The 124,140-nt window shown below is 41.4% G+C and overlaps 2 protein-coding genes and 2 long non-coding RNA genes across 4 annotated transcripts; 2 read left to right on the top strand and 2 right to left on the bottom strand.

Annotated features, from left to right (window-relative positions):
• Positions 1–14,897: 14,897 nt before the first annotated feature.
• Positions 14,898–20,581, bottom strand: LOC129851322 (B-cell receptor CD22-like). Its single transcript, XM_055917779.1, has 10 exons — positions 20,502–20,581; positions 19,631–19,708; positions 18,998–19,345; positions 18,012–18,215; positions 17,496–17,834; positions 17,165–17,413; positions 16,623–16,886; positions 16,346–16,436; positions 16,208–16,262; positions 14,898–16,121 (listed from the first exon to the last, which is right to left on the bottom strand). The coding sequence occupies exons 2-10, from the start codon at positions 19,683–19,685 to the stop codon at positions 15,885–15,887; spliced, it is 1,842 nt and encodes a 613-aa protein (XP_055773754.1). The 5' UTR covers positions 19,686–19,708; positions 20,502–20,581; the 3' UTR covers positions 14,898–15,884.
• A 3,920-nt stretch (positions 20,582–24,501) lies between these two features.
• On the bottom strand, positions 24,502–78,476 carry LOC129851581 (hemicentin-2-like). Its single transcript, XM_055918191.1, has 24 exons — positions 78,213–78,476; positions 77,698–78,036; positions 77,373–77,615; positions 76,830–77,093; positions 76,553–76,643; positions 76,420–76,474; positions 76,100–76,332; positions 53,984–54,034; positions 53,690–53,871; positions 52,764–53,090; positions 47,970–48,224; positions 47,452–47,706; positions 46,852–46,992; positions 38,714–38,847; positions 37,489–37,552; positions 36,566–36,643; positions 33,418–33,765; positions 33,055–33,255; positions 32,534–32,863; positions 27,757–28,011; positions 27,239–27,493; positions 27,060–27,147; positions 26,927–26,966; positions 24,502–26,804 (listed from the first exon to the last, which is right to left on the bottom strand). Exons 1-24 carry the CDS (start codon positions 78,442–78,444, stop codon positions 26,562–26,564), a joined length of 4,704 nt encoding a protein of 1,567 aa, XP_055774166.1. The 5' UTR covers positions 78,445–78,476; the 3' UTR covers positions 24,502–26,561.
• Positions 37,979–39,046, top strand: LOC129851323 (uncharacterized). The gene is made up of 3 exons (XR_008758960.1): positions 37,979–38,258; positions 38,412–38,528; positions 38,696–39,046. It is a non-coding gene; the product is annotated as an uncharacterized LOC129851323 (long non-coding RNA).
• A 13,907-nt stretch (positions 78,477–92,383) lies between the features above and the next one.
• LOC129834869 (uncharacterized) lies at positions 92,384–93,743 on the top strand. The gene is made up of 3 exons (XR_008756326.1): positions 92,384–92,955; positions 93,109–93,225; positions 93,393–93,743. It is a non-coding gene; the product is annotated as an uncharacterized LOC129834869 (long non-coding RNA).
• Positions 93,744–124,140: the final 30,397 nt, after the last annotated feature.

Below are 124,140 nucleotides of genomic sequence, written 5' to 3' on the forward strand. Positions count from 1 at the left end.
TACATAATTTCCATCAATTCCCATTATTAAAGTGGCTGGAGTTGAGTCAGTATGTTGGCAGTGGCCACTAAATGTTAGTGGTGGCTGTTTAACAGTCTGATGGCCTTGAGATAGAAGCTGTTTTTCAGTCTCTCGGTCCCTGCTTTGATGCACCTGTACTGACCTCGCTTTCTGTATGATAGCGGGGTGAACAGGCAGTGGCTTGGGTGGTTGTTGTCCTTGATGATCTTTATGGCCTTCCTGTGACATAGGGTGGTGTAGGTGTCCTGGAGGGCAGGTAGTTTGCCCCCGGTGATGCGTTGTGCAGACCTCACTACCCTCTGGAGAGCCTTACGGTTGTGGGCGGAGCAGTTGCCGTACCAGGCGGTGATACAGCCCGACATGATGCTCTCGATTGTGCATCTGTAGAAGTTTGTGCTTTTGGTGACAAGCCGAATTTCTTCAGCCTCCTGAGGTTGAAGAGGCGCTGCTGCGCCTTCTTCACAACGCTGTCTGTGTGGGTGGACCAATTCAGTTTGTCCGTGATGTGTACACCGAGGAACTTAAAACTTTCCACCTTCTCCACTACTGTCCCGTCGATGTGGATAGGGGGGTGCTCCCTCTGCTGTTTCCTGAAGTCCACAATCATCTCCTTTGTTTTGTTGACGTTGAGTGTGAGGTTATTTTCCTGACACCACACTCCGAGGGCCCTCACCTTCTCCCTGTAGGCCGTCTCGTCGTTGTTGGTAATCAAGCCTACCACTGTAGTGTCGTCCGCAAACTTGATGATTGAGTTGGAGGCGTGCATGGCCACGCAGTCGTGGGTGAACAGGGAGTACAGGAGAGGGCTCAGAATGCACCCTTGTGGGGCCCCGGTGTTGAGGATCAGCGGGGTGGAGATGTTGTTACCTACCCTCACCACCTGGGGGCGGCCCGTCAGGAAGTCCAGGACCCAGTTGCACAGGGTGGGGTCGAGACCCAGGGTCTCGAGCTTGATGACAAGTTTGGAGGGTACTATGGTGTTAAATGCTGAGCTGTAGTCGATGAACAGCATTCTCACATAGGTATTCCTCTTGTCCAGATGGGTTAGGGCAGTGTGCAGTGTGGTTGCGATTGCGTTGTCTGTGGACCTATTGGGTCGGTAAGCAAATTGGAGTGGGTCTAGGGTGTCAGGTAGGGTGGAGGTGATATGGTCCTTGACTAGTCTCTCAAAGCACTTCATGATGACGGAAGTGAGTGCTACGGGGCGGTAGTCGTTTAGCTCAGTTACCTTAGCTTTCTTGGGAACAGGAACAATGGTGGCCCTCTTGAAGCATGTTTGAACAGCAGACTTGGATAAGGATTGTTTGAATATGTCCTTAAACACACCAGCCAGCTGGTCTGCGCATGCTCTGAGGACGCGGCTGGGAATGCCGTCTGGGCCTGCAGCCTTGCGAGGGTTAACACGTTTAAATGTTTTACTCACCTCAGCTGCAGTGAAGGAGAGCCCGCAGGTTTTGGTAGCGGGCCGTGTCAGTGGCACTGTATTGTCCTCAAAGCGAGCAAAAAAAGTTATTTAGCCTGTCTGGGAGCAAGACATCCTGGTCCGCGACGGGGCTGGTTTTCTTTTTGTAATCCGTGATTGACTGTAGACCCTGCCACATACCTCTTGTGTCTGAGCTGTTGAATTGCGACTCTACTTTGTCTCTATACTGGGACTTAGCTTGTTTGATTGCCTTGCGGAGAGAATAGCTACACTGTTTGTATTCGGTCATGTTTCCAGTCACCTTGCCCTGTTTCAAAGCAGTGGTTCGCGCTTTCAGTTTCACGCGAATGCTGCCATCAATCCACGGTTTCTGGTTTGGGAATGTTTTAATCGTTGCTGTGGGTACGACATCGTCAATCCACTTTCTAATGAACTCGCTCACCGAATCAGCGTATTCGGCAATATTGTTGTTGGACGCAAATCGGAACATATCCCAATCCACGTGATCGAAGCAGTCTTAAAGCGTGGAATCAGATTGGTCGGACCAGCGTTGAACAGACCTGAGCGAGGGAGCTTGTTGTTTAGTTTCTGTTTGTAGGCTGGAAGCAACAAAATGGAGTCGTGGTCAGATTTTCCGAAAGGAGGGCGGGGGAGGGCCTTATATGCGTCGCGGAAGTTAGTATAACAATGATCCAAGGTTTTACCAGCCCTGGTAGCACAATCGATATGCTGATAGAATTTAGGGAGTTTTGTTTTCAGATTAGCCTTGTTAAAATCCCCAGCTACGATGAATGCTGCCTCAGGGTGTGTGGTTTCCAATTTACAAAGAGTCAGATAAAGTTAGTTCGGGGCCATCGATGTGTCTGCTTGGGGGGGAATATATACGGCTGTGATTATAATCGAAGAGAATTCCCTTGGTAGATAACGAGGTCGACATTTGATTGTGAGGAATTCTAGATCAGGTGAACAGAATAACTTGAGTTCCTGTATGTTGTTATGATCACACCACGTCTCGTTAATAATAAGGCATACACCCCCGCCCCTCTTCTTACCAGAAAGATTATTGTTTCTGTCGGCGCGATGCGTGAAGAAACCAGCTGGCTGCACCAACTCCGTTAGCGTCTCTTGAGTGAGCCATGTTTCCGTGAAGCAGAGAACGTTACAATCTCTGATGTCTCTCTGAAATGTTACCCTTGCTTGGATTTCATCAACCTTATTGTCAAGAGACTGGACATTGGCGAGTAGTATGCTAGGGAGTGGAGCGCGATGTGCCTGACTATTCTATTTGGAATGTTTATAATATCTTAGAATGTGTTGCCTTGTCCCTCTGAGTTCTACATGGAACAGGTCAAAGCTCCATTTACATTTGGTCAGTTCAATGATGTCATTCATTCTATTCTACAAACCTATTCAATTTACACTCCTAATCAGCTGCATCAAAGTGCTGCTTACGGTTCCAGTGTTCTAGACTGGAGTTCCCCCTACTGGCATCTCAACATTACTGCAACATTACTGCACCATCCTCATAATAATTTCCTCAATAATGTTGGGCTAATAACAACATTACAAACTGACAATACATCAGATAGAATGGTGAAATACAACACTGGCTACTTGACAAAATTACATTTAAATCACACAAACACTGATGTCTGTAGTAGTACAACATGCCACTATCATATTATGTTACACTGTTGACCCTTGTGTACAGTGCTGGTAGTAGCATTAGCTAGCGGAGACATCACCATCATCACCACGGCCTGCTGTATTGACTGTTGCTGTTTATATAGTGTAGATTCTAATGTAGCCTGTTATCCATATATAGTCTAATGTAGCCTGTTATCCTTATATAGTCTAATGTAGCCTGTTATCCATATATAGTCTAATGTAGCCTGTTATCCATACAAAGTCTAATGTAGCCTGTTATCTATATATAGTCTAATGTAGCATGTTATCCATATATAGTATAATGTAGCCTGATATCCATATCTAGTCTAATGTAGCCTGTTATCTATATATAGTCTAATGTAGCCTGTTATCCATATATAGTCTAATGTAGCCTGTTATCCATATACAGTTTAATGTAGCCTGTTATAAATATACAGTCTAATGTAGCCTGTTTTTCATTTACAGTCTAATGTAGCATGTTATCCTTATATAGTTTAATGTAGCCTGTTATCCATACATAGTCTAATGTAGCCTGTTATCCATATATAGTGTAATGTAGCCTGTTATCCATATATAGTCTAATGTAGCCTGTTTTTCATTTACAGTCTAATGTAGCATGTTATCCATATGTAGTCTAATGTAGCCTGTTATCCATATGTAGTCTAATGTAGCCTGTTATCCATACATAGTCTAATGTAGCCTGTTATACATACATAGTCTAATGTAGCCTGTTATCCATATATAGTCTAATGTAGCCTGTTATCCTTATATAGTCTAATGTAGCCTGTTATCCATATATAGTCTAATGTAGCCTGTTTTTCATTTACAGTCTAATGTAGCATGTTATCCTTATATAGTCTAATGTAGCCTGTTATCCATATATAGTGTAATGTAGCCTGTTATCCATATATAGTCTAATGTAGCCTGTTTTTCATTTACAGTCTAATGTAGCATGTTATCCATATGTAGTCTAATGTAGCCTGTTATCCATATGTAGTCTAATGTAGCCTGTTATCCATACATAGTCTAATGTAGCCTGTTATCCATACATAGTCTAATGTAGCCTGTTATCCATATATAGTCTAATGTAGCCTGTTTTTCATTTACAGTCTAATGTAGCCTGTTATCCATATGTAGTCTAATGTAGCATGTTATCTATATTTATACAACGGTTGTTTTGGAATTTGATTGAAGACAGAGCCTCTCCGGCCAATGATTTATGATACAACATACACATGGCCACGTTTATATAAAGTGGCATTGTTTACTTCGTTACCTAGCAACCCACTACCACTGCTACTTTTAAAAATGACTAAACCTAGCACCTGTAAATCATCATGGATTATATTAAAATTACTTTTTATATGTTTTATCCACTGACGTTTGAAGAATGGTGCCAACAAGAAGAGGAGGAGGAGGATATGAAAGAAATGAAACAAGAAGAAGAGCAAGTGGACCAGTAACCTGAGCCTGTGTTAACGTTCGACATGCAGAAATCAGTAGCGCTGCTATAGACAACATAGAAAAGGAGAGAAATTAAAAATCTACATCAAGACAAACCATCTGGGCAGTAAAGTGCTTTCTGGAATGGCTGTCAGAAAAGAGGATAAACATCGATCTGGCAACTGTTTGTAAACAGGAAATGGCTAATGTTCTCAGGAGATCCTACGCCACTGCAAGGACTGCTAAATGAGGCGATGTGGAATCAGCAGCGTCGCTGGACTACAGGCAGGCCTAAACCGCCACTTAAATGAGCCTCCACTAAGCAGGTCTTGGTGCCTGATGAGAGATACAGAGTTCCTGAATGCAAACAATGTCTTTGCTGCTTTCATAAAACACTGAGTTCTTCGTTTTTAAAAGGCAGCCGCAAAGTTTGGCGTATTGGCAGAGTTTTTTTATCTACACTTTTATATTAATGTTTATATATACTGGCCCTTTTTGTACATCAAGTCGATGTCCTTTTGACAAAGTATGTGTCTGAAGGGTAGGAGCAACGACCCTCTCTTTCAAATACCAGCGCGAACCCTGGAAGGCGCTTCATTGCTTCGATTGGACTGCATGGTATCAACATTCATCTCAAGTGAACAATTTCAGCTGACAGTTCCAACGGAGGAGGAGAACTTGACTCCAGAAAAGGTGTTTTCCAGGAGAGGACACATCCTTCATCTCAACGTTAGAAGTCTTCTTCCTAAGATTGAGGAAATCCGCCTGCTCTCTGGTAACTGTAAGGTGGGAGTGCTTTGCTTTACCGAAACATGGTTAAATGGTTGGATAAAAAAACATTGAGATTGAAGATGAAATTATGTAGTAATTAGAAGAGACCACAATCACAAATGGTGGGAGAGTTTGTATTTATGTAAGATCAGATATTGGGTTCAACTATAGATCAGATTTAAACCATGACGAGATTGAAGCTGTATGGTTGGACATTATATTACCAAAATGTAAACCTATTATAGTTGGAACCTGTTATAGACCACCAGACCAGTACAAGTTTGATGAATTGTTGGATCTGCTGGAGGTCATTTGCAGGGCTCTGGCAGTGCTCCTCCTTGCACAAAGGCGGAGGTAGCGGTCCTGCTGCTGGGTTGTTGCCCTCCTACGGCCTCCTCCACGTCTCCTGATGTACTGGCCTGTCTCCTGGTAGCGCCTCCATGCTCTGGACACTACGCTGACAGACACAGCAAACCTTCTTGCCACAGCTCGCATTGATGTGCCATCCTGGATGAGCTGCACTACCTGAGCCACTTGTGTGGGTTGTAGACTCCGTCTCATGCTACCACTAGAGTGAAAGCACCGCCAGCATTCAAAAGTGACCAAAACATCAGCCAGGAAGCATAGGAACTGAGAAGTGGTCTGTGGTCACCACCTGCAGAACCACTCCTTTATTGGGGGTGTCTTGCTAATTGCCTATAATTTCCACCTTTTGTCTATTCCATTTGCACAACAGCATGTGAAATTTATTGCCAATCAGTGTTGCTTCCTAAGTGGACAGTTTGATTTCACAGAAGTGTGATTGACTTGGAGTTACATTGTGTTGTTTAACTTCTCTGGGATATAAGGGTTGCTGTTTCGACTTAGGGAAAATTGGTCTCCAAATTAAACTGCCTAGTACTCAATTCTTGCTCGTACAATATGCATATTATTGTTATTATTGGATAGAAAACACTCTCTAGTTTCTATAACCGTTGGAATTATGTCTCTGAGTGAAACAGAACTCATTCTACAGCACTTTTCCTGCCAGGGAGTGAGATTTCAGAAATCTTGGCCCCTGCTCCCAGGTCAGTTCATAAGTCCCTGTGAATGCTATGATGCTACAAACACTGCCTACGCCTTCCTCTAGATGTCAGTAAGCGGGGAGATTTTGAATGGAGTGGATTGCGCAATCCGGGCTCTATAAATAGATCCTGGAGCGGAAAGAACTTCCTTTTCAACAGTGCGCTCGACGCAGAGTGGTCGTTGGACTGGCCTCCTTCCAAACTTTTTTTTAGCCACTTATATATCGCCGGTCATGTTTTTATTCGTTATAGGTGTTAAAGACATCATAAGGTAGTTAATTTAAACCGTTTTATAGCAATTTATATCCGTTTAGTGCGATTTTGAGGCATTTCTTTGTGATGCACTTTGAAGCGCTCGGCACGTTTCCAGTACCGGTCGAACGTTAGCGGCCATTTCGACAGGACAAGAGGACATCTTTCGACCAAAAGACGAGTAGACCGGAGAAAGGATACATTGCCCAAGATTCTGATTGAAGATCAGCTCATAGTAAGAACTATTTTTGATGATAAATCGTTATTCTGTTGAAAAATGTCAAACGCATAAGCCGCCATTTTGTTTTGTGTAGCTTCGCTTGGCGAACCCTGTATTGCACAGTAAGGATAATTTTAGAAATGTAATTCAGCGAATTCATTAAGAACTAATTTGTCTTTCGATTGCTGTCCACCCTATATTTTTTAGTAAAGTTTATGATTAGTTATTCATTACGCTAGATCACTGTCCAAAATGGCGCCCGACATTTTCAGCCCAGGTTGGCTACTATTCTCATTGTATAACCACGTTTTTTTGTGGCTAAATATAAACATTTTCGAACAAACTCTATATGTATGTTGTAATATGATGTTACAGGAGTGTCATCGGAAGAATTCTGAGAAGGTTAGTGAAAAAATTAATATATTTTGGCAATGATAACGATATCGCTCTCTTTGGCTTGAATCAATGCTCGGGTAACGTTTGCATATGTGGTATGCTAATATAACGATTTATTGTGTTTTCGCTGTAAAACACTTAGAAAATCTGAAATATTGTCTGAATTCACAAGATCTGTGTCTTTCCATTGCCGTGAGCTGTATATTTTTAAGAAATGTTTTATGATTAGTAATTAGGTAATACACGTTGCTCTCTGTATTTATTCTAGTCGAGTTGTGATGGTGGGTGCAATTGTAAACTATGATATCTACCTGAAATATGCAAATTTTTCTAACAAAACCTATCCTATACAATAAATATGTTATCAGACTGTCATCTGATGAGGTTTTTTCTTGGTTAGTGGCTATCAATATCTTTATTTGGCCGAATTGGTGATAGCTACTGGTGGAGAGAAAAAATGGTGGACAAAGAAAAATGGTGTCTTTTGCTAACGTGGTTAGCTAATATATTTACATATTTTGTCTTCCCTGTAAAACATTTTAAAAATCTGAAATGGTGGCTTTATTCACAAGATCTGTATCTTTCATTTGGAGTCTTGGACTTGTGATTTAATGATATTTAGATTTTCCTTTTTCATTGTGACGCGATGCTAATCAGTGAGGGGGGGTTGGGGTGCTTGTCAGTTGGGACGCTAGCGTCCCAACTATCCCAGGGAAGTTAAGTGTTCCCTTTATTTTTTTGAGCAGTGTATATGGACGGAATTAATCGAACAAAGGGACCATTTGGGATGTTTATGGGACATATTGGAGTGCCAACAAAAGAATCTTGTCAAAGGTAAGGCATGATTTATATTTTATTTCTGCGTTTTGTGTCGTGCCTGCAGTGTTGAAATATGCTACACTCTCTTTGTTTACTGTTGTGCTATTATCAGATAATAGCATCTTATGCTTTCGCCGAAAAGCCTTTTTGAAATCTGACATTGTGCCTGGATTCACAACGAGTGTAGCTTTAATTTGGTATCTTATATGTGTGATTTAATGAAAGTTTGATTTTATATCATTATTTTGAATTTGGCGCTCTACATTTTCCCTGGCTATTGGCCAAGTGGGATGGTAGCGTCCCACATATCCTAGTGAAGTTAAATAAAGACCAGTTACGTGCAGCGTCAGCTGAATACGTTACAAATGAAGAAGAAATCTACCACTCTATAGACCAGAGGACCATTCAGTCTGCAGCTGTTTAAGTACTTTCGTCTGGTAAACGCGACCGATCGAACAAATGAATGGTACTCTGGAAGATTCATTCTGGAGAACATTTCACTATCAAACGACCATTGGTACGCCTGACGTATCGATTATAACAAGCTACAACTATGAAAGACTTTGATCTCTGGTAAACAAACCAGAGACTTTCTATCGACTGATTCTCCAGCAGACGGACTGGCGATCACAGTCAGAGACAACAAAGGCCTACACTCGTAAATATGTAAATTGCAATTTCTTTTCGAATGAGCGACTGATCATGTGAAAAGTGTTAGCATTACCATGAGCCTAGTTATCAGATGTCTGTACACTGTCTTTCCCGCTCTTTATCTGTCCCCACCCCTTTCCAGTGTCTACCAAGCCATCATATCGGGCTTAGTCCACTAGGGACTTTTCATTGCATTATGTAGTAACCAATGTATAACCTATCCTGTGTGTCTGTTTGTAATTCCGTGTGATTATTTAGTTAGTTAGTAAATAAATAATTAAGCCAATTTGTATATCGCTGATTCATAATTTATGCTAGGGTTCGTGCAGATATCCAAGGGTTTGCGACATTCAGAATATGACTGATGAGGTAATAATACATTAATAAGTGACTGTAATCGATAAGATATGAAAATATCTGAAGAGAGTTAAATTCGGGAAATAGTAAGTCGTTAAACAACATTTTCCCGTGGTGCCCCAACTTCCTAGTTAACCTGTCTAGGACTGGGGTGCCGCTAGCGGCAACCCTCCCCCCACCCCCACTGAAAAGGCAGAGCCGCGAAATTCAAAAAATATATATTTTTTAAATATTTAACTTTCACACATTAAAGTCCAATACAGCTAATGAAAGACACAGATCTTGTGAATCCAGCCAACATGTCCGATTTTTAAAATGTTTTACAGGGAAGACACAATATGTAAAGATGTAAATCTATTAGCTAAACACATTAGCATAATCCACCATCTTTTCTTTGTCCACCAACACCAGTAGCTATCACCAATTCGGCTAAACTAAGATATTGATAGCCACTAACCAAGAAAAAAACTCATCAGATGACAGTCTGATAACATATTTATGGTATAGGATAGGTTTTGTTAGAAAAATGTGCATATTTCAGGTAGATGTCATAGTTTACAATTGCACAAAAAATGTAAATCAGCGATTGTATTAAGAATTAAATTGTCTATCAATCGCTGTCCACCCTATATTTTTTAGTCACGTTTATGAGTATTTATGTATACGACTAGATCACTGTCTAATATGGCGCACGACATTGTCTGACCAGCTGGGCAACTTTTGTCATTGTCTAACCATGATTTTGGTGGCTAAATATGCACACAAACACAAACTGTATATGTATGTTGTAATATGATGTTACAGGAGTGTCATCGGAAGAATTCTGAGAAGGTTAGTGAAAAAATTTATATATTTTGGCGATGATATGATATCGCTCTCTTTGGCTAGAATCAGTGCTCGGGTAACGTTTGCGTATGTGGTATGCTAATATAACGATTTATTGTGTTTTCGCTGTAAGACACTTAGAAAATCTGAAATATTGTCTGTATTCACAGGATCTGTGTCTTTCGATTAGTGTATGCTGTGTATTTTTACGAAATGTTTGATGATTAGTAATTAGGTAAACACGTTGCTCTATGTATTTATTCCAGTCCATTTGTGACGGTGGGTGCAATTGTAAACTATGATATCTACCTGAAATATGCACATTTTTCTAACAAAACCTATCCTATACCATAAATATGTTATCAGACTGTCATCTGATGAGGTTTGTTCTTGGTTAGTGGCTATCAATATCTTAGTTTAGCCGAATTGGTGATAGCACCTGATGGAGTAAGAAACTGATGGAGTTAGAAAAGTGGTGTCTTTTGCTAACGTGGTTAGCTAATAGATTTACATATTTTGTCTTCCCTGTAAAACATTTTAAAAATCTGAAATGGTGGCTTTATTCACAGGATCTGTATCTTTCATTAGGTGTCTTGGACTTGTGATTTAATGATATTTAGATGCTACTATTTAATTGTGACGCTATGCTAGCGATGCTAATCAGTGTGGGGGGGGGGTGGGGGGTGCTCCCGGATCCGGGGTAGATGCTCGTTAGAGGTTAACGTGGGCTATTTTTTAGCACTTTTCTGGGATGATTGTTTTTATTGCTTTCCTGGGAAGCTTAGCAGAGGTAGACATGCTCATGTTATTTATGTTAATGCAGCGTGAGCTGCACACAGTGGACTTCCTACTAGGGCACACAAACTCATTGCTAACAGTATCACTCTGGTTTACAGGCACATTATTACTGCATACAATAGCTGTGGGATCAGCAGTCCATCGCAATCTCTCTCTAGCTTTCTGTGAATATAAGGTTTTACAATTCTATTAACTTACCAGATGCTCTTATCCAGAGCGACTTACAGTAGTGAGTGGATACATGTTCACACCAAACTGAACCAACCACCCTGGTGTTACAAACAACATTCTCCTCCAACTGATCCACACAGGACCACAGGATCACATGGGATTCTTCATGGCTCCTTTCTAAAATGACTTTCATCTAGGACCAGCCATTTAGGCACAAAACCCCTCCAAAGTGGTAAGCCTTAGGTTACCCACTCATTTGAAAAGCTCAACCCATTTATAAAATAGTTTTAAAACACGGCAACTAAAATAATTGAAGTGTCAAATGATTTCCTAAATGGCCATTTTGTTCCAGATGCTGTCACATCCCCAGAAGGAGCAGCTGTTTGTATGGCTAGAATATGTATGAATACAATTGGACCTTGTACTTTGCTAAATACTAGCAGGTAACACATTGAACATTATCCAGTTGAAATGCAAGTCTATCAAGCAATTCACAAATAATGTAAAGAATTTTGCAATATATTTTCTACAATTTACAGGTAGAAGGGAAAGTTGAAGTGAAATCTTTCCTCCCGAACATTAATTTTAGCTACACTCAACTTCACATTGAGTTCCATGCTAGTACTAAACTTATTTCATGAGCAGGTGTCTGTCTCTGCAGGTTCTTGTGGACCCCTGTGGTGGCAATAGAGGAGTGGAATGGGCCTGGAAAGGGTCAATCAGTGAATCTGTGCAGATTGGATATTCAAACCGTTTCCAGGTGTCCTGATGCAGGTGAGTTTTTTACAAGTGGTGCGTGTTTTTCTGTCCTCTAGTGACTGAATTAAATCATGGGAACCTGTTTCTAACTCAATATGGCCTGATGTGTAACATTGCATACATTTACGAGAAGGGAGACAGGACTGGTGACTTCTACATTCTAAGTCAGCCTAATTGATGATAGAAGTTTTTTTTCCCCCATGTAATATTTCTGTAGTTGTGCTTTTCCTCATATTTAGTATTTTAGTGTTTATTAGGATCTCCATTAGCTGCTACTCTTCCTGGGGTCCAAACAGTGTTAAAGCAGTTACATCACAACACCCTACATCATAAATAAAACAATACATCATACAATACATTATTAGATCATTCATCTAATATTATACATTTACAATATAAAATCCACAATACCACAATTACCAGTCCCTCCCGGATTTCGCGCTAATTGGTGATTTCTGCGGCCAAAAATGCTTGATTTTGCGGCAGCTTTTCTGCTATTCTGCAATACATTTTGCAATGTTTTTTTTCACGTTAATTTCATATAAAGTCATATGCGCTCAGTTTTAGGACGATTTTAAGCAGAATACATAATACAAAAACAGTTTAACATCTGAAGTGCTCAATTATGTTTATTTTCCTGAACAAACAGATCTGTCATAATCCACTCACACATTCACTCACACATCTCCATCAGGCTTTGATGCTTGCTATCAAGAGATAGCATGAGATGCACCTCCCATTCCCACTCTCTCTCTAAAAAAACAACAACAAATAGATTAAAAGCTGTTCAATCGCTTTCCATTTGAGGATCGATATTTCTTTCGCGCAAATTGTCTACAAAATACTTGATTGTGATATTTTTTTTCTTCTGAAAGTGAGATTTAAAAAAAAAACAGAACGTAAATATAGTATATTGTGGTTTATATGTACTTTTAAAACAGTATTACCATTTTAAAAAATCCAGAAAGATTGTGCTTTCGTGATCCGTATTAAGTTTTACAGAGTTTAAAACGGCAAAGCTGACAAATTGCACTCAGTGCTTTGAGCAGCGCTCTCCATAGACAGACTGGGGAGAGTAGAGTGTCGACCACCCTACTAAAGCCAAGGTTAGACTGGGGAGAGCAGAGTGTCGACCACCCTACTAAAGCCAAGGTTAGACTGGGGAGAGCAGAGTGTCGACCACCCTACTAAAGCCAAGGTTAGACTGGGGAGAGCAGAGTGTCGACCACCCTACTAAAGCCAAGGTTAGACTGGGGAGAGCAGAGTGTCGACCACCCTACTAAAGCCAAGGTTAGACTGGGGAGAGTAGAGGGCCGACCACCCTACTAAAGCCAAGGTTAGACTGGGGAGAGCAGAGTGTCGACCACCCTACTAAAGCCAAGGTTAGACTGGGGAGAGCAGAGTGTCGACCACCCTACTAAAGCCAAGGTTAGACTGGGGAGAGCAGAGGGCCGACCACCCTACTAAAGCCAAGGTTAGACTGGGGAGAGCAGAGTGTCGACCACCCTACTAAAGCCAAGGTTAGACTGGGGAGAGCAGAGTGTCGACCACCCTACTAAAGCCAAGGTTAGACTGGGGAGAGCAGAGGGCCGACCACCCTACTAAAGCCAAGGTTAGACTGGGGAGAGCAGAGGGCCAACCACCATACTAAAGCCAAGGTTAGACTGGGGAGAGCAGAGTGTCGACCACCCTACTAAAGCCAAGGTTAGACTGGGGAGAGCAGAGTGTCGACCACCCTACTAAAGCCAAGGTTAGACTGGGGAGAGCAGAGTGTCGACCACCCTACTAAAGCCAAGGTTAGACTGGGGAGAGCAGAGGGCCGACCACCCTACTAAACCCAAGGTTAGACTGGGGAGAGCAGAGGGCCGACCACCCTACTAAAGCCAAGGTTAGACTGGGGAGAGCAGAGTGTCGACCACCATACTAAAGCCAAGGTTAGACTGGGGAGAGCAGAGTGCCGACCACCCTACTAAAGCCAAGGTTAGACTGGGGAGAGCAGAGTGTCGACCACCCTACTAAAGCCAAGGTTAGACTGGGGAGAGCAGAGGGCCGACCACCATACTAAAGCCAAGGTTAGACTGGGGAGAGCAGAGTGTCGACCACCCTACTAAAGCCAAGGTTAGACTGGGGAGAGCAGAGGGCCGACCACCCTACTAAAGCCAAGGTTAGACTGGGGAGAGCAGAGGGCCGACCACCCTACTAAAGCCAAGGTTAGACTGGGGAGAGCAGAGTGCCGACCACCCTACTAAAGCCAAGGTTAGACTGGGGAGAGCAGAGTGTCGACCACCCTACTAAAGCCAAGGTTAGACTGGGGAGAGCAGAGTGTCGACCACCATACTAAAGCCAAGGTTAGCGGAGTAAAAGTTGAGTAAAATGCCACTCACCTTGATTCTTTCAGCGCTTCCACTGTCTTCCCTGCTACCACTTCAGTTATGGTGATCTGCCGCTGGTGGGAACTGTTCTGACATTGTCATATGCTTTGGTGATTCGAAGGTACTGTTTATTGTCGACTTTCTCTTGTTTCCAAAAACATTTGGAAATTGTTTCGCACGTTATTTTTGTTGGCAAATGAGATTGATTTCTATTCATTGTACTGCCTGACAGCAATCAACAATCACCCATTTTCGTACGTAAATACGCTGACAGGCCAGGGGGGGAAATTTTGTTGACGTGTGGTTGGATTGGGCCATTTTCCACGGAAAAGGGTGCAGTAATTGTTCAAAACTACAAACCCTCTTTCGATTGGAACCTTTTATGCGCTAAAAGTGCGGGGATTGGTCAACATTGCAAGCTCTCGCATAATATGCGCTGATTGGTTGATTTTTGTATTGAATTATGCAATCGTGGAATCCTGGAGGGACTGAAAAACGTAACATTACAGTGTGTGTCACGGAAACACAAAACCACTGATTTTAGAGTGAAACGTTGGAAGAAGATCCATGAAATGATATTGTAGACTTTGTCATAGGGATGTCCTAAAATGTACACCATACAGGAAGATAATTGCATGTGTATTGAAAAGGATCAGTGACATTATGTCAGAATTGGAAAGCATTCTTATTTGCATAATGCTGATTTATGTTTATGTTACATCACGTTCTCTCAAATCAACAAACTGCTATTTCTTCTTTATTTAACTTATTTTAAAATAAACCCTAAAAGCATTACCTCTGTCATCGTTTTACTTTGTTAAAATATCAGTGCCTTATTGGAGGCCACATTCACTGTTTTTGACAAAATGGAAGAGCGTGAGAACCAATGGAAGAAGAAGAAAGCGTTTATTAACATTTGCTCATGGATAAACAAACACATGCCACTCATCACATTTGACAAGAAGTAAGAAACACATTTAGATAAGTGATTAAAAAGCGTTATAGTATCATGCTTTACAGTCTCAATCTCAATGCCAAGTTAATGCCATACCTCGAGTAACAGTGTAGCTGTATAGTCTTGTGCAGAATTGTTTTTGCTACACTTAAGTCTAAAGAAATGACTAGAAATTGGCCCAAACCAATCACTTAAGAAACACTGGGTGAAAGGTAGTCCCCCCCCCTCCCGCCTACTCCCCCTGTCCCCAGGATAAAAGCATCTGCTAAATGGCATATATTATTGTATTGTTATATATCATTATATCACTTATTTTTTAAATACAGGTCCAGATATACAAGGTCTTCTTGAAACTGCAACCAGGCTAGGGGTCAATAGCATTTAAATTCAGGAGCTAAACTGAAATTCCATCTTTTTTCAATGCTTTTCAATGAGGAACAATTGTAATTTTCCTAAATTGTAATGTAATTTATCCCAACCCTGAATGCAACTTTTCAAAATGTCCATTGTTACACCATATTATGAGTTCAAGGAAATGCACTTTGGCCTGAAGGATGGTCCTACAACTCTTTAGATCACAGGAGGTTGCTGAGGTGAGAACTGGTCCTAATAATGGGCAGAACAGCGCAAATGGAATGAAAACATGTGTTTGATGTATTTTATACCATTCCACCTTTTCCGCTCCAGCCTTTACCACAAGCCCATCCTCCCCAATGAAGGTGCCACCATCCTCCTGTGCTTCCCCTATTGATGGAGGGACTTTTCAGGGAACAATGAGTTGTCACTAGGGGGTCAACCGTTTTGCTTATTGATTACATTGTCTACTCTTCCAACAAGCAGCAGCATATGAATGACCCTGATGCTGTCTGTGTGTTCCATGTTCTAGTATTGACACTGTTGTTGTAATGGCAGAATGCGTTCACCGGGTGGCAGCACTGGGACAGCTGAATTTCACAGCAGCATACTGGACATCCTCCTGAATCTGGGGCTGAGGCAGCTGGACGGTGGAGTATAGAGGCACTTCCTGGATTTTGGAGCCAGAGAAGTGGACGCTGGCATAGTAAACATAATCATGGTTGTCTGTGTCCGCTGTCTGTGCTGCAGTAGGGGTCATGGCCATGCTTGAGACATTGTCATACACTGGACTAGAGTTTCCCTGATGGAGAAAGAGGACAGACAAAATGAGGAAGAAAATGTTCCACAAAGCAATACACAGTCATCTTCTGATTCCAACAGACTCACCTGTCCATCGTCTGCCGTGTCTCTTGTGTTGGAGGTGGATTTGGAGGCTTGTTTCCTGTTTTGCACATGAATGAATGAATGAATGAATGTTACTAAAGTTAAATAATAAAACAAAAAAAGCATTGTCACTTCACTCACCTGAACCACATGAAGCCAGAGAAACAGAGGATGAGAACCAGAACAACCACTGTGATTCCTACAGCTACAGTCATAACTGAGGTTTGTTTCCCTATAATTTAAATATGGATGATATGAGTACATGTTATGATATAATAAACTTAAATATAGCACATTAATGCAATACTTGTATAATCCAATGTATAGTTATAAACCAAGGTGCAATAAACCCAAGTATAATGATTCAGATTAGCTTGAAACATGTATAAAACATATTGTATTGAAAATGTAACTTTACCTGCTACAATGATCATCAGAGCTGTAGAGTTCATAGATCCTCTTCCATTCTGGGCCTCACAGTAATATTCTCCTCTGTCCTCAGAGATGATGTTAGTGATGCTGTAACTCTGTCCTGATGCTTTTGCTGAGGTTACGTTCTTCTTGTACCAGGTGTATTTGTCCACAGGTGGGTTGGCATCACTGCTGCAGGTCAGAGTCACTGAACTACCCTCCACTATTTCACAAGAGGGACTGACTGACACTGAGGTGTTCTTTGGGCCATCTGGTGGACAATATGTAACACATTGTTCATACATAGAGCTGTACATGAGGAGCATCATGGAACTTGGACTTGTGATTGAAATAAATGAAATATTAATATAAATATGTGTAACTTAGACATTAATGTAACAATACATTGTTTGTGAAGTACTTGTAGTCACTACAGTAGTGAGATTAGTACATTCATGGAACTTGGACATAGATTGAAATAACAGATAGAATAGATGAGAGAAGATGTTACTAAAAGGATACAACTGGAGATATATCACACATACTCACATGTGACAGTGAGAGTCTCTTCAGCAGAGGGGAGATCCTCATGGCCTTCTACAGCACAGGAGTATCTGCCTGCATCCTCACTGATGACTGGGTTTAGGAACAGACTGTTAGATCGTTTGGTTACATGTCCATTCTTGTACCAGATGTAGGTGGGGTTGGGGTTGTCAGTCAGAGTACAGGTGGTGCTACAGGTCAGTGTCACCTTCTGTCCCTCTGACACAGTGGCAGGAGTCACCTTCACCTGCAGAACTAAATGAAAGAGGATTAAAACACTGAGTACATCATTAAGTAATCGTTTGCAGTATTGATAGGATGTGACATGCAGTGTTACCTGTGACAGTCAGAGTTGTTCCAGGGAAGGTGGGCTCCCAGGTTGTCTGATCTGTTCTGAATCTAAACTTATACTCAGCTGAATCCTCCTCTCTCAGGTCTGTGATTCTCAGGGTGGAGTCACTCTGCATATTTCCAAGGTACTCCACACAACCTCCATACCCCGGGTTCAGGATTTGAGGCGCCTCGTCAAGTTTTCCTTTTGTGTACCATTTTGTTTCAGAGACTGTATGACCACTGGGAAATGTATAAGAGCAGGATATGTCCACTGATGACCCCTTCAAGGTACAGATCCTCTGATGGGTGTAAGTCACGTGGAAATAACTGTGACCCTCAAAAGCTGAAACACAAGTACATTTTTCAAATGGTGTAAGTATTTAGAACTGTAAAATCACCATCCATTACTCTAAATGAAATAGTAGCCCTATTTCATGTCTGTTTCACTGCACATTAACACTGACCAATGATGTATTGGATGATTTTGACAGACTTTAAAAGGTGTATTAGTCACACTCACACACTGGATGAGAATTGATGCCGTTTACAGCACAGTAGAATCTGTCTTCGGTTTTTAAGTAGACTGGGTACGAGGGAGAGGAGGCCCCTTGCACAATCTTACTGTTCCTGTACCAGATGTAGGTGGGGTTACCAGTCAGAGTACAGGTGGTGCTACAGGTCAGTGTCGTTAACCACCATGTAGTGGTCACCTTCACCTGCAGGTCTGGAGTAGATAACAACATTAAGACCATCAGTTACCTGCTGTCTAGTTCAAATGAGGCAGGAGCGGACGTTCTCAAATCATCAATTCAGACATTCCTATTTTACCATACATTCATTTTTGTATTATTTCTGTACAAATCAAGACAATTTTCCTGAACCAATGAAACAGATCAATACTATATATAATACCACTGTACCTGTAACAGACAGAGTGATTAAACAGATCAACACTATATATAATATCACTGTACCTGTAACAGACAGAGTGATTAAACAGATCAACACTATATATAATATCACTGTAACAGACAGAGTGATTAAACAGATCAATACTATATATAATATCACTGTACCTGTAACAGACAGAGTGATTAAACAGATCAACACTATATATAATATCACTGTACCTGTAACAGACAGAGTGATTAAACAGATCAACACTATATATATAATATCACTGTACCTGTAACAGACAGAGTGATTAAACAGATCAATACTATATATAATATCACTGTACTTGTAACAGACAGAGTGATTAAACAGATCAATACTATATATAATATCACTGTACCTGTAACAGACAGAGTGATTAAACAGATCAACACTATATATAATATCACTGTACCTGTAACAGACAGAGTGATTAAACAGATCAATACTATATATAATATCACTGTAACAGACAGAGTGATTAAACAGATCAACACTATATATATAATTTCACTGTACCTGTAACAGATCGAGTGATTAAACAGATCAACACTATATATAATATCACTGTACCTGTAACAGACAGAGTGACTCCAGGATAGCCAGAATATTTCCCTCCTGGCTGATCTGTTATAAATCTGAACTTGTACTCAGCTGAGTCCTTCTTTCTCAGGTCTGTGATTCTCAGGGTGTGGCCATTCATCCTATCGCTATGGTACGTCACACGACCTTTGAAGACTGGTTCATCTCTCAGATTTACATAATTCTCCATTTCATATTTTTTGGTGAACCAGAAGGTTGATGTGACTTTATAACCACTGGGATATGTGTAAGAGCAGGACATCTCCACTGTTGACCCCTTCAAGGTACAGATTCTCTGAGTGGTGTATGTAACACTCCAGCCATTCTGACCCAGTACCACTGAAACACAGTTAGACATCACAAGGACGTTACATTAAGTTCAAGGTCTTTTGACTCACATTAACACTTTGTTCCACAGTTGCTGAGTTGAGACATAGATACTCTTTGGTTGAGTGTGAATGGAAACCACAGATAAGCTTCACTCAGTGAGGTGTGAAAGAAAACTGTTTAAAGTGAAGTGGAGACGCCAAATGTGTCGACAGTAGAACATAAAAATGGTTATGCTTTTAGAAATATTTGCAGTTTGACAAACCGGGCAACTAAAAGATAAGAATGAGACCATACCTGCTACAGACCAGAGAAAGACCACCAACACACTTCCTGCTGTTCTCAAGGCCATTGTTGCATCTCCCACCCTGCAGTCTTAGAAACATAAACAACAACTCACTCTATAGCTGGTGAATAACTCCACCTGATACATTGAAGTAGAAACTGTAAATGGGGTACAGGGCCTCATTACTGAAAATGAACCAGGCTCATATTGTGTTGTGTTGTATTATGCTATTTGGTTGTCTATGTGAATACTGTCTGTCTGTAAGTCTATTGCACTATGTATGTAATGTGTGTGATGTGTTGCATGTCTGTCTACATCTGTCTATTTAAGATGACATGTAGTATGATGCAAAAACTATTTCCTAATGGATACAGTAAAGTCATCACCATCATCATCACCATTATTATAAACAACAACATCAACAACTTATTGAACAGATGTGTAGAACTGTAAACACATTTTTCTGAATGTTCTGAAGCTATTTTATTGTCAGAACCCCAAATATAGGAGGATAAATGTTCAATCCTCTACGGTCCGTCAAGCTGTACAGCAGCCTAAATACTGACCACCAGTTTCAATGATAGCTCCTATCCCCAAGCTGTGAGGCTAAACAGAAGTGACTCACACACACACACACACACACTGCAGTGCTACAATGTTTGTCTGCATGTCTATTTTACCCTGGTTAATCATCTCATCACTATGTAGATCAACACTCCTACACTGAGACACTGTATGAATACTGACCCTGATGTAACAACCAAAACACAGATCAAAATATAACAAGAAGTAAAATGATACATTACCCTCAAGAATATGACTTATGACTAAAAACAAATAACCAGAAACTATATATTTCAAGATATTGTCAAGAGTACTTACAGAGTGAAGTAAAGGGGAGAGGTCTTGTACAGTGAGTCAACTGACTGGTAGTGAGTGGCAACTGCTTGTAAGTATCAGTTCTGTTGTTGATACATATTTATAGTAGAACACAAGTTGCTGATACAGAAGTGTCCTTTCCTTCCTCTTAAAGACATTAACATGCATGAGGACCAGAACAGCATGTCAGAGAAGGGAGGTTACTGTATTAGAATGGGCCCTACATTTCTAAAATGGACACAATGTCCCCCATTTACACTTTTATTTGAATACAGAACCATGTTAACAATATGTTGACTATTCTATATGGAATGTTTATAATATCTCAGAATGTGTTGCCTTGTCCCTCTTAGTTCTACATGGAACAGGTCAAAGTTCCATTTACATTTGGTCAGTTCCATGATGTCATTCATTCATTCTAATCTACTAACCCATTTAATGTACACTCCTCATCAGCTGCATCAAAGACCCTGCACTGACCCCCTTTAGTGTCTACAACATGGTTGTTGTAGAGGCGTTGGCCTGGGCAACAACCCCCTCAAGATTCTAATGATGACATCATCTCAATCATCTAACATCAATGATCAAACATGTTTCACAGCTCAGGCCGAGGGGGCGGGGGAAGGAAATCAGAGGAGCACTCCTCTTCACGTTGATTGACACTTACTCCTACTGTGTGTCCAGTGTGCTGTCTGTGCTGTGTGTCAGAGGACTACAAAAGCGGTGACACCCCCCAAAAGCCCCATTCTATCCAAGCTTCCTGTTCCCTTTAAGGTAGCTACACGGTCCCTCCTCTTCCTCAATCTTCATATTCATTATTCTGTTATTCCTTCTCTTCTTCCTTACTCTATCATATCCGGACGGTACGTGGTGTTCATGCTTGTAAGGGTTGTCAGGGTTGCCATGGTTTCCTGTCTCTCCCTCTCTGGTCAGGCTTGTGTTTGAAGCGACACTTGTCACCATAGAAACAGCCGGTGGTCCTCCAGAAGAAACACTCGTCACCATTGATGGGAGCCATCCTCCTGGTCCTGGGAGAGAGAGAGACAAACAGTATGAAAACACAAGCACCTGCACCTGTGCTCCTGCTTCCTCCTTCCATCACTTTGTACATTTCAAAAGTTTATATGAGTTGATTGGTAACACTTCAGAATAACTCATAATTATTCATTATAAATGCTTATATATATGTTTATAAATCGTAGATGATGTTTTGACAGACAGATGGGTGTCCTTACCCTGTGGCAGGCGTACTGTGAGGCTGAGGAGGTGTTGAGGCCTATAGGGTTGGTCCTCTGAGGAGAGGGAGGGGTTCTCCGCATCCAGCGGTCTGGGTACCTGATCACCAGCCTGGTGCTCTCCAGCTCCACCCCTGGACAGGAGGACAAACAGCAGGCACAGTCCAAATACATGCAAGGGGACCAATAGCATAGTCCCACAAGTACAATGGAACCAATAACAATGCTTGTTTTTCCTTTGCTGCCAGAAAGGAGTTGAATCGTTGTACTTTTCTCTCTGTGTTGAACGATGGTGATACTATTTAAAGCTCTAAACTGAAGCTCTAAACTGAAGGCTCTTGACTCTGTGTATCATGCAGGGACGTCTAACTCAACATTGAGATCTCTACTGTGCTGTCAGGTGGACATCAGTAGCAACACGCAGGCTCAAACCCTGGTCCATTCCTATTCAGAAGGCCATTTAAGGAAAACTGAGGGGAGGGGAGGGGAGGGGAGGTAGAGGAGATGAAGTGAGAGAGTGAAGGGAGGAAAGGATGGGGAGATAGAAGGAGTGGGGAGAGGGAGAAGACAGACTGACACACACACACACACAATCAGCAATGTCCACATTCACAGTAGAAAGCTCAGACACTGACCTTCAACCCCTTCAGTGCACTCCCCTTGAAAAAGTATCCCTTTGGCCAATCAGGGTTGAGCTGGATGGACTTCTGAGCGTCTGATAGGGCAGAGGGGTAGAGCTCCAGACACCAGTAGCAGTATGAACCACATTCCCAAAGAACCAAATCAATGTAGAAATAGTCCATCCAGACCTTTACCACCTAGTAAATCTGTTGGACCACTTACACTAGAGTACTCCTGCAGTAGTCTAGGGAGCAACATACCCATACCACACACACACACACACACACACACACCCACACACACGCAAAAACACACACACATATAAACACACATATAAACACACACACACACACACACACACACACACACACACACACACATAAACACGCACACACACACACACGCAGGCACACACACACACACACCCATACAACGTCTGAACTACCGGGAAAGACTCTGGCAAGTTCCAGACTCAGTGTGTGTGTGCGTGCATGTTCGTGTGTGTGTTTGTTGATGAACAGTGCTGATTGTTGATCTATTACAGTTTATCTCCTGACAGTAATGGAGTAGCCCTGGCTGGCCTATAGGCTAGCCACTCATGCATTATGTTGCTTAATGGCGCCATCATGTGTACAATAGGCAGAAATACAAGAAACATAATTGATATAATTGTTGTCTATTTATTGACTTTGAGCTTATTTACAACATGATACTTGCACTGTATTCAATGTAAAAAAAAAAAAAAATGTAATGTATCTAAAATAGGTAATAATTCACAATTTGATAATAAAACAAGCAATATTACGACACTGAACAATATGGTATAACATAATATAAAATATAAAATGCCCAATAATATCTGACACCAATACAAAGTAAAACGTATTTAAACAAATCAGGAGCAACTCCAGAGCTAAAATTATTTAAAAGCTCTTATCAATATTATTCCTTTTGTGTCACTAAAACAAGCCAATACTTTATCTATTATAAAAAATCTGGGATTGGCAAAATCCCATAGAAAAAAATCAAAAACAGATAAATACAACGGAAGTACACAAGAAAAGTAGTCTATTTAATAAACGGAGCTAGTTCAGAAAGGAAACCCGAGTGCCTGCCTCAACTGAGATTGCACCAATTAGAGGCTAGTATCATTCACGACTTCCTTATTGACCGGGTCTGCTCTTACATCCTTCTGCCGCTTGCTGCTGCTAAGCGCTGGCTTCTTATCCTCCATTGACTCTGCTGCTGTAACCAGCTGTTTCTCGCTATGCTGCTGATTTCTGACATAATGTTTTCTTTGTAAGTGCTCACTAGCTGTGTTTGAACCTCGCCCGCATCGTTCAATATGCTCATGTTGCAATGTTTGGCTGCTGCGGGGATGTGATTGATTGCGAGGATCAACCATGTTGCTGCTCTGTTTTCAGTTAATAGTCGGCGACATGTAGAATTAGCTAAGTAGAATTGGCCTCAGGAGTAGTCTATCATATAGCCTACTTGTTTGTTCCCAATACCAGCTTTGTGCTGAGTCAGTGTGCTCCGTGAACCATCATGGAGAATACTCCTTCATCCATACAAGGAGGAATAAACCTGTGCTAGATTAGCATACAGGCTATGTGTTGCAATACAGTGAGTGAGAAGCAATGTTTTCTGATCATGAGCAGAAGATGGTGTTTATCACAGTGATTCAGTAGTATTTCAGTCTGTGGACGTTAACTAGTTTAGTACAGCATGTCGCCAGCTCACGAAACCGCTGCAAACAATGCACACTATCAGCCATAGCTTACATTTTACAGGTCATCTCAGTCACATTAGTCGGTGGGACTTTCGCCGACAGTCACTATTCAAATGTTGTACAAAATATTTCTGGTTATTATTCTTGGAACCCTATTCCCTTACACAGTTTAAACTAAAAGCCTTCAACTGAACTTGCAGACTGGTCTGGACTAGTGCATTTGTATAGTTACACTTTAGCTGCACTTCTCTGATTTGCTCAGAGCGTCTGCTAGCTCATTAGTGCAGGGGTTCTTAAACCTTTTATACATAAATGCCAGTACATTTCATTGCCCTTATGCCAAAAACAAATGCAATATAGACAAAAACAAATAACAATTAAATTCAATATCCATATAAATATGTATTAATGTTTATTTTCCTCCATTAAAAACATATCTATCTAGGTTGGAACTGTTGCTGTTAAAATACAATAAACCATTTTAATTCTGAATTGGAATAAAAGGATTGATCACATCACACAGATGAATAACAGAACACACACAGGCTTTTTGATAGTGCAACCCTAAGTAACAGTACAGATGAAAAATGATCAGGCCTACTGTACATCTTAGTGTAGAAATGATTGTTGAAAGTCTAGGTTGGAACTGTTGCTATTAAACTACAATAAATCTTTTTTTATTCTGAACTGGAATAAACTGATTGATCACATCTGTAGACCAGAAAACCCCCACACAGTCCTAATGAGAGCATGTCTATTCTGGGCTCTGTTTTTGACAGTGCAACACTGAGGTTATGCTCAGCCTTGAAACTGTTTCTGTACTTGTTTTTTAAGTATGTCAGAGTTGAGAACCCTGACTGACATAGGTATGTGGTGCCAAACTGGACCAGAACATCTACTGCTTTCTCAGTCAGACAGGAGACCGCTTCCTACTGTAGATGAGCAGCCCAGAACTGTGAGTGTGTTTGCCTCAAAAAGCATCAGTTTATTCCAGTTAAGAATAACAATTATTATTGGATTTTAAGAGCAACAGTTCCAACCTAGACTAGTTTTCAACAATAATTTCAACAGTAAGATGTAAAGTAGGCCTGATCCTTTTTCATTTTCATCTGTACTGTTACTAGGGTTGCACTATCAGTAGCTAGCTTGCTTTGGCGAATGTTAGCTATTAGCCGTGTACAAGGCCAGGGGATTGAAAGAGAAACTCACATCTACTACTATGAGAGTTAGTTAGTACTCCCTTATTACTGCTTATCACCTGTTATAAAATGCCAACAATCTGAACGACAGCGCTGCGTCGTGTGTAGCGGAGTGATCTTCAAGAAAACCGCAGAAAAAGAGATCCGGTACACAACTCCGATGCACACAGGCATCTCCCTCTCACACTCTAGCAGCTGCCAAACTGAGCATAGACCGCAGCTTAAGCAGAAAGCACATTGAACAGAGAGCGCAGATGCACTTGGCCAAATCAATTCCAGTAATTAATGAAACAATGATGTATTTACACTGACACGTCGCGACCCACCATTAACAGGTCCGTGACCCAACTTTATGAAAGGCTGCATTAGTGCATACTGACTGGTTGCATCACCGACTGTTATGGCAACTGCTCGGCCTCCGACCAAAAGGCGCGTATGGCCCAGTACATCACTGGGGCCAAGCTTCCTGCCATCCAGGACTTCTAACCTGGCGGTGTCAGGGGAAGGCCATAAAAATGATCAGACTCCAGCCACCCCAGTCATAGGCTGTTCTCTTTGCGACCGCACGGCAAACGGTTTCAGCTGTGTTGGATGGCATGTTGATACTACCATTATCTAGCATGTGCTGGTCTTACTATAGTTTCAGCTGTGTTGGATGGGATGTTGATACTAGCATTACCTAGCATGCGGTGGGCTTACTAAACACCTGAAGGAGCAGAGCTAATGAATAGTTCAACATATTTCTACATGAAATGTTATCAAATCTGGAAATAGCATAATCTTATAGAAAAATCGAAGAATCCTAATCTATCCCATTTATCATCTATATACAAACTGTATTTATCATTAGGATAACACTCTAAATTCCAGCATTCACTCAAAAGTTAAAGGTCATTGTCTGGAAAACCTAATAGATAAGAAAGCATAATGATAGTAAGAGAATAGCATTGTGAGGCCTAGCTTTGGTTTGATGCTGTTGCTCTTCGGTCCAGGTTCTGTTGTGGTTCTCTTCAGTCCAGGTTCTGTGGTGGTTCTCTTCAGTCAGATTCTGTGGTGGTTCTCTACAGTCCAGGTTCTGTGGTGGTTCTCTTCAGTCAGGTTCTGTTGTGGTTCTCTTCAGTCCAGGTTCTGTGGTGGTTCTCTTCAGTCAGGTTCTGTTGTGGTTCTCTTCAGTCCAGGTTCTGTGGTGGTACTCTTCAGTCAGGTTCTGTGGTGGTTCTCTTCAGTCCAGGTTATGTGGTGGTTCTCTTCAGTCCAGGTACTGTGGTGGTTCTTTTCAATCCAGGTTCTGTGGTGGTTCGCTCCAGTTCTCATAATCGGAGGGTTCAGCATCTATCTGAGGGGCTGTGTCACTGTCCAGGTTCTGTGGTGGTTCGCTCCAGTTCTCATAATCGGAGGGTTCAGCATCTACCTGAGGGGCTGTGTCACTTTTCAGGTTCTGTGGTGGTTCGCTCCAGTTCTCATAATCGGAGGGCTCAGCATCTTTCTGAGGGGCTGTGTCACAGGGGAGTCCCTTAATCTGAAAGAAGACACTCTGAATTAGCACTTTACGAACCACTCCCTCTACATTTTCATGTAAATTAATTTGCTTACTGTCTGTGGTATTGGGATTGAAATAACTTTGGTTGTTGACATTATTACCTGTGTGCCTGCTGTTGCATCACTTCCTCCTGTGGATCTCCTGTAATGAGGGACAGAGTGAGTTCTGCTCTCTACTGACCTCCAGTGGAGGTTGATATGTTACTAATACAGTAGATGTAAATGGCTGGCTCACCTCTTCATATAGCAGTAGATGGTGAGTAGAAGAGCTCCAGCAGTCAGGACAGCCCCCACCCCCACCACAGGAACCCAGGGAAACACTGCTGCAGGGTCATGGGTTAATAAATGCATGATGTCAGAATGAAATCTGTAAAGTTACAGAGCACAAAAATAGACAGAATGTGTCATACTTACATATAACATTAATATGGACAGGGATAGTCTCTCTCCCAATAATGTTCAGGGCCTCGCAGTAGTATCCCTCTCTGTCCTCAGAGCTGATATTATGGATGGTGTATCTCTGTCCAGAATGTCTCATCGACATGTTCTTGTACCAGGTGTAATTCTGCACAGGTGGGTTGGCGTCACTGCTGCAGGTCAAAGTCACTGAACTGCCCTCCACTATTTCACCAGAGGGACTGACTGACACCGAGGTGTTCTTTGGGCCATCTGGTAAAGGACCATTAAAAAGACATTAACATCTTGGTTATGGTATATATTATCTTGGCTTTCTGAAGACATTAGATTTAGCAAATAAAGTACATCAGCGCATTTTACAAGATATATTAAAATAATTACATTGAGAAAAATGTAAAGCACATGCTCTGAGGTTCCAACATGATGTTACTTCATAAAGAATACAACTGGAGATAGATAAAACATTACTACGTTGTTAATATACCAAGCGAATGATTTAAACCCCATGTACTTACATCTGACGGTGAGAGTCTCTTCAGCAGAGGGGAGATCCTCATGGCCTTCTACAGCACAGGAGTATCTGCCTGCATCCTCACTGCTGACTGAGAATAGGATATAGACAGGAGAGGAGGTGTTGCTGTTTGTTATAGGCTGTCCATTCTTATACCAACTGTAGGCTGTGATGGGGTCCAGTGTACATTTGGTTCTACATGTCAGTGTGACTCTCTCCCTCTCTGACACAGATGTAGGATCCATCTCCAACACAACATCTGGAGTTAAAGGAAACAAATCATTAATATCCTCCTAAATACACAATATATTCAAAAGTATGTGGACACCCTTTCAAATGAGTGGATCCAGCTATTACAGCCACACCCGTTTCTGGCAGGTGTGTAAAATCGAGCACACAGCCATGCAATCCTCATAGACAAACATTGGCAGTAGAATGGCCTTACTGAAGAGCTCAGTGACTTTCAACGTGTCACCGTCATAGGATGCCACCTTTCCAAGAAGTCAGTTCGTCGAATTTCTGCCCTGCTAGAGCAGCCCCGTTCAACTGTAAGTGCTGTTATTGTGAAGTGGAAACATCTAGGAGCAACAGCGGCTCAGCCGCAAATTGATAAGCCACACAAGTCAAGCTCACAGAACGGGCCCGCCGAGTGCTGAAGCGCTTAGCACTTTAAAATCGTCTGTCCTGGGGTGCAACATTCACTACCAAGTTCCAAACTGCCTTTGGAAGTAACTTCAGCACAATAACTGTTCGTCGGGAGCTTCATGAAATGGGTTTCCATGGCCGAGCAGCCGCACAAAAGCCTAAGATCACCATGAGCTATGCCAAGTCGACACAAGATGGCGCCGACGGAGATGGTCACCTCGCTTCAGGTCCTTAGAAAACGATGCAGTTCTTAGTTTTTTTATGTATTATTTCTTACATTGTTAGCCCAGAAAATCTCAAGTGTTATTACATACAGCCAGGAAGAACTATTGGATATAAAAGCGACGTCAACTTACCAACAATACGACCAGGAATACGTCTTTCCCGATGCGGATCCCTTGTTCGGAACTCCACCCTGACATCGGATATTTTCCCAGAGGCCTACCCAAAACAATGCGGTCGCCGCAGGAGAGGCAGACGGAGCGGCCTACTGGTCAGACTCAGAAGGCGAGCACACCATCCACCGCTTCCGAGCATATTACTCGCCAATGTCCAATCTCTAGACAACAAGGTGGACGAAATTTGGGCACGAGTTGCCTTCCAGAGAGACATCAGAGATTGTAACATTCTCTGTTTCACGGAAACATGGCTCACTATGGATACGTTGTCAGAGTCGGTACAGAAACCCGGTTTCTTCATGCATCGCGCCGACAAAAACAAACATGTCTCTGATAAGAAGAAGGGAGGGGGTGTATGCCTTATGACTAAATACTTGTGGTGTAATCATAACAACATGCAGGAACTCAAGTCCTTCTGTTCACCTGACCTAGAATTCCTTAAACTCAAATTCCGACAGCATTATCTTCCAAGAGAATTCTCTTAGATTATAGTCACAGCCGTGTATATTTTCCCAAAGCAGATACCTCGTCGGCCCTGAAAGAACTTCAAACTGGAAACCATACATCCCGAGGCTGCATTTATTGTAGCTGGGGATTTTAACAAAGCTAACCTGATAACAAGCCTTCCTAAATTTTATCAGCATATCGACTGCGTGACTCGAGCTGGTAGCATTCTGGATCACTGCTACTCTAACTTCCGTGATGCATACAAAACTCTCCCCTGCCCTGCCTTCGGCAAATCTGACCATGACTCTATTTTGTTGCTCCCAGAATATAGACAGAAACTAAAACCAGAAACGCCCATACTCAGGTCTATTCAACGCTGGTCTGACCAGTCGGATTCTATGCTTCAAGATTGCTTCGATCACGTGGACTGGGATTTGTTCCGGATAGCATCAGACAATAACATTGATGTATACGCTGACTCGGTGAGCGAGTTTATTAGCAAGTGCATCCGAGATGTCGTACCCACTGTGACTATTAAAACGTTTCCTAACCAGAAACAGTGGATTGATGGCAGAATTCTTGCAACATTGAAAGCGCGAACCACCGCTTTTAACCATGGCAAGGCGACCGGAAACATGACCGAATACAAACAGTGCAGCTATTCCCTCCAAGGCAATCAAACAAGCGTGTCGGTATAAGGACAAAATAGAGTCGCAATTCAACGGCTCAAACACGAGACGTATGTTGCAGGGTCTACAGTCAATCACGGATTACAAAAAGAAAACCAGCCCCGTCGTAGACACCGATGTATTACTCCCAGACAAATTAAACAACTTCTTTGCTCGCTTTGAGGACAGTACAGTGCCACTGACATGGCCCGCTACCATAGACTGTGGGCTCTCCTTCTCCGTGGCTGACGTGAGTAAAGCATTTAAACGTGTTAACCCTCGCAAGGCTGCCGGCCCAGATGGCATCCCTAGCCGTGTCCTCAGTGAATGCGCAGACCAGCTGGCTGGTGTGTTTACGGACATATTCAATCAATCCCTATCCCAGTCTGCTCTCCCCACATGCTTCAAGAGGGCCACCATTATTCCTGTTCCCAAGAAAGCTAAGGTAACTGAACTAAATTACTATTGCCTCGTTGCACTCACTTCTGTCATCATGAAGTGCTTTGAGAAACTAGTCAAGTATCATATCAGCTGACTTGGTGATAGACCTAGACCCAGTCCAATTTGCTTACCGCCCCAATAGGTCCACTGATGACGCAATCGCCAACACACTGCACACAGCCCTATCCCATTTGGACAAGAAGAATACCTACGTAAGAATGCTGTTCATTGACTACAGCTCAGTACCCTCCAAACTCGTCGTTAAGACCCTAGGTCCTCTATGCAACTGGGTCCTGGACTTTCTGACGGGCTGCCCCCAGGGGGTGAAGATAGGAAACAATATCTCCAACCAGCTGGTCCTCAACACTGGGGCCCTACAAGGGTGCGTTCTCGGCCCTCTCCTGTACTCCCTGTTCACCTATGACTGCGTGGCCATGCACGGTTCCAACTCAATCATCAAGTTTGCAGGCGACACTACAGTGGTAGGCTTGATGACCAACAACGATGAGACGGCCTACAGTGCGGAGGTGAAGGCCACCGGAGTGTGGTGTCAGGAAAATAACTTCTCACTCAACGTCAACAAAACAAAGGAGATAATCGTGGACTTCAGGAAACGGCAGAGGGAGCACCCCTCCATCCACATCGACAGGACAGTAGTGGAGAAGGTGGAAAGTTTTAACTTCTTCGGGATTGGTGTCCAACCTAAGTGTATGTAAACTTCCGACTTTAACTGTATGTCCTCTGATGTGAAATACAAGATTTGTTATTTTTCTGTTACATACCACTACTAAGCCTGTATTACTGCCCTTAATAAGGTAATTAAAGTTATCTACAGTTGAAGTTGGAAGTTTACATACACTTAGGTTGGAGTCATAATTAAAACTCGTTTTTCAACCACTTCACAAATTTCTTGTTAACAAACTATAGTTTTGGCATGTCGGTTTGGACATCTACTTCGTGCATGACACAAGTAATTTTTCCAACAATTGTTGACAGACAGATTATTTCACTTATAATTCACTGTATCACAATTCCAGTGGGTCAGAAGTTTACATACACTAAGTTGACTGTGCCTTTAAACAGCTTGGAAATTCCAGAAAATGATGTCATGGCTTTAGAAGCTTCTAATAGGATAATTAACATCATTTGAGTCAATTGGAGGTGTACATGTGGATGTATTTCAAGGACTACCTTCAAACTCGGTGCTTCTTTGCTTGACATCTTGGGAAAATCTAAAGAAATCAGCCAAAAATTGTAGACCTCCACAAGTCTGGTTCATTATTGGGAGCAATTTCCAAACGCCTGAAGGTACCACGTTCATCTGTACAAACAATAGTACGCAAGTATAAACACCATGCGACCACGCAGCCGTCATACCGCTCAGAACTGTTTGGCCATAATGACCATCTTATGTTTGGAGGAAAGGGGGAGGCTTGCAAGCCGAAGAACACCATCCCAAATGTGAAGCACGGGGGTGGCAGCATCATGTTGTGGTGGTGCTTTGCTGCAGGAGGGACTGGTGCACTTCACAATACAGATGGCATCATGAGGCAGGAAAATTATGTGGATATATTGAAGCAACATCTCAAGACATCAGTCAGGAAGTTAAAGCTTGGTCGCAAATGGGTCTTCAAATAGACAATGACCCAAGCATACTTCCAAAGTTGTGGCAAAATGGCTGAAGGACAACAAAGTCAAGGTATTGGAGTGGCCATCACAAAGCCCTGACCTCAATCCCATAGAAAATGTGTGGCCAGAACTGAAAAAGCGTGTGCGAGCAAGGAGGCCTACAAACCCGACTCAGTTCCACCAGATCTGTCAGGAGGAATGGGCTAAAATTCACCCAACTTATTGTGGGAAGCTTGTGGAAAGCTACCCAAAACGTTTGACACAAGTTAAACAACTTAAAAGCAATGCTACCAAATACTAATTGAGTGTATGTAAACTTCTGACCCACTGGGAATGTGATGAAAGAAATCAAAGCTGAAATAAATCATTCTCTCTACTATTATTCTGACATTTCACAATCTTAAAATAATTTGGTGATCCTAACTGACCTAGAACAGGGAATTTTTACTCTGATTAAATGTCAGGAATTGTTAAAAACTGAGTTTAAATGTTTTTGACTAAGGTGTATGTAAACGTCTGACTTCAACTGTATGTGAAATGTGTGACAGATTACCTGTGACAGTCAGGGAGACAGGTGAGCCAGAAAACTTATCTCCAGATGTTATGAATCTGAACATGTACCCAGCAGAGTCACTCAATCTCAGGTCTGTGATTCTCAGGGTACAGTCACTCTTCTTATCCCCAAGGTATTCTATATGACCCTCATACCCTGGCACTGAGCTCAGATCTTCAGCATCCATACCAGACTCCCATTTAGTAAACCACAAAGCTTTTTTGATCTCATGATAACTGGGATATGTGTAAGAGCAGGATATGTTCACTGTTGACCCCTTCAAAGCACAGATACTCTGATGGGTGTAAGTCACACTCCAACACTTCTGACCTGAAAGACAAGAAGACAATATAACACCTTTTATAAATCTATAAATCTTCAATTACAATATCTACTACTACACACTGATGTTGTAAAAGTAAAAAACAACATGTTGAATAGACTAATGATCAATATTCAGTATCACAACTTTAAACAACATTGTATTCATAAGAAATTTGTATTAAAAAGTCCACACTCACACACTGCAGGAGAGAGGAGATCCTCATGGCCTTTTACAGCACAGGAGTAACTGTCTGCATCACTAAAGGAGTCTGAGTACAGGCTGGAAGTGTCCTCCTTTACTTTGTGTCCGTTCTTGTACCAGATGTAGGTGGGGTTGTCAGTCAGAGTACAGGTGGTGCTGCAGGTCAGTGTCTCACCAGTCACCTTCACCTGAAGACCTGGAGAAAAAACAATATCACTGTAAATCCCTTTATCACGGACTTATCACTCTAATACAAAGATGAAGGAAATCCTATGTTATACAAACATAAATACAAACCAAGACATTTTCCTGAACTAAATGGAATTCAACAGTTTAACTATATTGAATGTAACTGTACCTGTGACAGACAGAGTGACTCCAGGAATGCCAGTATATCTCCATCCTCCAGTCTGATCTGTAAATCTGAATTTGTACGTAGCTGAGTCACTCTCTCTCAGGTCTGTGATTGACAGGGTGTGACCATTCTCTTTATCCTTACGGTATGTCACACGTCCTTTGTAGTCTGGGTCATCACTCAGACTTACATAATTCTCCCCAGCATCATGTTTAGTGAACCAAAACGTTGTTGTGATTGTATAACCTCTGGGATATGTGTAAGAGCAGGACAGCTTCACTGTTGACCCCTTCAAGGTACAGATACTCTGAGTGGTGTATGTTACACTCCAGCCATCCTGACCCAGTACCACTGAAACACAGTCACACAACACAATGGTCTCAGAATTAAGCCAAGGCCAATTGGCTCACACTGATGCCTGTAGATTGACAAACATGTCAAGTGTAATGACTAAACAATGACTACATTTAGATAAACCTATAACTAATTGAACTCAACCCTGTATTATTATATCTGATTAATAATGTTAATTCATAAGGAAGGGATTATGTAGCATGAACAAGGAGTAATTAAAACATAATAAACACCATTCCAACTTAGTTAGAGAGGTATGTGGTGTGGGTTATAAAGTAAGCCAAAAGGATCGTTAAACTATGGTTGAACCGACCCAACTTAGCCCTGAGATGTTTAGATAAGGCAGTGAGTAACTTCTTAGGTCTTCCATTATCTTGGGTTGTCTGCTAAAGTGGTAATACATTATAGTGAGCCTTTAGGAGAATAAATGATATTGTGTGTCGTGTGTGTGCGCTGGTGAGTTGGAATGAACTTTTGAACCTGTTTTTATCCTGGTCAAGAGGAGGAGCTTTATTCTGTAACCAATGACGTCATATTTTGTATATCAACTGTTGTTTGTGGTTAAATGGGAGCGTGCTCCGAGAATAAATACTATTATCTATTTTTAATAAGACTCTTCCCTGTCTATTTTATGTTAATAAGGATCTTACAAATTCTTAGAAACAGAGTGATTTTAATTAATGAGCACATAAGGGAATTATGAAATTCCTCTAGCAACTATATAACACAACATTTATTTGTCACAAAACCATCAGAAGGCCTGTAAATATTTCTAGAGTTGAAAATGAGATGGACTTTTATCTGCAAAAATCTATTTGATGGAAACACAACTATGATGGAAAAATGTGCATACTATTTTTATGCAGATTCTAAAATATTTTCATGAAAATGTATTGCAAATTGAATGGAAACCTGACTATAGACACCTTATAGACTCTGGCAAATGCGCTAGTACAGTCTCACTTTGATTATGCTGCACATCATGGTTCACCAGCAGCACCAAACATCTGAAGAATAAGTTACAGACCAGCCAAAGGCTTGTAAGAATTGTACTTAAACTTATTTGGAGGTTGAGCATTTTTTGTCTGTATCTCTGTAATGTGTCTGTATCTCTGTAATGTGCCTGTATCTCTGTAATGTGTCTGTATCTATGTAATGTGTCTGTATCTATGTAATGTGTCTGTATCTATGTAATGTGTCTGTATCTATGTAATGTGTCTGTATCTCTGTAATGTGCCTGTATCTCTGTAATGTGTCTGTATCTCTGTAATGTGCCTGTATCTCTGTAATGTGTCTGTATCTATGTAATGTGTCTGTATCTATGTAATTGTATATGTATTTATGTAAAACATAGGGACCACAATGGAAATAAGTCCCCGACTTTATTGTGCAATCCTTTAAAACAACAATCCTGGTCACTTTTAAAAAACTCTGTTTTTGTATTTCTTTAACTGATCAATAAAATAAATCAATCAATCCAACCTGTGCAGCAGCCATTTGATGAATGGAAAGAGAAATCTGTCACAAAACACCAACAAGTTGAATGACATTCAGAGATTGTCAAGCCTTCAATACTGGGTAAGACTACAAGGTAAGGAAGGATGTATTTTCTGTTTGTCCAGACTGAGATCGAGTATTGATTGTAGTTTAAAAAAAGCAAAACATGGTATTGAAGTGCTCGAAGTCATTATGCTTTTGTTTATTGGTTGTGTGGTGCATTGGCACAGAAACCTGTTGGTGGAAAATTTGTCGCATGCTATTTTATATACTGTACATACAAAGGTGGCATCAAAATGTTGAAAATCAGATTTTCCCCCTAGCTGATCATTGTCTGCAGCCGGCTCTGATCGTAGTGTAAAGAAACAGGGCGAGTGAGCTCGTCCGTGGTGGTCGGTGAACCCTCAACCTTCTGGCCAATAACTCCGCGTGGAATTAACTGTCCCACAAAAACACAGTCGCTATATAATGAATATGAACTGGGTGGGTTGAGATTATTAAATATAAAAGCACTAAAACTCTCTCTAAAAGCTTCACTTATACAAAAGTTTTACTTGAACCCAAAATGGTTCTCAAGTAGATTACTAAGAAAAACTCATCCCTTGTTAATAAATGGCCTTTTTGTCTTTGTGCAGATTGCCATGTCTAACTTTCGATGAATTTAAAATGAAAACTTCTTCAAAGTATCTGTCTTTTTCAAACAAGCATTGCACAGCTGGTTACAATTTCAATTTCATCCCCCAGAAAAGATAGAACAAATATTACAACAAATATTATGGTTGAACTGGTTGATAAAATACCTGTATTTATGGAAAATATGTTTGAAGAGGGTATTTTGTTTTTAAATTATATTGTAAATTGGAATGGTAGAATTATGTATTTCATGGAGTTATCGGAATTGTAAGATTACAACCAATTGAACACAGCTTTACCCCCCAAAATTGAGTCGCTACATTTATTGTTATTTGTGGTTGTAAACATTATTTCGAGTTGATTATGTGGGGAGAGTCGTGTGAAAATATGATTAACTCTGTGGAGGGTTGTGCATTTAGTTTTTCACCTTAAGATGGACCAATTTCAAACTGAGTAGGGTTTGTCCACATTGTTGCCATAGTTGCTGAGTTGAGTGTGAATGGAAACCACAGATAAGCATCACTCAGTGAAGTGTGAAAGATAACTATTTAAAGTGAAGTGGAAACTCCTAACAAAACACACCAGAATAACATTATGATTCTTAACATTTTAGAAATGTCTGTAGATTGATAAAGAGAGCAACTAAAAGATAAGAATGAGACCATACCTGCTACAGACCAGAGAAAGACCACCAACACACTTCCTGCTGTTCTCAAGGCCATTGTTGCATCTCCCACCCTGCAGTCTTAGAAACATAAACAACAACTCACTCTATAGCCGGTGAATAACTCCACCTGATACATTGAAGTAGAAACTGTAAATGAGGTACAGGTCCTCATTACTGAAAATGAACCAGGCTCATATTGTGTTGTATTATGCTATATGGTTGTCTATATGAATACTGTCTGTAAGTCTACTGCACTATGTATGTAATGTGTGTGACGTGTTGCATGTCTGTCTACATCTGTCTATTTAAGATGACATGTAGTATGATGCAAAAACTATTTCCTAATGGATACAGTAAAGTCATCACCATCATCACCATCACCATCACCATCATCACCATCATTATAAACAACAACAACATATTGAACAGATCTGTAGTACTGTAAACACATATTTCTGAATGTTCTGAAGCTGTTTTATTCTCAGAACCCCAAATATAGGAGGATAAATGTTCAATCCTCTACGATCCGTCAAGCTGTACAGCAGCCTATAGACTGACCACCAGGCTCAATGACAGCTCCTATCCCCAAGCTGTGTGGCTAAACAGCAAGTGACTCTCACACACGTACACATGCGTACACACACACACACACACACACACACACACACACACACACACACACACACTGCAATGTTACAATGTTTGTCTGCATGTCTATTTTACCCTGGTTAATCATTTCATCACTATGTAGATCAACACTCCTACACTGAGACACTTTATGAATACTGGCCCTGATGTAACAACCAAAACACAGATCAAAACATAACAAGAAATAAAATGATACATTAACCTTCAAGTATATGACTTATGACTAAAACAAATAACCAAAAACTATTTTTCCAGATATTGTCAAGAGTACTTACAGAGTGAAGTGAAGGGGAGAGGTCTTGTACAGTGAGTCAACTGACTGGCAGTGTGTGGGAAGTGCTAGTAGGTGTCAGTTCTGTGGTTGATACATATTTAAAGTAGAACACAAGTAGCTGATGCAGAACTGTCCTTTCCTTCCTCTTTAAGACATTAACATGCATGAGGACCAGAACAGCATGTCAGAGAAGGGAGGTTACTGTATTAAAATGGGCCCTACATTTCTATAACGGACAAAATGTCCCCCATTTACACTTTCATTTAAATACAGAACCATGTTAACAATATGTTGACTATTCTATATGGAATGTTTATAATATCTCAGAATGTGTTTTGCCTTGTCCCTCTGAGTTCTACATGGAACAGGTCAAAGTTCCATTTACATTTGGTCAGTTCCATGATGTCATTCATTCTATTCTACAAACCCATTTAATGTACACTCCTCATCAGCTGCATCAAAGACCCTGCACTGACCCCCTTTAGTGTCTACAACATTGTTGTTGTAGAGGCGTTGGCCTGGGCAACAACCCCCTCAAGATTCTAATGATGACATCATCTCCATCATCTAACATCAATGATCAAACATGTTTCACAGCTCAGGCCGAGGGGGCGGGGGAAGGAAATCAGAGGAGCACTCCTCTTCACTTTGATTGACACTTACTCCTACTGTGTGTCCAGTGTGCTGTCTTGACTGTGTGTCAGAGGACTACAAAAGCGGTGACACCCCCCAACAGCCCCATTCTATCCAAGCTTCCTGTTCCCTATTAAGGTAGCTACACGGTCCCTCCTCCTCTTCCTCAATCTTCATATTCATTATTCTGTTATTCCTTCCCTTCTTCCTTACTCTGTCATATCCGGACGGTACGTGGTGTTCAGGGTTGTCAGGGTTGCCATGGTTTCCTGTCTCTCCCTCTCTGGTCAGGCTTGTGTTTGAAGCGACACTTGTCACCATAGAAACAGCCGGTGGTCCTCCAGAAGAAACACTCATCACCATTGATGGGAGCCATCCTCCTGGTCCTGGGAGAGAGAGAGACAAACAGTATGAAAACACAAGCACCTGCACCTGTGCTCCTGTTTCCTCCTTCCATCACTTTGTACATTTCAAAAGTTTATATGAGATGATTGGTAACACTTTAGAATAACTCAGAATTATTCATTATAAATGATTATATATATGTTTATAAATCGTAAATGATGTTTTGACAGACAGATGGATGTCCTTACCCTGTGGAGGCGTACTTGGAGGCTGAGGAGGTGTTGAGGCCTATAGGGTTGGTCCTCTGAGGAGAGGGAGGGGTTCTCTGCATCTAGCTGTCTGGGTACCTGATCACCAGCCTGGTGCTCTCCAGCTCCACCCCCTGGACCGGAGGACAAACAGCAGGCACAGTCCAAATACATGCAATGGGACCAATAGCATAGTCCCACAAGTAAAATGGAACCAATAACAAAGCTTGTTTTTCCTTTGCTGCCAGAAAGGAGTTGAATCGTTGTACTTTTCTCTCTGTGTTGAACGATGGTGATACTATTTAAAGCTCTAAACTGAAGCTCTAAACTGAAGGCTCTTGACTCTGTATCATGCAGAGACGTCTAACTCACCATTGAGATCTCTACTGTGCTGTCAGGTGGACATCAATAGCAACACGCAGCCTCAAACCCTGGTCCATTCCTATTCAGAAGGCCATTTAAGGAAAACTGAGGGGAGGGTAGGGGAGGTAGAGGAGATGAAGTGAGAGAGTGAAGGGAGGAAAGGATGGGGAGATAGAAGGAGTGGGGAAGACAGACCGACACACACACACACACACACAATCAGCAATCTCCACGTTCACAGTAGAATTCAACCCCATCAGTGCACTCCCCTTGAAGAAGTATCCCTTTGGCCAATCAGGGGCGAGCTGGATGGACTTCTGAGCGTCTGATAGGGCAGAGGGGTAGAGCTCCAGACACCAGTAGCAGTATGAACCACATTCCCAAAGAAATACAAGAAATGAGATCAAAGTAGAAATAGTCCATCCAGACCTTTACCACCTAGTAAATCTGTTGGACCACTTACATTCGAGTACTCCTGCAGTAGTCTAGGGAGCAACATACCCATACCACCCACACAGGCACACACACACACACACACACACAAGCAAAAACACACACGCACACACACATATAAACACACACACACACACAACACACACGCAGGCACACACACACACACACACACACACACACAACGTCTGAACTACCGGGAAAGACTCTGGCAAGTTCCAGACTCAGTGTGTGTTTACGTGTGTGTGTGTGCGTGCATGTTCGTGTGTGTGTTTGTTGATGAACAGTGCTGATTGTTGATCTATTACAGTTTATCTCCTGACAGTAATGGAGTATCCCTGGCTGGCCTATAGGCTAGCCACCCATGCATTATGTTGCTTAAGGGCGCCATCATGTGTACAATAGGCACAAATACAAGAAACATAATTGATATAATTGTTGTCTATTTATTGACTTTGAGCTTATTTACAACATGATACTTGCACTGTATTCAATGTAAAGAAACAAAAAAAGCTAAATGTAATGTATCTAAAATAGGTAATAATTCACAATTTGATAATAAAACAAGCAATATTACGACACTGAACAATATGGTATAACATAATATAAAATATAAAATGCCCAATAATATCTGACACCAATACAAAGTAAAACGTATTTAAACAAATCAGGAGCAACTCGAGAGCTAGAATTATTTAAAAGCTCTTATCAAAATGATTCCTTTTGTGTCACTAAAACAAGCCAATACTTTATCTATTATAAACAATCTGGAATTGGCTAAATCCCATAGAAAAAGATCAAAAACATTTAAGTACACAAGAAAATAAGGCTATTTATTAAGCGGAGCTAGTTCAGAAAGGAAACCCGAGTGCCTGCCTCAACTGAGATTGCACCAATTAGAGGCTAGTATCATTCACGACTTCCTTATTGACCGGGTCTGCTCTTACATCCTTCTGCCGCTTGCTGCTACTAAGCGCTGGCTTCTTTTTCTCCATTGACTCTGCTGCTGTAACTAGCTGTTTCTCGCTATGCTGCTGATTTCTGATATAATGTTTTCTTTGTAAGTGCTCGCTAGCTGTGTTTGAACCTCGCCCGCATCGTTCAATATGCTCATGTTGCAATGTTTGGCTGCTGCGGGGATGCGATTAATTGCGAGGATCAACCATGTTGCTGCTCTGTTTTCAGTTAATAGCTGGATACAAACTAGCTAGCTAAGTAGATTTAGCCTCAGGAGTAGTCTATCATATAGCCTACTTGTTTGTTCCCAATACAGTGATCCCTCGCCACTTCGCGGTTCACTTATCGCGGATTCGCTATTTCGCGGATTTTCATAATGCATTTTTTTTTTTTTTTGGTGCATTGTGCTCTGCATTCTGATTCGCTAAAAACTCACTCCCGCTTCTTGTATCAAAACATGCTACGAATTGTGCTATCATTTTGTCGTCTCGTGCAGTTATGTGTACGTATATAAAACAGCTTGGCAAATTTACATTAAGTTGGCCAAATTATCTTGTAATTTCGAACATCTCCTAAACCCATAATGTCGACGAAACGCTCTGAAGAGCAGTGAAACGGCCTACACGTGAGTCACTGTATTTGTATACATGTAATAGTTGCTAATTGTAAAAAAAAAAAAAGTTTTCTATTTCGCGGATTTCACTTATCGCGGGTCATTTTCGGAACGTAACCCCCGCGATAAACGAGGGATACCTGTACCAGCTTTCGAGCTGAGTCAGTGTGCTCCGCGAACCATCATGGAGAATAGTCCTTCATCCATACAAGGAGGAATAAGCCTGTGCTAGATTAGCATACAGGCTATGTGTTGCAATACAGTGAGTGAGAAGCAATGTTTTCTGATCATGAGCAGAAGATGTTGTTTATCACAGTGATTCAGTAGTATTTCAGTCAGTGAACGTTAACTAGTTTAGTACAGCATGTCGCCAGCTCACGAACCCGCTGCAATCAATGCACACTATCAGCCATAGCTTACATTTTACAGGTCATCCCAGTCACATTAGTCGGTGGGACTTTCGCCGACAGTCACTATTCAAATGTTGTACAAAATATTTCTGGTTATTATTCTTGGAACCCTATTCCCTTACACAGTTTAAACTAGTGTTAGGGTTGCGAAAGTTCAACTGAGATAGGAACAATAGTACACCTGAACTTGGTTAAAATAATTGTTCAATTCAAAAGTTAATAAATGGCAAATAAAATTTCCGTATATACGGGTTCAATGTTTCATCACGCAGGATAAGACAGAGAACTGATTTGTTTCTGACAAAGATAATATTTTATACTCGTGACAGAGATTGTTTCCCGCTTCCGAGCCGGCCTGTCAGAGTAGAGACTGGGCGTGGTTTAGACTCACCCAGCCTATCGTTGATGTTGGCACCTTAAGCCAGTCCTGGCCCCTTAGCGCATATGATGTCCCAACGCTGTTGCTGTGTAGATTACCCTCCTTCACCCCAAAGACTTGGGTCAGACAATTTTATAACATTGTCTGAGATATCTGCACCTGTATGCATTGTCCTCTGTTCTCGCTCAAGGCTAACTACAGCTTCCCAGCTTCTTATTTGAGCTAACTGTTACTTTCAGCACACAGACATCCAGGCGCCCAAACAGTTTGTCAATATCAAATCACATTTGTTATAGTATTCAATCACATATGATACAGTTGCTAATCACGTTTGTTATAGTATTGGGTTATAGTGCATAACTCAGAACCTCACATATGTTTTTCGTGTGTATAGTTTATCTGTTATTGTCTATTCAGCAGTCTCCTGATTCACCCCCCTCCTGTGTCTCTCTAAGATTAGCACAGTCTCGGTCACATAGTACAGCGCCCACACTACTGATACATTTGTTGCATACACACACATATTTCATACAGTACAGCGCTCTCTCTAACACACACACATCTCAGGCTGATATTCATGGTCAGACAGAGCACTGGTAAGAGTAGAGAACAATGGAAAATGCAGGTTCACAAGAGTCAGCAATTCAAACTTTAATGCATAAGAATAGTTAGTTAAGCATGTCAAAAACCTTATAAAAACCCCACACTAGAAGCCTTCAAATGAACTTGCAGACTGGTCTGGACTAGTGCATTTGTATAGTTACACTTTAGCTGCACTTCTACTCTGATTTGCTCAGAGCGTCTGCTAGATCATTAGTGCAGGGGTTCTTCAGCCTGGGACCAGAATACAACATTCTGTGTTTTCCTGGGACCCAAACTCAGGAATATATGCAACTATACATAATTATCAGTACATTTCATTGCCCTTATGCCTAAAACAAATGCAATATAGACAAAAACAAATAACAATTAAATTAAATATCCATATGTATTAATGTTTATTTTCCTCCATTAAAAACATATCTGTCTAGGTTGGAACTGTTGCTGTTAAAATTCAATAAATCATTTTAATTCTGAATTGGAATAAAAGGAATGATCACATCACACAGATGAATAACAGAACACACACAGGCTTTTTGATAGTGCAACCCTAAGTAACAGTACAGATGAAAAATGATCAGGCCTACTGTACATCTTACTGTAGAAATGATTGTTGAAATTCTAGGTTGGAACTGTTGCTGTTAAACTACAATACATCTTTTTTTATTCTGAACTGGAATAAACTGATTGATCACATCTGTAGACCAGAAAACCCCCACACAGTCCTAATGAGAGCATGTCTATTCTGGGCTCTGTTTTTGACAGTGCAACACTGAGGTTATGCTCAGCCTTGACACTGTTTCTGTACTTGTTTTTTAAGTATGTCAGAGTTGAGAACCCTGACTCACATAGGTATGTGGTGCCAAACTGGACCAGAACATCTACTGCTTTCTCAGTCAGACAGGAGACCGCTTCCTACTGTAGATGAGCAGCCCAGATCTGTGAGTGTGTTTGCCTCAAAAAGCATCTTGCGTCAATCAGTTTATTCCAGTTAAGAATAACAATTATTATTGTATTTTAACAGCAACAGTTCCAACCTAGACTAGTTTTCGACACTCATTTCTACAGTAAGATGTAAAGTAGGCCTGATCATTTTTCATCTGTTCTGTTACTAGGTTTGCACTATCAGTAGCTAGCTTGCTTTGGCGAATGTTAGCTATTAGCCGTGTACAAGGCCAGGGGATTGAAAGAGAAACTCACATCTACTACTATGAGAGTTAGTTAGTACTTCCTTATTACTGCTTATCACCTGTTATAAAATGCCAGCAATCTGAACGACAGCGCTGCGTCGTGTGTAGCGGAGTGATCTTCAAGAAAACCGCAGAAAAGAGATCCGGTACACAACTCCGATGCACACAGGCATCTCCCTCTCACACTCATGCAGCTGCCAAACTGAGCAGAGACCGCAGCTTAAGCAGAAAGCACATTGAACAGAGCGCAGATGCACTTGGCCAAATCAATTCCAGTAATTAATGAAATAATGATGTATCTACACTGACACGTCGCGATCCACCATTAACAGGTCCGTGACCCAACTTTAAGAAAGGCTGCATTAGTGCATACTGACTGGTTGCATCACCGACTGTTATGGCAACTGCTCGGCCTCCGACCAAAAGGCGTGTATGGCCCAGTACATCACTGGGGCCAAGCTTCCTGCCATCCAGGACCTCTAACCTGGCGGTGTCAGAGGAAGGCCATAAAAATGGTCAGACTCCAGCCACCCCAGTCATAGGCTGTTCTCTTTGCGACCGCACGGCAAACGGTTACGGACCGCCATGTCTAGGTCCAAAAGGCTTCTTAACAGCTTCTACCCCCAAGCCATTAGACTCCTGAACAGCTAATCAAAGGGCGACCAAGACACTGCTGCAACACTCTGTTTATTATCTCTGCATAGTCCCTTTAACTCTACCTACATGTACAAACCGGTGCCCCCCCAGCATTTCCCTGTAAGATCTACACCTGTTGTATTCCGCACATGTGACAAATACAAGTTGATACTGTTGCATGAGTCACATTATTAGTTTCCATTTTATGGTATAATTTGTGTCACTAATATTTACTTCATCCTTATCTGCAACAGTAGGTTCAGGCTCGGATTTATTAGCCATGTTCTAATCCTGTTATGTATTTTACATAGGTAGTCCTCCCTGTCGGTCCATCTTTACATTGAATGCTACTGTAGCGATCACTTAATTCTAGTCATCATGTATTAGCTACTGTTATTCATTCTTATTCATCTTCTGCTAGTAATACATTTACGCATGTTATCATGTATGCTTGTACATAGTGAGTATGCAGGCATCTTATACCCTGATGAGACTCACTCTGCTACAGTAGTTTTAGTGAGAGTGGGTCATATCTACCACCATCGGGCTGGCCCAAATGCTGTTGGCCGCTATATGCGCTGTTCAGCAGTCGAGCATTACTGGGTCTTTTTATCATTAAGCATATATTCATAGATGTACGGCATCATTTAAAATGTCATACTACTTATTAAACCGAACTTTCTTCCTCAGATTTCAAGTTATCACATTGGACCTTAGTGGGGAAGCTGACGCTGTGATTACTAATCAAGGCTAGCTATAATTTCAGCTGTGTTGGATGGGATGTTGATACTAGCATTACCCAGCGTGTGGGTGGTCTTACTGTAGTTTCAGCTGTGTTGGATGGGATGTTGATACTAGCATTACCTAGCGTGTGGGTGGTCTTACTATAATTTCAGCTGTGTTGGATGGGATGTTGATACTAGCATTACCCAGCGTGTGGGTGGTCTTACTGTAGTTTCAGCTGTGTTGGATGGGATGTTGGCACCCCAATGGTGGAACAAACTCCCTCACGACGCCAGAACAGCGGAGTCAATCACCACCTTCCGGAGTCACCTGAAACCCCACCTCTTCAAGGAATACCTAGGATAGGATAAAGCAATCCTTCTGCCCCCCCCCCCCCCCCCCTTAAAAGATTTTGATGCACTGTTGTAAAGTGGCTGTTCCACTGGATGTCATAAGGTGAACGCACCAATTTGTAAGTCGCTCTGGATAAGAGCGTCTGCTAAATGACTTAAATGTAAATGTAAATGTTGATACTAGCATTACCTAGCGTGTGGGTGGTCTTACTGTAGTTTCAGCTGTGTTGGATGGGATGTTGATACTAGCATTACCTAGCGTGTGGGTGGTCTTACTATAGTTTCAGCTGTGTTGGATGGGATGTTGATACTAGCATTACCTAGCATGTGGTGGTCTTACTATAGTTTCAGCTGTGTTGGATGGCATGTTGATACTAGCATTACCTAGCATGTGGTGGTCTTACTATAATTTCAGCTGTGTTGGATGGGATGTTGATACTAGCATTACCTAGCATGTGCTGGTCTTACTATAGTTTCAGCTGTGTTGGATGGGATGTTGATACTAGCATTACCTAGCATGCGGTGGGCTTACTAAACACCTGAAGGAGCAGAGCTAATGAATAGTTCAACATATTTCTGCATGAAATGTAATCAAATCTGGAAATAGCAAAATCTTATAGTAAAATAGCAGAAGCATAATCTATCCCATTTATCATCTATATACAAACTGTATTTATCATATATATACATACTGAATTTATCATTAGGATAACAATCTAAATTCCAGCATTCACTCAAAAGTTAAAGGTCATTGTCTGGAAAACCTAATAGATAAGAAAACATTATGATAGTAAGAGAATAGCATTGTGAGGCCTAGCTTTGGTTTGATGCTGTTGCTCTTCAGTCCAGGTTCTGTGGTGGTTCTCTTCAGTCCAGTTTCTGTGGTGGTTCTCTTCAGTCATGTTCTGTGGTTGTTCTCTTCAGTCCAGGTTCTGTTGTGGTTCTCTTCAGTCCAGGTTCTGTGGTGGTTCTCTTCAGTCAGGTTCTGTGGTGGTTCTCTTCAGTCCAGGTTCTGTGGTGGTACTCTTCAGTCCAGGTTCTGTGGTGGTTCTCTTCAGCCCAGGTATTGTGGTGGTTCTCTTCAGTCCAGGTTCTGTGGTGGTTCGCTCCAGTTCTCATAATCGGAGGGCTCCGCATCTATCTGAGAGTCTGTGTCACTGTCCAGGTTCTGTGGTGGTTCTCTCCAGTTCTCATAATTGGAGGGCTCAGCATCTATCTGAGTAGCTGTGTCACTGTCCAGGTTCTGTGGTGGTTCTCTCCAGTTCTCATAATTGGAGGGCTCAGCATCTACCTGAGAGGCTGTGTCACTGTCCAGGTTCTGTGGTGGTTCTCTTCAGTCCAGGTACTGTGGTGGTTCTCTTCAATCCAGGTTCTGTGTTGGTTCTCTTTAGTCCAGGTTCTGTGGTGGTTCGCTCCAGTTCTCATAATCGGAGGGCTCAGCATCTATCTGAGAGGCTGTGTCACTGTCCAGGTTCTGTGGTGGTTCTCTCCAGTTCTCATAATCGGAGGGCTCAGCATCTACCTGAGGGGCTGTGTCACTGTCCAGGATCTGTAGTGGTTCTCTCCAGTTCTCATAATCGGAGGGCTCGGCATCTATCTGAGGGGCTGTGTCACAAGGGAGTCCCTTAATTTGAAAGAAGACACTCTGAATTAGCACTTTACGAACCACTCCCTCTACATTTTTATGTAAATTAATTTTCTTACTGTCTATGTTATTAGGATTAAAATAACTTCGGTTGTTGACATTATTACCTGTGTGTCTGCCGTGGCATCACTTCCTCCTGTGGATCTCCTGTAATGAGGGACAGAGTGAGTTCTGCTCTCTACTGACCTCTAGTGGAAGTTGATATGTTACTAATACAGTAGATGTAAATGGCTGTCTCACCTCTTCATATAGCAGTAGATGGTGAGTAGAAGAGCTCCAGCAGTCAGGACAGCCCCCACCCCCACCACAGGAACCCAGGGAAACACTGCTGCAGGGTCATGAGGTTATAAATGCATGATGTCAGAATGAAATCTGTAAAGTTACAGAGCACAAAAATAGACAGAATGTGTCATACTTACACATAACATTAATATGGACAGGGATATGTTCCCTCCCAATAATGTTCAGGGCCTCGCAGTAGTATCCCTCTCTGTCCTCAGAGCTGATGTTATGGATGGTGTATCTCTGTCCAGAATGTCTCATCGACATGTTCTTGTACCAGGTGTAATTCTGCACAGGTGGGTTGGCGTCACTGCTGCAGGTCAGAGTCACTGAACTGCCCTCCACTATTTCACCAGAGGGACTGACTGAAACCGAGGTGTTCTTTGGGCCATCTGGTAAAGGACCATTAAAAAGACATTAACATCTTGGTTATGGTATATATTATCTTGGCTTTCTGAAGACATTAGATTTAGCAAATAAAGTACATCAGCGCATTTTACAAGATATATTAAAATAATTACATTGAGAAAAATGTAAAGCACATGCTCTGAGGTTCCAACATGATGTTACTTCATAAAGAATACAACTGGAGATAGATACAAAATATTTACAATGTTAATATACCAAGCTAATGATTTAAACCCTATGTACTTACATGTGACGGTGAGAGTCTCTTCAGCAGAGGGGAGATCCTCATGGCCTTCTACAGCACAGGAGTATCTGCCTGCATCCTCACTGCTGACTGGGTTTAGGATATAGACAGGAGAGGAGGTGTTGCTGTTTGGTATAGGCTGTCCATTCTTATACCAACTGAAGGCTGTGATGGGGTCCAGTGTACATGTGATTATACACGTTAGTGTCACATTCTCCCTCTCTGACACAGATGTAGGATCCATCTCCAACACAACATCTGGAGTTAAAGGAAACAAATCATTAATATCCTCCTAAATACACAATATATCCAAAAGTATGTGGACACCCTTTCAAATGAGTGGATCCAGCTATTACAGCCACACCCGTTTCTGGCAGGTGTGTAAAATCGAGAACACAGCCATGCAATCCTCATAGACAAACATTGGCAGTAGAATGGCCTTACTGAAGAGCTCAGTGACTTTCAACGTGTCACCTTCATAGGATTCCACCTTTCCAAGAAGTCAGTTTGTCGAATTTCTGCCCTGCTAGAGCAGCCCCGTTCAACTGTAAGTGCTGTTATTGTGAAGTGGAAACATCTAGGAGCAACAGCGGCTCAGCCACAAATTGGTAGGCCACACAAGTCAAGCTCACAGAACGGGACCGCCGAGTGCTGAAGCGCTTAGCACTTTAAAACCGTCTGTCCTGGGGTGCAACATTCACTACCAAGTTCCAAACTGCCTTTGGAAGTAACTTCAGCACAATAACTGTTCGTCGGGAGCTTCATGAAATGGGTTCCCATGGCCGAGCAGCCGCACACAAGCCTAAGATCACTGTGAGCTATGCCAAGCGTCGACACAAGATAGCGCCGACAGAGATGGTCACCTCGCTTCAGGTCCTTAGAAAACGATGCAGTTCTTTGTTTTTTTATGTATTATTTCTTACATTGTTAGCCCAGAAAATCTCAAGTGTTATTACATACAGCCAGGAAGAACTATTAGATATAAAAGCGACGTCAACTTACCAACAATACGACCAGGAATACGTCTTTCCCGAAGCGGATCCCTTGTTCGGAACTCCACCCTGACATTGGATCTTATCCCAGAGGCCGACCCAAAACAATGCGGTCGCCGCAGGAGAGGCAGACGGATCGGCCTACTGGTCAGACTCAGAAGGCGATCACACCATCCACCGCTTCCGACCATATTACTCGCCAATGTCCAATCTCTAGACAACAAGGTGGACCAAATGTGGGCACGAGTTGCCTTCCAGAGAGACATCAGAGATTGTAACATTCTCTGTTTCACGGAAACATGGCTCACTATGGATACGTTGTCAGAGTCGGTACAGAAACCCGGTTTCTTCATGCATCGCGCCGACAAAAACAAACATGTCTCTGATAAGAAGAAGGGAGGGGGTGTATGCCTTATGACTAAATACTTGTGGTGTAATCATAACAACATGCAGGAACTCAAGTCCTTCTGTTCACCTGACCTAGAATTCCTTAAAATCAAATTCCGACAGCATTATCTTCCAAGAGAATTCTCTTAGATTATAGTCACAGCCGTCTATATCCCCCCCAAGCAGATACCTCGTCGGCCCTGAAAGAACTTCAAACTGGAAACCATACATCCCAAGGCTGCATTTATTGTAGCTGGGGATTTTAACAAAGCTAACCTGATAACAAGCCTTCCTAAATTTTATCAGAATATCGACTGCGTGACTCGAGCTGGTAGCATTCTGGATCACTGCTACTCTAACTTCCGTGATGCATACAAAACCCTCCCCCGCCCTGCCTTTGGCAAATCTGACCATGACTCTATTTTGTTGCTCCCAGAATATAGACAGAAACTAAAACTAGAAACACCCATACTCAGGTCTATTCAACACTGGTCTGACCAGTCGGATTCTATGCTTCAAGATTGCTTCGATCACGTGGACTGGGATTTGTTCCGGATAGCATCAGACAATAACATTGATGTATACGCTGACTCAGTGAGCGAGTTTATTAGCAAGTGCATCAGAGATGTCGTACCCACTGTGACTATTAAAACGTTTCCTAACCAGAAACAGTGGATTGACGGCAGAATTCTTGCAACATTGAAAGCGCGAACCACCGCTTTTAACCATGGCAAGGCGACCGAAAACATGACCGAATACAAACAGTGCAGCTATTCCCTCCGCAAGGCAATCAAACAAGCAAAGTGTCGGTATAAGGACATTGTAGAGTCGCAATTCAACGGCTCAAACACGAGACGTATGTGGCAGGGTCTACAGTCAATCACGGATTACAAAAAGAAAACCAGCCCCGTCGTAGACACCGATGTCTTACTCCCAGACAAATTAAACAACTTCTTTGCTCGCTTTGAGGACAGTACAGTGCCACTGACATGGCCCGCTACCATAGACTGTGGGCTCTCCTTCTCCGTGGCTGACGTGAGTAAAGCATTTAAACGTGTTAACCCTCGCAAGGCTGCCGGCCCAGAAGGCATCCCTAGCCGTGTCCTCAGAGAATGCGCAGACCAGCTGGCTGGTGTGTTTATGGACATATTCAATCAATCCCTATCCCAGTCTGCTCTCCCCACATGCTTCAAGAGGGCCACCATTATTCCTGTTCCCAAGAAAGCTAAGGTAACTGAACTAAATTACTATTGCCCCGTTGCAGTCACTTCTGTCATCATGAAGTGCTTTGAGAAACTAGTCAAGTATCATATCACCTGACTTGGTGATAGACCTAGACCCACCCCAATTTGCTTACCGCCCCAATAGGTCCACTGATGATGCAATCGCCAACACACTGCACACTGCCCTATCCCATTTGGACAGGAAGAATACCTACGTAAGAATGCTGTTCATTGACTACAGCTCAGTACCCTCCAAACTCGTCGTTAAGACCCTAGGTCCTCTATGCAACTGGGTCCTGGACTTTCTGACGGGCTGCCCCCAGGGGATGAAGATAGGAAACAATATCTCCAATCAGCTGGTCCTCAACACTGGGACCCTACAAGGGTGCGTTCTCGGCCCTCTCCTGTACTCCCTGTTCACCTATGACTGCGTGGCCATGCACGGTTCCAACTCAATCATCAAGTTAGCAGACGACACTACAGTGGTAGGCTTGATGACCAACAACGACGAGACGGCCTACAGGGAGGCGGTGAGGGCCCCCGGAGTGTGGTGTCAGGAAAATAACTTCTCACTCAACGTCAACAAAACAAAGGAGATGATCGTAGACTTCAGGAAACGGCAGAGGGAGCACCCCCCCATCCACATCAACAGGACAGTAGTGGAGAAGGTGGAAAGTTTTAACTTCTTCGGGGTTGGTGTCCAACCTAAGTGTATGTTAACTTCCGACTTTAACTGTATGTCCTCTGATGTGAAATACAAGATTTGTTATTTTTCTGTTACATACCACTACTAAGCCTGTATTACTGCCCTTAATAAGGTAATTACAGTTATCTACAGTTGAAGTTGGAAGTTTACATACACTTAGGTTGGAGTCATAATTAAAACTCGTTTTTCAACCACTTCACAAATTTCTTGTTAACAAACTATAGTTTTGGCAAGTCGGTTAGGACATCTACTTCGTGCATGACACAAGTAATTTTTCCAACAATTGTTGACAGACAGATTATTTCACTTATAATTCATTGTATCACAATTCCAGTGGGTCAGGAGTTTACATACACTAAGTTGACTGTGCCTTTAAACAGCTTGGAAATTCCAGAAAATTATGTCATGGCTTTAGAATCTTCTGATAGGATAATTGACATAATTTGAGTCAATTGGAGGTGTACATGTGGATGTATTTCAAGGCCTACCTTCAAACTCGGTGCCTCTTTGCTTGACATCTTGGGAAAATCTTTAAAAAATCAGCCAAGACCTCAGAAAAAAAATTGTAGACCTCCACAAGTCTGGTTCATCATTGGGAGCAATTTCCAAACGCCTGAAGGTATCACGTTCATTTGTACAATCAATAGTACGCAAGTATAAACACCATGCGACCACGCAGCCGTCATACCGCTCAGAACTGTTTGGCCATAATGACCATCTTATGTTTGGAGGAAAAGGGGGAGGCTTGCAAGCCGAAGAACACCATCCCAACTGTGAAGCACGGGGATGGCAGCATCATGTTGTGGTGGTGCTTTGCTGCAGAAGCGACTGGTGCACTTCACAAAACAGGTGGCATCATGAGGCAGGAAAATTATGTGGATATATTGAAGCAACATCTCAAGACATCAGTCAGGAAGTTAAAGCTTGGTCGCAAATGGGTCTTCCAAATGGACAATGACCCCAAGCATACTTCCAAAGTTGTGGCAAAATGGCTTAAGGACAACAAAGTCAAAATATTGGACTGGCCATCACAAAGCCCTGACCTCAATCCTATAGAAAATATGTGGGCAGAACTGAAAAAGCGTGTGCGAGCAAGGAGGCCTACAAACCTGACTCAGTTACACCAGCTCTGTCAGGAGGAATGGGCCAAAATTCACCCAACTTATTGTGGGAAGCTTGTGGAAGGCTACGTTTGACCCAAGTTAAACAATTTAAAGGCAATGCTACCAAATACTAATTGACTGTATGTAAACTTCTGACCCACTTGGAATGTGATGAAAGAAATCAAAGCTGAAATAAATCATTCTCTCTACTATTATTCTGACATTTCACAATCTTAAAATAAAGTGGTGATCCTAACTGACCTAGAACAGGGAATTTTTACTAGGATTAAATGTCAGGAATTGTTAAAAACTGAGTTTAAATGTATTTGACTAAGGTGTATGTAAACTTCTGACTTCAACTGTATGTGAAATGTGTGACATTTTACCTGTGACAGTCAGGGAGACAGGTGAGCCAGCAAACTTTTCTCCAGATGTTATGAATCTGAACATGTACCCAGCAGAGTCACTCAATCTCAGGTCTGTGATTCTCAGGGTAGAGTCACTCTTCTTATCCCCAAGGTACTCTATATGACCCTCATACCCTGGCACTGAGCTCAGATCTTCAGGATCCATACCAGACCATTTAGTAAACCAGAAAGCTTGTTTGATCTCATGATAACTGGGATATGTGTAAGAGCAGGATATGTTCACTGTTGACCCCTTCAAGGCACAGATACTCTGATGGGTGTAAGTCACACTCCAGCAGTTCTTACCTGAAAGACAAGAAGACAATAGAACACCTTTTATAAATCTATACATCTTCAATTACAATATCTACTACTATACACTGATGTTGTAAAAGTTAAAAACAACATGTTGAATAGTTTACAGAACTGAGAAAAAAATTGAATTATTGAATAATGATCAATATTCAGTATCACAACTTTAAACAACATTGTATTCATAAGAAATTTGTATTAAAAAGTCCACACTCACACACTGCTGGAGCAGGGAGATTCTCATGGCCTTTTACAGCACAGGAGTAACTGTCTGCATCACTAAAGGAGTCTGAGTACAGGCTGGAAGTGTCCTCCTTTACTTTGTGTCCGTTCTTGTACCAGATGTAGGTGGGGTTGTCAGTCAGAGTACAGGTGGTGATACAGGTCAGTGTCTTATCCTGATGTCCACCAGTCACCTTCACCTGAAGACCTGGAGAATAAACAATATCACTGTAAATCCCTTTATCACTGACTTATCACTCTAATACAAAGATGGAAGAAATCCTATGTTATACAGACTATAATACAAACCAAGACATGTATCCTGAACTAAATGGAATTCAACAGTTTAACTATATTGAATGTAACTGTACCTGTGACAGACAGAGTGACTCCAGGTTTGCCAGTATATCTCCATCCTCCAGTCTGATCTGTAAATCTGAATTTGTACGTAGCTGAGTCACTCTCTCTCAGGTCTGTGATTGACAGGGTGTGACCATTCTCTTTATCCTTACGGTATGTCACACGTCCTTTGTAGTCTGGGTCATCACTCAGACTAACAGGACCAACAGCATCATACTTAGTGAACCAGAAGGTTGTTGTGACTGTATAACCACTGGGATATGTGTAAGAGCAGGACATCTCCACTGTTGACCCCTTCAAGGTACAGATACTCTGAGTGGTGTAAGTCACACTCCACCCATTCTGACCCAGTACCACTGAAACACAGTCACACAACACAATGGTCTCAGAATTAAGCCAAGGCCAATTGGCTCACACTGATGCCTGTAGATTGACAAACATGTCAAGTGTAATGACTAAACAATGACTACATTTAGATAAAACTATAACTAATTGAACTCAACCCTGTATTATTATATCTGATTAATAATGTTAATTCATAAGGAAGGGATTATGTAGCATGAACAAGGAGTAATTAAAACATTATAAACACCATTCCAACTTAGTTAGAGAGGTATGTGGTGTGGGTTATAAAGTAATCCAAAAGGATCGTTAAACTATGGTTGAACCGACCCAACTTAGCCCTGAGATGTTTAGATAAGGCAGTGAGTAACTTCTTAGGTCTTCCATTATCTTGGGTTGTCTGCTAAAGTGGTAATAAATTATAGTGAGCCTTTAGGAGAATAAACGATATTGTGTGTCATGTGTGTGCGCTGGTGAGTTGGAATGAACTTTTGAACCTGTTTTATCCTGGTCAAGAGGAGGAGCTTTATTCTGTAACCAATGACGTCATATTTTGTATATCAACTGTTGTTTGTGGTTAAATGGGAGCGTGCTCCGAGAATAAATACTATTATCTATTTTTAATAAGACTCTTCCCTGTCTATTTTATGTTAATAAGGATCTTACAAATTATTAGAAACAGAGTGATTTTAATTAATGAGCACGTAAAGGAATTATGAAATTCCTCTAGCAACTATATAACACAACATTTATTTGTGACAAAACCATCAGAAGGCCTGTAAATATTTCTAGAGTTGAAAATGAGATGGACTTTTATCTGCAAAAATCTGATGGACACACAACTATGATGGGAAAATGTGCATACTATTTTTATGCAGATTTAAAAATATTTTCATGAAAATGTATTGCAAATTGAATGGAAACCTGACTATAGACACCTTATAGACTCTGGCAAATGCGCTAGTACAGTCTCACTTTGATTATGCTGCACATCATGGTTCACCAGCAGCACCAAACATCTGAAGAATAAGTTACAGACCAGCCAAAGGCTTGTAAGAATTGAACTTAAACTTATTTGGAGGTTGAGCATTTTTTGTCTGTATCTCTGTAATGTGTCTGTATCGCTGTAATGTGTCTGTATCTCTGTAATGTGTCTGTTTCTCTGTAATGTGTCTGTATCTCTGTAATGTGTCTGTATCTATGTAATGTGTCTGTATCTCTGTTGTGTCTCTATCTCTGTAATGTGTCTGTATCGCTGTAATGTGTCTGTATCTCTGTAATGTGTCTGTATCTCTGTAATGTGTCTGTATCTCTGTAATGTGTCTGTATCTCTGTTGTGTCTGTATCTATGTTATGTGTCTGTATCTCTGTAATGTGTCTGTATCTATGTTATGTGTCTGTATCTCTGTAATGTGTCTGTATCTCTGTAATGTGTCTGTATCTATGTAATGTCTCTGTATCTATGTAATGTGTCTGTATCTCTGTAATGTGTCTGTATCTCTGTAATGTGTCTGTATCTCTGTAATGTGTCTGTATCTATGTAATGTCTCTGTATCTATGTAATGTGTCTGTATCTCTGTAATGTGTCTGTATCTCTGTAATTGTAAATGTATTTATGTAAAACATAGGGACCACAATGGAAATAAGTCCCCGACTTTATTGTGCAATCCTTTAAAACAACAATCCTGGTCACTTTTAAAAAACTCTGTTTTTGTATTTTTTTAACTGATCAATAAAATAAATCAATCAATCCAACCTGTGCAGCAGCCATTTGATGAATGGAAAGAGAAATCTGTCACAAAACACCAAAAAGTTGAATGACATTCAGAGATTGTCAAGCCTTCAATACTAGGTAAGACTACAAGGTAAGGAGGGATGTATTTTCTGTTTGTCCAGACTGAGATCGAGTATTGATTGTAGTTTAAAAAAAGCAAAACATGGTATTGAAGTGCTCGAAGTCATTATGCTTTTGTTTATTGGTTGTGTGGTGCATTGGCACAGAAACCTGTTGGTGGAAAATTTGTCGCATGCTATTTTATATACTGTACATACAAATCTGGCATCAAAATGTTGAAAATCAGATTTTCCCCCTAGCTGATCATTGTCTGCAGCCGGCTCTGATCGTAGTGTAAAGAAACAGGGCGAGTGAGCTCGTCCGTGGTGGTCGGCAAACCCTCAACCTTCTGGCCAATAACTCCGCGTGGAATTAACTGTCCCACAAAAACATGCTGAAGTGGCGAAGTCATTTTTCACATTTATAAACACACAGTCACTATATAATGAATATGAACTGGGTGGGTTTAGATTATTAAATAAAAAAGCACTACAACTCTCTCTAAAAGCTTCACTTATACAAAAGTTTTACTTGAACCCAAAATGGTTCTCAAGTAGATTACTAAGAAAAGCTCATCCCTTGTTTATAAATTGCCTTTTTGTCTTTGTGCAGATTGTCATGTCTAACTTTCGATGAATTGAAAATTAAACCTTCTTCAAAGTATCTGTCTTTTTCAAACAAGCATTGCAGAGCTGGTTACGATTTCAATTTCATCCCCCAGAAAAGATAGAACAAATATTACAACAAATATTATGGTTGAACTGGTTGATAAAATACCTGTATTTATGGAAAATATGTTTGAAGAGGGTATTTTGTTTTTAAATTATATTGTGAATTGGAATGGTAGAATTATGTTTTTCATGGAGTTATCGAAATTGTATGGGAAGGCCTGCTCAGTCCAAGATTACAACCAATTGAACACAGCTTTACCCCCCAAAATTGAGCCGCTACATTTATTGTTATTTGTGGTTGTAAACATTATTTTGAGTTGACTCTGTAAGGGGGAGGGGTGCAATTTGTTTTACAGTACAAGGGGAGAGTCATGTGAAAATATGATTAACTCTGTGGAGGGTTGTGCATTTAGTTGTTCACCTTAAGATGGACCAATTTCAAACTGAGTAGGGTTTGTCCACATTGTTGCCATAGTTGCCATAGTTGCTGAGTTGAGTGTGAATGGAAACCACAGAAAAGCATCACTCAGTGAGGTGTGAAAGATAACTATTTAAAGTGAAGTGGAGACGACTAACAGAACACACCAGAATAACATTATGATTCTAATCCTTTTAGAAATGTCTGTAGATTGATAAACAGAGCAACTAAAAGATAAGAATGAGACCATACCTGCTACAGACCAGAGAAAGACCACCAACACACTTCCTGCTGTTCTCAAGGACATTGTTGCATCTCCCACCCTGCAGTCTTAGAAACATAAACAACAACTCACTCTATAGCTGGTGAATAACTCCACCTGATACATTGAAGTATAAACTGTAAATGGGGTACAGGGCCTCATCACTGAAAATGAACCAGGCTCATATTGTGTTGTATTATGCTATATGGTTGTCTATGTAACAACAAATAACCAAAAACTATATTTCAATATATTGTCAAGAGTACTTACAGAGTGAAGTAAAGGGGAGAGGTCTATGGATATGAAAGAAATGAAACAAGAAGAAGAGCAAGTGGACCAGCAACCTGAGCCTGTGTTAACGTTAGACATGCAGAAATCAGTAGCGCTGCTATAGACAACATAGAAAAGGAGAGAAATTAAAAATCTACATCAAGACTAACCATCTGGGCAGTAAAGTGCTTTCTGGAATGTATGTCAGAAAAGAGGATAAACATCGATCTGGCAACTGTTTCTAAACAGGAAATGGCTAATGTTCTCAGGAGATCCTACGCCACTGCAAGGACTGCTAAATGAGGCGATATGGAATCAGCAGCTTCGCTGGACTACAGGCAGGCCTAAACCGCCACTTAAATGAGCCTCCACTAAGCAGGTCTTGGTGCCTGATGAGAGATACAGAGTTCCTGAATGCAAACAATGTCTTTGCTGCTTTCATAAAACACTGAGTTCTTCGTTTTTAAAAGGCAGCCGGAAAGTTTGGCGTATTGGCAGAGTTTTTTTATCTACACTTTTATATTAATGTTTATATATACTGGCCCTTTTTGTACATCAAGTCGATGTCCTTTTGACAAAGTATGGGTCTGAAGGGTAGGAGCAACGACCCTCTCTTTCAAATACCAGCGCGAACCCTGGAAGGCGCTTCATTGCTTCGATTGGACTGCATGGTATCAACATTCATCTCAAGTGAACAATTTCAGCTGACAGTTCCAACAGAGGAGGAGAACTTGACTCCAGAAAAGGTGTTTTCCAGGAGAGGACGACACATCCTTCATCTCAACGTTAGAAGTCTTCTTCCTAAGATTGAGGAAATCCGCCTACTCTCTGGTAACTGTAAGGTGGGAGTGCTTTGCTTTACCGAAACATGGTTGAATGGTTGGATAAAAAAATGCTGAGATTGAAGATGAAATTATGTAATAATTAGAAGAGACCACAATCGCGAAGGTGGGAGCGTTTGTATTTATGTAAGATCAGATATTGGGTTCAACTATAGATCAGATTTAAACCATGACGAGATTGAAGCTGTGTGGTTGGACATTTTATTACCAAAATGAAAACCTATAATAGTTGGAACCTGTTATAGACCACCAGACCAGTACAAGTTTGATGAATTGTTCGAGGAGACTTGTTCCAACTGTACAGACTTTGGTAAATCAGAGGTTATTGTTGCTGGTGATTTTAATACAGATATGCTCAAAAAGGGCCATGCTACTTTTAAAGCTCTTAAGAATATTTGTCATCTGTTTTCTTTATACCAGCTGATTAATGAGCCCACTAGGGTCTTTCCTTCTACCCAAACCATCATTGACCTTGTGTTGGTGTCGGATAGATCAATGATATCAAACAGTAGGGTTGTAAACTATGGGCTCAGTGATCATTCCATTATTTTCTGTAATAGGAAGGTTCAGAAAACCGTTATGAATTGTCATAACTTAATTTAACCTGTTGGGGATGGGGGCGCTGTTTAGACTATTTATGCTAATGTGGCTAATTTTTTAAACGGCTTCCCACAAAATCCTTGATCGTACAATATGCATATTATTATTATTATTGGATAGAAAACAGTCTATAGTTTCTATAGGAGTTGAAATTTTGTCTCTAAGTGGAACAGAGCCCATTCTACAGCAATTTCCCTGACATGGAGTCAGATTTGAGAAATGTTGGCCACTTTTCTGAAGTCAGTTAAAAGGGCACTGTCGTTGCTATGACTATACGGACACTTCTTACGTCTTCCCCTGGATGCCTTTACGTGATGACGATTCCAACGGGCTCGATTGCGCGTTCACAGGCCCTACAAATGAAAAAACTCTGAAGCTAGTCATTCTTTGGGAGCTGCGTAACGCGCGTGGAAGACACCGACCCTCTCCTGTTCCAAGCGTTAGTTTAGCCTGTTATATTTCTCCGGTCATCTTTTCACTCGTTATAGGAGTTACAAACATCATAAAGTAGTTAATTTAAAGCGTTTTATAGCAATTTATATCCGTTTAGTGCGATTTTGGGACATTTATTTTTGCAACGATGTGAAAAGTTGGGCATGCTTTTCAGTTCATCCCGAACTCAGTTGACATTTCCACATGGCAAGAGGACAGCTTTCCACCAAAAGACGATTTCTCCCAAGAAAGGATCCTTTGCCCAAGATACTGATGGAAGAACAGCTCAAGGTAGGACATTTTTATTATGATAAATCGTGTTTCTGTCGAAACATTTTAGTGGCTTAGGACGCCATGTTTTTTGACGTAGCTTCGCTTGGCGCAAACTGTATTGAAAAGTAAGGATAAATTAAAAAATGTAATAACGCAATTGTATTAAGAATTAAATTGTCTATCAATCCCTGTCCACCCTATATTTTTTAGTCACGTTTATGAGTATTTATGTATAAGAGTAGATCACTGTCTAAGTGGCGCAAGGAAATTTTCTGACCAACTGAGCTACATTTCACATTGTCTAACCATGATTTTGGTGGCTAAATATAAACATTTTCGATCAAACTGTATATGCATGTTGTAATGTGATGTTACAGGAGTGTCATCGGAAGAATTCTGAGAAGGTTAGTGAAAAAATTAATATCTTTTGGCGATGTTGACTTTTATCGCTCACTTTGGCTAGAATCAATGCTGGGCTGCTAATTGCTATGTGCTAAGCTAATATAACGATTTATTGTGTTTTCGCTGTAAGACACTTAGAAAATCTGAAATATTGTCTGTATTCACAGGATCTGTGTCTTTCGATTCGTGTATGCTGTGTATTTTTACGAAATGTTTGATGATTAGTAGTTAGGTAAACACGTTGCTCATTGTAATTATTCTAGTCCATTTGTGATGGTGGGTGCAATTGTAAACTATGCCATATACCTGAAATATGCACTTTTTTCTAACAAAACCTATCCCATACCATAAATATGTTATCAGACTGTCATCTAATGAGTTTTTTTGTTGGTTAGGGGCTATAAATATCTTAGTTTAGCCGAATTGGTGATGGCTACTGGTGTTGGTGGACAAATAAAAGATGGTGGATTATGCTAATGTGTTTTTAGGTAATAGATGTACATCTTTACATATTGTGTCTTCCCTGTAAAACATTTTAAAAATCGGAAATGTTGACTGGATTCATAAGATCTGTGTCTTTCATTAGCTGTATTGGACTTTAATGTGTGAAAGTTAAATATTTAAAAAAAAAAAAAATTTTGAATTTCGCGGCACTGGTTTTTCAGTGGGGGGGGGGGGGGGTGCCGCTAGCGCCACGCTGATCCTAGACAGGCTAAAGTAGGTATATGAAGAATTATAGTGCAGATATGTTTGTTAATTGTTTGAGCAAATTAGACTGGACTGCTGTATTGACATGCAATGGGGTGGAGAATGCCTGGGGCCATTTTAAATCATTGTTTTTACATGCTGTAGATAAGCAGGTTCCAGTAGAACAGCTTAGAATTAAGCAAATAACTAAACCATGGATACATTTTAACATTTTAAAGGCAATTAAGTGTAGAAATGAACGCTTTCTGGAGTTTAGGAAATCCAGGGCAGATTCTATATTTACAGAATATAGGAAAATAAGAAATGAGGTCAACAGGATGATACAGAAGGCCAAGACAGTCTCCCAGGCAGTCTCCTAGACAGTCTCCAACTATCCAAAGCAATTTACAGTCCTGTGCATATATTGTACATATGGGTGGTCCTGGTAACCAAACCAATTACATTGCAGGTGCCATGTTCTACCAACTGAGCTACAGAGAACCATATTCTGTAAAGTCTAATGTGTATATACAGATTTCTGATATGATTCAGGAGGCCTGTTAGAGGACAGACAGGAAAGTAGAACAGGAAAGTGAAACTGAGTGTGTGCATCTAAACCAACAAAACCACAACCCACCATCAGGGTGGACCGGCCGGGGGAGTGGGCGGCGTTTGTGCCCTGGGCAGAGATGGCCCAGAACTCGCTCCACCACTCCTCCACTAACCTCTCCCCCGTCCAGTGCGTACTGAGGTATCAGCCGGTTCTGGCTCCTTGGCATCAGAGTCAAACCGAGGCTCCTGCGGTGGGCAAATGGTTCCGGCGCACAGAGGAGACATGGGACGCCGCTCATGTACACCTTCAGCGCGCCGTGCTGCGCCAGAAACTTGCCGCAGACCATATCCACAGTGAGGGTCTGGCTCTCGACCCAAAACCTGCCCCTCCGTCTGCCCTGCCGGAAGCTGGGTCCGCGGTTTGTGGGGCCATTTAAAGTCCTGAGGAGACTGAACGAGGTGAGTTACAGGTTGCAGCTTCCCCCCGATTACAGTATTAACCCCTCGTTCCATGTGTCTCTCCTCAGGCCGGTGGTGGCTGGCCCGCTCCAGGAGTCTGAGGTGCGGGAGGTTCCTCCGCCCCCTCTGGATATCGAGGGGGCCCCGGCGTACTCCGTTCGATCCATACTGGATTTGAGGCGTCGGGCAAGGGGCCTTCAGTACCTCGTGGACTGGGAGGGGTACGGTCCGGAGGAGAGATGCTGGGTTCCGGTAGAGGACGTGTCGGACCCTTCTATGCTGCGGGAGTTCCACCGTCTCCGTCCGGATCGCCCTGCACCTCGCCCTCCGGGTCGTCCTCGAGGCCGGTGTCGGCGCGCTTCTGGAGCCTCGCGTCAAGGGGGGGTACTGTCACGACTTCCACCGAAGTTGGTTCCTCTCCTTGTTCGGGCAGCGTCCGGCGGTCGGTGTCGCCGGTCTTCTAGCCATCGTCAATCCACTTTTCTTTTTCCATTTGTTTTGTCTTGTTTTCCTACACACCTGGTTCTCATTTCCCTCATTAAGTGTTGTATATTTAACCCTCTGTTCCCCCCCATGTCTTTGTGTGGTATTGTTTGTTGTAAGTGCACATGGTTACTGGTGCGCGTCGGGTTTTGTACCCATGTTGGTTTATTCTTTATGCCATTGGTTTTGAAATTAAACTGCTCCGGCTATTACCGAGTTCTGCTCTCCTGCGTCTGACTTCACAAGACCAGAGAGCATGGAGCAGTAGCTTCATGTTGAAAAGGTTGGCATTTTAACTTTTTATGGCTGCAGGGGCAGTATTGAGTAGCCAGATAAAAGGTGCCCATTTCAAACGGCCTCGTACTCAATTCTTGCTCGTACAATATGCATATTATTATTACTAATGGATAGAAAACACTCTCTAGTTTCTAAAACCGTTTGAATTATATCTGTGAGTGAAACAGAACTCATTCTGCAGCAAACTTCCTGACAGGAAGTGGAAAGTCTGAAATTGAGGCTCTGTTCCAGGGGCTGCCTATTAAAGTCCATGTTATTTATTAGTTTAGATGCACTTCATACGTCTTCCACTAGATGTCGACAAGGAGTGAGAGAAGAAATGGACTGTGTAACTTGATCTGGAGTCGAATTACAGCCCATGGAATGACGTGTCCTCCATTTCCTGTTTTCAGGAAGGCGCGTAGATGGATTTGCCTTTTGAAAAGCTGTCGTTATAGGCGACTACTATCTCCGGCTTTGATTTTATTTGATACATGTGACCATATCATCGTAAAGTATGTTTTTTCAATATAGTTTAATCAGATTATTGACATTTTTTCGGGAGTTTTGCCGTGTTCCGTTCTCTTCCGTTTGTTGACATGGAGAGCTTCGTGCCACTTGGCTAGTGTGCTTGCTAATTCAAGAGGGAAAGTTGCTGTTCTAAATCCAAACAACGATTGTTCCCGACAAAGGACCCCTTGTCCAACAGTCTGATGAAAGATCAGCAAAAGTAAGAAACATTTTATGATGCTATTTCAAATATCTGTCGTACATGTGAAGTAGTCGTCGGCGCCCAACTTTGGGGTACTCTAGCTATACCGAAGCTGGATGTCGTAATTAAGTTATTTTTTTAGAATTATAACACTGCGATTTCATTAAGAACTAATGGATCTATCATTTCCTATACAACATGTATTTTTTAGTTATGTTTATGAATATCTATTTGGTCAGAATATGTGTGTCAGAAAACATGTCAGAAAAATATCTGGACGTTGTGGGAAAAAGCTGCTACGTTAGCAGAATGTATAACCACTGATTTCAGCTCTAAATATGCACATTTTCTAACAAAACATAAGTGTATGTATAACCTGATGTTATAGGACTGTCATTTGATGAAGAATATCAAGGTTAGTCAAAAATTATATATCTTTTGCTGGTTTGTTACGATCGCTAACTTTTGCTACTGGGGAATGGCTTGTGTTTCTGGCTATTGTGGTAAGCTAATATAACGCTATATTGTGTTTTCGCTGTAAAACACTTAATAAATCGTAAATATTGGCTGGAATCACAAGATGCCTGTCTTTCATTTGCTGTACACTATGTATTTTTCAGAAATGTTTTATGATGAGTAATTAGGTATTTGACGTTGGTGTCTGTAATTATTCTGGCTGCTTTCGGTGCAATTTCTGATTGTAGCTGCAATGTAAACTATGATTTATACCTGAAATATGCACATTTTTTGAACAAAACATAGATTTATTGAATAACATGTTATAAGACTGTCATCTGATGAAGTTGTTTGTTGGTTAGTTTGGTTGGTTCTTGGTTAGTTAGGTTGGCTTTGTGCATGCTACCTGTGCTGTGAAAAATGTCTGTCCTTTTTTGTATTTGGTGGTGAGCTAACATAAATATACGTGCTGTTTTCGCTGTAAAACATTTTAAAAATCGGACATGTTGGCTGGATTCACAAGATGTGTACCTTTCATTTGCTGTATTGGACTTGTTAATGTGTGAAAGTTAAATATTTAAAAAAATATATCTTTTGAATTTCGCGCCCTGCACTTGAGCTGGCTGTTGTCGTATTGTGGGCGGCCTCGGGCTTGCAGCCATAAGAAGTTAAATAAAGACCAGTTACGTGCAGCTCCAGCTGAATACGTTACAAATGAATTAGAAATCTACCACTCTATAGACCAGAGGACCATTCAGTCTGCAGCTGTTTAAGTACTTTTGTCTGGTAAACGCGACTGATCGAACAAATTAATGGTACTCTGAAAGATTCATTCTGGAGAACATTTCACTATCAAACGACCATTGGTACGCCTGACGTATCGATTATAACAAGCTACAACTATAAAAGACTTTGATCTCTGGTGGACAAACCAGAGACTTTCTATCGACTGATTCCCCAGCAGACGGACTGGCGATCACAGAGAGAGACAACAAAGGCCTACACTCATAAATATATAAATTGCAATTTCTTTTCGAATGAGCGACTGATCATGTGAAAAGTGTTAGCATTACCATGAGCCTAGTTATCAGATGTCTGTACACTGCCTTCCCCGCTCTTTATCTGTCCACACCCCTTTCCAGTGTCTACCAAGCCATCATATCGGGCTTAGTCCACTAGGGACTTTTCATTGCATTATGTAGTAACCAATGTATAACCTATCATGTGTGTCTGTTTGTAATTCCGTGTGATTATTTAGTTAGTAAATAAATAATTAAGCCAATTTGTATATCGCTGATTCATAATGTATGCTAGGGTTCGTGCAGATATCCAAGGGTTTGCAACATTCAGAATATGACTGATGAGGTAATAATACATTAATAAGTGACTGTAATCGATAAGATATGAAAATATCTGAAGAGAGTTAAATTCGGGAAATAGTAAGTCGTTAAACAACATTTTCCCGTGGTGCCCCAACTTCCTAGTTAATTACTGTTTACGTGATTAGTTTAATCAGATAACAATTACACCTAGAGAATTTATTTGATCATATAACAGTCTTCACATTAATGAATAGTCACGTTGCGACACATGCTTATTTATAACTGAGATAAGCAATTTCATAAATGTGTCAAGTACATCATCTGGATGCTCTTCATTACACACCATGGACCAACAAATATTCTTATATCAACAACATTGGAATCACTACAAAACTTATTGTATGACCTCTTATGCAGTATATTAGGCCCAGCCTTTGGAACTTTGGTTTTCCTAGATATGGCTACTATATTGTGATCACTACATCCTATTTGGATCCTGCTTTAAAGCAAATTTCTGCATCATTAGTAAAGATATAATCAATACATGTTCATGATTTAATTCCTGTGCTGTGTGTAACTACCCTGGTAGTTTGACTAACAACCTGAACCAGGTTGCAGGCACTAGTTACAGTTTGAAGCTTTCTCTTGAGTGGACAGCCTGATGAAAGCCAGTCAATATTTAAATTACCCAGAAAATGTACCTCTCTGTTGATGTCACATAACTCATCAAGCATTTCACACATGTTATCCAGATACTGACTATTAGCACTTGGTGGTCTATAGCAGCGTCCCACAAGAATGGGCTTTAGGTGAGGCAGTTGAACCTGTAGCCATATTTCTTCATCAGAATTTAACATGATAAGTTTTACAGGAATGTGGTTCTGAATATAAATGGCCACACCTCCACCTTTGACAGTTCTGTCCTTTCTGTAGATCTTATAAGCAAGTATTGATTCCGCTATATCATCAAAGGTATTATCTGAGTTTCAGACATTGTCAAAATATGAATGTCATTTGTTACTAGCAAATTATTGATTTCATGAACCTTGTTTCTTAAGCTACATATGTTAACGTGGGCTATTTTTTAGCACTTTTCTGGGATGATTGTTTTTATTGCTTTCCTGGGAAGCTTAGCAGAGGTAGACATGCTCATGTTATTTATGTTAATGCAGCGTGAGCTGCACACAGTGGACTTCCTACTAGGGCACACAAACTCATTGCTAACAGTATCACTCTGGTTTACAGGCACATTATTACTGCATACAATAGCTGTGGGATCAGCAGTCCATCGCAATCTCTCTCTAGCTTTCTGTGAATATAAGGTTTTACAATTCTATTAACTTACCAGATGCTCTTATCCAGAGCAACTTACAGTAGCGAGTGGATACATGTTCACACCAAACTGAACCAACAACCCTGGTGTTACAAACAACATTCTCCTCCAACTGATCCACACAGGACCACAGGATCACATGGGATTCTTCATGGCTCCTTTCTAAAATGACTTTCATCTAGGACCAGCCATATAGGCACAAAACCCCTCCAAAGTGGTAAGCCTTAGGTTACCCACTCATTTGAAAAGCTCAACCCATTTATAAAATAGTTTTAAAACACGGCAACTAAAATAATTGAAAAGTGTCAAATGATTTCCTAAATGGCCATTTTGTTCCAGATGCTGTCACATCCCCAGAAGGAGCAGCTGTTTGTATGGCTAGAACCCCAGCTATCAGAGAGGAGCCATTGTCCACATTAATATATGTATGAATACGATTGGACCTTGTACGCTGCTAAATACTAGCAGGTAACACATTGAACAGTATCCAGTTGAAATGCAAGTCTATCAAGCAATTCACAAATAATGTAAAGAATTTTGCAATATATTTTCTACAATTTACAGGTAGAGGGGAAAAGTTGAAGTGAAATCTTTTCTCCCGAACATTCATTTTAGCTACACTCAACTTCACATTGAGTTCCATGCTAGCCCCTGAGTACCAAATGTATTTCATGAGCAGGTGTCTGTCTCTGCAGGTTCTTGTGGACCCCTGTGGTGGCAATAGAGGAGTGGAATGGGCCTGGAAAGGGTCAATCAGCGAATCGGTGCAGATTGGATATTCAAACCGTTTTCCAGGTGTCCTGATGCAGGTGAGTTTTTTACAAGTCGTGCGTGTTTTTCTGTCCTCTAGTGACTCTGAATTAAATCATGGGAACCTGTTTCTAACTCAATATGGCCTGATGTGTAACATTGCATACATTTACGAGAAGGGAGACAGGACTGGTGACTTCTACATTCTAAGTCAGTTTAATTGATGATAGAAGTTTTGTTTTTTTCATGTAATATTTCTGTAGTTGTGCTTTTCCTCATATTTAGTATTTTAGTGTTTATTAGGATCCCCATTAGCTGCTACTCTTCCTGGGTTCCAAACAGTGTTAAAGCAGTTACATCACAACACCCTACATCATAAATAAAACAATACATCATACAATACATTATTAGATCATTAATCTAATATTATACATTTACAATATAAAATCCACAATACCACAATAACCAGTCCCTCCAGGATTTCGCGCTAATTGGTGATTTCTGCGGCCAAAAATGCTTGATTTTGCAGCAGCTTTTCTGATAATCTGCGGTACATTTTGCAATGGGTTTTTTTCACTTTAATTTCATATAAAGTCATGTGCTCAGTTTTAGGACGATTTTAAGCAGAATACATAATACAAAAACAGTTTAACATCTGAAGTGCTCAATTTTGTTTATTTTCCTGAACAAACAGATCTGTCATAATCCACTCACACATTCACTCACACACCTCTCCATCAGGCTTTGATGCTTGCTATCAACACGAGATGCACCTCCCATTCCCACTCTCTCTCTAAAAAAACAACAACAAATAGATTAAAAGCTGTTCAATCGCTTTCCATTTGAGGATCGATATTTCTTTCGCGCAAATTGTCTACAAAATACTTGATTGTGATATTTATTTTTCTTCTGAAAGGGAGATTTTTAAAAAAACAGAACGTAAAAATAGTATATTGTGGTTTATATGTACTTTTAAAACAGTATTAACATTTTAAAAAATCCAGAAAGATTGTGCTTTCGTGATCCGTATTAAGTTTTACAGAGTTTAAAACGGCAAAGCTGACAAATTGCACTCAGTGCTTTGAGCAGCGCTCTCCATAGACAGACTGGGGAGAGCAGAGTGTCGACCACCCTACTAAGCCAAGGTTAGACTGGGGAGAGCAGAGGGCCGACCACCCTACTAAAGCCAAGGTTAGACTGGGGAGAGCAGAGGGCCGACCACCCTACTAAAGCCAAGGTTAGCGGAGTAAAAGTTGAGTAAAACGCCACTCACCTTGATTCTTTCAGCGCTTCCACTGTCTTCCCTGCTACCTCTTCAGTTATGGTGATCTGCTGCTGGTGGGAACTGTTCTGACATTCTCATATGCTTTGGTGATTCGATGGCACTGTTTATTGTCGACTTTCTCTTGTTTCCAAAAACATTTGGAAATTGTTTCGCACGTTATTTTTGTTGGCAAATGAGATTGATTTCTATTCATTGTACTGCCTGTCAGCCATCAACAATCACCCATTTTCGCACGTGAATACGCTGACAGGCCAGGGGGGGGAATTTTGTTGACGTGTGGTTGGATTGGGCCATTTTCCACGGTAACAGTGCAGTAATTGTTCAAAATTACAAACCCGCTTTCGATTTGACCCTTTTATGCGCTAAAAGTGCGGGGATTGGTCAACATTGCAAGCTCTCGCATAATATACGCTGGTTGATTTTTGTATTGAATTATGCAATCGCGGAATCCTGGAGGGACTGAAAAATTTAACATTACAGTGTGTGTCACGGAAACACAAAACCCCTGATTTTAGAGTGAAACGTTGGAAGAAGATCCATGAAATTATATAGTAGACTTTGTCATAGGGATGTCCTAAAATGTACACCGTACAGGAAGATAATTGCATGTCTATTGAAAAGGATCAGTGACATTATGTCAGAATTGGAAAGCATTCTCATTTGCACAATGCTGATTTATGTTTATGTTACATCATGTACTCTCAAATCAACAAACTGCTATTTCTTCTTTATTTAACTTATTTTAAAATAAACCCTGAAAGCATTACCTCTGTCATCGTTTTACTTTGTTAAAATATCAGTGCCTTATTGGAGGCCACATTCACTGTTTTTGACAAAATGGAAGAGCGTGAGAACCAATGGAAGAAGAAGAAAGCGTTTATTAACATTTGCTCATGGATAAACAAACACATGCCACTCATCACATTTGACAAGAAGTAAGAAACACATTTAGATAAGTGATTAAAAAGCGTTATAGTATCATGCTTTACAGTCTCAATCTCAATGCCAAGTTAATGCCATACCTCGAGTAACAGTGTAGCTGTATAGTCTTGACGTCACTTCCTGTTGAATCTGCAGACGTGTTGCTGTGCGTTTTGTTGCTGTGCGATTTGCTGCGAACTTTACTTTACTAGCTGACAACTTTACGTTTTTTGTTTTGTTTTTGTTTTTAATTACCGTTTATATTTTTAGTTTTTCCATCGCAACTTTTTTCCCTCATTCAACCTTTTCACTCCGGACGCTTTATCTGGACATGGTTCGTCAACACCTTCAACAACCGAAGCTAAGTAGTAACATTAACATGATGTCTTCTAATTGCAGTCGCTGTACTCATAATATACAGGAGAACGATCGCCTTACGGCGAAAATAGCTGTGCTGCAAGCCCAGCTTCAGACGCAATCGTTAGGCAAGGGTATTTTCAGTGTAGGAAAGGAAGAAACAGCGTCTGTGCCACCAGTAAGTACAGATAGTAACGTTAGTATAAATCCCCCCGCACAGTCCCCGCAGCCGGACAACTTTCTCATGGCTTCTGGAGGGAAATGCTGTTGGAATGCTCAACCGGTGTCGCTCATTCAGCCGACAGAAACTTTCAACCGGTTTTCCCCATTATGTAGCGAGTCGGAGTCTGAGTCTGAGTCTTCTCTTGTCTCTACTCCTCCCGTTACGGGGTCTGAGACGCCGAAGGCTCCCACCGTTAGCTCTGACAAATTGAAAACCCTAGTCATTGGCGACTCCATTACCCGCAGTATTAGACTTAAAACGAATCACCCAGCGATCATACACTGTTTACCAGGGGGCAGGGCTACCGACGTTAAGGCTAATCTTAAGATGGTGCTGGCTAAAGCTAAATCTGGCGAGTGTAGAGAGTATAGAGATATTGTTATCCACGTCGGCACCAACGATGTTAGGATGAAACAGTCAGAGGTCACCAAGTGCAACATAGCTTCAGCGTGTAAATCAGCTAGAAAGATGTGTCGGCATCGAGTAATTGTCTCTGGCCCCCTCCCAGTTAGGGGGAGTGACGAGCTCTACAGCAGAGTCTCAGCACTCAATCGCTGGTTGAAAACTGTTTTCTGCCCCTCCCAAAAGATAGAATTTGTAGATAATTGGCCCTCTTTCTGGGACTCACCCACAAACAGGACCAAGCCTGACCTGCTAAGGAGTGACGGACTCCATCCTACCTGGAGGGGTGCTCTCATCTTATCTACCAACATAGATAGGGCTCTAACTCCTTTAGCCCCACAATGAAATAGGGTGCAGGCCAGGCAGCAGGCTGTTAGCCAACCTGCCAGCTTAGTGGAGTCTGCCAATAGCACAGTCAGTGTAGTCAGCTCAGCCATACCCATTGAGACTGTGTCTGTGCCTCGACCTAGGTTGGGCAAAACTAAACATGGCGGTGTTCGCCTTAGCAATCTTATTAGGATAAAGACCTCCTCCATTCCTGCCATTATTGAAAGAGATCGTGATACCTCACATCTCAAAATAGGGTTACTTAATGTTAGATCCCTCACTTCAAAGGCAGTCATAGTCAATGAACTAATCACTGATCATAATCTTGATGTGATTGGCCTGACTGAAACATGGCTTAAGCCTGATGAATTTACTGTGTTAAATGAGGCCTCACCTCCTGGTTACACTAGTGACCATATCCCCCGTGCATCCCGCAAAGGCGGAGGTGTTGCTAACATCTACAATAGCAAATTTCAATTTACAAAAAAAAAAATGGCGTTTTCGTCTTTTGAGCTTCTAGTCATGAAATCTATGCAGCCTACTCAATCACTTTTTATAGCTACTGTTTACAGGCCTCCTGGGCCATATACAGCGTTCCTCTCTGAGTTTCCTGAATTCCTATCAGACCTTGTAGTCATAGCAGATCATATTCTAATTTTTGGTGATTTTAATATTCACATGGAGAAGTCCACAGACCCACTCCAAAAGTCTTTCGGAGCCATCATCGACTCAGTGGGTTTTGTCCAACATGTCTCTGGACCTACTCACTGCCACAGTCATACTCTGGACCTAGTTTTGTCCCATGGAATAAATGTTGTAGATCTTAATGTTTTTCCACATAATCCTGGACTATCGGACCACCATTTTATTACGTTTGCAATCGCAACAAATAATCTGCTCAGACCCCAACCAAGGAGCATCAAAAGTCGTGCTATAAATTCTCAGACAACACAAAAATTCCTTGATGCCCTTCCAGACTCCTTCTGCCTACCCAAGGACGTCAGAGGACAAAAATCAGTTAACCACTTAACTGAGGAACTCAATTTAACCTTGCGCAATACCCTAGATGCAGTTGCACCCCTAAAAACGAAAAACATTTGTCATAAGAAACTAGCTCCCTGGTATACAGAAAATACCCGAGCTTTGAAGCAAGCTTCCAGGAAATTGGAACGGAAATGGCGCCACACAAAACTGGAAGTCTTCCGACTAGCTTGGAAAGACAGTACCGTGCAGTACCGAAGAGCCCTCACTGCTGCTCGATCAACCTACTTTTCCAACTTAATCGAGGAAAATAAGAACAATCCAAAATTTCTTTTTGATACTGTTGCAAAGCTAACTAAAAAGCAGCATTCCCCAAGAGAGGATGGCTTTCACTTCAGCAGTAATAAATTCATGAACTTCTTTGAGGAAAAGATCATGACCATTAGAAAGCAAATTACGGACTCCTCTTTGAATCTGCGTATTCCTCCAGGGCTTAGCTGTCCTGGATCTGCACAGCTCTGCGAGGGCCTGGGATCGGGAGAGACACTTAAGTGTTTTAGTACTATATCTCTTGACACAATGATGAAAATAATCATGGCCTCTAAACCTTCAAGCTGCATACTGGATCCTATTCCTACTAAACTGCTGAAGGAGCTGCTTCCTGTGCTTGGCCCTCCTATGTTGAACATAATAAACAGCTCTCTATCCACCGGATGTGTACCAAACTCACTAAAAGTGGCAGTGATAAAGCCTCTCTTGAAAAAGCCAAACCTTGACCCGGAAAATATAAAAAACTATCGGCCTATATCGAATCTTCCATTCCTCTCAAAAATTTTAGAAAAAGCTGTTGCGCAGCAACTCACTGCCTTTCTGAAGACAAACAATGTATACGAAATGCTTCAGTCTGGTTTTAGACCCCATCATAGCACTGAGACTGCACTTGTGAAGGTGGTAAATGACCTTTTAATGGCGTCAGACCGAGGCTCTGCATCTGTCCTCGTGCTACTAGACCTTAGTGCTGCCTTTGACACCATCGATCACCACATTCTTTTGGAGAGACTGGAAACCCAAATTGGTCTACACGGACAAGTTCTGGCCTGGTTTAGATCTTACCTGTCGGAAAGATATCAGTTTGTCTCTGTGAATGGTCTGTCCTCTGACAAATCAACTGTACATTTCGGTGTTCCTCAAGGTTCCGTTTTAGGACCACTATTGTTTTCACTATATATTTTACCTCTTGGGGATGTTATTCGAAAACATAATGTTAACTTTCACTGCTATGCGGATGACACACAGCTGTACATTTCAATGAAACATGGTGGAGCCCCAAAATTGCCCTCGCTAGAAGCCTGTGTTTCAGACATAAGGAAGTGGATGGCTGAAAACTTTCTACTTTTAAACTCGGACAAAACAGAGATGCTTGTTCTAGGTCCCAAGAAACAAAGAGATCTTCTGTTAAATCTGACAATTCATCTTGATGGTTGTAAAGTCGTCTCAAATAAAACTGTGAAGAACCTCGGCGTTACTCTTGACCCTGATCTCTCTTTTGACGAACATATCAAGACTGTTTCAAGGACAGCTTTTTTCCATCTACGTAACATTGCAAAAATCAGAAATTTTCTGTCCAAAAATGATGCAGAAAAATTAATCCATGCATTTGTTACTTCTAGGTTAGACTACTGCAATGCTCTACTTTCCGGCTACCCGGATAAAGCACTAAATAAACTTCAGTTAATGCTAAATACGGCTGCTAGAATCCTGACTAGAACCAAGAAATTTGATCATATTACTCCAGTGCTAGCTTCCCTACACTGGCTTCCCGTTAAGGCAAGGGCTGATTTCAAGGTTTTACTGTTAACCTTTAAAGCGTTACATGGGCTTGCTCCTACCTATCTTTCCGAGTTGGTCCTGCCGTACATACCTACACGTACGCTACGGTCACAAGACGCAGGCCTCCTAATTGTCCCTAAAATTTCTAAGCAAACAGCTGGAGGCAGGGCTTTCTCCTATAGATCTCCATTTTTATGGAACAGTCTGCCTACCCATGTGAGAGACGCAGACTCAGTCTCAACCTTTAAGTCTTTACTGAAGACTTATCTCTTCAGTAGGTCATATGATTGAGTGTAGTCTGGCCCAGGAGTGTGAAGGTGAACGGAAAGGCTCTGGAGCAACGAACCGCCCTTGCTGTCTCTCCAGGGCCGGTTCCCCTCTCTCCACTGGGATTCTCTGCCTCTAACCCTGTTACTGGGGCTGAGTCACTGGCTTGCTGGTGCTCTTTCATGCCGTCCCTAGGAGGGGTGCGTCACTTGAGTGGGTTGAGTTACTGACGTGAACTTCCTGTCTGGGTTGGCGCCCCCCCTTGGTTGTGCTGTGATGGAGACCTTTGTGGGCTATACTCGGCCTTGTCTCAGGATTGTAAGTTGGTGGTTGGGGATATCCCTCTAGTGGTGTGGGGGCTGTGCTTTGGCAGAGTGGGTGGGGTTATATCCTTCCTGTTTGGCCCTGTCCAGGGGTTTCTTCGGATGGGGCCACAGTGTCTCCTGACCGCTCCTGTCTCAGCCTCCAGTATTTATGCTGCAGTAGTTTATGTGTCGGGGGGCTAGGGTCAGTTGGTTATACCTGGAATACTTCTCCTGTCTTATCCAGTGTCCTGTGTGAATTTAAGTATGCTCTCTCTAATTCTCTCGTTCTCTCTTTCTCTCTGAGAACCTGAGCCCTAGGACCATACGTCAGGACTACCGGGCATGCTGACACCTTGCTGTCCCCAGTCCGCCCGGCCTTGCTGTTATTCCAGTTTCAACTGTTTCTGCCTGCGGTTACGAAACCCCTACCTGTCCCAGACCTGCTGTTTTCAACTCTTAATGATCGGCTATGAAAAGCCAACTGAGATTTATTCCTGATTATTATTTGACCATGCTTGTCATTTATGAACATTTTGAAAATCTTGGCTCTCTCTAATTTTCTCCTTCTCTCTTTCTCTCGGAGGACCTGAGCCCTAGGACCATACGTCGGGACTACCGGCCGTGGTGACTCCTTGCTGCCCCCAGTCCGCCTGGCCTTGCTGCTATTCCAGTTTCAACTCTTCTGCCTGCGGTTATGGAACCCCTACCTGTCCCAGACCTGCTGTTTTCAACTCTTAATGATCGGCTATGAAAAGCCAACTGAGATTTATTCCTGATTATTATTTGACCATGCTTGTCATTTATGAACATTTTGAAAATCTTGGCTCTCTCTAATTTTCTCCTTCTCTCTTTCTTTCTCTCGGAGGACCTGGGCCCTAGGACCATGCATCGGGACTGCCGCCCGTGGTGACTCCTTGCTGTCCCCAGTCCGCCTGGCCTTGCTGCTATTCCAGTTTCAGCTGTTCTGCCTGCGGTTATGGAACCGCCACCTGTCCCAGATCTGTTGTTTTTCAACTCTTAATGATCAGCTATGAAAAGCCAACTGAAAATTATTCATGATTATTATTTGACCATGCTTGTCACTTATGAACATTTTTGAACATCTTGGCATAGTTCTGTTATAATCTCCACCCGGCACAGCCAGAAGAGGACTGGCCACCCCTCATAGCCTGGTTCCTCTCTAGGTTTCTTCCTAGGTTTTGGCCTTTCTAGGGAGTTTTTCCTAGCCACCGTGCTTCTACACCTGCATTCTAGCTGTTTGGGGTTTTAGGCTGGGTTTCTGTACAGCACTTCGAGATATTATCTGATGTACGAAGGGCTATATAAAATAAAATTGATTGATTGATTGATTGTGCAGAATTGTTTTTGCTACACTTAAGTCTAAAGAAATGACTAGAAATTGGCCCAAACCAATCACTTAAGAAACACTGGGTGAAAGGTAGTCCCCCCCCCTCCCGCCTACTCCCCCTGTCCCCAGGATAAAAGCATCTGCTAAATGGCATATATTATTGTATTGTTATATATCATTATATCACTTATTTTTTAAATACAGGTCCAGATATACAAGGTCTTCTTGAAACTGCAACCAGGCTAGCGGTCAATACCATTTCAATTCAGGAGCTAAACTAAAATTCCATCTTTTTTCAATGCTTTTCAATGAGGAACAATTGGAATTTTCCTAAATTGTAAAGGAATTGACCCCAACCCTGAATGCAACTTTTCAAAATGTCCATTGTTACACCATATTATGAGTTCAAGGAAATGCACTTTGGCCTGAAGGATGGTCCTACAACTCTTTAGATCACAGGAGGTTGCTGAGGTGAGAACTGGTCCTAATAATGGGCAGAACAGCGCAAATGGAATGAAAACATGTGTTTGATGTATTTTATACCATTCCACCTTTTCCGCTCCAGCCTTTACCACAAGCCCATCCTCCCCAATGAAGGTGCCACCATCCTCCTGTGCTTCCCCTATTGATGGAGGGACTTTTCAGGGAACAATGAGTTGTCACTAGGGGGTCAACCGTTTTGCTTATTGATGACATTGTCTACTCTTCCAATAAGCAGCAGCATATGAATGACCCTGATGCTGTCTGTGTTCAATGTTCTAGTATTGACTCTGTTGTTGTAATGGCAGAATACGTTCACCGGGTGGCAGCACTGGGACAGCTGAATTTCACATCAGTATACTGGACATCCTCCTGAATCTGGGGCTGAGGCAGCTGGACGGTGGAGTATAGAGGCACTTCCTGGTTTTTGGAGCCAGAGAAGTGGACGCTTGAATAGTGAACATAATCCTGGTTGTCTGTGTCCGCTGTCTGTGCTGCAGTAGGGGTCATGGCCATGCTTGAGACATTGTCATACACTGGACTAGAGTCTCCCTGATGGAGAAAGAGAGGACAGACAAAATGAGGAAGAAAATGTTCCACAAAGCATACACAGTCATCTTCTGATTCCAACAGACTCACCTGTCCATCGTCTGCTGTGTCTCTTGTGTTGGAGGTGGATTTGGAGGCTTGTTTCCTGTTTGCACATGAATGAATCAATCAATGTTACTAAAGTTAAATAATAAAACAAAAAAAGCATTGTCACTTCACTCACCTGAACCACATGAAGCCAGAGAAACAGAGTATGAGAACCAGAACAACCACTGTGATTCCTACAGCTGCAGGAACAACTGAGGTTTGTTTCCCTACAATAAAATATGGATGATATGAGTACATGTTATGATATAATAAACTTAAATACAGCACATTAATGCAATACTTGTATAATCCAATGTATAGTTATAAACCAAGGTGCAATAAACCAAAGTATAATGATTCAGATTAGCTTGAAACATGTATAAAAACATATTGTATTGAAAATGTAACTTTACCTGCTACAACAATCATCAGAACTGTAGAGTTCATAGATCCTTTTCTATTCTGGGCCTCACAGTAATATTCTCCTCTGTCCTCAGAGATGATGTTAGTGATGCTGTAACTCTGTCCTGATGCTTTTGGTGTGGTTACGTTCTTCTTGTACCAGGTGTATTTGTCCACAGGTGGATTGGCATCACTACTGCAGGTCAGAGTCACTGAACTGCCCTCCACTATTTCACCAGAGGGACTGACTGACACTGAGGTGTTCTTTGGGCCATCTGGTGGACAATATGTAACACATTGTTCATACATAGAGCTTTACATGAGGAGCATCATGGAACTTGTACTAGTGATTGAAATAAATGAAATATTAATATATATATGTGTAACTTAGACAATAATGTAACAATACAGTGTTTGTGAAGTACTTGTACGTCACTACAGTAGTGAGATGAGTACAATCATGGAACTTGGAAATAGATTGAAATAATAGATAGAATAGATGAGAGAAGATGTTACTAAAAGAATACAACTGGAGATGTATAACACATACTCACATCTGACAGTGAGAGTCTCTTCAGCAGAGGGGAGATCCTCATGGCCTTCTACAGCACAGGAGTATCTGCCTGCATCCTCACTGCTGACTGGGTTTAGGAACAGACTGTTAGATTGGTTGGTTACATGTCCATTCTTGTACCAGATGTAGGTGGGGTTGTCAGTCAGAGTACAGGTGGTGCTACAGGTCAGTGTCACCTTCTGTCCCTCTGATACAGTGGCAGGAGTCACCTTCACCTGCAGAACTAAATGAAAGAGGATTAAAACACTGAGTATATCATTAAGTAATCGTTTGCAGTATTGATAGGATGTGCCGTGTAGTGTTACCTGTGACAGTCAGAGTTGTTCCAGGGAAGGTGGGCTCCCAGTTTGTCTGATCTGTTCTGAGTCTAATCTTATACTCAGCTGAATCCTCCTCTCTCAGGTCTGTGATTCTCAGGGTGGAGTCACTCTGCATATTTCCAACGTACTCCACACGACCTTCATACCCCGGGTTCAGGATTTGAGGCGCCTCATCAAGTTTTCCTTTTGTGTACCATTTTCTTTCAGAGACTGTATGACCCCTGGGAAATGTATAAGAGCAGGGTATGTCCACTGATGACCCCTTCAAGGTACAGATCCTCTGATGGGTGTAAGTCACGTGGAAATAACTGTGACCCTCAACAGCTGAAACACAAGTACATTTTTCAAATGGTGTAAGTATTTAGAACTGTAAAATCAACAACCATTAATCTAAATGAAATAGTAGCCCTATTTCATGTCTGTTTCACTGCACATCAACACTGACCAATGATGTATTGGATGATTTTGACAGAATTTAAAAGTGTATTAGTCACACTCACACACTGCAGGAGAATTGATGCCTTTTACAGCACAGTAGAAGCTGTCTTCAGTTTTAAAGTAGATTGTGTATGAGGGGGAGGAGTTATCTTGTACAATCTTACTGTTCCTGTACCAGATGTAGGTGGGGTTACCAGTCAGAGTACAGGTGGTGCTACAGGTCAGTGTCATTAACCACCATGTAGTGGTCACCTTCACCTGCAGGTCTGGAGTAGATAACAACATTAAAACCATCAGTTACCTGTTGTCTAGTTCAAATGAGGCAGGAGTGGACGTTCTAAAATCATTCATTCATTTTTATATTATTTCTGTACAAATCAAGACAATTTTCCAGAACCAATTAAACAGATCTATACTATATATAATATAACTGTACCTGTAACAGACAGAGTGATTAAACAGATCAACACTATATATAATATAACTGTACCTGTAACAAACAGAGTGTTTAAACAGATCAACACTATATATAATATCACTGTACCTGTAACAGACAGAGTGATTAAACAGATCAACACTATATATAATATCACTGTACCTGTAACAGACAGAGTGACTCCAGGATATCCAGAATATTTCCCTCCTGGCTGATCTGTTATAAATCTGAATTTGTAGTCAGTTGAGTCACTCTCTCTCAGGTCTGTGATTGTCAGGGTGTGGCAATTCATCCTATCGCTACTGTACGTCACACGACCTTTGAAGACTGGTTCATCTCTCAGACTCACATAATTCTCCACAGCATACTTTTTAGTGAACCAGAAGGTTGTTGGGACTTTATGCCAACTGGGATATGTGTAAGAGCAGGACAGCTCCACTGTTGACCCCTTCAAGGTACAGATACTCTGAGTGGTGTATGTAACACTCCAGCCATTCTGCCCCAGTACCACTGAAACACAGTTAGACATCACAAGGACGTTACATTAAGTTCAAGTTCTTTTGACTCACGTTAACACTTTGTTCCATAGTTGCTGAGTTGAGACATAGATACTCTTTGGTTGAGTGTGAATGGAAAATACAGATAAGCATCACTCAGTGAGATGAGAAAGACAAATGTTTAAAGTGAAGTGGAGACGCCAAATGTGTCGCCAGTAGAACATAAAAATGGTTTTGCTTTTAGAAATATCTGCAGTTTGACAAACCGGGCAACTAAAAGATAAGAATGAGACCATACCTGCTACAGACCAGAGAAAGACCACCAACACACTTCCTGCTGTTCTCAAGGCCATTGTTGCATCTCACACCCTGCAGTCTTAGAAACATAAACAACAACTCACTCTACAGCTGGTGAATAACTCCACCTGATACATTGAAGTAGAAACTGTAAATGGGGTACAGGGCCTCATTACTGAAAATGAACCAGGCTCATATTGTGTTGTGTTGTATTGTGCTATTTGGTTGTCTATGTGAATACTGTCTGTCTGTAAGTCTATTGCACTATGTATGTAATGTGTGTGATGTGTTGCATGTCTGTCTACATCTGTCTGTTTAAGATGATATGTATGATGCAAAAACTATTTCCTAATGGATACAGTAAAGTCATCACCATCATCATCACCATTATTATAAACAACAACATCAACAACTTATTGAACAGATCTGTAGAACTGTAAACACATTTTTCTGAATGTTCTGAAGCTATTTTATTGTCAGAACCCCAAATATAGGAGGATAAATGTTCAATCCTCTACGGTCCGTCAAGCTGTACAGCAGCCTAAATACTGACCACCAGTTTCAATGATAGCTCCTATCCCCAAGCTGTGAGGCTAAACAGAAGTGACTCACACACACACACACACACACTGCAGTGCTACAATGTTTGTTTGCATGTCTATTTTACCCTGGTTAATCATCTCATCACTATGTAGATCAACACTCCTACACTGAGACACTGTATGAATACTGACCCTGATGTAACAACCAAAACACAGATCAAAATATAACAAGAAGTAAAATGATACATTACCCTCAAGAATATGACTTATGACTAAAAACAAATAACCAGAAACTATATATTTCAAGATATTGTCAAGAGTACTTACAGAGTGAAGTGAAGGGGAGAGGTCTTGTACAGTGAGTCAACTGACTGGTAGTGAGTGGCAACTGCTTGTAAGTATCAGTTCTGTTGTTGATACATATTTATAGTAGAACACAAGTTGCTGATACAGAAGTGTCCTTTCCTTCCTCTTAAAGACATTAACATGCATGAGGACCAGAACAGCATGTCAGAGAAGGGAGGTTACTGTATTAGAATGGGCCCTACATTTCTAAAATGGACACAATGTCCCCCATTTCCACTTTTATTTAAATACAGAACCATGTTAACAATATGTTGACTATTCTATATGGAATGTTTATAATATCTCAGAATGTGTTGCCTTGTCCCTCTGAGTTCTACATGGAACAGGTCAAAGTTCCATTTACATTTGGTCAGTTCCATGATGTCATTCTATTCATTCTATTCTACTAACCCATTTAATGTACACTCCTCATCAGCTGCATCAAAGACCCTGCACTGACCCCCTTTAGTGTCTACAACATGGTTGTTGTAGAGGCGTTGGCCTGGGCAACAACCCCCTCAAGATTCTAATGATGACATCATCTCAATCATCTAACATCAATGATCAAACATGTTTCACAGCTCAGGCCGAGGGGGCGGGGGAAGGAAATCAGAGGAGCACTCCTCTTCACTTTGATTGACACTTACTCCTACTGTGTGTCCAGTGTGCTGTCTGTGCTGTGTGTCAGAGGACTACAAAAGCGGTGACACCCCCCAAAAGCCCCATTCTATCCAAGCTTCCTGTTCCCTTTAAGGTAGCTACACGGTCCCTCCTCTTCCTCAATCTTCATATTCATTATTCTGTTATTCCTTCTCTTCTTCCTTACTCTATCATATCCGGACGGTACGTGGTGTTCATGCTTGTAAGGGTTGTCAGGGTTGCCATGGTTTCCTGTCTCTCCCTCTCTGGTCAGGCTTGTGTTTGAAGCGACACTTGTCACCATAGAAACAGCCGGTGGTCCTCCAGAAGAAACACTCGTCACCATTGATGGGAGCCATCCTCCTGGTCCTGGGAGAGAGAGAGACAAACAGTATGAAAACACAAACACCTGCACCTGTGCTCCTGCTTCCTCCTTCCATCACTTTGTACATTTCAAAAGTTTATATGAGTTGATTGGTAACACTTTAGAATAACTCATAATTATTCATTATAAATGCTTATATATATGTTTATAAATCGTAGATGATGTTTTGACAGACAGATGGGTGTCCTTACCCTGTGGCAGGCGTACTGTGAGGCTGAGGAGGTGTTGAGGCCTATAGGGTTGGTCCTCTGAGGAGAGGGAGGGGTTCTCTGCATCCAGCGGTCTGGGTACCTGATCACCAGCCTGGTGCTCTCCAGCTCCACCCCTGGACAGGAGGACAAACAGCAGGCACAGTCCAAATACATGCAATGGGACCAATAGCATAGTCCCACAAGTACAATGGAACCAATAACAAAGCTTGTTTTTCCTTTGCTGCCAGAAAGGAGTTGAATCGTTGTACTTTTCTCTCTGTGTTGAACGATGGTGATACTATTTAAAGCTCTAAACTGAAGCTCTAAACTGAAGGCTCTTGACTCTGTGTATCATGCAGGGACGTCTAACTCAACATTGAGATCTCTACTGTGCTGTCAGGTGGACATCAGTAGCAACACGCAGGCTCAAACCCTGGTCCATTCCTATTCAGAAGGCCATTTAAGGAAAACTGAGGGGAGGGGAGGGGAGGGGAGGTAGAGGAGATGAAGTGAGAGAGTGAAGGGAGGAAAGGATGGGGAGATAGAAGGAGTGGGGAGAGGGAGAAGACAGACTGACACACACACACACACAATCAGCAATGTCCACATTCACAGTAGAAAGCTCAGACACTGACCTTCAACCCCTTCAGTGCACTCCCCTTGAAAAAGTATCCCTTTGGCCAATCAGGGTTGAGCTGGATGGACTTCTGAGCGTCTGATAGGGCAGAGGGGTAGAGCTCCAGACACCAGTAGCAGTATGAACCACATTCCCAAAGAACCAAATCAATGTAGAAATAGTCCATCCAGACCTTTACCACCTAGTAAATCTGTTGGACCACTTACACTAGAGTACTCCTGCAGTAGTCTAGGGAGCAACATACCCATACCACACACACACACACACACACACACACACCCACACACACGCAAAAACACACACACATATAAACACACATATAAACACACACACACACACACACACACACACACACACACACACACACACACACACGCACACATATAAACACGCACACACACACACACGCAGGCACACACACACACACCCATACAATGTCTGAACTACCGGGAAAGACTCTGGCAAGTTCCAGACTCAGTGTGTGTGTGCGTGCATGTTCGTGTGTGTGTTTGTTGATGAACAGTGCTGATTGTTGATCTATTACAGTTTATCTCCTGACAGTAATGGAGTAGCCCTGGCTGGCCTATAGGCTAGCCACTCATGCATTATGTTGCTTAATGGCGCCATCATGTGTACAATAGGCAGAAATACAAGAAACATAATTTATGTATTTGTTGTCTATTTATTGTCTAACTTTGAGCTTATTTACAACATGATACTTGCACTGTATTCAATGTAAAAATAACAAAAAAAATGTAATGTATCTAAAATAGGTAATAATTCATAATTTGATAATAAAACAAGCAATATTATGACACTGAACAATATGGTATAACATAATATAAAATATAAAATGCCCAATAATATCTGACACCAATACAAAGTAAAACGTATTTAAACAAATCAGGAGCAACTCCAGAGCTAAAATTATTTAAAAGCTCTTATCAATATTATTCATTTCGTGTCACTAAAACAAGCCTATACTTTATCTATTATAAAAAATCTGGGATTGGCAAAATCCCATAGAAAAAAATCAAAAACAGATAAGTACAACGGAAGTACACAAGAAAAGTAGTCTATTTAATAAACGGAGCTAGTTCAGAAAGGAAACCCGAGTGCCCGCCTCAACTGAGATTGCACCAATTAGAGGCTAGTATCATTCACGACTTCCTTATTGACCGGGTCTGCTCTTACATCCTTCTGCCGCTTGCTGCTACTAAGCGCTGGCTTCTTTCTCTCCATTGACTCTGCTGCTGTAACCAGCTGTTTCTCGCTATGCTGCTGATTTCTGATATAATGTTTTCTTTGTAAATGCTCGCTAGCTGTGTTTGAACCTCGCCCGCATCGTTCAATATGCTCATGTTGCAATGTTTGGCTGCTGCGGGGATGTGATTGATTGCGAGGATCAACCATGTTGCTGCTCTGTTTTCAGTTAATAGTCGGCGACATGTAGAATTAGCTAAGTAGAATTGGCCTCAGGAGTAGTCTATCATATAGCCTACCTGTTTGTTCCCAATACCAGCTTTCGAGCTGAGTCAGTGTGCTCCGTGAACCATCATGGAGAATACTCCTTCATCCATACAAGGAGGAATAAGCCTGTGCTAGATTAGCATACAGGCTATGTGTTGCTATACAGTGAGTGAGAAGCAATATTTTCTGATCATGAGCAGAAGATGGTGTTTATCACAGTGATTCAGTAGTATTTCAGTCAGTGAATGTTAACTAGTTTAGTACAGCATGTCGCCAGCTCACGAAACCGCTGCAAACAATGCACACTATCAGCCATAGCTTACATTTTACAGGTCATCTCAGTCACGTTAGTCGGTGTGACTTTCGCCGACAGTCACTATTCAAATGTTGTACAAAATATTTCTGGTTATTATTCTTGGAACCCTATTCCCTTACACAGTTTAAACTAGAAGCCTTCAACTGAACTTGCAGACTGGTCTGGACTAGTGCATTTGTATAGTTACACTTTAGCTGCACTTCTACTCTGATTTGCTCAGAGCGTCTGCTAGCTCATTAGTGCAGGGGTTCTTAAACCTTTTATACATAAATGTCAGTACATCTCATTGCCCTTATGCCTAAAACAAATGCAATATAGACAAAAACAAATAACAATTAAATTCAATATCCATATAAGTATGTATTAATGTTTATTTTCCTCCATTAAAAACACATATCTGTCTAGGTTGGAACTGTTGCTGTTAAAATACAATAAATCATTTTAATTCTGAATTGGAATAAAAGGATTGATCACATCACACAGATGAATAACAGAACACATACACAGGCTTTTTGATAGTGCAACCCTAAGTAACAGTACAGATGAAAAATGATCAGGCCTACTGTACATCTTAGTGTAGAAATGATTGTTGAAAGTCTAGGTTGGAACTGTTGCTGTTAAACTACAATACATCCTTTTTTATTCTGAAGTGGAATAAACTGATTGATCACATCTGTAGACCAGAAAACCCCAACACAGTCCTAATGAGAGCATGTCTATTCTGGGCTCTGTTTTTGACAGTGCAACACTGAGGTTATGCTCAGCCTTGACACTGTTTCTGTACTTGTTTTTTAAGAGTTGAGAACCCTGACTCACATATGTATGTGGTGCCAAACTGGACCAGAACATCTACTGCTTTCTCAGTCAGGCAGGAGACCGCTTCCTACTGTAGATGAGCAACCCAGAACTGTGAGTGTTTGCCTCAAAAAGCATCTTGCTTCAATCAGTTCGTTCCAGTTAAGAATAACAATTATTATTGTATTTTAACAGCAACAGTTCCAACCTAGACTAGTTTTCGACAATCATTTCTACAGTAATATGTAAAGTAGGCCTGATCATTTTTCATCTTCATCTGTTCTGTTACTTGGGGTTGCACTATCAGTAGCTAGCTTGCTTTGGCGAATGTTAGCTATTAGCCGTGTACAAGGCCAGGGGATTGAAAGAGAAACTCACATCTACTACCATGAGAGTTAGTTAGTACTCCCTTATTACTGCTTATCACCTGTTATAAAATGCCAACAATCTGAACGACAGCGCTGCGTCGTGTGTAGCGGAGTGATCTTCAAGAAAACCGCAGAAAAAGAGATCCGGTACACAACTCCGATGCACACAGGCATCTCCCTCTCACACTCGTGCAGCTGCCAAACTGAGCATAGACCGCAGCTTAAGCAGAAAGCACATTGAACAGAGAGCGCAGATGCACTTGGCCAAATCAATTCCAGTAATTAATGAAACAATTATGTATTTACACTGACACGTTGCGACCCACCATTAATAGGTCCGTGACCCAACTTTAAGAAAGGCTGCATTAGTGCATACTGACTGGTTGCATCACCGACTGTTATGGCAACTGCTCGGCCTCCGACCAAAAGGCGCGTATGGCCCAGTACATCACTGGGGCCAAGCTTCCTGCCATCCAGGACCTCTAACCTGGCGGTGTCAGAGGAAGGCCATAAAAATTGTCAGACTCCAGCCACCCCAGTCATAGGCTGTTCTCTTTGCTACCACACGGCAAGCGGTTCCGGACCGCCATGTCTAGGTCCAAAAGGCTTCTTAACAGCTTCTACCCCCAAGCCATAAGACTCCTGAACATCTGATTAAAGGGCTACCAAGACACTGCTGCAACACTCTGTTTATTATCTCTGCATAGTCCCTTTAACTCTACCTACATGTACATATTACCTCAACTAACCGGTGCCCCCCAAATTGACTCTGTACGATACCCCCTGTAGAGGGGTTGGGTTAAATGCAGAAGACAAATTTCAGTTGAAAGCATTCAGTTGTACAACTGACTACAACTGACCCCTTTCCCTTTATATAGCATCTCTAATGTTATTTTAGTGCTGTTGTTTAATTATTTGTTACTTTTATTTTCTATTTTTTACTTAACACTTATTTTTTCGTAACTTATTTTTTTGTAACTTCTGAAAGCATAGTTGGTTAAGGGGCTTGTAAGTAAGCATTTCCCTGTAAGATCTACACCTGTTGTATTCAGCGTTTCCCTGTAAGATCTACACCTGTTGTATTCAGCATTTCCCTGTAAGATCTACACCTGTTGTATTCAGCATTTCCCTGTAAGATCTACATCTGTTGTATTCAGCATTTCCTTGTAAGATCTACACCTGTTGTATTCAGCATTTCCCTGTAAGATCTACACCTGTTGTATTCAGCATTTCCCTGTAAGATCTACACCTGTTGTATTCAGCATTTCCCTGTAAGAGCTACACCTGTTGTATTCTGCATTTCCCTGTAAGATCTACACCTGTTGTATTAAGCATTTCCTTGTAAGATCTACACCTGTTGTATTCCGCATTTCCCTGTAAGATTTACACCTGTTGTATTCTGCATTTCCCTGTAAGATCTACACCTGTTGTATTCTGCACATGTGACAAATACAATTTGATACTGTTGCATGAGTCACATTATTAGTTTCCATTTTATGGTATAATTTGTGTCACTCTAATATTTACTTCATCCTTATCTGCAACAGTAGGTTCAGGTTCTGATTTATTAGCCATGTTCTAATCCTGTTATGTATTTTACATAGGTAGTCCTCCCTGTCGGTCCATCTTTACATTGTATGCTACTGTAGCGATCACTTCATTCTAGTCATCATGTATTAGCTACTGTTATTCATTCTTATTCATCTTCTGCTAGTAATACATTTACGCGTGTTATCATGTATGCTTGTACATAGTGAGTATGCAGGCATCTTATACCCTGATGAGACTCACTCTGCTACAGTAGTTTTAGTGAGAGTGGGTCATATCTACCACCATCGGGCTGGCCCAAATGCTGTTGGCCGCTATATGTGCTGTTCAGCAGTCGAGCATTACTGGGTCTTTTTATCATTAGGCATATATTCATAGATGTACAGCATCATTTAAAATGTCATACTACTTCTTAAACCGAACTTTCTTCCTCAGATTTCAAGTTATCACATTGGACCTTAGTGGGGAAGCTGACGCTGTGATTACTAATCAAGGCTAGCTATAATTTCAGCTGTGTTGGATGGGATGTTGATACTAGCATTACCTAGCATGTGGTGGTCTTACTATAGTGTCAGCTGTGTTGGATGGGATGTTGATACTAGCATTACCTAGCATGTGGTGGTCTTACTATAGTGTCAGCTGTGTTGGATGGGATGTTGATACTAGCATTACCTAGCATGTGGTGGTCTTACTGTAGTGTCAGCTGTGTTGGATGGGATGTTGATACTAGCATTACCTAGCATGTGGTGGTCTTACTATAGTTTCAGCTGTGTTGGATGGGATGTTGATACTAGCATTACCTAGCATGTGGTGGTCTTACTATAGTTTCAGCTGGGATGAATGGGATGTTGATACTAGCATTACCTAGCATGTGGTGGTCTTACTATAGTTTCAGCTGTGTTGGATGGCATGTTGATACTAGCATTACCTAGCATGTGGTGGTCTTACTATAGTTTCAGCTGTGTTGGATGGGATGTTGATACTAGCATTACCTAGCATGTGGTGGTCTTACTATAGTTTCAGCTGTGATGGATGGGATGTTGATACTAGCATTACCTAGCATGTGGTGGTCTTACAATAGATTCAGCTGTGTTGGATGGGATGTTGATACTAGCATTACCTAGCATGTGGTGGTCTTACTATAGTTTCAGCTGTGTTGGATGGCATGTTGATACTACCATTATCTAGGATGTGTTGGTCTTTCTATAGTTTCAGCTGTGTTGAATGGGATGTTGATACTACCATTACCTAGCATGTGGTGGTTTTACTATAGTTTCAGCTGTGTTGGATGGGATGTTGATACTAGCATTACCTAGCATGTGGTGGTCTTACAATAGATTCAGCTGTGTTGGATGGGATGTTGAAACTAGCATTACCTAGCATGTGGTGGTCTTACTATAGTTTCAGCTGTGTTGGATGGGATGTTGATACTAGCATTACCTAGCATGTGGTGGTCTTACTATAGTTTCAGCTGTGTTGGATGGCATGTTGATACTAGCATTACCTAGCATGTGGTGGTCTTACTATAGTTTCAGCTGTGTTGGATGGGATGTTGATACTAGCATTACCTAGCATGTGGTGGTCTTACTATAGTTTCAGCTGTGATGGATGGGATGTTGATACTAGCATTACCTAGCATGTGGTGGTCTTACTGTAGCTTCAGCTGTGTTGAATGGGATGTTGATACTAGCATTACCTAGCATGTGGTGGTCTTACTGTAGTTTCAGCTGTGTTGGATGGGATGTTGATACTACCATTACCTAGCATGTGGTGGTCTTACTGTAGTTTCAGCTGTGTTGGATGTTGTGTTGATACTAGCATTACCTAGCATGCGGTGGGCTTACTAAACACCTGAAGGAGCAGAGCTAATGAATAGTTCAACATATTTCTACATGAAATGTATTCAAATCTGGAAATAGCAAAATCTTATAGAAAAATAGAAGAAGCCTAATCTATCCCATTTATCAACTATATACAACTGTATTTATCATCTATATACATACTGTATTTATCATTAGGATAACAATCTAAATTCCAGCATTCACTCAAAAGTTAAAGGTCATTGTCTGGACAACCTAATAGATGAGAAAGCATAATGATAGTAAGAGAATAGCATTGAGAGGCCTAGCTTTGGTTTGATGCTGTTGCTCTTCAGTCCAGGTTCTGTGTTGGTTCTCTTCAGTCCAGGTTCTGTGTTGGTTCTCTTCAGTCCAGTTTCTGTGGTGGTTCTCTTCAGTCAGGTTCTGTGGTGGTTCTCTTCAGTCAGGTTCTGTGGTGGTTCTCTTCAGTCCAGGTTCTGTGGTGGTTCTCTTCAGTCAGGTTCTGTGGTGGTTCTCTTCAGTCCAGGTTCTGTGGTGGTACTCTTCAGTCAGGTTCTGTGGTAGTTCTCTTCAGTCAGGTTCTGTGGTGGTTCTCTTCAGTCCAGGTTCTGTGGTTGTACTCTTCAGTCAGGTTCTGTGGTGGTTCTCTTCAGTCAGGTTCTGTGGTGGTTCTCTTCAGTCCAGGTTCTGTGGTTGTTCTCTTCAGCCCAGGTTCTGTGGTGGTTCGCTCCAGTTCTCATAATCGGAGGGCTCAGCATCTATCTGAGGGGCTGTGTCACTGTCCAGGTTCTGTGGTGGTTCGTTCCAGTTCTCATAATCGGAGGGCTCAGCATCTACCTGAGGGGCTGTGTCACTGTCCAGGTTCTGTGGTGGTTCGCTCCAATTCTCATAATCGGAGGGCTCAGCATCTTTCTGAGGGCCTGTGTCACAAGGGAGTCCCTTAATCTGAAAGAAGACACTCTGAATTAGCACTTTTCGAACCACTCCCTCTACATTTTTATGTAAATTAATTTTCTTACTGTCTATGTTATTAGGATTAAAATAACTTTGGTTGTTGACATTATTACCTGTGTGTCTGCCGTGGCATCACTTCCTCCTGTGGATCTCCTGTAATGAGGGACAGAGTGAGTTCTGCTCTCTACTGACCTCCAGTGGAGGTTGATATGTTACTAATACAGTAGATGTAAATGGCTGTCTCACCTCTTCATATAGCAGTAGATGGTGACTAGAAGAGCTCCAGCAGTCAGGACAGCCCCACCACAGGAACCCAGGAAAACACTGCTGCAGGGTCTTGAGGTTATAAATGCATGATGTCAGAATGAAATTTGTAAAGTTACAGAGCACAAAAATAGACAGAATGTGTCATACTTACATATAACATTAATATGGACAGGGATAGTCTCTCTCCCTATAATGTTCAAAGCCTCGCAGTAGTATCCCTCTCTGTCCTCAGAGCTGATATTATGGATGGTGTATCTCTGTCCAGAATGTCTCATCGACATGTTCTTGTATTTTGTCTTGTACCAGGTGTATTTGTCCACAGGTGGGTTGGCGTCACTGCTGCAGGTCAGAGTCACTGAACTGCCCTCCACTATTTCACCAGAGGGACTGACTGACACTGAGGTGTTCCTTGGGCCATCTGGATAACAGACAAAGTAAGAAAGTAAGTAAGTATTTAGAGCTGTAAAATCAACAACCATTCATCTAAATTAAATAGCAGCCCTATTTCATGTCTGTTTCACTGCACATCAACACTGACCAATGATGTATTGGATGATTTTGACAGACTTTAAAAGTGTATTAGTCACACTCACACACTGCAGGAGAAATTATGCCTTTTACAGCACAGTAGAAGCTGTCTTCAGTTTTAAAGTAGAATGTGTACGAGGGGGAGGAGAACTCTTGTACAATCTTACTGTTCCTGTACCAGATGTAGGTGGGGTTGTCAGTCAGAGTACAGGTGGTGTTACAGGTCAGTGTTGTTGACCACCATGTAGTGGTCACCTTCACCTGCAGGTCTGGAGTAGATAACAACATTAAAACCATCAATGACCTGTTGTCTAGTTGAAATGAGGCAGGAGTGGACATTCTCAAATCATCAATTCAGACATTCCTATTATACCATACATTCATATTTATATTATTTCAATACAAATCAAGACAATTTTCCAGAAACAATTAAACAGATTAGCATTATATATATATAATATCACAGTACCTGTAACAGACAAAGTGACTCCAGGGATATCAAAATATTTCCCTCCTGTCGGATCTGTTATAAATCTGAACTTGTACGTAGCTGAGTCACTCTCTCTCAGGTTTGTGATTGTCAGGGTGTGTCCATTCGTCACATTGCTAAGGTACGTCACACGACCTTTGTAGTCTGGGTCATCACTCAGATTTACATAATCCCCTTCAGCATCATTTTTGGTGAACCAGAAGGTTGATGTGACTGTACCTCTGGGATATGTGTAAGAGCAGGACATCTCCACTGTTGACCCCTTCAAGGTACAGATTCTCTGAGTGGTGTATTTCACTCTCCAGCCATACTGACCCAGTACCACTGAAACACAGTTAGACATCACAAGTTCGTTACATTAAGTTCAAGGTCTTTTGACTCACACTAACACTTTGTTCCATAGTTGCTGAGTTGAGACATAGATACTCTTTGGTTGAGTGTGAATGGAAACGACAGATAAGCTTCACTCAGTGAGGTGTGAAAAGCAACTGTTTAAAGTGAAGCAGAGATGCCAAATGTGTCGCCAGTAGAACATAAAAATGGTTTTGCTTTTAGAAATGTCTGTAGTTTGACAAACCGGGCAACTAAAATATAAGAATGAGACCATACCTGCTACAGACCAGAGAAAGACCACCAACACACTTCCGGCTGTTCTCAAGGCCATTGTTGCATCTCCCACCCTGCAGTCTTAGAAACATAAACAACAACTCACTCTATAGCTGGTGAATAACTCCACCTGATACATTGAAGTAGAAACTGTAAATGGGGTACTACTGAAAATGAACCAGGCTCATATTGTATTGTGTTGTATTGTGCTATATAGTTGTCTATGTGAATACTGTCTATCTGTAAGTCTATTGCACTATGTATGTAATGTGTGTGACGTGTTGCATGTCTGTCTACATCTGTCTATTTAAGATGATATGTAGTATGATGCAAAAACTATTTCCTAATACAGTAAAGTCATCACCATCATCACCATCACCATCATCACCATCATCACCATCATTATAAACAACAACATCAACAACTTATTGAACAGATCTGTAGTACTGTAAACACATATTTCTGATTGTTCTGAAGCTATTTTATTCTCAGAACCCCAAATATAGGAGGATAAATGTTCAATCCTCTACGGTCCGTCAAGCTGTACAGCAGCCTAAAGACTGACCACCAGGTTCAATGATAGCTCCTATCCCCAAGCTGTGAGGCTAAACAGAAGTGACTCACAAACACATACACATGCGTAAACACACACACACACACACACACTGCAATGTTACAATGTTTGTTTGCATGTCTATTTTACCCTGGTTAATCATCTCATCACTATGTAGATCAACACTCCTACACTGAGACACTTTATGAATACTGGCCATGAAGTAACAACCAAATCAACGCTCAAAACATAACAAGAAGTAAAATGATACATTAACCTTCAAGAATATGACTTATGACTAAAAACAAATAACCCAAAACTATTTTTCCAGATATTGTCAAGAGTACTTACAGAGTGAAGTGAAGGGGAGAGGTCTTGTACAGTGAGTCAACTGACTGGTAGTGAGTGGCAACTGCTAGTAAGTGTCAGTTCTGTGGTTGATACATATTTAAAGTAGAACACAAGTAGCTGATGCAGAACTGTCATTTCCTTCCTCTTTAAGACATTAACATGCATGAGGACCAGAACAGCATGTCAGAGAAGGGAGGTTACTGTATTAAAATGGGTCCTACATTTCTATAATGGACACAATGTCCCCCATTTCCACTTTCATTTAAATACAGAACCATGTTAACAATATGTTGACTATTCTATATGGAATGTTTATAATATCTCAGAATGTGTTTTGCCTTGTCCCTCTGAGTTCTACATGGAACAGGTCAAAGTTCCATTTACATTTGGTCAGTTCCATGATGTCATTCATTCTATTCTACAAACCCATTTAATGTACACTCCTCATCAGCTGCATCAAAGACCCTGCACTGACCCCCTTTAGTGTCTACAACATGGTTGTTGTAGAGGCGTTGGCCTGGGCAACAACCCCCTCAAGATTCTAATGATGACATCATCTCCATCATCTAACATCAATGATCAAACATGTTTCACAGCTCAGGCCGAGGGGGCGGGGGAAGGAAATCAGAGGAGCACTCCTCTTCACTTTGATTGACACTTACTCCTACTGTGTGTCCAGTGTGCTGTCTTGACTGTGTGTCAGAGGACTACAAAAGCGGTGACACCCCCCAACAGCCCCATTCTATCCAAGCTTCCTGTTCCCTATTAAGGTAGCTACACGGTCCCTCCTCCTCTTCCTCAATCTTCATATTCATTATTCTGTTATTCCTTCCCTTCTTCCTTACTCTGTCATATCCGGACGGTACGTGGTGTTCAGGGTTGTCAGGGTTGCCATGGTTTCCTGTCTCTCCCTCTCTGGTCAGGCTTGTGTTTGAAGCGACACTTGTCACCATAGAAACAGCCGGTGGTCCTCCAGAAGAAACACTCATCACCATTGATGGGAGCCATCCTCCTGGTCCTGGGAGAGAGAGAGACAAACAGTATGAAAACACAAGCACCTGCACCTGTGCTCCTGTTTCCTCCTTCCATCACTTTGTACATTTCAAAAGTTTATATGAGATGATTGGTAACACTTTAGAATAACTCAGAATTATTCATTATAAATGATTATATATATGTTTATAAATCGTAAATGATGTTTTGACAGACAGATGGATGTCCTTACCCTGTGGAGGCGTACTTGGAGGCTGAGGAGGTGTTGAGGCCTATAGGGTTGGTCCTCTGAGGAGAGGGAGGGGTTCTCTGCATCTAGCTGTCTGGGTACCTGATCACCAGCCTGGTGCTCTCCAGCTCCACCCCCTGGACCGGAGGACAAACAGCAGGCACAGTCCAAATACATGCAATGGGACCAATAGCATAGTCCCACAAGTAAAATGGAACCAATAACAAAGCTTGTTTTTCCTTTGCTGCCAGAAAGGAGTTGAATCGTTGTACTTTTCTCTCTGTGTTGAACGATGGTGATACTATTTAAAGCTCTAAACTGAAGCTCTAAACTGAAGGCTCTTGACTCTGTATCATGCAGAGACGTCTAACTCACCATTGAGATCTCTACTGTGCTGTCAGGTGGACATCAATAGCAACACGCAGCCTCAAACCCTGGTCCATTCCTATTCAGAAGGCCATTTAAGGAAAACTGAGGGGAGGGTAGGGGAGGTAGAGGAGATGAAGTGAGAGAGTGAAGGGAGGAAAGGATGGGGAGATAGAAGGAGTGGGGAAGACAGACCGACACACACACACACACACACAATCAGCAATCTCCACGTTCACAGTAGAATTCAACCCCATCAGTGCACTCCCCTTGAAGAAGTATCCCTTTGGCCAATCAGGGGCGAGCTGGATGGACTTCTGAGCGTCTGATAGGGCAGAGGGGTAGAGCTCCAGACACCAGTAGCAGTATGAACCACATTCCCAAAGAAATACAAGAAATGAGATCAAAGTAGAAATAGTCCATCCAGACCTTTACCACCTAGTAAATCTGTTGGACCACTTACATTCGAGTACTCCTGCAGTAGTCTAGGGAGCAACATACCCATACCACCCACACAGGCACACACACACACACACACACACACACACGCAAAAACACACATATAAACACACACATATAAACACACACACACACACAACACACACGCAGGCACACACACACACACACACACACACAACGTCTGAACTACCGGGAAAGACTCTGGCAAGTTCCAGACTCAGTGTGTGTTTACGTGTGTGTGTGTGCGTGCATGTTCGTGTGTGTGTTTGTTGATGAACAGTGCTGATTGTTGATCTATTACAGTTTATCTCCTGACAGTAATGGAGTATCCCTGGCTGGCCTATAGGCTAGCCACCCATGCATTATGTTGCTTAATGGCGCCATCATGTGTACAATAGGCACAAATACAAGAAACATAATTTATGTATTTGTTGTCTATTTATTGTCTAACTTTGAGCTTATTTACAACATGATACTTGTACTGTATTCAATGTAAAAATAAAAAATAAAATGTAATGTATCTAAAATAGGTAATAATTCACAATTTGATAATAAAACAAGCAATATTACGACACTGAACAATATGGTATAACATAATATAAAATATAAAATGCCCAATAATATCTGACACCAATACAAAGTAAAACGTATTTAAACAAATCAGGAGCAACTCGAGAGCTAGAATTATTTAAAAGCTCTTATCAAAATTATTCCTTTTGTGTCACTAAAACAAGCCAATACTTTATCTATTATAAACAATCTGGAATTGGCTAAATCCCATAGAAAAAGATCAAAAACATTTAAGTACACAAGAAAATAAGGCTATTTATTAAGCGGAGCTAGTTCAGAAAGGAAACCCGAGTGCCTGCCTCAACTGAGATTGCACCAATTAGAGGCTAGTATCATTCACGACTTCCTTATTGACCGGGTCTGCTCTTACATCCTTCTGCCGCTTGCTGCTACTAAGCGCTGGCTTCTTTTTCTCCATTGACTCTGCTGCTGTAACTAGCTGTTTCTCGCTACGCTGCTGATTTCTGATATAATGTTTTCTTTGTAAGTGCTCGCTAGCTGTGTTTGAACCTCGCCCGCATCGTTCAATATGCTCATGTTGCAATGTTTGGCTGCTGCGGGGATGCGATTAATTGCGAGGATCAACCATGTTGCTGCTCTGTTTTCAGTTAATAGCTGGATACAAACTAGCTAGCTAAGTAGATTTAGCCTCAGGAGTAGTCTATCATATAGCCTACTTGTTTGTTCCCAATACTGTACCAGCTTTCGAGCTGAGTCAGTGTGCTCCGCGAACCATCATGGAGAATAGTCCTTCATCCATACAAGGAGGAATAAGCCTGTGCTAGATTAGCATACAGGCTATGTGTTGCTATACAGTGAGTGAGAAGCAATATTTTCTGATCATGAGCAGAAGATGTTGTTTATCACAGTGATTCAGTAGTATTTCAGTCAGTGAATGTTAACTAGTTTAGTACAGCATGTCGCCAGCTCACGAAACCGCTGCAAACAATGCACACTATCAGCCATAGCTTACATTTTACAGGTCACCCCAGTCACATTAGTCGGTGTGACTTTCGCCGACAGTCACTATTCAAATGTTGTACACAATATTTCTGGTTATTATTCTTGGAACCCTATTCCCTTACACAGTTTAAACTAGAAGCCTTCAAATGAACTTGCAGACTGGTCTGGACTAGTGCATTTGTACAGTTACACTTTAGTTGCACTTCTACTCTGATTTGCTCAGAGCGTCTGCTAGCTCATTAGTGCAGGGGTTCTTCAGCCTGGGACCAGAATGCACCATTCTGTGTTTTCCTGGGACCCAAACTCAGGAAAATATGCAACTATACATAATTATCAGTACATTTCATTGCCCTTATGCCTAAAACAAATGCAATATAGACAAAAACAAATAACAATGAAATTAAATATCCATATAAATATGTATTAATGTTTATTTTCCTCCATTAAAAACATATCTGTCTAGGTTGGAACTGTTGCTGTTAAAATACAATAAATCATTTTAATTCTGAATTGGAATAAAATGATTGATCACATCACACAGATGAATAACAGAACACACACTCAGGCTTTTTGATAGTGCAACCCTAAGTAACAGTACAGATGAAAAATGATAAGGCCTACTGTACATTTTACTGTAGAAATTATTGTTGAAAGTCTAGGTTGGAACTGTTGCTGTTAAAATACAATAAATAACTTTTATTCTGAACTGGAATAAACTGATTGATCACATCGGTAGACCAGAAAACCCCCACACAGTCCTAATGAGAGCATGTCTATTCTGGGCTCTGTTTTTGACAGTGCAACACTGAGGTTATGCTCAGCCTTGAAACTGTTTCTGTACTTGTTTTTTAAGTATGTCAGAGTTGAGAACCCTGACTGACATAGGTATGTGGTGCCAAACTGGACCAGAACATCTACTGCTTTCTCAGTCAGGCAGGAGACCGCTTCCTACTGTAGATGAGCAACCCAGAACTGTGTGAGTGCGTTTGCCTCAAAAAGCATCTTGCTTCAATCCGTTTATTCCAGTTAAGAATAACAATTATTATTGTATTTTAACAGCAACAGTTCCAACCTAGACTAGTTTTCGACAATCATTTCTACAGTAAGATGTAAAGTAGGCCTGATCATTTTTCATCTTCATCTGTTCTGTTACTAGGGGTTGCACTATCAGTAGCTAGCTTGCTTTGGCGAATGTTAGCTATTAGCTGTGTACAAGGCCAGGAGATTGAAAGAGAAACTCACATCTACTACTATGAGAGTTAGTTAGTACTCCCTTATTACTGCTTATCACCTGTTATAAAATGCCAACAATCTGAACGACAGCGCTGCGTCGTGTGTAGCCGAGTGATCTTCAAGAAAACTGCAGAAAAATAGATCCGGTACACAACTCAGATGCACACAGGCATCTCCCTCTCACACTCGCGCAGCTGCGAAACTGAGCATAGACCAGCAGTGAAACTGAGCATAGACCGCTGCTTAAGCAGAAAGCACATTGAACAGAGAGCGCAGATGCACTTGGCCAAATCAATTCCAGTAATTAATGAAATAATTATGTATTTACACTGACACGTCGCGACCCACCATTAACAGGTCCGTGACCCAACTTTAAGAAAGGCTGCATTAGTGCATACTGACTGGTTGCATCACCGACTGTTATGGCAACTGCTCGGCCTCCGACCAAAAGGCGCGTATGGCCCAGTACATCACTGGGGCCAAGCTTCCTGACATCCAGGACCTCTAACCTGGCGGTGTCAGAGGAAGGCCATAAAAATTGTCAGACTCCAGCCACCCCAGTCATAGGCTGTTCTCTTTGCTACCGCACGGCAAACGGTTCCGGACCGCCAAGTCTAGGTCCAAAAGGCTTCTTAACAGCTTCTACCCCCAAGCCATAAGACTCCTGAACAGCTAATCAAAGGGCTACCAAGACACTGCTGCAACACTCTGTTTATTATCTATGCATAGTCCCTTTAACTCTACCTACATGTACATATTACCTCAACTAACCGGTGCCCCCCAAATTGACTCTGTACGATACCCCCTGTAGAGGGGTTGGGTTAAATGCAGAAGACAAATTTCAGTTGAATGCATTCAGTTGTACAACTGACTAGGTACCCCCTTTCCCTTTATATAGCCTCTCTAATGTTATTTTACTGCTGTTGTTTAATTATTTGTTACTTTTATTTTCAATTTTTTACTTAACACTTTTATTTTTTCGTAACTTATTTTTTCGTAACTTCTGAAAGCATAGTTGGTTAAGGGGCTTGTAAGTAAGCATTTCCCTGTAAGATCTACACCTGTTGTATTCCGCACATGTTGACAAATACAATTTGATACTGTTGCATGAGTCACATTATTAGTTTCCATTTTATGGTATAATTTGTGTCACTCTAATATTACCTTCATCCTTATCTGCAACAGTAGGTTCAGGCTCTGATTTATTAGCCATGTTCTAATCCTGTTATGTATTTTACATAGCTAGTCCTCCCTGTCGGTCCATCTTTACGTTGTATGCTACTGTAGCGATCACTTCATTCTAGTCATCGTGTATTAGCTACTGTTATTCATTCTTATTCATCTTCTGCTAGCAATACATTTACGCGTGTTATCATGTATGCTTGTACATAGTGAGTATGCAGGCATCTTATACCCTGATGAGACTCACTCTGCTACAGTAGTTTTAGTGAGAGTGGGTCATATCTACCACCATCGTGCTGGCCCAAATGCTGTTGGCCGCTATATGCGCTGTTCAGCAGTCGAGCATTACTGGGTCTTTTTATCATTAAGCATATATTCATAGATGTACGGCATCATTTAAAATGTCATACTACTTCTTAAACCGAACTTTCTTCCTCAGATTTCAAGTTATCACATTGGACCTTAGTGGGGAAGCTGATGCTGTGATTACTAATCAAGGCTAGCTATAGTTTCAGCTGTGTTGGATGGGGTGTTGATACTAGCATTACCTAGCATGTGGTGGTCTTACTATAGTTTCAGCTGTGTTGAATGGGATGTTGATACTAGCATTACCTAGCATGTGGTGGTCTTACTATAGTTTCAGCTGTGTTGGATGGGATGTTGATACTAGCATTACCTAGCATGTGGTGGTCTTACTATAGTTTCAGCTGTGTTGGATGGGGTGTTGATACTAGCATCACCTAGCATGTGGTGGTCTTACTATAGTTTCAGCTGTGTTGGATGGGATGTTGATACTAGCATTACCTAGCATGTGGTGGTCTTACTATAGTTTCAGCTGTGTTGGATGGGGTGTTGATACTAGCATTACCTAGCATGTGGTGGTCTTACTATAGTTTCAGCTGTGTTGGATGGGATGTTGATACTAGCATTACCTAGCATGTGGTGGTCTTACTATAGTTTCAGCTGTGTTGGATGGGATGTTGATACTACCATTACCTAGCATGTGGTGGTCTTACTATAGTTTCAGCTGTGTTGGATGGGATGTTGATACTACCATTACCTAGCATGTGGTGGTCTTACTATAGTTTCAGCTGTGTTGGATGGGATGTTGATACTAGCATTACCTAGCATGTGGTGGTCTTACTATAGTTTCAGCTGTGTTGGATGGGATGTTGATACTACCATTACCTAGCATGTGGTGGTCTTACTATAGTTTCAGCTGTGTTGGATGGGGTGTTGATACTAGCATTACCTAGCATGTGGTGGTCTTACTATAGTGTCAGCTGTGTTGGATGGAATGTTGATACTACCATTACCTAGCATGTGGTGGTCTTACTATAGTGTCAGCTGTGTTGAATGGGATGTTGATAGTAGCATTAACTAGCATGTGGTGGTCTTACTATAGTTTCAGCTGTGTTGGATGGGATGTTGATATTAGCATCACCTAGCATGTGGTGGTCATACTATAGGTTCAGCTGTGTTGAATGGGATTTTGATACTACCATTACCTAGCATGTGGTGGTCTAACTGTAGTTTCAGCTGTGTTGGATGGGATGTTGATAGTAGCATTACCTAGCATGTGGTGGTCTAACTGTAGTTTCAGCTGTGTTGAATGGGATGTTGATAGTAGCATTACCTAGCATGTGGTGGTCTAACTGTAGTTTCAGCTGTGTTAAATGGGATGTTGATACTAGCATTACCTAGCATGTGGTGGTCTAACTGTAGTTTCAGCTGTGTTGGATGGGGTGTTGATACTAGCATTATCTAGCATGTGGTGGTCTAACTGTAGTTTCAGCTGTGTTGGATGGGGCCTTGATACTACCATTACCTAGCATGTGGTGGTCTTACTATAGTTTCAGCTGTGTTGAATGGGATGTTGAGACTAGCATTACCTAGCATGTGGTGGTCTTACTATAGTTTCAGCTGTGTTGGATGGGATGTTGATACTAGCATTACCTAGCATGTGGTGGTCTTACTATAGTTTCAGCTGTGTTGGATGGGATGTTGATACTAGCATTACCTAGCATGTGGTGGTCTTACTATAGTTTCAGCTGTGTTGGATGGGATGTTGATAGTAGCATTACCTAGCATGTGGTGGTCTTACTATAGTTTCAGCTGTGTTGAATGGGATTTTGATACTACCATTACCTAGCATGTGGTGGTCTTACTATACTTTCTGCTGTGTTGGATGGGATGTTGATACTAGCATTAACTAGCATGTGGTGGTCTTACTATAGTTTCAGCTGTGTTGGATGGGATGTTGATACTAGCATTAACTAGCATGTGGTGGTCTTACTATAGTTTCAGCTGTGTTGGGGGGGATGTTGATAGTAGCATTACCTAGCATGTGGTGATCTTACTATAGTTTCAGCTGTGTTGGATGGGGTGTTGATACTAGCATTACCTAGCATGTGGTAGTCTTACTATAGTGTCAGCTGTGTTGGATGGGGTGTTGATACTAGCATTAACTAGCATGTGGTGGTCTTACTATAGTTTCAGCTGTGTTGGATGGGATGTTGATAGTACCATTACCTAGCATGTGGTAGTCTTACTATAGTGTCAGCTGTGTTGGATGGGGTGTTGATACTAGCACTACCTAGCATGTGGTGGTCTTACTATAGTTTCAGCTGTGTTGAATGGGATTTTGATACTACCATTACCTAGCATGTGGTGGTCTTACTATAGTTTCAGCTGTGTTGAATGGGATTTTGATACTACCATTACCTAGCATGTGGTGGTCTAACTGTAGTTTCAGCTGTGTTGGATGGGGTGTTGATACTAGCATTACCTAGCATGTGGTGGTCTTACTATAGTGTCAGCTGTGTTGGATGGGATGTTGATACTACCATTACCTAGCATGTGGTGGTCTTACTATAGTGTCAGCTGTGTTGGATGGGGTGTTGATACTACCATTACCTAGCATGTGGTGGTCTTACTATAGTTTCAGCTGTGTTGAATGGGATTTTGATACTAGCATTACCTAGCATGTGGTGGTCTTACTATAGTTTCAGCTGTGTTGGATGGGGTGTTGATACTAGCATTACCTAGCATGTGGTGGTCTTACTATAGTTTCAGCTGTGTTGGATGGGATGTTGATACTAGCATTACCTAGCATGTGGTGGTCTTACTATAGTTTCTGTTGAATGGGATGTTGATACTAGCATTACCTAGCATGCGGTGGTCTTACTATAGTTTCTGTTGAATGGGATGTTGATACTAGCATTACCTAGCATGCGGTGGTCTTACTATAGTTTCAGCTGTGTTGGATGGGCTGTTGATACTAGCATTACCTAGCATGCGGTGGGCTTACTAAAGCTATTGAGCTAATGAATAGTTCAACATATTTCTACATGAAATGTAATCAAATCTGTAAATAGCAAAATCTTATAGAAAAATAGCAGAAGCATAATCTATCCCATTTATTATCTATATACAAACTGTATTTATCATCTATATACATACTGTATTGATCATCTAGATACATACTGTATTTATCATTAGGATAACAATCTAAATTCCAGCATTCACTCAAAAGTTAAAGGTCATTGTCTGGAAAACCTAATAGATAAGAAAGCATAATGATAGTAAGAGAATAGCATTGTGAGGCCTAGCTTTGGTTTGATGCTGTAGCTCTTCAGTCCAGGTTCTGTGGTGGTTCTCTTCAGTCCATTTTCTGTGGTGGTTCTCTTCAGTCATGTTCTGTGGTGGTTCTCTTCAGTCCAGGTTCTGTTGTGGTTCTCTTCAGTCAGGTTCTGTGGTGGTTCTCTTCAGTCCAGGTTCTGTGGTGGTTCTCTTCAGTCCAGGTTCTGTGGTGGTTCTCTTCTGTCAAGGTTCTGTGGTGGGTCTCTTCAGTCAGATTCTGTCGTGGTTCTCTTCAGTCCAGGTTCTGTGGTGGTTCTCTTCAGTCCAGGTACTGTGGTGGTTCTCTTCAATCCAGGTTCTGTGGTGGTTCTCTTCAGTCCAGGTTCTGTGGTGGTTCGCTCCAGTTCTCATAATCGGAGGGCTCAGCATCTATCTGAGAGGCTGTGTCACTGTCCAGGTTCTGTGGTGGTTCTCTCCAGTTCTCATAATCGGAGGGCTCAGCATCTACCTGAGAGGCTGTGTCACTGTCCAGGTTCTGTGGTGGTTCTCTCCAGTTCTCATAATCGGAGGGCTCAGCATCTATCTGAGAGGCTGTGTCACTGTCCAGGTTCTGTGGTGGTTCGCTCCAGTTCTCATAATCGGAGGGCTCAGCATCTTTCCGAGGGGCTGTGTCACAAGGGAGTCCCTTAATCTGAAAGAAGACACTCTGAATTAGCACTTTACGAACCCCTCCCTCTACATTTTTATGTAAATTAATTTTCTTACTGTCTATGTTATTAGGATTAAAATAACTTCAGTTGTTGACATTATTACCTGTGTGTCTGCCGTGGCATCACTTCCTCCTGTGGATCTCCTGCAATGAGGGACAGAGTGAGTTCTGCTCTCTACTGACCTCTAGTGGAAGTTGATATGTTACTAATACAGTAGATGTAAATGGCTGGCTCACCTCTTCATATAGCAGTAGATGGTGACTAGAAGAGCTCCAGCAGTCAGGACAGCCCCCACCCCCACCACAGGAAACCAGGGAAACACTGCTGTAGGGTCATGAGTTTATAAATGTCAGAATGAAATCTGTAAAGTTGCAGAGCACAAAAATAGACAGAATGTGTCATACTTACACATAACATTAATATGGACAGGGATAGTCTCTCTCCCTATAATGTTCAGAGCCTCGCAGTAGTATCCCTCTCTGTCCTCAGAGCTGATATTATGGATGGTGTATATCTGTCCAGAATGTCTCATCGACATGTTCTTGTATTTTGTCTTGTACCAGATGTATTTGTCCACAGGTGGGTTGGCATCACTGCTGCAGGTCAGAGTCACTGAACTGCCCTCCACTATTTCACCAGAGGGACTGACTGACACCGAGGTGTTCTTTGGGCCATCTGGTAAAGGACCATTAAAAAGACATTAACATCTTGGTTATGGTATACAGTGGGGAGAACAAGTATTTGATACACTGCCGATTTTGCAGGTTTTCCTACTTACAAAGCATGTAGAGGTCTGTAATTTTTATCATAGGTACACTTCAACTGTGAGAGACGGAATCTAAAAAAATCCAGAAAATCACATTGTATGATTTTTAAGTAATTAATTTGCATTTTATTGCATGACATAAGTCTTTGATCACCTACCAACCAGTAAGAATTCCGGCTCTCACAGACCTGTTCGTTTTTCTTTAAGAAGCCCTCCTGTTCTCCACTCATTACCTGTATTAACTGCACCTGTTTGAACTCGTTACCTGTATAAAAGACACCTGTCCACACACTCAATCAAACAGACTCCAACCTCTCCACAATGGCCAAGACCAGAGAGCTGTGTAAGGACATCAGGGATCAAATTGTAGACCTGCACAAGGCTGGGATGGGCTACAGGACAATAGGCAAGCAGCTTGGTGAGAAGGCAACAACTGTTGGCGCAATTATTAGAAAATGGAAGAAGTTCAAGATGACGGGCAATCACCCTCGGTCTGGGGCTCCATGCAAGATCTCACCTCGTGGGGCATCAATGATCATGAGGAAGGTGAGGGATCAGCCGAGAATTACACGGCAGGACCTGGTCAATGACCTAAAGAAAGCTGGGACCACATGCTCAAAGAAACCCAATAGTAACACACTACGCCGTCATGGATTAAAATCCTGCAGTGCACGCAAGGTCCCTCTGCTCAAGCCAGCGCATGTCCAGGACCGTCTGAAGTTTGCCAATGACCATCTGGATTATCCAGAGGAGGAATGGGAGAAGGTCATGTGGTCTGATGAGACAAAAATTGAGTTTTTTGGTCTAAACTCCACTCGCCGTGTTTGGAGGAAGAAGAAGGATGAGTACAACCCCAAGAACACCATCCCAACCGTGAAGCATGGAGGTGGAAACATCATTCTTTGGGGATGCTTTTCTGCAAAGGGGACAGGACGACTGCACCGTATTGAGGGGAGGATGGATGGGGCCATGTATCGCGAGATCTTGGCCAACAACCTCCTTCCCTAAGTAAGAGCATTGAAGAATGGTCATGGCTGGGTCTTCCAGCATGACAACGACCCGAAACACACAGCCAGGGCAACTAAGGAGTGGCTCCGTAAGAAGCATCTCAAGGTCCCGGAGTGGCCTAGCCAGTCTCCAGACCTGAACCCAATAGAAAATCTTTGGAGGGAGCTGAAAGTCCGTATTGCCCAGCGACAGCCCCGAAACCTGAAGGATCTGGAGAAGATCTGTAGGGAGGAGTGGGCCAAATTCCCTGCTGCAGTGTGTACAAACCTGGTCAAGAACTACAGGAAACGTATGATCTCTGTAATTGCAAACAAAGGTTTCTGTACCAAATATTAAGTTCTGCTTTTCTGATGTATCAAATACTTATGTCATGCAATAAAATGCTAATTAATTACTTAAAAATCATACAATGGGATTTTCTGGATTTTTGTTTTAGATTCCGTCTCTCACAGTTGAAGTGTACCTATGATAAAAATTACAGACCTCTACATGCTTTGTAAGTAGGAAAACCTGCAAAATCGGCAGTGTATCAAATACTTGTTCTCCCCACTGTATATTATCTTGGCTTTCTGAAGACATTAGATTTAGCAAATAAAGTACATCAGCGCATTTTACAAGATATATTAAAATAATTACATTGAGAAAAATTAAAAGCACATGCTCTGAGGTTCCAACATGATGTTACTTAATAAAGAATACAACTGGAGATAGATAAAACATTACTACGTTGTTAATATACCAAGCGAATGATTTAAACCCCATGTACTTACATCTGACAGTGAGAGTCTCTTCAGCAGAGGGGAGATCCTCATGGCCTTCTACAGCACAGGAGTATCTGCCTGTATCCTCACTGCTGACTGAGAATAGGATATAGACAGCAGAGTAGGTGTTGCTGTTTGGTAAAGGCTGTCCATTCTTATACCAACTGTAGGCTGTGATGGGGTCCAGTGTACATTTGGTTCTACATGTCAGTGTGACATTCTCCCTCTCTGACACAGATGTAGGATCCATCTCCAACACAACATCTAGAGTAAAAGGAAACAAATCATTAATATCCTCCTAAATACACAATATATTCAAAAGTATGTGGACACCCTTTCAAATTAGTGGATCCAGCTATTACAGCCACACCTGTTTCTGGCAAAATCGAGCACACAGCCATGCAATCCTCATAGACAAACATTGGCAGTAGAATGGCCTTACTGAAGAGCTCAGTGACTTTCAACGTGTCACCATCATAGGATGCCACCTTTCCAAGAAGTCAGTTCGTCGAATTTCTGCCGTGCTAGAGCAGCCCCGTTCAACTGTAAGTGCTGTTATTGTGAAGTGGAAACATCTAGGAGCAACAGCGGCTCAGCCGCAAATTGGTAGGCCACACAAGTCAAGCTCACAGAACGGGCCCGCCGAGTGCTGAAGCGCTTAGCACTTTAAAACCGTCTGTCCTGGGGTGCAACACTCACTACCAAGTTCCAAACTGCCTTTGGAAGTAACTTCAGCACAATAACTGTTCGTCGGGAGCTTCATGAAATGGGTTTCCATGGCCGAGCAGCCGCACACAAGCCTAAGATCACCATGAGCTATGCCAAGCGTCGACACAAGATAGCGCCGACAGAGATGGTCACCTCGCTTCAGGTCCTTAGAAAACGATGCAGTTCCCATCCAACACAGCTGAAACTATAGTAAGACCACCACATGCTAGGTAATGCTAGTATCAACATCCCATCCAACACAGCTGAAACTATAGTAAGACCACCACATGCTAGGTAATGCTAGTATCAACATCCCATCCAACACAGCTGAAACTATAGTAAGACCACCACATGCTAGGTAATGCTAGTATCAACATCCCATCCAACACAGCTGAAACTATAGTAAGACCACAGCATGCTAGGTAATGCTAGTATCAACATCCCATCCAACACAGCTGAAACTATAGTAAGACCACCACACGCTAGGTAAGGCGACCGGAAACATGACCGAATACAAACAGTGCAGCTATTCCCTCCGCAAGGCAATCAAACAAGCAAAGTGTCGGTACAAGGACAAAGTAGATTCGCAATTCAACGGCTCAAACACGAGACGTATGTGGCAGGGTCTACAGTCAATCACGGATTACAAAAAGAAAACCAGCCCCGTCGTAGACACCTATGTCTTACTCCCAGACAAATTAAACAACTTCTTTGCTCGCTTTGAGGACAGTACAGTGCCACTGACATGGCCCGCTACCATAGACTGTGGGCTCTCCTTCTCCGTGGCTGACGTGAGTAAAGCATTTAAACGTGTTAACCCTCGCAAGGCTGCCGGCCCAGAAGGCATCCCTAGCCGTGTCCTCAGAGAATGCACAGACCAGCTGGCTGGTGTTGTAACGGCTGTCTAATTCCTCCTCCTCGGATGAGGAGAAGGAGTAAGGGTCGGACCAAAACGCAGCGTGTTGTGAAGACATGAAGATTTATTAAAGACAAGACGAAACACGAAGAACACTTGAATAGATTACAAAATAACAATCGACGTAGACCGACCTGAACATAAGAACTTACATTTACATTTAAGTCATTTAGCAGACGCTCTTATCCAGAGCGACTTACATAAACACGAAGAACGCACGAACAGGTACAGACTAGCACAAACGATACAGTCCCGTATGGTAACGAACACAAACACTGAAGACAATCACCCACAAACAAACAGTGAGAACAGCCTACCTTAATATGATTCTCAATCAGAGGAAACGTATAACACCTGCCCCTTATTGAGAACCATATCAGGCAACACATTTAACCCAACATAGAAACACAAAACATAGAATGCCCACCCCAACTCACGCCCTGACCATACTAAACAAATACAAAAACAAGGAAAATAGGTCAGGAACGTGACAGGTGTGTTTACGGACATATTCAATCACTCCCTATCCCAGTCTGCTCTCCCCACATGCTTCAAGAGGGCCACCATTATTCCTGTTCCCAAGAAAGCTAAGGTAACTGAACTAAATTACTATTGCCACGTTGCACTCACTTCTGTCATCATGAAGTGCTTTGAGAAACTAGTCAAGTATCATATCACCTGACTTGGTGATAGACCTAGACCCACTCCAATTTGCTTACCGCCCCAATAGGTCCACTGATGATGCAATCGCCAACACACTGCACACTGCCCTATCCCATTTGGACAAGAAGAATACCTACGTAAGAATGCTGTTCATTGACTACAGCTCAGTACCCTCCAAACTCGTCGTTAAGACCCTAGGTCCTCTATGCAACTGGGTCCTGGACTTTCTGACGGGCTGCGCCCAGGGGGTGAAGATAGGAAACAATATCTCCAACCAGCTGGTCCTCAACACTGGGGCCCTACAAGGGTGCGTTCTCGGCCCTCTCCTGTACTCCCTGTTCACCTATGACTGCGTGGCCATGCACGGTTCCAACTCAATCATCAAGTTTGCAGACGACACTACAGTGGTAGGCTTGATGACCAACAACGACGAGACGGCCTACTGGGAGGCGGTGAGGGCCCCCGGAGTGTGGTGTCAGGAAAATAACTTCTCACTCAACAAAACAAAGGAGATGATCGTGGACTTCAGGAAACGGCAGAGGGAGCACCCCCCCCCCCCATCCACATCGACAGGACAGTAGTGGAGAAGGTGGAAAGTTTTAACTTCTTCGGGATTGGTGTCCAACCTAAGTGTATGTAAACTTCCGACTTTAACTGTATGTCCTCTGATGTGAAATACAAGATTTGTTATTTTTCTGTTACATACCACTACTAAGCCTGTATTACTGCCCTTAATAAGGTAATTAAAGTTATCTACAGTTGAAGTTGGAAGTTTACATACACTTAGGTTGGAGTCATAATTAAAACTCGTTTTTCAACCACTTCACAAATTTCTTGTTAACAAACTATAGTTTTGGCATGTCGGTTTGGACATCTACTTCGTGCATGACACAAGTAATTTTTCCAACAATTGTTGACAGACAGATTATTTCACTTATAATTCACTGTATCACAATTCCAGTGGGTCAGAAGTTTACATACACTAAGTTGACTGTGCCTTTAAACAGCTTGGAAATTCCGAAAATTATGTCATGGCTTTAGAAGCTTCTGATAGGATAATTGACATAATTTGAGTCAATTGGAGGTGTACATGTGGATGTATTTCAAGGCCTACCTTCAAACTCGGTGCCTCTTTGCTTGACATCTTGGGAAAATAAAAAAAAAGACCTCAGAAAAAAAGTCTGGTTCATCATTGGGAGCAATTTCCAAACGCCTGAAGGTATCACGTTCATCTGTACAATCAATAGTACGCAAGTATAAACAACATGCGACCACGCAGCCGTCATACCGCTCAGAACTGTTTGGCCATAATGACCATCTTATGTTTGGAGGAAAAGGGGGAGGCTTGCAAGCCGAAGAACACCATCCCAACTGTGAAGCACAGGGATGGCAGCATCATGTTGTGGTGGTGCTTTGCTGCAGAAGCGACTGGTGCACTTCACAAAACAGATGGCATCATGAGGCAGGAAAATTATGTGGATATATTGAAGCAACATCTCAAGACATCAGTCAGGAAGTTAAAGCTTGGTCGCAAATGGGTCTTCCAAATGGACAATGACCCCAAGCATACTTCCAAAGTTGTGGCAAAATGGCTGAAGGACAACAAAGTCAAGGTATTGGAGTGGCCATCACAAAGCCCTGACCTCAATCCCATAGAAAATGTGTGGCCAGAACTGAAAAAGCGTGTGCGAGCAAGGAGGCCTACAAACCCGACTCAGTTCCACCAGCTCTGTCAGGAGGAATGGGCCAAAATTCACCCAACTTATTGTGGGAAGCTTGTGGAAGGCTACGTTTGACCCAAGTTAAACAATTTAAAGGCAATGCTACCAAATACTAATTGACTGTATGTAAACTTCTGACCCACTTGGAATGTGATGAAAGAATTCAAAGCAGAAATAAATCATTCTCTCTACTATTATTCTGACATTTCACATACTTAAAATAAAGTGGTGATCCTAACTGACCTAGAACAGGGAATTTTTACTAGGATTAAATGTCAGGAATTGTTTAAAACTGAGTTTAAATGTTTTTGACTAAGGTGTATGTAAACTTCTGACTTCAACTGTATATGAAATGTGTGACAGATTACCTGTGACAGTCAGGGAGACAGGTGAGCCAGCAAACTTTCCTCCAGATGTTATGAATCTGAACATGTACCCAGCAGAGTCACTCAATCTCAGGTCTGTGATTCTCAGGGTACAGTCACTCTCCTTATCCCCAAGGTACTCTATATGACCCTCATACCCTGGCACTGAGCTCAGATCTTCAGGATCCATACCAGACAATTTAGTAAACCAGAAAGCTTTTTTGATCTCATGATTACTGGGATATGTGTAAGAGCAGGATATGTCCACTGTTGACCCCTTCAAGGTACATATACTCTGATGGGTGTAAGTCACACTCCAACACTTCTGACCTGAAACACAAGAAGACAATAGAACACCTTTTATAAATCTATAAATCTTCAATTACAATATATACTACTATACACTGATGTTGTAAAAGTTAAAAACAACATGTTGAATAGTTTACAGAACTGAGAAAAAAATGGAATTATTGAATAATGATCAATATTCCTCCACAACTTTAAACAACATTGTATTCATAAGAAATTTGTATTAAAAAGTCCACACTCACACACTGCAGGAGAGAGGAGATCCTCATGGCCTTTTACAGCACAGGAGTAATTGTCTGCATCACTAAAGTAGTCTGAGTACAGGCTGGAAGTGTCCTCCTTTACTTTGTGTCCGTTCTTGTACCAGATGTAGGTGGGGTTGTCAGTCAGAGTACAGGTGGTGCTGCAGGTCAGTGTCTTATCCTGATGTCCACCAGTCACCTTCACCTGAAGACCTGGAGAATAAACAATATCACTGTAAATCCCTTCATCACTGACTTATCACTCTAATACAAAGATGGAAGAAATCCTATGTTATACAGACTATCATACAACCAGACATTTATCCTGAACTAAATGAAATTCAACAGTTTAACTATATTGAATGTAACTGTACCTGTGACAGACAGAGTGACTCCAGGACTGCCAATATATTTCCCTCCGGTCTGATCTGTTATAAATCTGAACTTGTACACAGCAGAGTCACTTTCCCTCAGGTCTGTGATTCTCAGTGTGTGACCATTCTTCTTATCCCCATGATACTCCAGACGATCTGCATTCTCTGGGTCCTGACCTAGATCTTCAGGTTCTTTACCAGTCCACAATTCAGTGTACCAGAAGGATGTTGTGACTGTACCACTGGGATATGTGTAAGAGCAGGTCAGCTCCACTGAAGACCCTTTCAAGGTACAGATACTTTGAGTGGTGTAAGTCACACTCCATCCATTCTGACCCAGTACCACTGAAACAGTCACGCAACACAATGGTGTCAGAATTAAGCCAGACTAAGGGACAGATCAAGAGACAACAGATCAAGGTGTGCCATGCTACTATAGCCTGTGAAGCCTGGCCTACCGTAAATCTTCAATTAGGCTGGGTGTTTATTTGCCTACCGGTAAATCACTTAGAAACAACAGGCGCTTTATTACAGACAGGCTTATATTTGAGCCAGGCTTCTATTTTCTTAATGCACACTGCTTTCACTCATTTGCATAGTTAATAGTTTAATTCCAGCGTTCATTTCCAACATTTTAATACATTTCTTCATTTCCTTCACTAATGTGATCCTACAGATCGCAATATACTGAGGGGCCCCAAAATAGCGGAGGGTTGTCAAACTTTTTGTTGTTGATTTTTGAAGGGTTTTGTGTTTTTGTATTGGCCACAGGGGAGGGTAGTGTGTTGTTTCTCTGGTTTACATTCGCCATTTTGCAGATTTACTCTAATTTCTTCCATGCTAGCTAAATGTCCTCATCTTCTTGCATGGCCTCCACTATATCAAGGTGTTTTGGTACTTCCATTATGCACTACGCTTTTACAGACACAAACTTTTACTATACCACAGGTCAATATAGTCTACCTACCACAGGTCAGTATAGTCTACCTACCACAGGTCAGTATAGTCTACCTACCACAGGTCACTATAGTCTACCTATCACAGGTCAGTACAGTCTACCTACCACAGGTCAGTATAGTCTACCTACCACAGGTCAGTATAGTCTACCTACCACAGGTCAGTATAGTCTACCTACCACAGGTCAATATAGTCTACCTACCACAGGTCAGTATAGTCTACCTACCACAGGTCAGTATAGTCTACCTACCACAGGTCAATATAGTCTACCTACCACAGGTCAGTATAGTCTACCTACCACATGTCAGTATAGTCTACCTACCACAGGTCAGTATAGTCTACCTACCACAGGTCAGTATAGTCTACCTACCACAGGTCAGTATAGTCTACCTACTACAGGTCAGTATAGTCTACCTACCACAGGTCAGTATAGTCTACCTACCACAAGTCAGTATAGTCTACCTACCACAGGTCAGTATAGTCTACCTACCACAGGTCAGTATAGTCTACCTACCACAGGTCAGTACAGTCTACCTACCACAGGTCAGTATAGTCTACCTACCACAGGTCAGTATAGTCTACCTACCACAGGTCAGTATAGTCTACCTACCACAGGTCAGTATAGTCTACCTACCACAGGTCAGTATAGTCTACCTACCACAGGCCAGTATAGTCTACCTACCACAGGTCAGTATAGTCTACCTACCACAGGTCAGTATAGTCTACCTACCACAGGTCAGTATAGTCTACCTACCACAGGTAAGTACAGTCTACCTACCACAGGTCAGTATAGTCTACCTACCACAGGTCAGTATAGTCTACCTACCACAGGTCAGTATAGTCTACCTACCACAGGTCAGTATAGTCTACCTACCACAGGTCAGTATAGTCTACCGACCACGGGTCAGTATAGTCTACCTACCACAGGTCAATATAGTCTACCTACCACAGGTCAGTATAGTCTACCTACCACAGGTCAGTATAGTCTACCTACCACAGGTCAGTATAGTCTACCTACCACAGGTCAATATAGTCTACCTACCACAGGTCAATATAGTCTACCTACCACAGGTCAGTATAGTCTACCTACCACAGGTCAGTATAGTCTACCTACCACAGGTCAGTATAGTTTACCTACCACAGGTCAGTATAGTCTACCTACTACAGGTCAGTATAGTCTACCTACCACAGGTCAGTATAGTCTACCTACCACAGGTCCAAATAGTCTACCTACCACAGGTCAGTATAGTCTACATACCACAGGTCAATATAGTCTACCTACCACAGGTCAGTATAGTCTACCTGCCACAGGTCAGTATAGTCTACCTACCACAGGTCAGTATAGTCTACCTACCACAGGTCAGTATAGTCTACCTACCACAGGTCAGTATAGTCTACCTACTACAGGTCAGTATAGTCTATCTACCACAGGTCAGTATAGTCTACCTACCACAGGTCCAAATAGTCTACCTACCACAGGTCAATATAGTCTACCTACCACAGGTCAGTATAGTCTACATACCACAGGTCAATATAGTCTACCTACCACAGGTCAGTATAGTCTACCTGCCACAGGTCAGTATAGTCTACCTACCACAGGTCAGTATAGTCTACCTACTACAGGTCAGTATAGTCTACCTACCACAGGTCAGTATAGTCTACCTACCACAGGTCAATATAGTCTACCTACCACAGGTCCAAATAGTCTACCTACCACAGGTCAGTATAGTCTACCTACCACAGGTCAGTATAGTCTACCTACCACAGGTCAATATAGTCTACCTACCACAGGTCAGTATAGTCTACCTACCACAGGTCAGTATAGTCTACCTACCACAGGTCAGTATAGTCTACCTACCACAGGTCAATATAGTCTACCTACCACAGGTCAGTACAGTCTACATACCACAGGTCAATATAGTCTACCTACCACAGGTCAGTATAGTCTACCTGCCACAGGTCAGTATAGTCTACCTACCACAGGTCAATATAGTCTACCTACCACAGGTCAATATAGTCTACCTACCACAGGTCAGTATAGTCTACCTACCACAGGTCAGTATAGTCTACCTACCACAGGTCAGTATAGTCTACCTACCACAGGTCAATATAGTCTACCTACCACAGGTCAATATAGTCTACCTGCCACAGGTCAGTATAGTCTACCTACCACAGGTCAATATAGTCTACCTACCACAGGTCAATATAGTCTACCTACCACAGGTCAGTATAGTCTACCTACCACAGGTAGACTATATTGTGTTTTTCGTTCGGATACTGAGGTCCCCTGTCTGTTTCAGAGCATCATTCTCCCAAGTCCTCCTATAATAATGTGGCCATATATTCTCCCGGCAGGCCCAGTTATTCAGGAAAGCTTAACAGGATCTGCCTCCTCTCCAATCCCGAGCCAGCTATTCCTCTCGTACATTAGACGTAAGGCTTCAATATAGCCTAAATAATCATTTAAAATGTATTACCTTTTATATGTGGCATTAACACAACCAGTCACAATGTTTTAATCTGATTAGGCAACTTCAAAAGTCTCTTTTAGTCATGAGCACGTTCGTACAAAATATAATTCCAGTATCCTGAAAAATGCTTGACATTGGCTTCCATCCAACCTTTTTATGCGAATAAAGTATGTTGGATAAAAATGTTTATTAGGATACAGTTTATTAGGCTACAGATTAAATATATTATGATGGACTTCACAGGGTGGGGAAAGTGCACGGTGATGAGCTTGATGCTCCTTTCAATAAATATCGAGGGTCTTAATCTGGTGACACCATGATTGATGCTTGGCTCCAGTTTGACAAATAAAATTAATCTTACACTTTTGTCCATAATAATCTCATCATATGGGCTACACCTGCACTGTCTCTGCAAGCTGTTGGCTAGAGTGCACATGCCAATAACAGAGTTGGCACATTCACTATTGTTAGGAATTTTATGAATAATGACTAAACAATGACTACATTTAAAAAACTATAGCTAATTGAACTCAACCCTGTATTATTATATCTGATTAATAATGTTAATTCATAAGGAAGGGATTATGTAGCATGAACAAGGAGTAATTAAAACATAATAAACACCATTCCAACTTAGTTAGAGAGGTATGTGGTGTGGGTTATAAAGTAAGCCAAAAGGATCGTTAAACTATGGTTGAACCGACCCAACTTAGCCCTGAGATGTTTAGATAAGGCAGTGAGTAACTTCTTAGGTCTTCCATTATCTTGGGTTGTCTGCTAAAGTGGTAATAAGTTATAGTGAGCCTTTAGGAGAATAAATGATATTGTGTGTCATGTGTTTGCACTAGTGAGTTGGAATGAACTTTATTCTGTAACCATATTCTGTAACCATCATATTTTGTATATAAACTGTTGTTTGTGGTTAAATGGGAGCGTGCTCCCAGAATAAATACTATTATCTATTTGAAGAAGACTGTTCCCTGTCTATTTTATGTTAATAAGGATCTTACAAATTCTTAGAAACAGAGTGATTTTAATTAATGAGCACATAAAGGAATTATGAAATTCCTCTAGCAACTATATAACACAACATTTATTTGTGACAAAACCATCAGAAGGCCTGTAAATATTTCTAGAGTTGAAAATAGATGGACTTTTATCTGCAAAAATCAATTTGATGGAAACACAACTATGATGGGAAAATGTGCATACTATTTTTATGCAGATTTTAAAATATTTTCATGAAAATGTATTGCAAATTGAATGGAAACCTGACTATAGACACCTTATAGACTCTGGCAAATGCGCTAGTACAGTCTCACTTTGATTATGCTGCACATCATGGTTCACTAGCAGCACCAAACATCTGAAGAATAAGTTACAGACCAGCCAAAGGCTTGTAAGAATTGTACTTAAACTTATTTGAAGGTTGAGCATTTTTTGTCTGTATCTCTGTAATGTGTCTGTATCTCTGTAATGTGCCTGTATCTCTGTAATGTGTCTGTATCTCTGTAATGTGTCTGTCTCTGTAATGTGTCTGTATCTCTGTAATATCTCTGTATCTCTGTAATGTGTCTGTATCTATGTAATGTGTCTGTATTAATGTAATGTCTCTGTATCTCTGTAATTGAATATGTATTTATGTAAAACATAGGGACCACAATGTAAATAAGTCCCCGACTTTATTGTGCAATCCTTTAAAACAACAATCCTGGTCACTTTTAAAAAACTGTGTGTACATGTATATGTATTTTTTTAACTGACAAATAAAATCAATCAATCCAAATTGTGTAGCAGCCATTTGATGAATGGAAAGAGAAATCTGTCACAGAACACCAAAAAGTTGAATGACATTCAGAGATTGTCAAGCCTTCAATACTGGGTAAGACTACAAGGTAAGGAGGGATGTATTTTCTGTTTGTCCAGACTGAGTACGAGTATTGATTATGGTTTTAAAAATGCAAACAATGGTATTTAAGTGCTCGAAGTCATTATGCTTTTGTTTATTGGTTGTGTGGCGCATTATTACAGAAACCTGTTGGTGGAAAATGTGTTGCATGCTATTTTATATACTGTACATAGAAATGTGGCATCAAAATGTTGAAAATCAGATTTCCCCCCTAGCTGATCATTGTCTGCAGCCGGCTCTGATCGTAGTGTAAAGAAACAGGGAGAGTGAGCTCGTCCGTGGTGGTCGGCGAACCCTCAACCTTCTGGCCAATAACTCCGCGTGGAATTAACTGTGCCACAAAAACATGCTGAAGTGGCGAAGTCATTTTTCACATTTATAAACACACAGTCACTATATAATGAATATGAACTGGGTGGGTTTAGATTATTAAATAAAAAAGCACTACAACTCTTTCTAAAAGCTTCACTTATACAAAAGTTTTACTTGAACCCAAAATGGTTCTCAAGTAGATTACTAAGAAAAGCTCATCCCTTGTTTATAAATTGCCTTTTTGTCTTTGTGCAGATTGTCATGTCTAACTTTCGATGAATTGAAAATTTAACCTTCTTCAAAGTATCTGTCTTTTTCAAACAAGCATTGCAGAGCTGGTTACAATTTCAATTTCATCCCCCGGAAAAGATAGAACAAATATTACAACAAATATTATGGTTGAACAGGTTGATAAAATACCTGTATTTATGGAAAATATGTTTGAAGAGGGTATTTTGTTTTTAAATTATATTGTGAATTGGAATGGTAGAATTATGTTTTTCATGGAGTTATCGAAATTGTATGGGAAGGCCTGCTCAGTCCAAGATTACAACCAATTGAACACAGCTTTACCCCCCAAAATTGAGTCGCTACATTTATTGTTATTTGTGGTTGTAAACATTATTTTGAGTTGACTCTGTGAGGGGGAGTGGTGCAATTTGTTTTACAGTACAAGGGGAGAGTCATGTGAAAATATGATTAACTCTGTGGAGGGTTGTGCATTTAGTTTTTCACCTTAAGATGGACCAATTTCAAACTGAGTAGGGTTTGTCCACATTGTTGTCATAGTTTCCATAGTTGCTGAGTTGAGTGTGAATGAAAACCACAGAAAAGCATCACTCAGTGAGGTGTGAAAGACAACTATTTAAAGTGAAGTGGAGACGACTAACAGAACACACCAGAATAACATGCTGATTCTTATCCTTTTAGAAATGTCTGTAGATTGATAAACAGAGAACTAAAAGATTAGAATGAGACCATACCTGCTACAGACCAGAGAAAGACCACCAACACACTTCCTGTTGTTCTCAAGGCCATTGTTGCATCTCCCACCCTGCAGTCTTAGAAACATAAACAACAACTCACTCTATAGCTGGTGAATAACTCCACCTGATACATTGAAGTATAAACTGTAAATGGGGTACAGGGCCTCATTACTGAAAATGAACCAGTCTCATATTGTGTTGTGTTGTATTGTGCTATATGGTTGTCTATGTGATTACTGTCTGTCTGTAAGTCTATTGCACTATGTATGTAATGTGTGTGATGTGTTGCATGTCTGTTTACATCTGTCTATTTAATATGACATGTAGTATGATGCAAAAACTATTTCCTAATGGATAAAGTAAAGTCATCACCATCATCATCATCACCATCACCATCATCATCATCACCATCATTATAAACAACAACATCAACAACTTATTGAACAGATCTGTAGAACTATAAACACATATGTCTGAATGTTCTGAAGCTATTTTATTGTCAGAACCCCAAATATAGGAGGATAAATGTTCAACCTCTACGGTCCGTCAAGCTGTACAGCAGCCTAAAGACTGACCACCAGGTTCAATGAGAGCTCCTTTCCCCAAGCTGTGAGGATAAACAGAAGTGACCCACAAACACATAGACATGCGTACACACACACACACACACACACACACACACACACACACACACACACACACACACACACACACACACACACACACACACACACACACACACACACACACACACACACACACACACTGCAGTACTACAATGTTTGTCTGCATGTCTATTTTACCCTGGTTAATCATCTCATCACTATGTAGATGAACACTCCTACACTGAGACACTTTATGAATACTGGCCCTGATGTAACAACCAAAACACAGATCAAAACATAACAAGAAGTAAAATGATACATTAACCTTCAAGAATATGACTTATGACTAAAACAAATAACCAAAAACTATTTTTCCAGACATTGTCAAGAGTACCTACAGAGTGAAGTGAAGGGGAGAGGTCTTGTACAGAGAGTCAACTGACTGGTAGTGAGTGGAAACTGCTAGTAAGTGTCAGTTATGTGGTTGATACATATTTACAGTAGTCAAAACACAAGTAGCTGATACAGAACTGTCCTCCTCTTTAAGACATTAACAGCATGACGTTCAGAACAGTAAGTCAGAAAAGGGAGGTTACTGTATTAAAATGGGCCCTACATTTCTATAATGGACACAATGTCCCCCATTTCCACCTTAATTTAAATACAGAACCATGTTAATAATATGTTGACTATTCTATATGGAATGTTTATAGTATCTTAGAATGTGTTGCCTTGTCCCTCTGAGTTCTACATGGAACAGGTCAAAGTTAAATTTACATTTGGTCAGTTCCATGATGTCATTCATTCTATTCTACAAACACATTCAATTTACACTCCTCATCAGCTGCATCATCACCACAACCTGCTGTATTGACTGCTGCTGTCCATATACTATATAGTCTAATGTAGCCTGTTATCCATATAGAGTCTAATGTAGCCTGTTATCCATATATAGTCTAATGTAGCCTGTTATCCATATATAGTCTGATGTAGCCTGTTATCTATATATAGTCTAATGTAGCCTGTTATCCATATATAGTCTAATGTAGCCTGTTATCTATATATAGTCTAATGTAGCCTGCTATCCATATACAGTTGAAGTCGGAAGTTTACATATACCTTAGCCAAATACATTTAAACTCAGTTTCACAATTCCTGACATTTAATCCTTGTAAAAATGCCCTGTCTTAGGTCAGTTAGGATCACCACTTTATTTTAAGTATGTGAAATGTCAGAATAATAGTAGAGAGAATGATTTATTTCAGCTTTAATTTCTTTCATCACATTCCCAGTGGGTCAGAAGTTTACATACACTCAAATTAGTATTTGGTAGCATTGCCTTTAAATTGTTTAACTTGGGTCAAACGGTTCGGGTAGCCTTCCACAAGCTTCCCACAATAAGTTAGGTGAATTTTGGCCCATTCCTTCTGACAGAGCTGGTGTAACTGAGTCAGGTTTGTAGGCCTCCTTGCTCGCACATGCTTTTTCATTTCTGCCAACAAATGTTCTATTGGTTTGAGGTCAGGGCTTTGTGATGGCCACACCAGTACCTTGACTTTGTTGTCTTAAGCCATTTTGCCACAACTTTGGAAGTATGCTTGGGGTCATTGTCCATTTGGAAGACCCATTTGCGACCAAGCTTTAACTTCCTGACTGATGTCTTGAGATGTTGCTTCAATATATCCACAGAATTTTCCCGCCTCATGATGCAATCTACTTTGTGAAGTGCACCAGTCCCTCCTGCAGCAAAGCACCCCCACAACATGATGCTGCCGCCCCCGTGCTTCACGGTTGGGATGATGATCTTCGGCTTGCAAGCCTCCACCTTTTTCCTCCAAACATAATGATGGTCTTTATGGCAAAACAGTTATATTTTTGTTTCATCAGACCTGAGGATATTTCTCCAAATGGTACGAACTTTTTCCCCATGTGCAGTTGCAAACCGTGGTCTGGCTTTTTTATGGCGGTTTTGGAGCAGTGGCTTCTTCCTTGCTGAGCGGCCTTTCAGGTTATGTCTGTACCTGTTCATTCCAGCATCTTCACAAGGTCCTTTGCTGTTGTTCTGGGATTGATCTGCACTTTTCGCACCAAAGTACTTTCATCTCTAGGAGACAGAACGCGTCTTCTTCCTGAGCGGTATGACGGCTGCATGGTCCCATGGTGTTTATACTTGCGTACTATTGTTTGTACAGAAGAACGTGGTACCTTCTGGCATTTGGAAATTGCTCCCAAGGATGAACCAAACCTGTGGAGGTCTACAATTTTTTTTATTTTGATTTTCCCATGATGTCAAGCAAAGAGGCACTGAGTTTGAAGGTAGGCCTTGAAATACATCCACAGATACACCTCAAATTTACTCAAATGATGTCAATTAGCCTATCAGAAGCTTCTTAGCCATGACGTCATTTTCTGGAATTTTCCAAGCTGTTTAAAGGCACAGTCAACTTAGTGTATGTAAACCTCTGACCCACTAGAATTGTGATACAGTGAATTATAAGTGAAAAAATATGTCTGTAAACAATTGTTGGAAAAATTACTTGTGTCATGCACAAAGTAGATGTCCTAACCGACTTGCCAAAACTATAGTTTGTTAAGAAGAAATTTGTGGAGTGGTTGAAAAACAAGCTTTAATGACTCCAACCTAAGTGTATGTAAACTTCCGACTTCAAATGTATATAGTGTAATGTAGTCTGCTATTCATATATACACTACAGTTCAAAAGTTTGGGGTCACTTAATGTCCTTGTTTTTGAAGAAAAGCCCCTTTTTTGTCTGTTAAAATAACATAAAATTGATCAGAAATACAATGTAGACATTGTTAATGTTGTAAATTACTATTGTAATAATGGAATATCTACAGAGGCGTACAGAGGCCCATTATCAGCAACCATCATTCCTGTGTTTCAATGGCACGTTGTGTTAGCTAATCCAAGTTTATCATTTTGAAAGGCTAATTGATCATTAGAAAACCCTTTTGCAATTATGTTAGCACAGCTGAAAACTGTTGTCTGATTAAAGAAGCAATAAAACAGGCCTTTGTGGCAGATGAATCAGAATTGTTGGGTAACATAGATAATTAAGATGTCTTATCTGCATAATATGCTTATGTGATATACTTGTTATTAGAATGTATCCCTTTGGACTCTGGTGTTGGCAGTTGCACTTCTTCCCTCAGCTGGGGCTCAGTCACTTGGGGCCCAGAGAGGGGAGAGGTCAGGCTTATCTTTCACATATCCCTGGTGCTATGCAGAATATCAGACAGGGAAGAGGACAGGATGGAACATTGTCTTCATATGTGAATGTGTCTTTACCTGTTCTTAAACAATGTGAAGGGATGGCGTGATTAATGGGGAACCAATTACTTGTCTCCACAATGTCTGTGCTTAAGTCACTCCCTCCTTTGGCATTGGGGGGAGGTGTATGGCAGTGTCTGGAACCATTGTATGTCCTCTCTGAACTTGCACTTATCCTGGGATAGTGTATGACCTAGAGGCTCACTCCCCTCAGTGAGCTTGTCCAAGAGTGGGGTCAAGAAGGGGTTTTATTTGAGATGGGAGAATATAGAGTTGACAATTGAGTTATGCCATTGGATGAGTTGATGTTTTTGTGCTATAAAGTACCAGGAACGAGATTAGAACCTCGTTTTAGGGACCAAACTGAAGGATAATTTATAACGAATGCTATCTGGCTATGGGATACTCCTTTCTCATTTATAAAGTCTCACTTTGTGAACTGTTCCTAATATCTGTGGTTTGTTATGTCGACTAGGGGGGTGGATCTTTGCTATAAAAGATCTCAGTAGCCATTGTGTTGTCACTCTCAATGGTTCATGAGAAATGGTGAATCGTTGAAAGTCATTGCTATGTGCAAAGCTCTTAATATTAAAGATTTAGTTTAAGTATAACTCTGACTGGTATGATAAGTTTGTCTCTCCTTATTTGGTAGTAAAGAAATGAACCACCACACCTTCTTTAGACTAGTTGAGTATCTGGAGCATCAGCATTTGTGGGTTCGATTATTTGTTATTCTTATCTCTTGCTTTTTGGGGCGTATTTTCTTAAAACTGCGTTGTTGGTTAAAGGCTTTTAAGTAAGCATTTCACTGTAAGGTCTACCTACCCCTGTTGTATTCAGTGTCAATACTACTCCTAAACACAACCCACCCTCACTGTGTCTCATGATAATACTACTCCTAAACACAACCCACCATCACTGTGTCTCATGTTAATACTACTCCTAAACACAACCCACCATCACTGTGTTTCATGTTAATACTACTCCTAAACACAACCCACCATCACTGTGTCTCATGTTAATACTACTCCTAAACACAACCCACCATCACTGTGTCTCATGTTAATACTACTCCTAAACACAACCCACCATCACTGTGTCTCATGTTAATACTACTCCTAAACACAACCCACCATCACTGTGTCTCATGTTAATACTACTCCTAAACACAACCCACCATCACTGTGTCTCATGTTAATACTACTCCTAAACACATTCCACCATCACTGTGTCTCATGTTAATACTACTCCTAAACACAACCCACCATCACTGTGTCTCATGTTAATACTACTCCTAAACACAACCCTCCATCACTGTGTCTCATGTTAATACTACTCCTAAACACAACCCACCATCACTGTCATGTTAATACTACTCCTAAACACAACCCACCATCACTGTCATGTTAATACTACTCCTAAACACAACCCACCATCACTGTGTCTCATGTTAATACTACTCCTAAACACAACCCACCATCACTGTGTCTCATGTTAATACTACTCCTAAACACAACCCACCATCACTGTGTCTCATGTTAATACTACTCCTAAACACAACCCACCATCACTGTGTCTCATGTTAATACTACTCCTAAACACAACCCACCATCACTGTGTCTCATGTTAATACTACTCCTAAACATAACCCACCATCACTGTGTCTCATGTTAATACTACTCCTAAACACAACCCACCATCACTGTGTCTCATGTTAATACTACTCCTAAACACAACCCACCATCACTGTGTCTCATGTTAATACTACTCCTAAACACAACCCACCATCACTGTCTCATGTTAATACTACTCCTAAACACAAACCACCATCACTGTCTCATGTTAATACTACTCCTAAACACAACCCACCATCACTGTGTCTCATGTTAAAACTACTCCTAAAGCTCTTATGAAGCATCCACTCAATCACTCTTACTCTTACTGTCACTTTTGCTTTAGGGCCATTTTCAAAATGTCTCCACAACAATCTGTTGCTCTGAAAACAATCTATTACTCTCAGAGCCCTTAAAAATAGCATGCAAAAGTCTTTATGTGAAACAACTTGTACAATGTACTTCCCATCTTTTGTAGCATACAATATAGCTCAGTATTTGTCAAGGGTGCCAATGATTTTGGTCGTGACTGTATATCTAACAATCAGATTAATATGTCAAAATACATGTATACACACACACACGCGCACGCACACACATGTGCGCACGCGCACACGCACACGCACACACATACACACACACACACACACACACAGTTATACTTGACCCTGTTATACTTTGACAGTGAACATGTTCCTATTGAATGGAGATCTGGGTATTACTGGCAAACTCTACTGACCATGTTTTAAACATGTAAATGAATAAACTGAACTAAACTAAACACATGAAACCACAGTCCAGGATCAGTATTCACAAAGTGTATCAGAGTAGGAGAGCTGATCTGGGATCAGTTTAGCCTTTTAGATCATAATTATATGAACCGTCTGAGACACTTTATGAATACAGGCCCTGATGTAACAACCAAAACACAGTTCAAAATAAATCAACAAGTACAAAGATACAGTAAGTCATGTGATGTTTGGCTAAAAACATCAGAAACTATATTCCAAGATATCGTCAAGTGTACTTACAGAGTGAAGTGAAGGAGAGAGGTCTTGTACAGTTAGTCAACGTACTGTCAATGCGTGGAAACAAGAAGTAGTCTACTGTAAGTGTTAGTAGAAGCAGGCGTAGCCTAAGTGTGAGTTCTGTGGTTGACGCATTTTAAAAGTAGCCTAGTCAGGGCATTAACATGCAGGAAGAGCATGTCACATAAAGGATGTTACTGTATCTAAATAGAAAATGGTCTAAAGTCAGCATACTGTAGTTACATTTCTTTATTTGAGGAGTGGGCCTACATGTTTTACAAGAGGCAAAATGTGACCCATTCCCATCACTCCTCATCAGCTGGTACTGAAGGTTCCAGAACAGATGAAAGTGGAGTATCTTTGGTCCCAGTGTTCTAGACTAGAGCTCTCCCTACTGGCATCTCAACATTACTACAGCTTCCAGGCTTCATATGTCCCTACTAGTCCAATGAAAATATACAAAATAGAAGGTAGAAAATGTCAAAAATATATATAAAATAAACCAGGCATGCACTTAAAAATACTGTGTTATTGGGACTTATGTTGAACTGGCGTTTGAATTGAGTGAACTAGTGATCTCAGCTAGCTTGTTAGCTACATGAAGAGGCTGTTATTCAGTGATAAACAAGTATTTTGTGCATCACACAGCTACTCTGAATGGA

The sequence above is a fragment of the Salvelinus fontinalis genome, chromosome 3 (genome assembly GCF_029448725.1).
Source record: "Salvelinus fontinalis isolate EN_2023a chromosome 3, ASM2944872v1, whole genome shotgun sequence".
NCBI classification, from domain to species: domain Eukaryota; kingdom Metazoa; phylum Chordata; class Actinopteri; order Salmoniformes; family Salmonidae; genus Salvelinus; species Salvelinus fontinalis.

Coding starts and splice junctions, on each gene's coding strand:
- LOC129851322 (XM_055917779.1), bottom strand. CDS start 19,685: ATGGCCTTGAGAACAGCAGGAAGTGTGTTGGTGGTCTTTCTCTGGTCT. Junction 19,346..19,630: donor CTTTCTCTGGTCTGTAGCAG/GTATGGTCTCAT, acceptor ACTGTGTTTCAG/TGGTACTGGGTCAGAATGGC. Junction 16,437..16,622: donor TCTGATGATCATTGTAGCAG/GTAAAGTTACAT, acceptor TTTAAATTATAG/GGAAACAAACCTCAGTTATG.
- LOC129851581 (XM_055918191.1), bottom strand. CDS start 78,444: ATGGTTTTAATGTTGTTATCTACTCCAGACCTGCAGGTGAAGGTGACC. Junction 33,766..36,565: donor CTTTCTCTGGTCTGTAGCAG/GTATGGTCTCAT, acceptor ACTGTGTTTCAG/TGGTACTGGGTCAGGATGGC. Junction 26,805..26,926: donor ATGCAACAGCAGGCACACAG/GTAATAATGTCA, acceptor GTCTTCTTTCAG/ATTAAGGGACTCCCCTGTGA.